Genomic DNA, 121896 nt, shown 5'->3' with positions numbered 1-121896 from the left:
GTTCTCTATTACTATTTCTTTTATTTAAATGGAGCAACTTAATGATGAGCTCTTATTCTTATACATGCCATGTACAGAATGTATTTTCCTTGTTTTTGTGAAGTTTGCCCCATACTCCAAGGCTTGACTTATGTATATTCCATTTGATGTCTCATTTAGTTCACCATCTCTTCCTTCTTGACTTCAAAACCAGGCTTCCATGGTTACCTCCTAACTAAACTGGCTTTCTCTGAAATCATATCCAGTGCCTGCGTTCAGCTCTCATTTTTAAAAAACTCTTTACTTTGCCTTTAAAAATATGTTCTTTAGTAACTAATAAAAACAAAACTTTTTGAACACTTACTATGCATCAGATGCTGTTCTAACACTTAAAATGTATAGTTAAGTCACTGAAGTATTTAACTACCTTACTGATTTTTCCTAGTATCCCGTCAGGTGAAGAGTACTATGCTCTCCAATGTATAGATAAGGACATTGAGACAAAAAGACATGAACTCACTTGTCCTAAACTTCCCACTTACTGGAGGTGCTGAGGCTCCATTCTGGAGGGTTTCAGAGGTCCACGAGTCTCCGCTTCCAGCGAAACTCTGTGCTGCTGCTCAGAATTCCCTCTGAGTTGTCATCAGTGATGTCCTTGCCTCCCACCTCTCAGACTAGATTCAACTGAACAAACATCAATTGAGTGCCTGATAGGGGCCAGGACACGGTCTCCTTCTCGGTCTCTTCTTGTCCCCATGCTCATTAATTGTATTCAGAAGAGACAGATGAAAGTAAAAATTATGCAGTGGCTTTTAAGGTCTAGGAGCTTTTTTCTGGACGGGGAGAAGAGCTGTGATGGAAGCACTGAGGAGCAGCACTGTCAGTCCTGCCCTATCTCTTAATCATTAATAATTTCATACGATCCTCTCAATGCACCAGTCTCATCACCATCAATTTTTCAATTATTCCCTTTTCTTTGACCTCCAAATCTAATCAGTTACTAAATGTTACTAATCTCCCCCTTTAAAATTCATCTCCCCAGCCATAACTCTACCCTAGGTCCTAATCACTTCACTTCTGGATTGTAGTGTTGGCATCTAGCACACGTTCTGTCCATTCCAAACCAGTTATCCATGATCATAAGCTCTGGCCCCCAGAGCACTTTGAATCATCTTCTGTAATCCAGGTCAGATACTAACTCCTCTCTGAAGTCCTCCCAATCACTTCACAGACTATAACCCCTCATTCTGCCCCTTTTGGGACCAGTGAAATAGTATTCACACGTTTGTCACCTCACTGCAGTTTAAATTTCTTGTGGCCTGGCCTGTCTGTTATTCTTCTTTTATACATAACATTCAGCAGTATGTCTGGGACACAGTAACCATTTCTATTCATTCTTAGATATGCAAGTGAATGTAGAAACAAATGAATAGATGAATAAATAAATGAAAGAAAAAAATTACTGACTTGGCAGGGACTTTCACTTGCCTACTTTACCAAGTTCACACTTCTCAGCAAGGTCACAAAAGCCCACTGATCTATACTTCCTTCCATTGAGTTTGTCTCTAATACCTGTTGGCTTGGCCCTGGTTTGCCTAATGGAATTCAGTTCTCTTCACATAGAATTTTTTTTTTTTTCCTTTCTATATTAACAGTTCATGGCATTCTCTTTTCTTGGAACATCCTTTCATATACTTCATCATTTTCTTTCGGTACAAAGTCTGCTCCAATTATCTCCAATTCTGCCTCTTACCATTCCCTTATTCACATATGATCCCAATAGACTGATGAAGATCTATTGTTTTCATGGGAGTTTTTTGAAGCTAGGGTTTCCACCAAAGTGTTGGTATGATGTCATTTAGCATATTTGGCATCAGATGTCCAATGACCAGGATTTCAGTTTCAACTCTAATAGGTGACCTGTCTATGAGTCTCAGTATACTCATTTGATAAGTGAAAATTAAAATGACTAGCTACTTCATGCAATTTTTGTAATAATTAAAGGAACCTCTCTATGTAAAAGATGCATTAGCCAAATATCTTGAAAATAATTTTTTCCACTATAAAGTATTACATAAATTTTCTTTGAATTATTGTAACTACTTTTTTAAGACCCAAGAGCAAAAGGCAAACAAAGAAATAAATGTTTGTTATATCATCATTGTATTAATTAACTCTATAGTTCTCATGTCTCTGAAGACTTTATTTTACATATCTCAACTAAATTAACCTTCCCGACAAATAGCCCTTAGTTTATTAACAAAAATACTGTCTATAGAGACACTTTATTATCTCTAAACCTTATAACAATCCTGAATGGTCAAAACCACCATCCCCCATTAACAGTTGAATAAACTGAGGCTCCAACAAGGCAACCAACTTTCACATGGTGACAGGACTAGTAAATTTGGAGTTGGGATATTAACTCAAGGTTATCTCCTACAGAAGTCCACATGCTGTTCACGGTACCAGGATGCTTCCGTGACTGTATTACGTTATTTGTTTGTGTTTCTATAAAGAAATACCTGAGGATGGGTAATTTATAAAGAGGTTTAATTGGCTCAAAATTCTTCAAGCTGTACAAACATGGCACCAACATCTGCTTAGTTTCTGGTGAGAACTTCAAGAAGCTTACAATCATGGCAGAGATGAAGTGGAAGAACAGATGTCACATGGTGGCAGCAGGAGCAAGAGAGAGGTCCCATACTTTTAAACAACCGAATCTCACGTGATAACTGAACAAGAATTCACTTATTTCCAAGGGATGGTGCTGGACCTGCTCCCCTAATCCAATCACCTCCCACCAGGCCCTACCTCCAATATTGGGAATCACATTTCAATATGAGATTTGGAGGGGACAGACATCCAAACTGTATCAGTGAGAGAGGATTATTCCTCATTTTTGCCGATAATCCCATTTTAGAATAAATGTAGCGTCCCTGTAGGTGGCTCACATGATCCGAAAGGAGACAAAGGAATCACATGCCAATCTGGGTGTCTCATGTGGGGCATTGTCCTGTTGGGGTCAGCAGGTTGGCTTCTTGCCATTCAGGAATGATGCCTTTTATAATGAGGAAGTTAGAGAGATAATTATGGAAATTAATTCCTGAACTGCTGTGGCCTGTGAACTCTACCAAGCAGAACTTTGAATATCAAGGGCAGTGCTGCAATGCAGATCAGAAATGAGAAAACCTTACTTTAGCAGTCATAGGGAGTAAACTGAACTGTTTTTATACAATCCCATGTCGTCTTATTTAACGTGTGTGTGTGATTGCATTCATCCTAGCATTCCTGTCACCTGATGCATACAGATGGCCTATTAACCAATTAACTTATTGGACTAAATAGGCTAAATCAAACTAGATGACATCAACTTGCTCTACAAGGATAGGACTAAATTAAGTGTGTTTTAAATGCCAGTGAGAATGATTGGACGATAAAATAAAGAAGAGATGAAAAGAGAAAACAGAATTCAATCCCTAATCTACTCATTTCTTCCCATTCCCAGAAAATGCCTAATCTATTTTAGATTAGAAAATACCCCAGCTTGCAAAAGCTTGTCAGCCCCATATCACATGTTACACTAAGTCAATGTCGAGCTCACGACATGAAGAAATTCAAGCTCAGTGCTGAGAAATGCATTTTCTATGTTTTTAAATATTTTTTGGCCACGATCTGATTTATTTTCAACCAATCCAGATTCTTTCCAGCCCTGTGGTTCAGCTAATATGAAGAGCAATAAGCATATTCCAAATATGGATTCTGAGAAGTCACTTCAGAAACATTCTTCCTGGAATTCTGTGTGATTCAGAAGGAAATGTCCACAAACTATATCCATATAACACTAAAAAATGGAAGAAGAAACAACCACGTACTTCTATTTTCTAATACTGCCAAGGTGCACAACTCCTATAATTTTCAGAGACCCACACTATAATTCACTCTCTGTCCTATGATCTGCCTCTTTTCTCTCTCTCATTAGATTTAATTCAGTAATCACACCCTGCAAGCCATTCAAGCAGAAATACCCTTGCTGATTGCAACTTTCACCAGCTAGTCCATGAATATTGCTGTAATGTGTATATATCTATGTGTATGTGTGTGTCTGCCTGCGAGTGAAAGAGAAACTATTGCCTTCATCAGCAGCTGCCTCCTCTCTGTGTCTTTAGTTTGCTCTCTCTACCTATTACTCTTTTCCCGTTTTGTATACATGGGAGATGTAATTCTATTTCTCCAGAGTGGCACTACCAGTAGATGAATCCTCCTTCCTCACTAGTCATCACTCAGTATGAAATTTTGTTTCCTCTTTTCACTTTTTTCTGTGGTTTTAATTACTTGTCCCTGAACTAAACATAAACCATCTTCCCTTGAATGTTTTAGTGACCCCGTTGTGCTTTTCAACTGAGATTTTACCCTAAGCATTTTCCCCTTTCATTTTAATGTCTGTATATGCTTGCTTTTTGTCCACATTGCTTTTTGAATTTTTCACTTATTCCTCAATTTGTTTTCTGTATGTGATTATCGCTTGATTATACCCAAGTGAACTTATGAACATGGTTTCTTTTTGCTTCCCTTACCTCATGTGTGGCATGTATATATCAATTCCCATTTCCTCTGGGGGAGGTATGAGGAGTAGCAGTTGCCGAATGGTATGAGCATTTTAGTTTAGAAGATGTATCTGTATCTCTTCACTGCCTTGTTTTACATCTTTATGCATGAGCAGCATTACTGAAACCGAGCTAAAGCTTACCAGTCTAAAGCTGCACAGTGCACATCTCGTTAAAAGAAATGGTTTGGGTTCCCAAATGAATATGCAGAATTGATTTGTATGGTGGAGAAGTTAAAGGGTCTAAAGGGCTAAGACTTTGTATTTTTAATAATTTTCCTTTATGCAAGAGCTTAAAGAATTGTTGATTTACATTATAAAGGATCAAATAGAAGCCATAGCATTTTGTACCATCGTATTGAACAATGAGACGAAAGATTCTAAATTTATGTTGTGAAGGAAAAGCAAAACAAGCCACAAATCTCAAAGGTTGTGCCAACGTCATGTGTGGCAAGGGCAGTGCCACTCATTTGACACCCTTTTGCTTTGTACTTCGTGATCCGGCTCTTGTGTGTAGCCTCCAGCTCTGGTCATATCATTCCCTGTTTTCCCTTTCCAATATTCAATTAATGTGTTCTCTTTCTGTAGTTAGAACTGATAACAAAACATGGTGAGAGAGAAGATAGAGAAATGGGAGAGGGGAAAATGTACAGAACACAATGTTCTGGAATGTCCTAGTCACACCTATACTTTTAGTAAGTTTCACTTATTTGCACAAATTTGGTTTGGCATATACTTTTATCTTGCATTGATTTATATATATTTATATGTATTACATATCATGTATGTATATTTTATATATATATTAGTAAGTGAGGGATAAGCAATAGGAGAGATAAGAATAAGTACATGATAATAAACAGAGATCACTTCTTCATTCATTTATTTTAAATTGACAGAAATAATTTGTGTTTTTATCGTGTACAACATAATGTTTTAAAATGTGTATTTGAAATATCTATATACATTGTGAAATGGATAAATTTAGCTAATTCACATGGTTGCTAATTTACATAGTCATCATTTTTGTGACTTCTGCTTAATATCCTCTGTTTTAGTATTTTTCAAGAATATATCACAATGCTGTATAATATATCTCTAGATGAACCATTTCTTCTTAATGAGATAAATTAATTACGTGGACACAAAATCTGTACTATCAAATATCCCTCAAAAATATAGAGAAGAAAAACATACTTTTGTCACTTCTTTATCACTTTTTAGGAGATGGAACCTAAGAAAATAAGAGTGAGGGAAAGGGAAGCTAATATTTTTGAAGCATCTACTATGTATTCAAATACAGAGTTGGCTGCATTCATATAGAATAGTTAATTTAATCCTCTCAATAGCTCTAAAAATAAGTGTTGCTAGCCCTGCTTTTATAGCTACTGAAATTGGGACTCATATAAATTAAGTCCTTTAAGCTGTAAAGGTCCATCACACTAGTAAATGAGAAGAGCAGATTTGATTTCAGATGAATTGACTTTTAAAATATTTCTCTTTTTTTCTTTCTAATTGTTTGAAGAAACTTCTTTTTCTATCTATGAATAAGTGCTTTCTCTATTGATCATCTTAGGCTATCTGTGGGTAAGAATGATATAATATATGATGTGTGATCCTTTGTTTTCTCAGCCGAGGAAATTAATGTAAAATTCTGCTTGTCCAAAACACTGTTTACAGAAGTACAGAGATTTCGTAGCTGAGCAGTTTTCTGATTGTGGATCCTACCTGATTACCTGAGGTTGATTAACAATATTGTGAATTCCGCCCTCGACACAGGGAAGAGGAGCCCTGTGCTGGGTCTCGTATTAATACTACTCTGTCTGATCCTTCCATAGACTCATCACTCCTCATAGATGAATCCAACATCTTAAAGGGGCTCCCACCTGGCACCTACCATCCTTCTTCTAGACTATCACCTGTGCATCCCAGAATTCCCTGCCCTAGAAAGTCCCAGACCCATTTTTCCTAGGTCTGCATTGGCACAAAGACTGACCAAGGAAGGCTTGCATGGGCTGTCCCAGACTCCGCACATGAGAGCAAGGGGCCTCACAAAAGTTTGCAGTATAGAACTGAGGCTGGGACAGATTGAGGAGAGAAATCTGTGGGCGTGGACCAGCGGTCAGAGGCAACTCTTTCATTTCTACCGTCCTCACACACAGAATTTCAAGGAGTTGAAGATTCTAAATTGATACTCAGTCTTCTAGGAGGATGGAATGATATTAAGTGGTACGTAAGGTTCCCCTTGTAATGTTGCCCTGGGCCTCACATATATATAAAAAAGGCCTGAATAGCATACTACTCTGATTTATATTCTACAAAGGAGAAAAGATCTTACCCTGGCACTTTCAACTTTTATTATAATTTTAAATAATGTATTATGATGCTTGTTTCTTCAGCTCTTGTTTATTATAATTGTTTATCATAATTTTAAACAATTTATTATGATGCTTGTCTCTTCCAACCTTGGGGAACAGGAAAGCACAAGGAGCTTTCTGGTTCTGACCTCCTGGAAGCAGGATCCCCTGAACACGGGCATGCCCACGCATATGCCCCCCATTGACAGGCATAGCGGGTAGCTCAGCTCCTCCTCCTGGATTCCATAACCACATGATTGCTTAGGATTGGGCATCTTAGCTTCTTCCTTTATTGATGACCTTTTAAAATGGTGAAAATTAAATACAATGAATGCATAATGGTAAATACAATGTTTGCCACAAGAACACGTTATCTCACAAAGTATAATAGATACCCAATAAATGATAACTTTCCCCCGTCCCCTCCCTTCTGCCAAACCAACACTTTACATTAGCTAGGAAACATGAGTATTCCATACTGGGATCAGTTGATGTTTTTCTCCCAATCTCTCTTCAAGTTCCTTTAGCTCACACAGTTACCACTCTCCACCATGTAATCAACAGAAGATGCTAATGAGGCGTTAGATGCCTTTTTATCAGGTCCCTCACCAATCACCCTAAATACCCAGCTCCACTCAAGAGCTCTGTGCCATCCTGCCTTTTCTTGTCTTCACCCTTTGTTTCACTGTTTAGCTCCCACCCCCAACCCCCATGCACTCTCTTTTCCCGAAGTGCGGTCACTTCATCTCTGTCAGGGAGCTTTTAGTCGGATGAATGGAAAACATTTAATCAAGAGACCTGTCCTGAGTTGGTACAAAATGTCACAGCCCATTTGCTTAAAAAAATAAAAATAAAGTCATCTGCTCTGTTTATCTCTAGCTTTCCACAGACAATGGCAGTTGCTGATTTTAGTCTATTGCAATGAAGTGTGGCTTAGCCTGACCCCCCCTGCTTTTCTCACACATGAATGCAGAACCGAATCCTGAGAGAGCAGCTTTGCCCATTGCTTGAACTAAAGGTGCAGGAGCTTATCTTCCCATAGAGGATTTTCCATTTCTCATTCTCTGCTTCTCATGCTCTTAGCATATAGACGGAAACTTAGATTTGGAATTGTGACTCTTCTTTTTTTCTGCGTTAAATCAGCCTGCAGTGTCTGATACATATACTTGGGTACATTTCAGATTTAAATATGCAATACCTTTGCACAGGGCAAGATGGAAAGAAAAGTATGCCCCGTGGTTCTGGCTGTGTTTTGAAACTAAGATTGAAGGAAGGAGAGTATATTCAGAGGCAAGTATTCTGAAAATACTATTAATAGAGGCATTTCTTTGTTGATTTCTTAAGCAGCCTCTGCATTAACAAGAGTTTTAGTATTGGGATAGCTTAATGAGGTGCTAATGAGGGAAGAAGAACTGAGCCCTCTGTTTAGTCCCTCATACTGCATTGTTTACAAGGGGTCAAAGGTTCTTTGCATATTTCTACATGAGCAAAATAATTGCAGTACTTTCTAATCCCATTTCAACTATCACCCTGCCAACCTGTTTTCAGCGTACACACACACACACACACACTCACACACACACACAGGCACACACACACTCAACTTTATACAAAGTGGACTAGAAGTGGATTACATAAAATAGAAGGAAGCCGATCCCCTCATCTCTATTCATTTTTCCTAGCATTAACTGCTGACTTATTGACAACGTATTTGTGCTCAGCTTGAGTCAGTCAAATATTTCATTCAGAACCGACAGGTTACAATCTACCTATTGGCATCCTGCTGGTATCACATGTGACACACTTGTGATAGCTGCTGCAAGCTGGACATGTTCAAGATGTGCATCTTTGGAAAGGCATTTACCAAAGACTGTTAAACAACTTTACACTTATGAAACAGGGCTTGCTTTAAGCCCAGAACAAAAAAGTTTGAGCAATGTCAGCAGCACTGACAGCACCTTTGGACATGAAGAACAAGGCAGTAACAAAGAATAAGCACACAACCCACCAAATAAAACTCATTTATTTAATCAAAAATATACTATTAGTACTTTACACAATAAAAAAATTTTAATATTAATATGACTTAAAGATACGTTAATTCAATCCAATCATTCAAATTTGTTTCCTGGGTAAGTAAATAATATTCAATAAGTTTGTATTGAGTGTCTACTATGTTTTATTAGGAACTTATTTTGTACCTGGATCTGTGTGATATGCTACCAAATATACTAGGGTAACATTTTAGGTAAGCTAGGACTTTTTTCTACAAAAACAAAACTATGGTAATTTCTTAGTTTGGCATGATTATGGTTTATGAAACACTTTCAGTTGCATTGTTTCAAGATAACTGTGCTAAGGGCCACACAAATACTTCAGTGACTCAGAGGCAGCAATCCCATCCAGTGTGGAAGCATAGAGACTGTTAGGAAGAAGTTGGCAGTCAAGCTTGGCCCACCTTTAAGAAAGAGTAAACGGATGATGAAAATCAGTTCCTCTGGTGGACTTGGAAGCTGTGTTTTATAGGTCTAGAAAAGCCATCTAGATTAAGAAAATTCTGGGTCATTTTCTGAAAGGAGTCTCTAGTTTTATTTAGCTGGAATTTTGATCATGCTGCTTTCAATGCTATGTCATGTAGGGTCTTAAGTGTCAGGTAAAGTAATTAGGATGTAATTGAAAGTAGTGAGTGGCTAATGATGGTTTTTAAGCATAGAATAATAAGATGATAGCTGTATTCTAAAAAGATTAATCTGTCAGCAGTGTGTAAGAAGACCATGTATTTCAGGTACGGGGCAACATGTGTCTCAATTATAGTGATACTAGTGTGGAAAGAATTCTGTTTTACAAATCAGTTCTACAGGCTGTCCTGTCACACCGAATGTGACAATATAGGGAAAGGAAAGCATCCAAGAAGAACAGGAGCTGTACAGTTTAGAATTGAGGACTGAAATAACGAGGGCAAATCCTTGAACAGCAAGAGACATTCAGAGAAGAACATGTGGAGAGGAAGGAGTAAATAGCTTGAGGTATTTGAGGAATGAATGTTGCACCCACGTAAATTTTACAAAAGGCATTCAGAATCATGGATGGAGGTGGTCTAGAGTTGGTATGGAGATAAAGACTTCATGCCTATATTCAAAGATATAATATTCAAATAGGAGAATTGATGAAATCCCTAAGGAAAAGACTACATACAGTGAAAACCAGGGGTATATGACATACATTAAGGGGCACATATATTTGGGAAGTAAAGAAACATAAGGCATTGGTGAAACAATCATAGGGAAGGAGATTATCAAGAGAAAAAAGTCACTTCAAAGGTAAAGCAAGTAACACATACTAAAGAGAGAAAGAATGGGAACCCTCCCCAGACAAGTAACGGGACTAGATTTTAAGGGGCTTTTTGGAGACTTTCAAGTCAGCAGCTTTAGAACAAGTAGAGAATTCAGTCATGTAAGTGATGAGGAATGAACAAGGGAAGAAAGTTGAGGAAGTGTTTGTAGAATATGGATTTAAGAGCCCTTAGATAAGGGAATGGAGAAAGGAGTAATTTTATGAGATTGAGCCAATGGGAGCTCTGTGTGTGTGTGTGTGTGTGTGTGTGTGTGTGTCTGTGTCTGTGTGTGTGTGTCTGTGTATTGTTTGGTTGCTTGTTTTATCTGTTCTGAAATTGGGGCAGGGGAGAGATGGAGAGAGAGAGAAGCTTTGATGGATCAAGATTCCTTAGGAGGCCAGGCGCAGTGGCTCACGCCTGTAATCCCAGCACTTTGGGAGGCCAAGGTGGGTGGATCACGAGGTCAGGAGATCGAGACCATCCTGGCTAACATGGCGAAACCCCGTCTCTACTAAAAATACAAAAAAAAAAAAAAAAATTAGCTGGGTGTGGTGGCGTGTGCCTGTAATCCCAGCGACTCAGGAGGCTGAGGCAAGAGAATCACTTGAACCCGGAAGGAGGAGATTCCGCCTTCCAGAACTGCACTCCAGCCTGGGTGACAGAGAGAGACTCCATCTCAAAAAAATAAAATAAAAATAAATAAATAAATAAATAAATAAATAAATAAATAAATAAATAAGGATTCCTTAGGAAACCAAGGGTTACATTTAACATTCTCAGGGAGGATATTAATTAAATCTGAAAAGAAAATGGGTTTTTATTTTTCATTTTTCAGTAAAGAGAGGTAGATTATTGTAGATTAAAGAGGAATCTAGAGATGGAAAGGAAATGTACTGTTTTTGTTCTTCAAAAGAGCTTTTGATCTAGGAAAAGACCAGGAAGACCATAGGTCCCTACAGAGAAAGGGGTAACAGGGAAGAAAAATAGAAAAAGAGGAGACTTGAGCCTCATGCATATCTTTCCTATTCTTTGATTTTGCCTAGAGTCTTAAATGCTCAACATTTTGTCAGACCTAGTGTTCTTAATTCAGCCAGGGAGATCAATGGGCTATATCACTGCCAACAATCAACATAGCAGGATTGTCCCTGCCCACTTCAGCGGCCATAGCCTCAGACACACAGAGGCACCTTCCCCTAACTCCAACCTTAAAAAATATCATTACTAGTAAAATTAAACAAACTTTAGTGCTTTATTTTAAAATGGAATACACTATACAAATAAAAATACGTAAATATTTGTTTAGAAGGGGAAAAGCGAGAGAAAAAGATGAGAGTGACTTAGCAGGAGGATCTAAAGCAGAAGGGAGGTAAAATGGAGACCATTCCTTCAATCTTCAGGGAAATAATCTTTTTTTTGGCAGAGAGGCCAATGTTTTATTGCTATTGAGTTTTAAGCTAATTGGAGTAGGAATTTTCTCTATTTCTGCCTTAAGTAAAAATAAAAATTGTTGATGGCAGGAATGTCTATGTCTTAATGTAGAAATTTTAGTTGCAAATGTACACCATCAAAGTAAAGCTAGTTTTGACATTCCTGAGGAAAGCTGATGTATTAGTCAGGATTCACGGGAGGAACAGAACCAAAGGAAATATATAGGTCTATAAGAAGGGATGTGTTATGGGAATTGGCTCACACAATTCTGGAGGCTGAGAAATCCCACGATATGCCGTCTGCAAGTTGGAGAACCAGGAAAGCCAGGATGTGATTCAGTCTGAGTAGGAAGGCCTGAGAACCAGAGGAGCCTGTGGTGTAGTTTTCAGTCTGAGGCCGAAGGCCTGAGAGCCAGGAGGGCAGCTAGTGTAAGTCTCAGAGTTCAGAGGACTGATAACTCAGCATTCTGATGTCTTAGGGAAGGAGAAAGTAGTCCCAGCTCCAGCAGAGAGAGCAAAGTTTCCCTTCCTCAGCCTTTTTGTTCTGTCTGAGCCCCTCAAGGGACTGGATCTGAATGATGCTTACCCATCTGAGGGCAGGTCTTTCTTATTCAGCCTGCTGATTCAAATGCTAATCTCTTCTGGAAATACCCTCAAAGACATACCCAGAAATAATCCTTTACCAGCTACCTGGGCATCTCTTTGCCCAGTCAGGTCGACACAAAGTTAACCTTCACAGCTGTAGAAAGCGACATTGACTTATTATAGCCAGAATGGTCTCAGGACTTCCTGAGTGTGTGTGACTAACTAACCCTACAGTTAATGCAAGAACTGCCCCTCATACATGTTAGTTACCTTAACAGCCCCTCATCCAGACCTGTCCAAGCAGCCTTTCTCTGAATACTTGTTTCAAAGGCAGGCTTCTCAAAGATGCAGGAATACCATTTAATCTCTAGGTTGAATAGACAGAATTCAGTTAACATTAGAGTAGTGAATTCAGTTCAAGAAAATACTTAAGCAGTAAATTCCACTGAAATCCTAGGGAAAGTTTGGACATTGCCACTCCAGAGGGGATTAGATTTCACTTGCCTAATTAACTTGAGGATGAAGATATCATCAGCAGCCAAGTTCTAAACAAGTACTTGCTCTTTGATTCAGACCTTTAAAAATTGTATATATACATTTCTTCCCCTCAGCAATCCTTTCTTCAAAACAAGGAGAAGTTTTTTTTAAAGATACTGCATTCCAGGCCTACTTAACGATCTTATCATAGCACTAATTGCTATGTACTAGTAATGTAGCAGCTGAATTTGTTGTTCCCTTCAACTCTGCAGGAAATGTGAAAGTCTGTAAAATAGCTGATGTCTTCAGTAATCATCCACATTCTGGCTAGCACTCAAGTGGACTGGGGAGACCTACTGAGGCAGGCCTATGTTTGAGTAGGATCCCTTTTCCTCTGTCTTGTATCTCAGCCAATTATCAGGAATGAGGACTTGTGCATTAGTTAGTTGTTCTATGTACATCTATTGATAGCTCTCACTGTTGAGGGCTCACAGAGTAATCTCATCTTGGCATTACAACCTCCCACTTCCTTTCTGATAACTTTTGTTTTTTAAACAATTTGCTTTAAAATTGATTCAAATCTTTATGATTAAGGCCACCTTGGTCTTTTATTGGCAGCTGCCCTAGGAATCCAAGAATTGGCCCAAGTAACCATTTGCTAGAAAGGAATAAAAGAGTCCCCTGAGGTGACTTGGGAATCTCAAAACAAATTTATAATTTTGATGTGAGACCAAGAGAACTTATCAACTCAATTAAAATTGCCCTATGATTAGCCTTCCCATAGCCCTCTGAGTGGCCAGGTCCCAGAAAGGTCAAGCAGCCTCAAAGGAGCATTTAATAAATATTTTAGTTCCAAGATAATATACATTGCTGGAAAAGGGAAGAGAGCAAACCAGAGGCAATAAGTATAGCATTCTATTCTCTTTAGTGTCTTGGAATCTTCAACAAAAGTTTGCCTTATTTTGGCTAAGTAGAGAAAATTTATGAGCCAAGCGGGCAATGGACAGCTGTCTATGTATTGTGATTCAATAGAAGGCTGGGCTGGGGCTCCGCCTCTAAAGTTATAATATTTGCCTTCTTACTATGGCATCATCTTTCTATTGGGTTTTGGCTAGTGCACTCAAATTGAGAACACAGCTTCACAGGCAGAACACAACACACAGATGCAAGGTCTCCTGATGGCAGAAAACCTTATAACGTAAGATATGTGCTTGACAGAAAGATTGTTGGTGGATTTCTAAACCCCTAATGCCATACATTGTATTTTATGAATTCAATATCAAATGCTATATTTGGATTATGGATTGCATAAAGGCCTGAACCTTCAGTAGGCACAGTATCTTGTAGTTGAACGTAGCAGGCTCAGAATAGAGATAAATAATAAAGGAATTCCACTGCTTCAAAAAGTAGTTTAAGAAACTGTACATTGAAAAAGTATGATGAAGAAGTATTTTATGTTGGTTCAAATGATATAGAAATGGAAGTATTGTCTTTTTAAAATTGATTTGCATAGAAAACACACTCAAATACCCTAACAGGGCCTTCAAAAGTAATTTTCATTAATGTTAATGAAAATAAGATTTCCTTTTTGAGTATTTTATAATGAAACTCTCATTTAAAAAAAAATTTAGAAAAATAACTAGGCCAAATTTAAGTTGGGATATCACTTAAATAATTAAGTTTACATTTTGATTAACCAAAATAACTAGAATCTATCATTCTTACTCTATTATAAAGTTTTATCTTAATTTTCATAAGGAAAAAATTACTTGAAAAAGCAATTTATTCATTTTCTTGGCTTCCATCTAAGTTATTATTATTATTAACGAATTTTTTTTTTTTTTTGAGATGGAGTCTCACTCTGTTGCGCAGGCTAGAGTGCAGTGGCGCGATCTCCGCTCACTGCAAGCTCCGCTTCCCAGATTCACACCATTCTCCTGCCTCAGCCTCTCTAGTAGCTGGGACTACAGGTGCCTGCCACCACGCCCGGCTAATGTTTTGTATTTTTAGCAGAGACGGGGTTACTCCGTGTTAGCCAGGATGGTCTCGATCTCCTGACCTCGTGATCCACCTGCCTTGGCCTCCCAAAGTGCTGGGATTCTGTAATCCCAGTGAGCCACCGCGCCTGGCCCATGTAAGTTATTAATGTCATAATGTTTTTTTTAATATTGCATGTATACATTATCTTCTGTCTCATGACAAATTTTATAAAAGTTGATTAATTTCAATGAAATTTGATAGAGTCCTGAGACATGGAGCTTTAACTTTTATAGATTTGTGTTTCATACTGACACCTTGAATCAAAATCATTTTCAATTTTTTAAATTAAATAATCTCTTACATTGTAAGTTGTGGCACAACATTTGGAATATATAGATAATATTACATCTGTGAAAAAATACATTCTTTATTCCAAGTAGATAACTTAATCGTTTTGTGGGGCCATTTGCCATTCACTGGAAAATTGAGGTCAGGAATTTGTGCAAGTATAAATGAAAAAAGGCTGAGGTTTTTTTGTTTTGTTTTGTTTTTGTTTTTGAAGACGGAATCTTGCTCTGTTGCCAGGCTGGAGTGCACTGGCACAATCTCAGCTCACTGCAACTTCCACTTCCTAGGTTCAAGTGATTCTCCTGCCTCAGCCTCCTGAGTAGCTGGGACTACAGGCACCCACAAGCACACTTGGCTACTTTTTTGTATTTTTAGTAGAAACGGGGTTTCACCATGTTGGCCAGGTTGGTCTTCATCTCTTGACCTCGTGATCTGCCCACCTCGGCCTCCCAAAGTGCTGGGATTGCAGGTGTGAGCCACCGTGCCTGGCCAGGCTGAGTTTTATACAGTGTTTCTGCAAGTCATCTGTGAAGATAATATGTAAGCTTAATAATTCTAAATATTTGAGAGAGTAAGTGCATCTCATTTTAGTTTTTAAACGCCATAGCCACCAAGCATTAGTTATAGGAAGACTGTATAGTTCAAAGCAATATTTCAAAGACCTCTAACAGGAGTGAAAATTGCATAATTCACTTGTATGTCCTTATCCATCCCTTTTCTAAATAAAAATGCTCTACTACCTGGTCCAGGGTCTTTGATTCCATAGCATAGTGGGAAGCAGGCACTAAACTGCTAAATTCTAACACCATCTGTATGACCTAAATCCTAAGAGATATATTGTTTCTGCTGCCAATGCCAGAATCAACCTCAGCTGCCAACGCCAGAATCAACCTCAGCTGCCAAATGCTAGACTGAAAAAAGAATGTAAACAGCTTGATGGAGGGGAGGATCCTGGTGCACCTGTGGTTTTGACAGCTTTTGCTGCTGCTTGAGGAGGAAACAGGTTGCCTGTTTGTTCTTCAAGAGCACTTCTGGCATCCAGGTATTATGCAGGCATGCACTGCCAGCTGTGAAAGATGCCGCTTCCTTGTCACTTCAGAGAATGATGCTTCTACAGAAGATCCCTCTTGCTATTTCATTCAGGGAGCTCGGGAGAGGAAGACAAAAAGAATCAAATGCAAAGCACAGATCATTGAAAGGGCCAGGGTCTGAAGTGAGACAACTCGTGTCACAGTGTTTTCAAACTTGAGAATGGTACAGTAAATTAGAATGACTTAATTGTAGTGATTTTAAAAAGATATGAGTCCTCTAATGGATGGATTAAAGAAAAGAATAGCAAGAAAATGCACATATACCAAATTTTGACTGCCCGTGTGTTTATACAGCCAATGTTCTGTTCTGGTCAAGAAGAAAAGTAAGTAAGATAACCTGTTTATGTCAAGACATCACAGATGAGAAAAAATAGAATATTAAATCATTGAGTCAACTTCATAACTGAAAGTTTTTAACTGAAATATATATGCTTCACAGATAATCTAACAATGTTGCATGTATTATTTATCTTATGCTTACATTAAATACGTATATACCCTAAGGAAGATTTCAAAAATGAAAGTTTTGAAACATGTTTCCTATCAATTATTAAACTTATTATAAAACTTCAATAGTTAAAATAATATGGTTTAATTGATATAATGAATCAGTAGAAGAGATATCAAACCTAAGACTCAAGAGTATGAGAATGTCATGTAGATAAAAAGGACATTTCAAATTAGTGGAAAAAGTGAATTATTCTATAAATTCTGTGAGTCAGTTGGATAACTGTTAGGAAAAGAGAAAACCTAGATCCCTACCTCATTTTTATTAAACTAAGTACCTTATATTAGGCTAAAGTAAAGATAGGTGAAAGACTAAAATATACAAATTAAATATAATCACAATAAAATTGAGAAGAAAGCATAAGTAAATATTTAAAAAACTTGAGTAACAAAGCTCATTTCAATAACGCCATAAAATTGGAAACAGCTCAGGAAAAGATTTATCAATATAATTACATAAACTCATAGAACTTTTTAAAGACAAAAAGCAGCCTATGGTAAATTTGAAAGAAAATGAAAATTAATAGAATTACTTTTAATAGTGTCATTGTTAAAGCATTCATATTTTAATATATAAAAGCTCTTCAAAATCAGTAAGGATTAAAAAATTGGTGATCATAATAAAAAAAGGCAAGGGATTTGAAATAGGCAATAGACAAAAGAGGAAACGTAAGTGGCTGGTAAACATAGATGATAGATAAATGGATGAATAAGTAATTAGGTAGCATGTGGATGCGTGGGGTAGGGGAGGGAATGAAAGGGAAAAAGAGGGAAGACAAGGGAAGAAGGGAGGAAAATCAAAAGGGAAGGGGACAAGAAAAGAAAAAAAAATTATACCATTATTCACTTAACAAATTGGAAAAAGATTTGGAGAATGGACCACTCTTGTGAACTAATATACAATATATTTTAATGTTAATTGTGCATAGATTTGACCCAGCAGTCTCAGTTCTGGAAAGTTACTCTAGCTAATATTATAGCTATAAAAATATTCACAGCAGAATGCTTTATAGTAGAAATTATAATAAAGAAAACAACTTAAATATTCATCAAGATATTATTTAATTGAATAATGGTTCTTATTATAATTGGATTTTATAGTTCCACTCAAATAATGATGTAGAATTAATTTATTTGAAAACATGCCCAGAACATATTGTTGAGTGGAAAAAAATGAAGTTGCAGAACAGAATATAAGGTATTTTTCTAGTTATATATCCTTATGTATTTATATTAATAAAACACCTAAAAGGATTGTTACCAAACAACATCAATAGTGACTATTTCTAGGTGGTAGCATTTGAGGTAATACATCGTTTTACACTGGTACATTTTTGGTATTATGTGACTTTTTCTATTAGAGTATACCATTGTTACAAAATGAATAAAAGTTGTTTTCAAAAGATAAAAAGCATTTTGCTAATTTTAATTTTTATTTGCTTCTTTTAAATATTTTTAATCATTGTACTTTTTACCTTGAGTAAAATGAGATGAATGTCTATGCATTTTTATTCTAGCAACATTTTATCTGGAATTATGTAGCCTGAAGGGAAAGCTCCATACCCTTATCTTTCTGTATTTACTGATTGTTCATTCTTGGTATATTTGGCATTTTATTTAATCTATAATTCAAATATACTCAGCATATCTCATAAGATTTGATGGTCTAGTTTATAATTACTTTCATTATTGTAAAATCTTGATTTTTGTAGGTCAATAAATAGGGTTAAAAATAAATGATTTGCAACCTCTTCTTTACAACAGCTCAAAATGCCTCCATTTCATTTTGAACACATCTCAATATCCACATAAAGGCTCTAAACAAAATTAAGTTTAATTCACTCTAAAGGAAAGCACTTCTACAGACCGTTTTAAAGAGGAGGGTAACCAATTTAAATAAATTATCAGATACTCATTTTATACAGATGAGTGCTGCTAATTACAATCAGTCTCATCTATTCCTTAAAACTAGTCCAACAAGCATGGATAAACTTCGTCAGCAGTTAGTCACTTCATTTATTTGAAAACCTTAAAACAACATGTCTTTAAAGATATTATATATTTTAGAACTTTTACTAATTTAGACTATTTTGGAGGCATCCCCGAATAACGGGGTTTTACAAAAATTCTGATTTTTACATGCTTCTTCTCATTTGATATGTTTAGTCTTTAAGCATTTTCAGTATTTTCCGGTCTACATACACTAACCTCTCTATATATTCGACCTTTAAGTCCTCAGTTGTTTCAAGTTATTAAATAGTAGTCTACCCTCAGCTATGTGTACTAGGAAAATCATCCCATCCTTCTTGCATTGTTTAATTTACTGTAATTTGTATCTTATTTGACTGTCTGAAGGTGGTGTCATCTAAAGTATCATCTCCATCCCATTTCTTACTTGGCTTGTGATGGAAGAACCAAACCAAATTGGACTAACACTTACACAATCTATAGGTTTTATAATCTATATAATCCACCTGTCCTACTTTCCTAAATTGATAATAGAAAACCCTGTACTGGTTCTTTTTTAAAAATATTTATTGTTGTCATAATTGTCATTTTTCTAAAAACTTGCATAAGCTGTTGTAAGCAGAGCAAATGGTCTGTTTATTCTTTCAGTACTTTTGATTGACTATGACTTGGCTGATATTATATTCTTTATATACACTGCTTGCTATAACAAGCCCACCCACATAAGAAACGTGCTGAGGAATTATCAATCAGAGGGATATATGTCTGTCATCTTAGATAATAGCCTAAACTTTCCACCACCTGCCCCTTTTTATAAATTTTCAAGAGCTATGATTTTGTTAGAAGATAAGCTAAGTGGACGTGATTGTACGATACTTGAATAAACTAAGTTACACAGAAAACATTTCTATTGTGTTTCTATCTACAGTATTTAGCACAGTGCCTCTAACATTATAGATACTCTCTAAATAGGTGTTGATCAAATAGATGTGTTTTACTTATGAAATTTGATAAAGATAGCCTGAAAGTGTAGGAATGTTCTTCTCAGTTATAGTTTAAGTAGTCAGGATAACAGCCACAACAGAGGACCATTCTAGAACCAGAGCTATCCGATGTTTACCAGCAGCAACACTGTAAATTTCAAAACTTGAGGATTCCTTGGGAATTCTTTTATCGACTTAGCAATTAATTTAAATCTACTGTAATTAATTTCTGAGAAACCTGCAAAAGCCTATTAGCTGGTATTTATAAACCAACTGATACTAACCTGGGAGAACCGATTGGAATAAATCAGTGTGTATCAGCTAGATATGCTGCCCTGGCATCTAGCCAAATAGAAACAGACTATTTCCAAGTTTCAGAAAATATAATTAAATTCAGCTTGAAATGCATCTAAAAGTCATTGGCTGATGTACTGGCCCATGGAAATAAATAATTACATATTGTATTAATAGAGTATCTATTTACCAGGAGTTCAAAGCACTGTTTTAACAAGCATATATTCATAATATTCTTGTAAACTAGAAAGGAGGTGCATGTTTTCTATATAATTATTTTCCCAAAAATAGTACTTTGTGAAAAGTCATTGGCAGATCAAGAGATATTCATTCTCTTTTGATTTATGGTTCAATATTGTCCCCAGTTGAACATATCACCCAGTACCTCATCATCAGTAGGACTGTGATTTTAACTTTCTTCTTAAAAAGCAAGTGGCTTCTTGCAAACAGATGATACCAATTTCCTTTCTAGCACTTTCTATAATACGCCTATTCTAAAAGGCTTAGCCTCTGCCTGAGGTATGACCACAATGTCTTCTAGCAAACCCAAGGCTCCATTGCTTCTAATCTGAAAACACATAGTGCAAATTTACCTCCCTTCCTCTTCACTACACTGTTCTCCTTCAGCTTTATTACCTCTGCCAATACACACTCATACATAGAAGGAAGCCTAACATTCATACAATGTGGGTCCTTCCCTAGGTCTGAGGTTAGAATCATGTTCTCTTCCTTTCATATTAAACTACTTGTTACCTGTTTGGACTTCTGTTGACTTTCTTCAACATGCAATCTACTTGACTACTTGGATTCATAATATGCACTTACTTCTCCTTACATTCGAAAATTGTAATTTTCAAAATCTGCCTATCCACCACTAAGATAACTCAATAAATAAACTATATAGTCCACTCCCACCACCCCCCATCCCATGCCAAGACCTGCTAGAGAGACAGAGAGAGAGAGCTCCTTGAGAGTTTTGCATCCTTAGCATAGGCTGCCCTGGTCATTCTCTCTGCTTGCAGGTGACCTTGCTACATTTTCAGCCTGCTCCTTTAGTATCCATCAAGAACCCCCATCCTTAACTAGACTCTTGCCCTGACTCATCTTGGGATTCAGTTAAATCATTATCTAAACACTAACATGGCCCCTCAAAAATGTAGGAACATCATTTACCCCTGTAGCTGCTCACAATAGCTAATAAGCTTTTGCTATAAAGAGACAGGAGACAGAATGTTATAAGTTAGTGGAATGTAGTGAGTACAGAAATACTTATGTTCAAGAATTCCAAGATAGATAGATAGATAGATAGATAGATAGATAGATAGATAGATAGATAGATAGATAGATAAAATAAAAATTTATAGATCTCAGGTAAAGGGGAAGCAATGCTATATGCAATATTATTTTTGAACCTGACCTTGGCTTCAGCTGAAAACGGTATATTGTATACTGTGGGCAATATAAGCATAATTAGAAACCAGTTTAATTTTTTAAAATTCATTGAATGTAACATCCACTTTTCTGTGCTCTTTGATTTTCAACAATGTGCATGTATTACCTTTATAACATTAAACTTAATGTTTAAAATATGCAGTGAAAATAGAAACAAAAATTAAGTAATTATTAGAGAAATTTATTCTTCATTAGAGCTCCTTATTTAAATAAGTGAAACTATGAAACCATTCTTAATATATCTGCCTAATAACTAGCCCTAACTTATATATATCTGCCTAATAACTGCCCTAACTTAGCAAGGATGTACTTCTCAGATAATCTCATGAAGGCCGTGGGAAACCGAGAAAGATGATGATGATAAATTAATACCCTCAAAATTTTCCATTAATGTATGTGAATATATATCTAAATGTTGGTGTGAAACGTCAATGGTTATGTGTTTTCCTTCTCCTTTCATTTGCAGAAGAGAAGAAAGGAAATTTGGTTTGATGTTATCAGTTTTGATTTGCTAACCCAAAAGGTCCAGAATAAAGAACAAATCATTATAAATTCCTGGCATTGCAATCATTGTGGAAAATGCTGATTTGGTTCTATTAACTCACTAATTCAATTAAAAGGAGACTAGCAAAAATCATCTTAGGAGAGATTCTGAACTCTTTACTTAAAAACTACTGTATAACCTCAGGGTTTTGCTGAAGTGGGTATTGTAGGTCGAGGAGTCTCTGATAATCTTCTGCAATTATACTTTGCTAAATGAGCAGAACTGCAGTTCAGGTAGGAAAGGTCTATGAATTCCTGGCGTCTTGGAAGAAGCCTTTTGGCCATTTGGGTGTTTTATGTAAATGTAGTTCTTTCTGGAGCTTGAGGAACTGAGCTAAGCTTAGGAGGAATCATAGACAAAGAGCAAGAAATCCCCAGGCCCCTTCAAACAGTTCTGCTTTGTCTGCAGCCTAGTTATAAGCGCTACCATTCTTTCCTTCCCTCACTCTAACACTTCACTCTAAAATGTGTCCTTTACAGTTACTGGGATCTTAATATGTGCCAGGAATTGCTTCAAAGCTTCCATGTACTAACTCCTTTCGTCTTTACAATGATGAGGCAAAAACATATTAAGTAGCCTGACCAAGGTTAAATAGCGAGTAATAGGCAGAATGAAGACTAGGACTGCAGAGCCCACTCTCCTCTACTCCTAGTGTGTTTTCATCCAATCATGAAAACTACAAACTGCTCACTGAGGGCAGACAGCAGCTTGGATTAGATTAGCTACATTGAATTTCATGGGATACTCTTTTAAAATAGTTTTATATCATTTACTTTGTATTTTGTTTATCAAACCAAATTGGAAAACAATTGTATTACCCAGTGAACCTGCAAAGTTTAATTCTGCTAGAGAATAGAATTGGCCACTTGTGAGCTATGCCAACCCATTGATAATGACGAAAGTAAGCATTTTTGAGCCTTCTTGGCCTCTTTTACATCTCTTACCATCTAAATGGCAATTGGGTGTCTTGCTGAATCTTACCCAGCTGGCAATCTAAAGTCTTGGTTATAATTCAGAATTTTTGTCTGCCTGAGTGTAATTCAAATGCAGGGCCAGATATTCTCTTCAAAGCCAAGTTATGATTAATGCTGGAAGTATCTTCTATGGAAACATGACTGGGCTGGGAAGCCTGAGGTTTGAATTCTAAGGCTGGATCCACTCCCAATTCGTTCTGCGGTACTGGGTTAACACTTTTCATTTACTGAGTCTCAACTCCCACATATGTGGAAAGACAGTTTGAAGTAAATGATCTATAAGATTTCCTTGAGCTCCAAGACTCTATGATCCTCATAGAGTTCTTAATGAAAGAAAGAAAGAACCTATTATGTACATGGTGAAAAGACAATGGTATCATTTTCTAAGACTTATTTTTAGATGACTAGGAACAAGAGGGATAACCTAATTTCTAATATTTCAAAAAAATTATTAGGACTTCCACAATGTTAAGTTCCATCTTTCATTATATGTTTTAGCTTTTTCTTTAAAAAAAAAAAATCTCCCTAGAGAGAAAGGTAAAGACAGGAAAAGGAAGGAAAAGTTTAAGTGTCCTTATATATTAAGGCTCAAGAAACCAGTTGACACTGTTTTTGTGCACTTGAATAAAACAATTTCTGGTAACAAAGTAGAACCCTACCTGCAGCATTCCTTAGCTTGACTGTGAGAAAATACAGTAATTCCCTATGTCTCAAGAAAGATCTGGGTTGTTGCTGTTCACTAGGGACATGAATATTTGCAATGATGTGCAAGGGTGTGAAGGGCCTCCTCCGAGCCATTGAAAAACACACTTCATGTCCCTGAGGTGTCAGTTTTACTTACTGATTTTAAGGAGAGGAATTGCTATTTCTATATTAAAACAAATATGTAAACGTAAATATCTTAGGTAAGAAAAGAAGAATCACCTATTAATGGTGAAGAAACACATGAATATTAATAGATTACTATCCCTACAGCAGATGCTTCAGGTGACTACAGCCAGCTCCAGAGGTGAGTTTTCTCTCTTTTGCCTCTAGGATACTTAGAAGGAAAACTCTGAGTAGCAGTGGATGTCAGTATATAAAAGATGTATTGACATAGTTTGCAATATAAATAAAATTTGAAGCTTCTCTCTTATTATGAGATGTAGTTTGGCATCGTAAAAAAGCATTTTCTTTAGTGTCAGACAGAAGGAGATCAGACTAATGGGTCTGTCACCTACTAGATTTATAGACTGGGCAATTTGCTTCATTTTGCAGAGCCTCAGTTTCTTCATTTAGAAAAAAAGTGATAATAACTTAAAAAGGTTGTCAGGAGTATTAAATTAGATAACTTAGGTAAGGTACTTTGCTCAGTGCCTTTTATAGTAAAATTCTACAATACACATCTGTTTCTTTCCCTTTTCGTCCTTTTGCTTGGAACTGTAACAGTTCCATTTTAAATTATCTTAATTCTGACAAGTAAATGTCTTTAGGATTTATATACTTACAAGCTTTCAAAGGAAAAATCTGAAATGTTGATTAATTGCAAAGATGATATCAGAAACTTTTTGTTAAAGTAGCCAACTATTTTTGTGGATTTATTGCTTTTTACTTATATAACAATACTATTCATACATACCATGCAAATTACATATACGTATTCTGTCACTCACAGACATAGAATACAGTGCTAGAAGGAATTTCAAGATAAATCCAGACATCTAGGATACCCTAATATTGCCCAAGTTGCCTAATTATTAACTCAGGTCCCGTAACCCTTGCTTACTATTCAGGTTGCTTCCTTCTCTTTCTCTTCCTTTATTCCCTCCCTTTCCTCTTCTGTCTTCTCCCCTCTTTTCCTTTCCTATCTTTTTCTTCTTTTCTTCACAAATATGTATTAAGCACCTATTATGAATCCACCTCAGAAGATAGAAAAAGACTGGAAACCTTTATTGTCCTCAGAGAGCTCATAGGTCAGTGAAGAGAAAAGCAGACAAGTAAACCAAAAATAACGTCACCTTAAAGCGAGTACAAAATTATGTGCAAAGCACTGAGGGGCCACTAGGCATGATCCATCTTCACTCCCCAAAGGCCCTGGTTTCCAAATTCTTTCAGATGTAGACTGTACCGTATTTACAGTTTAGTTCACCTCTATGATTTCATTTATTCAAGGATCCATTGAATAGAGAATTATGCTAGACATTGCCATTTATTGGCACTCATGTTGGAAGTCTGTGTGTGTGTGTGTGTGTGTGTGTGTGTGTGTGTGTGTGTTAGGTGGACATGCTCTATTAAGAAGAACAAAGATTTTAGATACAGGGCTGCTTGGATAAGAAAAGTTTCGGCATGCCTGATTTCAAAATCAATATCAAAATTGCAGTCATTTCTCAAAAGACCGAAAAATAGAATGGAAAGAGGAGATAAAGGAACATGCAAGCAACAGAAGAAAACATGTAATCAGCTATTTTATACGAGAAAAAATGCATTTTGAATAAAATCAGCAACACTGGATGAAGATTACAGATGAATAATAGTTTTAATTTTGACTTATTCAAATTAGAAACATCTAGGGTTTATTCAGTTTTTATCAATTTTGATTTTTATTTACTAATTAAGTATAGTCTTGTTCACTTGACACAAAAGTCAGAGATCAAAGCTAATTATTCCACTGGGCATGTCTACTGTGCTATTTAGAGTATATCTAAATCAGTGACTATCAAACATTTAATATGCCTGAATGTACAAGAATCATCTAATCACATGGTTGTGTATGGGTAAAGGCACTAACATGGGGCCTTAGATCCATCTCACGCAGACTCATAAAGCGACAATAGTCACAATAGAGAGACTTAGCAATTTCCTTTGGGCAGTCCTGTGTGAAAACCATGGAAGTAGTTATCATAACACTGAGATGGATAGAAAGTGACTAAGAAAGCAATCGCCCATTTTCACAATGTTATGGTGATATGACTCCCTTTCTCTTGCCAGGTTCCAAAGATCTTAAAGATGTCCCAGAAAAGTTCTAGAGTACTATCAGATCTCACACTTTGCCTTGGAAGCTGTCATTCCCCTCCATTGGCCCCACAACTGCAGTATAATCTTCAGTGACAGGAGAAAATCGACCTTGTTTGTACAGAAGTCTCAGCAGGAATAGGCAGATGCCTGTTTTTGCTGCCAAGGATGGAGGATTGGAATGGGCCCATTATATATTTTGAGGCTTTGAAGAAAAGTCTCAGGATATGTTTTCCCATTAAAATACTGTTATAAACAATTAGATTTATAGGTTGTTTAAAATCTCATTTCAGCCAATTGTAGTTTTAAAAGTCATTTGTAATAGGCACGTCTATGGATGAAATTTATCTTCTCTCGTATATTGAAGTATTGTTATTTTAACTATACCCTAACTCTTCAGACTTGGGTAAGTCTCCTTTATTTATGCTTTTAATATTCCTCATAATTTTTTAGAGCACATACAGCAGTTTTATATTACATGGTTTCGTAAATATTTGTTGTCTTCTTCATTGGATCGTAAGCTCCTCAAGGCATAGTTCATGTCTCGTTTACTTGCCTTGTACCCTCAACCTCTGTCCCAGTCCCTAGCACATAGTGCCCATGCTACAAATTCCAGAATGAATGAAAGGATGAATAAAGGAGTGAGTGTTTACTATGATTAAGGGACTGGACTAGTTGTATATTAAAATGATAAATGTAAGACACATCATCTGCTTTCAAGAAGCATACAGTCTACCTTGAGCCAGGAGTGAAAGAAGGAGAACATATATTATAACTAGAATACAGGGCATAAATGTTATGTGATAAATCATAGGTGAAAATAAAGCAATATAGCAAGAGAAGACATTAGTTATTTATAGCATAATTTTAATGGGAAAATATACAAGTTTTGGAAACCTGATTTACAAACTGAATTTTGCAACATAATGTAAGTGGAAAAATGCTCACTTATGATTTAGGTATAACCCTTCTATAATGTTCATTCATTTCAAAACTGGTATAGAAATATATTGTTGGCTGGGTGTGTTGGCTCGTGCCTATAATCCCAACACTTTGGGAGGCCAAGACAGGTGGGTCATCTGTGGTCAGAAGTTCTAGACCACCCTGGCAAACATGGTGAAACCCTATTTCTATTAAAAATACAAAAATTGTGTGGGGGCAAGTGCCTGTAGTCCCAGCTACCTGGGAGGCTGAGGCAGGAGGGTCGCTTGAACCCAGGAGGCAGAACTTGCAGTGAGCAGAGATCGTGCCACTGTACTCTAGCCTGGTGACAGAAAGAGACTCCATCTCAAAAAAAAAAAAATATATATTAGCTGGGTGTGGTAGCACAGGCTGGTAGTCCGAGTTACTCAGGAGGAGAATAGCTTGAACCAGGGAGGTGGAGGCTGCAGTGAGCTGAGCTCATGCCACTGCACTCCAGCCTAGGCGAAAGAGTGAGACTCCATCTCAGAAAAAAATATATATATATACACATATATATATATATATGAAAATATATTGTTAAACAGAGTTTAATGCCTAAATCAATGTCAAAAATAAATATTTCAGTACAGCCAAGGAACAAAATAATGATTGTATATATAAGATCTTTATCCTCCTATTAGGAAAAATTAAATTGTGTTCAGTATAGGATTAAGTGGAAAACATTACATGTATAATATTCTTGTCTTTGTGAAAAGATTGGTGAGCTTTGGAGCAGAATGAATTTGGGTTGGAACCTAACACTACTAGAGTGGTTTGGGGAAGTTTCTAATCTCTTTTATCTTTACTTGTCTCATCCAAATAAAAATAAAAGCCTACTTCTTTTGTAGGTTTTTCGTTAGATAAGATATAGTATATGTTACAGTACTTGGCAGAAACTAGGTGCCCAATAAAGATTACCTTTTATGCTAATGATTATTGTGATTAAGCGTCTACTCTTTGCCAAGAACTCTAAATTGATTACTGTAGAGGGATACTATAATATTGAATCTGGCTCCCTGCTCTGAAAAAAAAGCTTATATCTTATTCTAATAAGAGTTTTAGAGTAATCTGCAAAGACGTGAGAGCAGTAACAAGTGGACATGAACATCAAAGCATTGTAATATAATGCAAATTTGCGATTGGAATACTTCGGGGATAATCCACGAGGAAGATGTTGACTGAGCAGGATTATTCCAAGGGGTGAGGAAGCCATCTCATTAGTTGGAGAATGTTAGAAACCATGGTAGGAGAAGGACCTAAGAGTCCAAGAGAGGAACCAAACTAGTTCAGTTTGAAGAGAATGGCTGTGTTTTTTGCAACTGAGTGTAGAGTTAATGGTTTCTTCAAATGTCTGCTGGGATGGATGTCACACATGTATGTCTTATGAGTGCCTAATATAAGTCCCACCTATTTTCCTTCTCCTTCACTTCCTAACTGTGTTCCTTCCTTAGTAATCTTCATCTCAGTTAAGAACATGACTATATTCTTCAGTTTTAAACTTTAGTTTTATTTTACATTTTCCTCTCTTCTCTGCCTATATCCCCTCATCTAGCTAAGCCTCTACCTTTAGCTCCGTTCTCTGCAACTCACATATGTCCTTTTCTTTCCATTCCCACAGTCATATCCTTGGAGACGCCCTCACACCTATCACCGGAACCACCGCAACAACTTCAACTTCCTTATCACTACTACCCTCATGCAGAAATGCTGCCCGATTTGTACATGCGTTCATGCCTACTCCTTGTTCAAGCAAACTCTGCAGATTTCCTATGGCACACAGGAAAGAAAAAAGAACGATAATACATTCCTATGTTTGCATATCCAAGTTCTCCAAAGTTCAGAGCTAATTAATCTTTCCTTTCTTATTCTCCATTGCAAACATTTCTCTTCGTCTCTCTTTGCTTTGCATCCTTGGATCTTAAGCTCTGCCCATACCAGCTAATTTCCCAAACATGCCCCACATCTCTGGCTTCAAAGCTTTGGATTTTCAGGACCTTGCCTAAAAGCTGTTCTTCCCACATGTGCTTGCAAGAACTGTTTGCCATTGAAAGTCCACTTCAGAGTCTACCCCTTAAGAGAAATCTTCATAGATAACCTATGTCAAAGGAATAGATTTAACAGAACTTTATACTTGATCATCCTGTGATTTAGAATTATGCTTGAATCCACCCTGAGACTTTGAACTCTTCATGGGCAAAGGGTAATCCTTATACATCTATGAACTTTCCTCAAAGCAGAGCCCAGCCAGCATATATTACAGGTACACAATAAAAATTGAACTGTTTAATCAAATACTGAAAATCGTAGTTCAATACATGATTTATATAGTCACTTGGTTCTTTATCTGATATATTTTCATGTTTGGATAAGTCTTTTTTTTTCAAAAGTATTTAAGTTCAAAAAATGCACTTAGAAGCTAGTTTGCGTTAAGGCTAATGAAGCTTAGGCTTCACATACCCTCTTCTGCATGGTGCCCCTGCCAATGCCCTGAGAAGGGCCTAGCATAGGTTTTCATCATTACATAATTTTGCAAAATTTACAAAAGCATAATAATTAAGCTATAGTTGGTTAAGACTTCTGTGTTTTCTTATATCTATTTGTATTCATTTCTTAAATAGGGCTCCTAAAATTATACAAGAAACCGTACAAGCTCTAGGCCCGACCAGAGCAGGATCTGTCTCGTGCATGTGTGTGTGGGAAGACCTCCCCCATGGAGGCAACTGGGAGCTCATCACAATGGGCAGCTACTTAGCTGGGATTGCCTAGATCTGAGTTAAGATGACTTCACCACAATAGAAAGAGGCCACAGTTCTTTAGAGCTTACACTCATCTTGTTAACCCTCCATGAGTCTTATCACCTCAATATGCAGTGCTGTTGGTAGGCCAAGAGGCTTTCATTTGACAGGACTGGTGATGCTTATATTGGGTCCGTGGCTTTTCCATCTGTGGGTAAGTCAGTGGATCTCAGAAACTTGGCTGGGTTATACCTGGAGGAGACACCTTATGAGTTCACCAATATGACTGCCATGTCAGCATCAGCAGAAACAAAGGCACTAATTCCAGCATCTGGTTCTCCTAAGTATTATGGAGGATACCAACAATGGGAAAATTGGACCCCTAATCTGAAACTTCATCCTCATTATTCTGAATGAACGAAAACTCTTAGAACCACAAAATATTGCTGAAAATGAGCTGGGAGTTGCTGGCATCTGTTTGAATAGCAGAACCACCACACAGGCTTTAAAAAGCCTTGAGAAAACCATTGGTCTCACAGCTGCTGACCTTTAGAAGAGGCTGGATGCTGAGACTGCAAAGGAACCTCCTGGTCAGAGACAAGAGCCACAGTGCTCAAGTGGCTTTGCAGAGTGATGCCACAGCTAATGGCCTCATTGGCGTGGTCAAAGAAAATGCGGTAGTTTTCTCTGTGTCTGGGCGAAATCAGATTGAGCATATATCCACAAATAAGCTGGACATTGTCCATACAGTGACTCATCAGAGACTTATCTCTACTCCCAAGCAATGCATTGGAGAGGATCTGTCACTGGTAAAGGTTTACACCAATCCCAAAGGCCAACCACAAAACTGTACCTCTCTAGTAGTGCTCTCTGATTGAAGGTCACAGTGGATAAAAATATTAATGAAGGTTCACAAACGAAACAAAGCAAAAACAGAAACAAAACCAAAAAACCAGTGGCTTCTATGCAGTGACCATGTCCCCTGCCCCAAGCCCTGTCTTGGCTTTGACAGCTGCTGGCCCAGGACATAGAGGAAGAAATCAAGGCTCGTAACTTTATTTTTCTCCACTTTAACCAACCCTTGAATGCTGAATTGCATAAAAGACCTGCTTTTTTATGTGGCCAAAAAAGTAGTTGTATTACATAAATAAGTACATCACCAACTAAGTTTCTATGTAAAATATTTTCAATTCTTGGAGTGTCTTTCCTCTTTTCTCCTAACTAGGCAATGAGTTAGACAACATAAGCAACTTATGATACAGCCTTTTACTCTAAACCATTTGAAATCAGCAAAATATAAAGACTGATTGCAATAAACCAAAGAAAAATGTAACATTACGTTTGAATGAATAAATAGTAGTATTCTGGTACTCAACATAGACAAAGAGATCTGTATTTTGCCACCTAATCATTATAAATAGTAAATATAGTTCAGTCTCAGTGAGACAAAGAGGGCTAAACTATAGTGCTCCTGAGAGGTTTTGGTACACAATCTGGCAAGTGACTATTTCATTGTTACAGCCCATAATGGGGGTAGTAGATGTGTGGATGTGAAGTCAGCATTTCTCCTGCTGTTGGCACATGGGGAAGCAAGATTAATAGCATTCTTCTATTGTTACTGCTCTAGTGGGGAATTGTCATAACCAACCACTTGTAACCTATTACCCCAAAGAGGATTTTCAACGTAAAACCAAACTGTTCCATTTCTACAGTACCACAAGGCTGTTTCTAACCACTGACCGTTTGATTGAACATAATTCAAGAATTTATTGAATCAGTTGAAGTATTCAGTTATTTTTCTCTACTTAATGAAGGGAGTTGTCTTTGTGGAATTTGAGACCAAAGGTGCCTATTAGTATAGATGGTCAGTGCATGGTGCTAATAAAATCAAATTCATCATTAGAGTCTTACGTTACAATCATATAATGCTTTACAATTAAAAAGAAATGCCACATTAGTGCACTTTGAGCCTTCATTAAAACTTTGAGAAATATCTGAGTCAAGTATTAACTTCATTTTGCATATGAATAAAAAAGTCTACAACAACAGGCTGAGAGAAATTTACAAACTGGTCAATTAATGATCACATAGTAGTGGAATGGTAATGGAATTGGTACTTCTGACTAAAAAAATTTTAATGATAAACTATTTTAAGCCAGTCAGTGTCATTTAATGTTTGTTTACTGATCTCAAAGTAAATTCTTTTTTAAAAATGCTGGTATGTGTCATGACTGGATCAGAATAAACCAAACACAAATCCAGGATAAACAATAAAAAATGTAGCCCACTAATAAATACTAAAAAATGTTTTCAATCTAAAATAAACCGAAGAAAGTATACAAACCTAGTAGACTATTCTATTGGTGGAGGGCAATGTCAGAATTAATAAGAAAAGCTATAACACTTTAAATAACATGGTGATATCATCAATGAAATACAGGTTCAGGCCATGTTTAAATGCAGTGCTATCTCATCATTGCATAGTACTTTACAGTTTTTACCCCCAATTTTGTCCACTCTTCTCATAATCATATTTTGAAGTTATAAAAGTTTAAAAGACAGATGTCTTGGAGAACCCTTGATAGTTGATTTTCAGTTAAAGGCTCCAAATCAACTCGCTGTAATACAAAAATAATCATTCTTTTGTTGGATAGGTGTATATAAAATGTTAGCACCAAAGGAGAAATATCATAGGCACTAAATCGGCATTTTTTATCCTTGGCTTCACGAAAATGTTATTTAGACACAGTCAGTAGTGAAATATAGTTTTAAATCTTGTCTTGGTAATTGCTAAACTGAAAACAAATATAGGCACGCTATAGTGTACACTATATTCTATGAGAACATAGGAAAATGATATTCACTACATTCATAAGTTCTGAGAATAAGGGGCTTAATTTTAACATAAATAATCAAGCAAATAAAATCATCTTAAATTAGTGTTCTTTTTTTGTCATTGCAGAAAATATTTTATTCCCCTACCTTCCTGAAGGAGGTGTACATTCCATCCACATATGACTTGGAGTGGGCTCAAAGTTTGTTAAATAATGACTTGGGGTGAGTGAGGAGGGGCAGCTGTCAAGGGAACAGATCAATTAGCCAATTGAAATGTCATTTCTCCACTCGCTGTAGGTTGTTGCCATGTCTTTTTGCTGCCTCTTCCTCTCTCTCTCTCTCATTTCTTATTCTCTTGTATTTTGATTTAGATATAAAAGCTGAGACATAATTTAAACTGACAGCAGAACCAAGCAGTGTGACCTTGCCAGGATTCCCACACAATCCACTGGGGGTAAAGCATGGGCCGAGGGAGGGGTGAGTGAGAGCGAATGAGAAAGGAGTGAGCTAGCCTTTCCAGATGGCCTTGCTGCTCATGTATTCCTGGAGGGCTAGTCTCGGGTCTGGATGTTTTCAGACCTGTCTGACAGGGGAATGAAAGCTGGAATGAAAAGGAAAAGAAGAAAAACTGGGGAATGACCAAAGATTTGAGCAATAGAGTGTTGATGATAATATAAGGCCCCATACTTGACTGTGTCAGACACTGAATGACTGGTATTTAACATTTTAGAGCTTAGTCTTGCTCAGCTAGGGAGAAATAGCTAGTGTCCACTTTAGTAACACAGTAACCAGATAAACACTACCTTGCCAGATGACAGATACTAAAAGGATAGCTGGCAGGAAGGCACCTAAGACTTGGGTTTGCAATGGACGCTCCAAAGGTTTCTGAGCAATAACTGCAATTTGTATATCCAGAGGAGGGCTGGGTGGCCTAATAGGTGTGTTTGAGATAACTACAGGCAGTATGAGATTGCTTCTGGCATTTTTTTGCAACTCAGAATGTCAGGATGTTCATTGGCAGTGTCAACAGTCTTTCCCACCATCCAGTTGCATGAGTCTACCTCTTTCCAAACATCAGGTGGCTTGTAAAGCCCAGTCAGCAGCTGGATGGGTTGAAGAATCTTCACCTAGCCAGGCCCTGGGAAAGCCTGGATGAATTGCTCCACCCCATTGCAGAGAGCACCTTTCTGGTGCCAATGTTTCTTTGCCTTGGAAAATGATGGAAAACCCCAACAAAGTTGCTAGAAGAAATTATTTTCCAAAACAGGAGAGTGAGAAAAGGTAGAATGGTCTGATGACTACGATGAAATGTTTCTCCGACAAAATAGCCATGGGAAGCCATGATCCATGAAAGGATTAGAAAGGACCTAAGAGAGAAGAAAGATCTGGAATGCATTCTTGACCAGATCTGTTATTGGACATGAGAATGATAAGGCAATAACAATAAAAACACAACACAAACCACAACAGCTGCCACTTAATGAATTCTTGCTTTGTGCCTGGCACTGTTGTAAGTGCCTGATGTGACATTTCATGTATTCCTCCCAGCAACATGATGAGGTAGGTCCTTAGAAAGGTCTAAATCAGTTTTAGAACCTGTGTAGGTTGACTCCAGAACCTTCTCACGTTTCCACAAGTGGTATCATACCTTGTGCTGTCGACTAGTCAGTTTTTGAAGGTAGTAATGAAACACAGACATAGTTTGTGTCCCTCAAGAAACTTAACATTTAACTGAGAAAGAAAATGAAAACATGAAACTACCACAATTTTTTATAATGAGATGAGATATAAATAATTAAAATCCCTTGCAAAATAATTAAAAATAATAAGATTGTGACCAAATGATGCTTGATAGAAATCAAAATGAGAATCAGGCTAAGAATCCATGAAGGCTGAAATTGAGCTGAGCCTGAAGAAGTGTGCAGGGAGGGAGAAGTGAATTATGTTCCAAGTTGCAGGAATACCAGAACACTGAGGTGAGAATGAGTTCGGTATGTTTTAGAAACAGTGAATTGATTGGAGAGATGACAATGGAGGGCCTGACGGCGGATCAAGGAGCTACAGAGTCAGTTGAGGAAGTGGAAGAAATTTAATGTCAGAGGAAAGCTGTAGCTTTCTGAGCAAATGGGCCGTACTGGGTACAAGCAGAGTCATAGGAGACTGTTCTCATAGCTGAGCTGATGGAGTGGGTATGAGAGATAGAGCGTACAATCTAGTCTATCTTTGAAGGAAACAATCATCTCTAAGCAGTTAGCATAACTTCTGTGAGGTGCAGCCTTAACATCTGAAAGCTCAGCTTTTGCAATGAACGACAGATGCCAGCAGAGCTTGTGTTCCACACAATGGAAGTAAATCAGCCCTGCCCTTTTCACAGTCAGCTCACATGCCTGAGATATAATATATGGGTTTCCCCTACTCATAGCTCCAAAAGTGGGAGTGGGAGGAGGCCCAGGGTTGAAAGGTGCTCATTTCAGGCTTGTAAATACACCTTTCAGTTGAAAAGAGCTATCATGTGTCTAGCTCACTCCTCCCCGACTCTGTGAGCAAGTCTCTTCCTTCAGCTAACTGGAATTACCACATCATTTCACTCCACCGGGTTTTCTTGACTTGGCAGTTTTCTGATTGCCTGGCGGTCACAGACCATATTCTATCTATTGCTGATACAGGGACCTAGAAATGAGGGAATTGAAAATGCACAAGGCTGTTACCAGGACCCCAGCTCAGAGCTGTCCCTGAACTGAGATTTTTGTTGTTGTTGCTTACATAGAGAATCAGTCTCCTTCTCTTCCTCAGCTGTCACATTTCCCTTGTTCCCCCTCCAGATCTCCTGCAGTCTCTCTTTTAACCTTGCCCACTCTGTCAGGCAATCCCTCTGTACAGAAGCTGTCCACGGGTAGCCCAGAACCTTAATGAGTATGAGGTGAGGCTCCATCATTCCTGTTTGAGAAAATTAAAATAACATCTCTGCAGTCAACTAAGCAACCTGTGTCCAGAGCACAGCGTACTTAGCAAAACGCATTTCCTCAATTTCAGCTCCTTGGAAACCTTTCTTAACCCCAGCCCGTCACCGTTGGACTCCCCGGCTCAGTGTCAAAGAGAGATCATTGTTTTGGCTGAGGTTCCTTTACACAATCCTGTTATAGATCCTAGGAAGTGAAGAGGAAATGTAAGTCAATAGTGAAGGCTACTTTCAATACTCAATAACCATTGCTGCCTAAATTCAGAATCTCTGCTGCACTTCCCTTGCATTCAGAATTATCCATCAATGGTTATAAAAGAATGAAAGGCATTCAACATTTTTAAAAATTAACTTTACGATTATTTTGGAATCATTTTAGATCTATATAAATGCCAAAAATTAGTGCAGAGAATTCCTCATGTCTTACCCATTTTCCTCTATTACCATCTTACATTAGTATGGTATATTTGTTACAATTAATAAACCAATTTTGACACACTATTATTAACTAAAGTCCATAGTTTATTCATGTTTCCTTACTTTTTACAAAATATAACTTTTCTGTTCTGGGATCTCATCTGGATACCAAATTACATAATCATGTCTCCTTAGGTTCCTCTAGACTGTCACAATTTCTCAGACTTTCCTTGTTTCTGATGACCTTGACAGTTTTGAGGAATAATGCTCAGGTATTTTGTTGAATGTTTCTCTATTGGAATGTGCGTGTTATTTTTCTCATAGATTGGCATTATGGATTTGAGGGAAGAAAACCAAAGAGGTGAGGTGCCATTTTATCACATTATGTCAAGGGTACCTATTATCAATATAACTTATCACTGTTGATGTTGAGCAGATCCCTTGGCTGGGAAAGTGTTTATCTGGTTTCTCCAGTGTAAAGTTACTGTTTTTCCCCCTTTCAATACTTTACTCAAAAGAAGTCACAATATGCAACCCGCACTTAAGGAATGGAAAGTTATGCTGTACCTCCTTGAAAGTGGGGTATATACATAAATTTTCTGTATTTTTTCTAAGCAAGAAATGTGTCTGTTCTCTTTATTTGTTTATTTAAAATTTATTCATAGCAATATAGACTCATAGATTCTTATTTTATGTTTTGGGTTATAATCCAATACTACTTTATTTTGCTGCTTAAATTGTACAGCTTTGGCTATTGGAAGCTCTTTTAATTGTATCCTGTTTCTCTTTAATTATATCCCGTTTCTCTTTCCCATCATTGTAGGATTTTGATTTGTTTGGTTGTTTCTTTCTTTCCGACACTATAAGTTGTTCCAAGCTGACCTGGAATATTTCCTGCCCGAGTCCTAGAATGAACCATTTCTTCAAGGAACACTAGTTCCTGTTATTGGAGAATAGTGTTAGAAATTAAGATGTAGGTACTAGGTGAAAATTAAAAATTTGAGCACCCAACCCTGACATTTTGTGTCAAGATCTATTAGGTGATAAATATAAATTTCATAAAACCCTGCAAAATAAATATTAATGTTTTCTTTTGTAAGATGAAAATAGAGTACTAGAGAGGTTGGAGAATTGTCCAAGTTTAAACAGTGAACCCCAGAGCTACAGTGTGAACTTTGGTTGTCTAAGTCTAGAACTGTACCTCAGCCACTTATTCTGTATTGAAAACTGGTGATGTCAGAAACAAGATGAAATGTAAAGAATGGGTTCCCTGGATTCAAGTAAGCATAGTTTTGAATATCACCTCTTTCTGTGTGTATGCTTGTGTTAAAAGGTTGTTTAGATCTGTACGTGCAGAGCTTTTAGAACAATGCCTGACAGATGGTATTTGATAAATTTTATTATCGGTTATATCATCATCATCTTTATTATCTTCATTATCTCCTACTGTAAGCTTACGGTTCCATTTCTCATTCTTCAGCTACTGATTACGGGCATCCTGAAGTGTCCTTATCTTGGTCTTATAGAAAGGGTAAATGAACAAGCCAAATAATTCATTCATGGGTGCCTAATGCCACCAAACCAAATATTTAATGTATGAGTGAACTTCTTTTAATCTATACGATTTTTCTCCTTGTTTGAAGTAAAGGAAGGAAATTCGGAAGGAAGGAATACTGTAGGAAAAGAGCTAGGCTCCCCTCGACTAAAGTGGCCAGATGTCTTGAATTGTTTGCAAGTTTGCCCATAATGCCTTTTCTTAGAGTCTATTCAAACTCCTCTATAGTCTATTGATCACAGTCTTCTGTCTCTAACTGAAGGTGAGTGTGTGGAAGTATATATGTGTGTGTGTGTGTGTGTGTGTGTATATATATATATGGAGATATATATATATATGTGTGGATATATATATATGTATCCCTCTTTCTCTCCTCTGGAAATGCAGAAAAACTGCATGCTGAGGGAGGGAGGGGTTGGGAGGATTCATGGGCAATCACTAGGTCATGAGGATTAGCAACCATCGTTAACTCTGATGATATCATGCTCATTTCCTAAACACTAACCCTCAGTTATGCACAACCGTCATTCACAAACCCACTTAAAATATAAATCTATCAATTTTACTTTAGCTTAGTAGCATCCTGAAAGTCCTGTACACAGAGCACGTACTTTAAACAAGTAGATAGAGACCCCAGATAAAACATAAACAGAAAAGGGGAGAGAAGTAAATGCTTTGCTAATGAGCTAAGATTAGGGTTTCCTTTTCTTTCAAGTGTCATGTTTAGGGCTTAAGCACCTCTGATCTAGAAAAAGAGATCAGAGGATCTTTGAGATGCAGGGGTTATGTGAGGTCACCCATCTCAGCTCGAATACTTCTAATGCAGGAGAGAAGATCAGGAGACACTACACAGGTGGTGCAGCTTGGCTGACTGCTATATTGTTTTCTTGATAAACTGAAGGAATCATGGCCACTTTTGCACTGGCAGAACTCAGGGTCATTTGGTGACAGAATAATAACATGGGACAGTGAGGATTCTGAGGAGAACTGGGCTCAGGTTAAGGAGTGAGATCTGATTCAATGTTTTCATTTCTTGTTACTCCTCACTCTAGCCAGTGTCACGTTCCTGGCTACCCCATAAATATCGTATCTGTTCTGCTTTGAAAAGGAGCTGTGCTGAGCTCCTGGTGAGCTTCTGATGGTGGCTGAGGCTAGTATTGCAAAGTAACAGGAAATAAAGAAAAAAAAAAGGAAGGAAAGGGCAAAGATAAAAAAAGAAGAAAAAGAGTGGGAATTTATGCAGCTGTTTCTTTTTTTTTGGAATCTCACTCTCGCCCAGGATGGAGTGCAGTGGTGCAATCCTGGCTCACTGCAACCTCTGCCTCCTGGGTTAAAGCGATTCTCCTGCCTCAACCTCCCGAGTAGCTGGGATTACAGGTGCTCACCACCACACCCAGCTAATTTTTGCATTTTAGTAGAGACAGGGTTCCACCATGTTAGCCAGTGTGCAACTGTTCTTGACTAATTTCTTAATATACTGAAAGGAAGATACAAGAATGAATAGATGGGTAAATCTATCCAGTACCAGTCAAAAGCTCACTCTCTCTCCTTCTCTCTTTTCTCTGAAACTTTTCTTCCTAGAACCATATAAATATAAGAACTGAAAATAACCCAGAAGATCATCTAAAGCAATCCTGTTTTTTTTAACAGATTAAAACTTTATTCCTGAGAAATGGAACTTATTGTGAAATGATTGCAAAACCCACATTTAAACCCATGTTTTCTGATTCCCACTGTCATGTGGAGGGCTATCCTCCTCATAGTCTGCTATGTCCTTTTTTGTCTTTCTCCTTCTCATCCTACAACCACCCCCAGCCACATGCAGGGTTAGTCCTATATTTGTTCCTGTTTCTGCTATATTTGCAACTTAACTTATGGATGGAAACATGGAGCCTCACTGATTTCTGGCAGAGATCTGTCTCATGTGCTGACAAACACTCCCTGGCACTGGGCACCCGTCCAACAGCAGGTGCCTTGCTCGGCAAACGGCTCTGTAGTTGCTTCTCAAAGGAGGCAGGTTGAGGTCCAGCATGTTCTTCCTGCTGCCTCGAGGTTATGATCTAGCACCAGCATTTCTCTCACCAGGTGAAAGGAAGTGAGACTAATGCTGCAAGGTTACCAACACTAAACATGGGAGGTGGCTATAGGGAGCATCTGTGGCAGCTTAGGGATTCTTAGCTTGATGGATGGGCAAGAAGATAAGATGAGACATTTGAAATTGTTTACATAGGACTATTGTCCATGAAACTGAGTAGTTGACCTTCAGGTCACGATGAAATGTCTGCGTGTTTTCTCAAGGTGAGAGTGAGCTACAAGATGAGGCTTCAAGGACCTAAATTTGTATCATTATAGGACTCATTGAGGCAAATTATTCTTGTTTAACAATATGCGTTTATTTTTGTACATTACACACTAATTTAGACACATATAGTATATACGTAATGGTTATAGCTATAGATGCTATAGATGAGCAAATAGAAGGTAATGAACACAGGGCTTAAAGTTTATAAGAGGCATATTGCCTTAAAGTTAATAAAAGGTTATAGACACAGAAAAATGAATGGTGGGACCCTCCATGAAATGGATGGCACAAAAGCAGGAAAGCACAAGTCATGTAGAAAGGCAGTGAAAAACAATTTTTGAGAGATCCTAAGGGTTTGAGTAGGGGTATAATAAAAGAAAATGTTGTAAAAAATGACATGCAGAATTAAAATATCTGAGTGAGGTCTATCTTCTTTGATTGACAAGCCAATGAATGTATTATTTGTTAGAGGAGTGACTTGATTTGAAAAACATTTAAAAATATTAATCTGGCAGCATGCAAATGATACATTGGAAATATAGAGGTCAGAGACATCAAGTTTAATTAGAAAAGTTTGTCAGTTATTCAAAAATAAGAAGTTATAGGACCTAAATTAGAGTGGTGGCACTGAGAAAAGAATGTAAGGATGAATAGACAGGTGGATGGAAGAAATTCCGCACAGAAATAATGGAGCAGCTATGGCAATAAATTCACTTTGTGGGTCCAAGGATAAGGGGTTAATTATGATGCACAGGTTAGGTATGGGATTGATTTGACTGCAATGTAATTCTCTCAGTTGTGTCATAGGGGCTAATTTTTTTGATATGATCAACTCATATTGTTTGACCTTAGCTGATTGGGAAAATGGTGGCATAACTGAAAATATGAAGAAAAGCCAAAAAGCAGAGATATCTTATGGGACAAGGGAGAAAATTTTGTAAGACAAGCTTTAGGTAATAGCAGAACACTGATACCAGGCTCTGGGAAAGGCAGAACTGGTGCTCAGAAAAGGTAACAAGATTGAAGTGGAGACCACATGTTGAAAGTCAAGTGTGTCCAGGACAAAGAGCATGGGGACCACAATTAAGCCTTTGTAACACCCTCCTTCAAAGGTTGGGAGGGAAAGAAAGTAGTTTTCAGAGATGTCACAGTTGAAGAAATGGGAAAAAGCAAGATTTCATTCTGCTGGGGACAGAATCTGAATCTCAAAGGATTAAGGAGAAAGTAAGTGGAAACATGAAAGTGACAATTATGAACTAATGTTCTACAGCAGAAAATTAATTACATTCACGGTGTTGCACATAAAACCTTATTCAGGAAGGAGACTTGGACTGCCTCTTATTTCCAACCCCATCCCATGTTTATTTCACTTTTTCATTTGCATACAATACTGTTAGGCGTCTGATTTCATGGTTGCTGTATTCATGGATTCAGCCAACCATGGCTGGAAAGTATTTGGAAAAATAAAAACAATAAAAATAATTATACAACACAAATTACAACATATAGTAAAACAACTATTTACATAGTATTTACATTGCATTAAGTATTATAAGTAATCTAGAGATGATTTAGAAGTATACTGGAGGATGTGCATAGATTATATGCAAATACTATGCCATTTTATATAAAGGACTTGAGCATCCACAGATGTTGGTATTCATCCCAGATCCAATCTCCTGCAGATACTGAGATAAAACTGTGCTTATTATTATGTGAGTTTTGACAGACAGATTTATATTTTTCTGTATCCTAGGAAACATAGACTGAGTCCAGAGAGTCTCAAATTATTTTCTGCCCCCATCAACTTGCTTCTCTGTCTTGTCCAAGGAAGCCTGACTCCCATAGATTTATGAGATAGACTCCACTTCTGGTCTATGTTTGGTCTCCCTGAGCTCCATCTGTTGTGGGAAGCCCACAAAACTGTCTCTTATTTTTTTCCCTCCAATGGTTCTTGTTTATCTCATTGCATTATCTCCTTTACTTCTCTTTGAATCTGTGAAACAATTCTGCTCATACTTGCATCTTTGTCCATCATTTAAGAAACTAGGATATTAACACAACTCCTTGTAACATTGAAACAATGATATTTATATTCATATAGCTTTTTAGTTTCCTAAGTGATAATATGTCTGTATCTTATTTGGCCTTCACAACAATTCAGGAGTTGGGTAGGCCAAATAATTATACCCATTTCAGAGAGGGAAACTGAAGATCTAGTGAACAGTGTATAATGAACACACACTGGAACCTAGTCTTACATTAATATTTCCTGACTTCTTACCAGTTTTCATCTCATGACCTTATATTGCCCAAATTATCTTTCATAGAAAACCCACAGGTCTGTCTTTCACAATGTGAGGTAGTCATTGGGACCACTGGCTTCTGCATCATACAGACTGAATAGTTAGTTCCAAGTCATTGTGTGGCTTTGCAAAGACTCAGTAAACTCCTTGATTCTCAGTGGCATCACCCGGAAAATGGTGGGAATAATAATAATATGCCATCATAGGGTTGCTGTAAAAATCAAATAAAACTACATTATAGAGAATGCATAAGGATCACCCAACAAAGGTTAACAGCAATAAAATAATTTATTTAGGATAAATAATCATATTTGATCATAAGCTTTTTTCACAAGTGTTCTCTTAAAACTCACATGGCATGCCCTTGAATGTGCTTTTATATAGTGAGGGAAATCTGCAATTAGGGGAAATAAAATATGTTTTCAGAGATAAGTAATTTATACACATCTATTGGAGCTGAAATAAAAAATTCTGATAAGTCAAGAAAAGTAGTATTATTGATTAAATAATCCTTAGTTATAACAGGCTTCTTTTAGTCTTCAGGCTTGAATTTTTATTCTTGCTTTGCCTTTTTCCTCGTCCTTATTTTTCTTCCCCTTTCCTTTTAAGCCATGGCACCTTGTAGTGTTATTCTTGCCCTCACAAATAGGACAGACTGTCAGATCTTAAAGCCAATGTTAACAATGTAGAAGGAGAAACAGAAATCTCACTGAAATACAAATACTTTTATTAATTACCAGCATTAGCAGTAAAAAGAAAAGTAGAAAATTACAGACAAGGAGAGCAACTTCTGGTTCTGAATGTTCTTCGTATTTCTCCATGATTACAGCTTGAAGTGCCTTTTCTTCCAGAGGCAGGGTAGCTTGGATAGGAGACTCAGTGAGATTTTGTGCCTTCAATAAATGTCAAATTCATGACGTCCCACTGGTTCTAGGATATAACCGGAATGTACACCCACTCCTCACCTGTGCTCTTTCCTCTGCTACCTAGATAGAAGGTAGTAGGAGGATAATTGGCAGAGTCAGACACCACTGAGAATCAGCTCTGAGATCTACTCAGGAAAACACTATAATGGGCCCTTTTTGCAATAAACTGTGTCTTCTGAGTCCAGCCAATGAGGCACATTCAGAGGGGAAAACTTCTAACCTATATGAGTCACTGAATATTTTAAGGATTAATTCATAGATGCATACACATTAGCAATTTTAACTTTTTGTTTTTTGCCTTCCCTGATCAAAGCCAAATTATGAAATATTTTTAAAGGCCTCATATCTGTCTGATGAAAAATTTTGTTAGCACAACTGGATAGATAGAAGCTCCTAGAGACTACTGAAATCAATTAACTCTGACATGTTATTTTTGTTGTTCTATACCGAAGCTATGTCAAGTGTTGGGAATCTGCCCTTCTAAGCCACAAGCTTCTGGCTTATAGAGTTAAGTTGTCTCAGGACCACCTGGGGAGCCTTGATGGTATCTGAAACAAAAACAGAGAACTAAGAAACATATCCTATTGCACTTAGGCAATATTCCCATTATTTTAATAATGGGAAAGGGAATCTATTTAAGAAACTCAGGTTTCTATACAGGAGAAGATGAGGGATATGGAACAAATGGAGATGAGAGAATGAGGTAAATGGCCTTCAAAGTTAGGTAGAGAAAAAAAAAAAAAAGAAGAAGGTGGAGCCCCACACTTAGAAATGTCATGGGATGTGGCTTTGTAGGAGGTTTGAGTCTTGCTCATTCATTTGCCAGCTCTCAATGAGCAGGGAACTGTGGGCCCTGCAAGGAAATGAAAGGAACAAAGATAATAGCAGCCCTCAAAGACTTCCTGGTAGTTTTGTTTTAGAATCAAAGTATGGTAGAACCAAAGGCAACATTCAATAGCAGAAAGCTCAAGCCTCTTCATTTTTCGGATGAGACAACTGAGGCATAAGAAGGTGATGTGACTTGCACATTTCTTTTTTTTTTTTTTTTTTTTTTTTTTTTTTTAGCAAACTTGTTAGTTGCCAAATCAAGGCTAAAACCCGACAGTCTTCATAACTCCTAGTACATTGCTCTTTTTCACTCTACCACTCCCTTTAGAAGTCTGAGCTCTTTGTAGGCTTTTTTGCTCTAAATTCTTAACAGAAATATTTTATCTCTTCTCTTGAGGTAGAGAACCTAGCAAAGATGAGAAAACTTCTTTCTATCCAGATTTTACTACTATTCATTCAATTCTTTCACCACCTCTGTCCTCCACACAAATTTTCACCATGCTCACACTATAATGTCCCCTTGAAACAAATCTTGAAGTTATAGAGTCTGCTCTAAGAAACCCTGGCTGCTCTCTCCTTGAGGGGAGTTTTAAGGAACACTTTCTTGCTTGTGTCAGAGGGATCCTTGACCCAATGAACCCCATGAGAGTCAGTATGCACTTGTTGAACACTCCTTCAATGCCACCTACAGATGCTTGAGCCCTTGATCTTAATTAATAAACATGGAAACAGATTTATAAGTCATAGTTTTTATATCAGATAAAGTGACTGCCATTCTTCCTTTATGGCTTTCCAGTATTTTAGTCACTTATTTGAATTTGAATCATATTTTTAAATGGACATATATATTTTCTTTTGTTGGTTATTTGGGACAAATGTGCGGCAAATATACACAAACATTATACACTAGTTTGAATATGACTCTCTTAAATTTAATGAATGTCTTAAATTTCCAAATCTATAATTTTGTATGCTTTGAAATTGAAGAAGCATGAGTTTTTATTATTCATGAGTGTACCATTAAGTTATTTCATAATGATGTATTCAGTAAAGTGATGAGAATCATGATAATAATACTTTTATAATCCTATTTATCTGCTATACATTCATTAGAACAGGTGGAACCTGGTTGATCAAGTGTACAATTTACTATTAAAATCAAAATGTCCCTAACTATCACATTTCATGGTGTTAGGAAATGTCATTGATTCTTATTTCTGGAGTACGCTGGGATCTAAGGTATATATGTTCATATTAATTGTATAGTATAATTATTGGAATATAATAAAATATAATAATATCATTTAATGTTTTCAGTGATAGTGTACACTTTGCGGTGGAAGAAAAGCTGCAACTTTGACACTCTCACATATGTTCTTCATACTGAGATAAATGAATGTTAGATCTATGTTTACTTGCTTTGTTTTTATAACCTGTGATTTCTGGATACATATGCCAGCCTTTGGTATGCTCTGCAATATATATGAGTATTATGTTATTGTCTATGATTAATATACTTAGGATTGAGTGGCTCAATTACAATGTAGCTAAAAGAGAAAAACAGTAAAAGTGGGCAAGGTCTTAGGTAAAGCTTGTAGAGATCATATAACAAGTTTTAGATGGGTAAGTGGAAGAAGCAAAATTGATTTAAGCCAGGGTACTGAAAACTGATGTACTAGTGATTGTTAAATATTACCACGTCTGAGGAAACATTTGAGTAGCCTAAAATGTGGGCCAAGGCCTTTACATACTTTAATTAGTGCTGTATTATTGCACACCATTCATACGACTTGAGAATTTCAAAATAATCAATGGTCCCTGTTCTTTTCATCTGCCCCATATCTTGTTACCTTGGCAACAGACATTAAATGATTTTAAGAATTTTCAGAATTATAATCACACTCTACTTCAAAAGTGTGCTTCTAGGTAAATAAACTTTAAGAAAAAAAGAGAAATGAGACCTAAAGGTAACCTCAAAGCACACTGAATGAGAACCTGAAGGATTGGCATTTTCTGTTTACAGTGTACTGTAAAAACAACTTCCGAGCTTTTGGTGGAGTCCTCCAGATGTCAGAGTCTTCTTAGGCCATTCAGGTACAGAAGAATTATGCCATTTCTCCTCCCACTCCAATACTGGATTACTTGCAATTGGTTTTAAATCAGTAGGTGGATCAGAAGAAAGAGAAGGAGGAGGAATAATAGCAGGGCATGAAAATAGAGGAAGATGCTGAAGAAAGTGATGGTGCAGGTGGTGGTGATGGGGAAGATGCCAGAGAAGGAGATGAGGGAAGGAGAGGGAGAAGGAGAGTAGGAAGAAGGAAAGTAAGTTCCACACCCAGCTAATTTAACCAGCAAAAAGAAGATAATTATTTACCATCATACTTGTCTAAATTCCCTTCTTCAAGGACATGGATAGATGCAAACTTAGAATTATAGAACTCTAATTCATTCAGTGAACTCTTAGATGCCCAAGCACATGCAAATGTCTGACATTCAGGAATTGTCTTGAGCTTAGAATATGGCCTTACTTACCAGGGTAAAAGATATGCAATATGAGTTGATTTGGTTTTAAAAATATGCACTCAAATCTCTGAACTATCTAGGATTTCTTCGTGTCATCGTGTTTGATAATTTAACACATAATCCAATCATTTTTTGATATCTGAAATGAACTAGTTATTCTGTTTGTTCCTATTCTCATTTTTAAAAAGTAAATATGACTATCTAAGCTCAAGTAGATATTTCAAGAGTTCTCATATGAAAAGGACTTTCACTGGTGATTCCCTGTTGAAAAATAATGTAAAAATATAAAAGGGAAGAATAATTGATATCACATGTAAGTGTTTATATGGACAGTTTTTATTTATCTTGTGTTACTGAAAAATAAGAATAAAATATCTGCTGGATGCTGGATAGATTGTATGTTGTCCAGCTTCTAGTGCTTCTTATTTTTTGAGTTAAGTCTTTGGGAACACTTTTTGACCTAAGACAAAGCTAAATTCTGTAAATTTGAGCCATCTTGTAACAGATTTCTGCAATCTGTATGAATACAAAGAATTTAATTTAAACTGAAAGCAGAGTGGAGTTTATATGCGTATTATAGTCATCATTTAAGACTCTATTCACCTGGCTTGCATAGCTCTTCTGGACCAGGTGCTATACAACCCTCTGAATCTTGTTGCTGAGTTCAGGAGGAAGCCTAAAATAAGAGAGAACAGGAGACAGCTGGAAAAACACTTGAGTAAAGTTAGGAATCTTCACACTAGTCCCTCCTGGACCAATACGTTTTTCTGTAAACTTGAGAGTGCCCCTGAAGTTTTCTGGGCCTTGGTTCCCTGTAAACAGCAGGAGATGCTTGTAATGATGATGTCTAAGGCTCCACCATCTAGTCCTGGACTGCTAGGTGGTTTCAACAGTTAAGGTGACTGTTGCAAATCACTCTTGACAGAATACAAACTGCTTTCCAACCTTTGTGAGAGGTGAACAGTGAGGCACACCTCCTTACCCAGCGAAATCCATGGATTTCATGCCTATTTTCACCACCACTTCGTGAATTCCCTTAATAATTATGCTGTGCCTAGCCAAGTCTGTCAGGAATTAGCAAATAATTTGGTCTGGTTTTGAAGGCGCTGTCATCTAAGAACATACGCTGACCTTAATCTGCTGAGTCATAGGCAATATTTGTAAATATTTTCAGTGCAGTTAATTTTCCAGAGCCCCCCAGTTGATCCTCTCTGCCTTGCAATTTCTACATTGCCTTTCGGCCATTAGTAATTTTCTTGCAATCTAAAAGCAATACTTAGGACTCAGAAGCTCTGCTCTGATGGACGGTTGGATTATAATGTTTCCTATTTTAGTGCACTGTTGATGGATGGGTCAAGCCAGTAGTAAAAATAAATAAATATAATTTCAAAAACTAGAGGTGCACCAAAGTCTATTTTCTTTTCGTCTTGTAAAATATAATCTAAATTTCCTGTTGTATTGAATGTGTGCAGAACATAGAAGCTTGCTTCCAAAGAATTACTGTACGGTGAGGAAAAACTATTAGCAACTTTACAATGGAGAAATCTAGCAAACACTATGTTGACCAGGTTATCAAGGTTAATGTCACCAGTAACAGGCATGTTGGTATCATATAACTCTAATGGGATGGGATGAGAAGGGCATGCTGCCTGTCTAGTATTCTTCCTCTACACCTATAACGCTAGTATAATCAAAGAAAACAAAAATGTCAGGCAAACCAATTTGAGGATATTCACCAAAATTCCTGTCTAGCACTCTTCAAAATTGTCAAGATCATGAAAAACAAGGAAAGACTGAGAAACTATCACAAATAGGAAGAGACTAAGGTAACATGAGAACTAAATGTAATGTGGGATCCTGAATTAGATCATGGAACAGGAAAAAGACATTAGCAGAAAAACTGGTGAAAGTGAAATAGAGACAGCATTGTAGTCAATAGTAACTTACCAATGTTCATTTCTTAGGTTTTGACTGTTTTTCCTTGGTTTTGTAAGATGATGACATTAAGAGAAACTGGATGAAGGGTATGCAGCAACTCTCTATGACCTCTTAAGCATGTGTCTATTGTGAAAAGAATAACTAACTTAGCTACATGTGCCTGTATTTGTTTGCTAGGCCTACCATAATCACATAGCACAGATGGAGAGGCTTAAACAGCAGAAATCTATCTGACTGTTTTGGAAGCTTGAAGTCTGACATCAAGGTGTCAGTACGTTTGGTTCCTTCTAAAAGCTGTGAGGGAATAACCTGTTCTAGGCTTCTCTCCTTGGCTTCTCCTTGGCTTCTCCTTGGCTTCTGTGTCTCTTCCCATAGTCTGGCCTCTATGCCTACCTGCCACTGAATCCAATCAGGTATCAGGGATTCGGGCCCACCATAATGGCCTTATTTTAACATAAGCACCTCTGTAAAGACCCTATCTTCAAATAAAGTCATATTCTGAGGGACTGGGCATTAGAACTCCAATATATCTTTTTTGGAAGGACACAATTCAACCCATGTCAGCATCTCAGAGTTCTTTAGCCTTTTACATTCTGAAGATATTTTGGCTCCTTCTTCTTTTATTCCCCATATCCAGTGTATGACTAAACCCTACATCTTTTACTTACTAAATGCTGCTCAATCCATGTACTTCTCTTTCTCTGTGCAATCACCGCCACCACTCCAGTCCAAACTCTTACAACAATTTGTCTCGACTTCAGAAAAAAAAGAAAAACCCTCTTCAATTATTTTTCAAATTATTTTTTTTGCTCTGCTCCAGTCTACTCTCTAGATTGTAAGCAGCAGTGTCCTCACAATGCAAATCACCTATGCTTAAAAACATTCCAAGTCTTCCCATTGTTCTGAGAATAAAAGATCAAATCTCTACCATGACCTCAGGGCCCTCTGTGACCTCCCAGTCTATTAGCCACACCAAAAACCTCATCTGCCTCATCCTCTCTGCTCTTGCAGCACTAGCCAATTTTACATCTTTGCAGAAAGCAGAAGCTTTCTCCTGCCATGGGGATTTACTTGTGCTGTGTTCTCCCTTCTATCCAGCTTGCCCACCTGATTACCTCCACTTCCTTCCTGCTCATCCATCAGATCTCAGTTCCAGCATTATTGTATCAGGAACATCTCTCTTGCATCCCTCCAGCCCAGATCAGGACACCTGTTACATGTCATCTGTACATCATACGCTTTTCCTTCAGAGTACTTATCACATTTTGAAATTTTACATTTATGTCATTATTTTATTGACTTTTATCTCCACCACTGGATTGTAAGATGCGTAAGGCAGGAACCACGTATCTTTGACTATCTGCCTCATGTGTAATAACTAGCTATTTAGTACCTATAATGCTTAGCTTATAGTTAGTTCTCAAATTCTTAAATTAATTAATATATCCATAGATTTATTTTCAATTTATATTGTTTAATTTGACACTGTATTTCTTCTCCTGGTCTCTTATAGGTACTTGATAAATTTGCTAATAATATTTAATTCACTTTATAGTTAATGCACTTATATCAAATCAATCACACATACTTCAGGTAAAAAAAGAGAAATAATCATTTTTGTGATTTCCCAACCTAGTGACAACAGAAGGCCAAATTTTATTTGCTAGGCTAAATAGAAGCTTCAACTTTGATAATTTCCATATTTTAAATTGATCAATATCTATAAAATTTATTTTATTATAATTTCTAAATGTTAGAGAGGCAGACCTAAAGCTATATATCTAAGTATATTGAAAATGTTTTAAGTTATATGTGACTGAGTATAGACTTTCTATTGATTACAGGCTTTGAAGTGAGTATGTTTATTAAAAATGTTCTTTGAGCCTTTCCATCACATTATGGAGAGAGATCCAGACATTTTTGTAATACTCATTAGTGTTTGTAATACTAACAAATCTCTTATAGCAAATGTATCCTAAAGAAGTTTTTCCACTCTGAGTAAACAATAACTATGGGATGTTATTGTTTGCTATAACAATAACATGGGATGTTCCATTCCGTGGTTTAACAATTATGTCCCTCTGAAAATACCAACACCCACTTTCACAGACAGCTCAGAAGGCAAAAATATTCAGGACATTTTAATTTCTATAGGACACTAGGGTTTGATTACAGCAAGTGTTTATCTACAGTAGTGTTCTTTTGTGTGTGCAGAAGGTGGAGGGAGAGAGAAGCCTGGCTACTTATGAAAAAATCTATATTTAAGTTAAAATTCAATGCCCCAAGATGAGAATTTTAAATAAATATCCTGAACATTTAATGCGTTAATTTATTTTAAATAAATACCCTAAATATTTAAGACATTAATTTAAGAAGTATGAAATGAATACTTACCATATGCTGACTCTATGTTCAATCTGTAATTCACAGCAATGGCTCAAGTGAACACATCTCCTGTTCTCAGGGGGCTTATATTCTAATGTGGCAACTCAATATATGTCAGTCAAGCTTATGAGGGATCATTTTTGGTCCAAGAGCAATTTCAGAGATATTGATTCAGTTATGTTCTCTTGCTTGAAGCTCTAAGTCTTTAAGAGTGTGGCTGAAAACAATCGCCTCTTGTCAGAAACCTGCTTGTCCAACAGGAGACAGCCTTGCAGATTTAAGCCAAGAAAACCAAGCCCAGCTCAGCCAGAGTGAATTATCTTTGGGATCCTGTGCAAGAGCAGAACCCTCACAGTTGTGTTTGATTGTCCTTCAGTTGCTCTTGCAATATTTGAACAGAACTGCTTTCACTTTGAGAGGATGCATATATGTGTGCATGTCCTCTCTTGGTATGGCATGGACTTACGGAGCTGCTCCCTTACTGAGGCCTCAATGAGAATTATTCCTAATGCTTGCATTGCCCACCTATGGATAAGTCAAATGGAAAAGAGAGGCAAATTAAAGCATCTCCAAGGGTCACCCTCTAGACCGTGGGGTAGTGTGTGTTTGTGTGGGAAGATATATATTTTAGCCTTCTTATCTGTCTCCTAAACGAGTACTTTCTATATAATATCCCATTTTACTTTTCTGTATAATTCAATCTTCCAATATGAAATATTCTTAAACAAAGAATAATCACTTTGTAGTAAAAATAGGACTAGACTGTAGAATCTCCACCACTCCTCTTTGGGGAAGGTTTATTTCACTCCCCCACTCAGCCTCATGTGAATGCATGTGACCACAGGTGAAGTAACCCTGCAGTTTCAGGGCTCAATGCCGTCAGTTCCTATGGTCTCCTCTTCCCTGCCCTATCCTGACTTTCCTCTGCACCAAATTCCACCCTCTGCCCTTATGTCATCATCCTAGTAAAGGGCATCTCCCCAGGCAGAGCCAAAGGAAATCGTATTTGCAATATCAAGCATACCAATACTTGATAATATTTTCCATCTTGTCAAAATACTTCCTTTATATGTTGTACTTGAATTTTTTAAAGATTTTTTTAAGAGAAGATTTAGGCTCACAGCAAAATTGAGAGGAAGGTAGAAAGATTCTCCATACACCCCCTGCCCACACACCTGCATGGCCTTCTCCCCTGTCAGCATCCACCATCAAAGTGGTACATTTGTTACCACTGATGAACCTACACTGACAACTCAAAATCACCCAATGCTCATAGTTTACATTGGAGTTCACTCTCGGTGTTGTACATTCTACAGGGTTGAAGAAATGTGTAATGACATGTCTCCACCATTGTGGTATGATACAGAGTATTTCCACTGCCTAAAAAGTCCTCCATGTTTCATGTATTTATTACCCAACTTCTGGCAACCACTGATCTTTTTATTATCTCCACAGTTTTGCCTTTTCCAGAATGTCAGGGTTGGAATCATAAGTTGTGTGGCTTCTTTCACTTAGTAATATGCATTTAAACTTTCTTCTTGCCTTTTCATGGATTGATAGCTTCCTTTTAGTGTTGAATAATATTCCATTGTCTGGATGTACCACAGTTTATTTATCCATTCACCTACTGAAGGACATCTTGATTTCTTCCTAGTTTTGATAATTATGAATAAATCGGCTATAAATATCCACTGACAGGTTTTAGTGTCCTCATTAGTTTTTAATTCCTTTGTGTAAATACCAAGCAGCACATTTCCTGGATCATGTGTTTTAAAACATGTTGTTTTCTAAGAAGCTGCTACACTGTCCTCTGATATGGCTGCACCATTCTGCATTTCCACCAGCAATGAATGAGTTTCCTGTATTCGATGTTGTCAGTGTTCAGGACTTTGGCTATTTTAATATGTATATAGTAGTATCTTATTTTTATTTTAATTCACATTTCCCTGATGACATGTTATGTGGAGCATCTTTTCATGTGCTTATTTGCCATCTGTATATTTTCTTTGGTGAGGTGTCTGTTAAGGTCTTTGGTCCATCTTTAATTTGCTTGTTTGTATTCTTATTGTTGAGTTTTAAGTGCTCTTTGTGTATTTTGTAACACAGTCCTTTATCAAATGTGTCTTTTGCAAATATTTTCTCCCAGTCTGTGGCTTGTCTTCTCATTTGATTGATTGTGGTTTACTTTTACACCTGGAAGTGGGAGATAATATTACATTGCTTTTGGTTCTTGGTACCTAGCATGACCCCAGATATGTTAGTTCTTAATGTCTTTTTGGAGAACTCCCAATGAGTAAAAAGTGTAACTTTTTTGGATGGGTTAAAGTCCAGTTGAATCCATTCTCTTCACATCACATGAAGAGTTAGAGGGATAACTTTATAGATATCTTTAGAATACTTGATTGTCCTCATTCACCTCCTAAGGTTAGGTGTAAGTTCCCAATTGACATTATCCTAATAAGAACACACACAATGCTTCATTCTCCTCGTCAACCAGAGTGTTTTCCTTTTGCAAGAGGAACTTGCTGCAGAACTTTGCTGTCCATATTGATAAGCTATAATGCTATTCAGTTGGCAAGACATGGCAAGGTTACTTCTCTTGAGGTTATGCTCAGTGGCAAGACACCCATTTACTTAGAAATTAGATTTTTAAAAAGAAGCTTGCTTCATTTTTATTAGACAGTATTTAGAGATTGCAATGTTTGCATAAGCTATTTCTCAGGAATAATTTACTCTAACCCTAACCCTATTCTTGAGGATAGCGTGCTCATGCATAACAGCTGCAGAATATAGGTCATTGTCTTTTATTTCAATGACACTTAGCAGATTCCTTCCATCTGACACGTACAATACTGCTTCTCTGCTTCTTTCCTCTTGACAGAAATGAATGTCGGCCAAAAAGTAGAAACCAAAATAGCAAAATAAAAATATTTTTAAAGTGGAACAATTTCAAAACTGGGCACATGAAGGAGAAATGAAAAATTAATGCCATTGGAATATGTTCTGACCTAAACCTTTAAAATAACTTGTAGCTTTTTTAGTAGGTGGGAGGGCATGATTTTTCTGGAATTTTGTGTAGGAGAAGGAGTTGGCAGGGAGAAGTAACCTCTTGCCCCTCAAGGTCTTGATGGATTAGTCCTGGCCCAAGAAGAGTGCTGATGTTACAGCCATCAAAAGAAGGGGAATAAGCAAAAGTTGAAAAGGGCAAAGGCAGTGGCTCATTTGTGGCAGGGCCACCACTGAGCTGCCCAAAATGTCATTAGGCTGAAACTGAGGAGCCAGCCTTCACAATTGACAATCACTTAAGCCTCCAGCAATAAAGAGATAATATGAGAAGTGGGACAGAGGGAAGGTTTTTTCCCCTTCATTGTTTCCAAGTTGTTTAGAGATGAGAAGATCTGAAAACGAAGCTGTGAATGACCACTCAGGAGCCTCTGGGTACTGCTGACCTCTCTGCAACTCAGTTCGCTCAACAATAAACTCTGAGAGCATATGTGTCAATGATTGCAAGTCACATACATGTTTTATTTAGTCCTTAGAGTTTTGTTCTATTTTGTTCATTAAGTACCCAGCTAAAAATATGAGGGGATTTGTATTTAAATTTTCTTGATAAATTCAATCACTAGTAACATAGTTTCTGAATGATTGCAGTGGGCTCAACCTGATGAAAGTTGTCCCTTTTAGCCTGTCTAGACTGTTTACACTTTATCATAATCATCCTGCTCAGTGGTCTTTCCACCCAAGCCATTTCATGGAATCAGGTTATAAATGCCTTTGTAGGCATTTGGGTTTTAAATACTACTTATAATTACCTGTATCACTTTCAGCTCTTGCATCTATTATCCTTTGATTCTGAAATATCCTTCCACCTATGTAATTACTTATAATTTCATTCATAATTGTTCTCTGAAGCCTGAACTGGTCAGTTGATCAACTGCTGGGTTGCAAGTACAGTGTACATCTAATTTGTTTTCAACAGCTTGCATCATAGCACAATTTTTAACTTGCTTTTCCATGAACATGTTTATTTTCTTCTTGTTTCCTTTTTACAACATCATCTTCATATTAGCTTTTTTAGTGACTCCGTCAGCAATGCGTTTAATATTGCCCCTCACAGGCTGCTCCCACAGCTCAGGGTATCTGAAGCCTTATGAGGTGCAAAGTTCTCACAAATCACAATGAACATTTAACCTAAATGTACATGAGTAGCAGGATTTATTAAAATTTAAATTGACCAACCGATTTGATTTAGTTCTATACCCTGATTCGTTTTAATCTATAAGCATATTTGCATGGGCTAATTTGCATGGCCAATACACAGATGCACATCCATGCATATTTATTTTAAGTAATTTAGGATGTTAATTTAGTAGATATGATAATGCAATCTTAAGTTGAGAAAAATTATGACATAAAAGTCTGGCAGCGTGGGGAGTCTGTAGTATTTAGTGATACATATAAGTAATATAACTGTTACCAAAAAATAACCCCTCAATTACAAAAGATATATGATTTATGTTACTTTTATTATTTTAAAATACACATTTTATATATGATTTTTTACAATATTATTATATTTTACTTAATCTTTTTCAAAAGGCAAAAAGGTGATATTTTTTAAAATAAAGAGGAGATAGTTTCAATCAGTATGTATATAATTTTTTTAATGTCATACTATGAGACAGTATAAAACAGATACAAACGAAACCTCCAGTTGAAGCAAACTAAAGCATTCAGACTCTGTTTATTTGGTATCTACCTACCTCTTTCCTGCCCTTATCCCAGAGCCTCTGAGGCACTTCAATATAGTTCCAAGGTTCTTCAAAAATCTGTTCGAAACCACTGGATTAGATAGTATCTGGTGTTCTTTTGCGCCAATATTCCTTAAGTCTGAAAGTCATTTGTACCTATCTTAGATTTCTTATATAATGTAATTTGATGTCAATAAGTATGTTTAAGACTATATTAATTGTATTTTTTCAGACAGCTAAAGAAGAAGCGTATTATTAAATTATTCTTTATAATAGGGTTTTTTTCTTAATATTTTGGAGGAATAGTGAAACACACAAGAATGATCAATGATCCTGTATGTGCACATTTTCCAGCTGAAATACTAGAGTTCCTGAAGACCAGCTTTCCAAATCTGATCCGAAGGATATTATGTCTCACTTACCAGTCCTACTTTGCTTTTATGCTATCATAAAGACTTAATGATGTCCCATCAAGACACATTAACATTTCCCTTGAGCTGGAATAGTATGAAACCTACCTGAATCCTTTAGCTTTTTGTAATCTCTTTTCCATAACCAGTCTTATATTTCAGAGCAAGTGGAGAGCCTGTTTTAGTACTGCAGATGAGCAATGTGAAGCCAACACCTTGACTATACAATGGAGCATGAAAAAATGACGGGGAGGAGCAGCCCCAAGGTAGCTTAAAGAAAGTACTTGGAGGATATCCAAACTACAAATAATGATATCCTGTGAACCCCACCCCGAACCCCCAGCATGTTTTGTGTTAGACTGAGAGCCCAGGGCTCCTCTCTTCTAACAGAGGAATACGTATCCAAGTCAGGGAGCCAGTCAGGGGAGAAACTGTAGAAATCACTGGAACACATTATGTATGCGCAAGAGCATTGATATTGGATGAAAAATATTACAGCACACAGCCTTGTTTCCTCTTTAAAATTGGACATTTTAATATGTTATTTTCTGCAAGTTGTAGGGAAGGTATACATTATTGATGAGATCATGTTTTATAGAATTTCAGAATTTCTGGCTTTTCCAGTCTATCATTTTCCTAGCATCATAATGAAAAGAATTCTCAAAAAAGAATCTTCCAAGGTTCCGAGGTACGATAATGAGAGAACAGACTGAACGAATGCTCTTTTCATTTCTGTCCTTCTTAGCTCTGTCATCCTTTTGTTTTCTTCTCTCCTCTACCACACTCCTTCTTCACTGTTTGTTGAAGTGAGATCTAGAAGCCAGTAAAAAGAAAGGATGGTTGCTTTGCAGAAAATTTACAGAGCTTTTAATAAAAGGAGGGGCTGTGGGAAAGAGTCACTCACAGAGAAGACCTGTGTTCCTCTCAGGCCTTCCTCCCAATCACCTGAAAAATGGGCAGAAAGAACAAAGAGATGGTTGGTGCTCTGCCTGCGAAGCATAGAGCAAGGAATCCCTGTGCTACCCCTGTGTTTTGTCACCCCTGTTCTCTTTCGCTGAAGGAGTATGTTGTAGAGATTACCTTTCATAATGCTCTAGTTTTGAATATAACTGAAAATGAACTAAAAGTTATGATTTTGAGTCTTAAGCACTCCTTTCATCATCAAGCCACTTCAATATCTTCTGTCAGTCAAACACAGAGAAAGAAGGAAAGATTCCACAAGTGTCCCCTTTTTTGTGTGATTGGAGAACACAAGGCCGTAATTCCATTTCGTGCATATTTGTTGCACAAAACCATTTTCTCTGGTGATGCTTTTTAGCAGTCCTTCTGGCTTTTACCTCATTATCCCCTAGCTGTTTGGAGGTGCAATACTGACCAAGAGGGGAAAGGGATATGAAAGAACATACTTTCCTCTGCAGTCCTCCAGTCTGGAGGCCTGAGGGAGCAGTGCTGGGCACAGGCTTCAGGAGGGTGGGTCACTAATTTTTTCATATGCTAATCTGCATAGCAACTCCATTTTTCCCTGACCATCTGTGCCCAGTCACGTTCACCCTGCAGCCACTTGAACCTGAAGATGTTGTGGGAATTACTGTAATGATGACTGCATGATGGCGGGGCAGGTACCCCTGTAGTCAGCTGGTATCCAGAAGCACTGTAAGAATAAGTAAAACCTCCCCTCTGGAAAATAAGTAACTGGAAATTTGTCATGTTTTCCTTTGGTTAGTCCTACCCTTAAATTTTAAGTTTCTTTGTTATTTAAATCCATAGATTGCAGCTGTAGTCAAACATTGGAGCCATATTTTTCCTGTGTTCAGGGAAAGTTACTGCTTGAATCTTAAGTGTATCTCAAATTGCTCAATGTAAACAATTCCAATGCCCAGGGAAAGAGTGGGATAGAGGAAAATTATACATCTGCCTAGTATTTTTCCATTTTCAACATTCTTTTTTTTTTTACTTGGACAAACCTTCATCTGAACCATAGATTAACAAATTATTAAAAATTATACATGGCTAAGGAGTGGCCATCCAGCCAAGTCAGGTGAGCCAGTTGTTAGGCCCAAAATATTTCCTGACTCAGTTACTCTTACTAACTACACAGAGATGCATGGTTGTCCTTTTCATGACTCTGTCCTTGTAGGTAATTTAATTTACAAGGAATCCAAGATCAGCACTTGTATAAGTAAATAAATTAATTACTTAATACTATTTCTCAATCATAAATCTCATACCCACCACATTTTGAGAAGATCAATAAATATATTCCGTGAATAATACCCTCGTTTTCAATACTTTAGAATGCCACAGCTGACAGCAAAGACCACTTAGGGGCTAAAGAATATTAGTCAGCATGACAGGCTTCATCCTGGTCAAGAAAGGTTTCACCTCTACTTTAATCCACCTACTTTTTATTATTTCTCTTTTTTTTCTTTCTCCTTCTTAGCACTGCTAGTGCAACTAGCACTAAGAGAACTTATGCATGAAAGAGGCTTTTGTGAGGCTTTGATGAACTTCTATTCCTGCAGAAAGATGCAAGGAATTACCTGGATAGGCAACATCTGGCTTACCCTTCTTTCCCCAAACTGAAATTCATGTTCTTAGGTTGAGAGTAACTTACTGATTCAGTTGTTGATTTTGAAGCTTGAATCATGTCGATGTTTATTTTCATTGCAAGTGACTATTTCAAAATGAAGGAATGAATGTTTTTACCCTAGTATCTTGAAAATGATTAAAAAAATACATTTGACTAACTAAAGTTTTTTTACTTACATTTTATTTTCCAACATGTTATAGTGATCTCAGTAAGATCTAGGATTGGGACACTGACTTTGAGTCCAACTTTTGATTTATGTCATAATTGGTGCCCATATTCATGTAGGTGGGAACTAAATATACAATATTACCCATAGTCAGACAAAATATAGATTTAGACAGAGCCTGGCTTACAGGTAGAAGAATTGGATGAGAAATTGTGATGGGCATTTGGTGTTCAACTCACAGGTAGAGTACAGTGGATGGGTTTAATACTATGAAAACAACTGGTCAGCTTCGTCAGCTCTAAGGACAGAATGAAAGGCAGAGTGGCTTGGATGACTCATTCTGAGAGGATGCCTAGTGAAGGGCTCTTTCACCTATTGTGTGCCACAGACTTCTTTGTCAGTTTGATGAAGACATTGGACCTATTCCAAGATTAATTACTTAATGCATAAATTAAAAATCCAGAATTTAGACTTCCATGTCTGGGAAGATGAAATAGAGTGCTTTTTCCTCTTTTTCCCACTAAGTTTAACTAAAAACCTTAGACATTACATGTACAACAAACAGAAGACTCTGAAAGTTGTAGAGAGGAGGGCAGATAGGTTAGTAACCTTAAGACTGATACAGTGGTGAGTTCCCAGGGTTTGTTAGTTTGTTGTATCATTCATCTCATACTTGTAGGTGAAGAAGCCAGCAACTTAAAAGCAACTTAAAAATACCAACGGGTGGCCGGGCACGGTGGCTCATGCTTGTAATTTCAGCATTTTGGGAGGCTGAGGTGGGTGGATCACCTGAGGTCAGGAGTTCAAGACCAGCCTGGCCAACATGGTGAAACCCCACTTCTACTAATAATACAAAAATTAGGTGGGCATGGTGGTGGACACCTGTAATTCCAGCTACTCGGGAGGTTGAGGCAGGAGAATTGCTTGAACCCAGGAGGCAGAGGTTGCAGTGAGCCAAGATCGCGCCACCCACACTCCAGCCTGGGCTACGGTGCAAGACTCCACCCTGTACTCACCCTGTACAGGGTGGAGTCTGTATCCACCTCTGTCTCCTGACAGAGCAAGACTCCACCCTCAAAACAAATAAAACAAAACGAAACAAAAAACACCAACAGGTACAGAGAAAAACGAAACAAACAGCAGCACCACCAACAACAACAAATATACAAGTGTCTGCAAAAGTTGGCTCTCTCTAGCCAAAATACCAGGAAAGGAGCAGACCATAAAACAGGAAACTTTTAGCCAATAACTATTCTAGTTCAGCCAAACACCACAGAAAATACTGTGGCCCAATCTTCACCCTGGCCAGAAAAGACTGAAGGGAGTGGAAGGCCTAAACTTCCACTCTCACTAGGCAATAATGAAGTGCCTCAAGCTACCCTGTTGGGTAGGTGGAGTAAGGAGACTGGACCTCCGCCTGTGCCTGACAGTAACAAGGTATCCCCGCCTCTCTACACTGAGGTTGTGTCCTCCCTAGTAGAGAGCCAGAACTCTCAACCACCACCCAGCAGTAACAAGGCCACTCCACTGTCAGTGGAAACAACAAGAGGAACAGCAAGGAGGCACTCCTAGCCCTCCCAGACATAGGATTATCAGTTGGAACAGCCAACCCTGCCCAGCAATAACAGAGCCATTCCTTTCTTAGTGACAATGGAGACCCAGCAGAGAAACTAGATTTTTACCCTTACCTGGCAGTAATGAGGCCCCCTCCTTGCTTCCATGCTGAAGCACTGTCAGAAGAAGCCAACTAAAATGGAAGGTTTGAATAAGAGCCAAAGTCTCCAAACATAAACCCCAAAATGTATATGTTCCAGTCAATCTTTATACAGAGAACCAGAAAAATCTCAACTGGAATTTTTAAAAAATCAATAATCATCAATAGTGAGATGACAGATATGTTAAATTATTTGACATAATTTTTTAAAAACCATTATAAAAATGCTTCAGTAAGCAATTACTAACACATTTGAAACAAATGAAAAAATGCAAGCTCAGCAAAGAGCTACAAACCTTTAGCAAAAAAAAAAAAAAAAAAAAAAAGATGATAAAAAAACACAATATCAAAGACATGGAATCAACCTAAATGCCCATCAATGATAGACTGGATAAAGAAAATGTGGTACATATGCACCATGGAATACTACACAGCCATAAAAAAGAATGAGATCATGTCCTTTGCATGGACATGAATGGAGCTGGAGGCCATTATCCTTAGCAAACTGCCATAGGAACAGAAAACCAAATATTACATGTTTTTACCTATAAGTGGGAGCTGAATGATGAGAACACATGGACATAGAGGGAAAGAACACACACTGGGGCCTTTCAGAGGGTGAAGGGTGGGAGGAGGGAGAGGATCAGGAAAAAATTACTAATAAGTACTAGGCTTAATACCTGGGTGATGAAATAATTTGTACGACAAACCCCATGACACAAGTTTACCTATGTAACAAACCTGCACCTGTACCCTTGATCTTAAAATCAAAGTAAAAAAAAAATAGAAATTTTAGAACTGAAAGATACAATAACAAAAATAAATACAACTCAGCAAATAAGCTCAACATCAGAATGGAAAGGAATGGACAATATAGTGAATGATCTCAATGATATAACAATAAAAATTACCCAATCTGAGTAAGAGAGAACATGACTTAAAAAAACAAAAACAAAAACAAAACAAAAAAAAACACAGAGCCTGAGAAACCTATGGGGCTAGATCTAATATTAATGACATTGGGGTTTGCAAACAATAGGATATAAAGGGCAAGACTGAAAAAGTCTTCAAAGAAATAGTGACTATAATTTCCCAAATTTGGCAAAAGAAATAAACCTAAAAATTAAAGAAGCTAATGTAAACCCCTAAGAGATATACCCAGAGAAATTTATATCTAGGCACTTCACAGTAAAACTCCAGAAAACTAAAGGAAAAAAACTATCTTGAAAGCAGTGAGAGAGAAATGGTGCCTCAGCTATAAAGAAAAAGAAAATTGAATGATAGTAGATTTCTCACCAGAAGAAAGTGATGCATTTTTCAAATGCTAAAAGAACTCCCAAACCAGAATTCAATATACAGCAAAACTATCCTTTAGGAATGAAGGGAAAATCATGCCATTCTCAGAGGAGGGAAAGCTAAGTGAATTTGTGACCTGTAGATCTACCCTAAAATAATGGCTGAAGAAATCTCACTAAACAGAAAGGAAATTATAAAAGAAGGACTTTTGGAACATTAGGAGGGAAAAGGGAATAAAGCATAAAAATATGTGTGAAAGTAATACATTGTCCTTCACTTCTTGAGTTTTCAGAATTATATTTGATGGTTGATGCAATATTTTAACACTTGCTGATGTGATTCTCAATATGAATAGGAGAAATATTTAAGGCAGCTGGATTATAAATGGTAAAGGGACATATAGGAAGGTAAAGTTGCTACCCTTCACTCACAATAAAATGTTGATAATGATAGACTGTGACAAATTATGTTTATATTGTAAATACATTGAACTACCAATAAAAATTATATATGAAGACATGCAATTGAAAATACTATAGACAAAAATGATATCCAAGTAAATAATATCCAAGTAACCCGTAGGAAAGTAAAGAGATAGGGAGAGATAGAAATAAAAAACAGAGCAGACTGGGCGCGGTGGCTTACGCCTTTAATCCCAGCACTTTGGGAGGCCAAGGCAGGCAGATCACTTGAGGTCAGGAGTTTGAGACCAGCCTGGCCAACATGGTGAAACCCCGTCTCTTCTAAAAATACAAAAATTAGCCAGGTGTGGTAGTGTGTGCCTGTAATTCCAGCTACTCGGGAGGCTGAGGTGGGAGGATCACTTGAACCCACGAGGGGGAGGTTGCAGTGAGCCGAGATCATCCTGCCACTGCCCTCAAGCCTGGGCAACAGAATGGGACTTCATCTCAAACAAACAAGAAAGAAAGAAAAAAAGAAAGAAAGAAAGAACAGAGCAAACAGAAAACAAAAAATAAAACGCTATACCTAATCCCCAACATTTCAATAATACATTAAATTAAATGGCTTAATACATCAATTAAAAGACAAAAATTGGCAGAATGTATTTAAAAACATGAACTATCTGTAGGTCGTCTAAAAAAATACACTTCAGTTATAATGGTATAAGCAAACTAAAAGTAAAAGGATGGAAAAAGATAAAATATAAAAACTTTAATCAAAAGAAAGCAGAAATGTCTGTATTAGAATTAAATAAAGTAGACTTCAGAGTAAAGAAAATTAACAGAGATAGAGAGGAACATTATATAAAGATAAAAAGGTGAATTCACCAAGAAGATATAGCAAGTCTAAATGTGTGTGTATGCGCCTAACAAAAGAACTGCAAAATAGATGAAGTCAACTTGATGGATGTGAAAGGAGAAATAGACAACCCACAATTAGAGTTGGAGACTGAAATATCCCTTTCAACATTCCATATAAGTAGTGGGAAACCACAAATAATATTGAGGAACTTAAACCAGTATCAACCGACAGGATCTAAACAACATTTATAGAACATTTCTCTTAATAACATCAAAATACACATTCTTTTCAAGTGTCCATAAAATACATATCAAGATAGACCATATCCTAGGCCACAAAACAAACCTTATAAATTAAAATAAAATTATACAAAGTGTCTTCTCTGACTAGTGTGGAATCAAACTGGAGATCAATAATGGAAAGATAATATTAAAAAAATCCCAACACTTAGAAACTAAACAACACATTCTTAATAATCCATGGGTCAAAGAGGAAGTCTCAAGAGGAATTAGAAAAAGTACATTGAACTGAACTAAAATGAAAATCCAATATACCAAAACTTGTGGGACATATCTACAGTAGGGCTGAGACGGAAATGTATTACCCTAAATGGTTACATTAGAAAAGGGGAAAAATTTTAAATCAATAATCTAAGCTCCTCCCTGGCAAACCCAGAAAAATTATAAAACTAAAGCCAGCAGGAAGAAGGAATAATACAAATCAGAGCAGAAATCAATGATACTGAAAAAATAAATATGAGGAGAAAAATGAAACAAAAAACTGGTCCTTTGACCAACATCAAGCAAAACTGATGACTGCATGCCCCTCCAAAACAGAAGGAACAGACTAACAGTGTTGGAAATGAAACAGAAGATATCACTTCAGATGCTGCAGAAGTCAAAAAGATGATAAGGGTATACTAACAAATTTGTCAGCTTGGATGAAATGAACCAATTCCTCAAATAGTACAAACTACCACAACTCACCCAATGTGAATTAGAAATTGTGATACTACTATAATTATTAAATTTGAATTTGCAATTATCAAACTCCCCAAAATAAATCTTGAAGACAAGATGATTTCATGAGAGCATACTTCTAAATATTTATAGATAATCAACATCAATTCTACAAAATCTCTTCCAGAAAACAGAGAGAACAGAGGTTATATCAATTTATTTTATGTTAGTGTTTTCCATATACCAAAGCCAAACAAAAGCAGTGCAAAAGTGAAAAATACAGGAAAATGTCTCTTACAAATATAGATGCAAAATGCCTTTAAAAATATTAGGAATAGAATTTTGCAATATATGAAAAGATTTAAACAACATGATTAAGTGTTTAGGAATACAAGGCTGATTTCATATTTGAAAATCAGTCAATGTAATCTGCCGTAATAACAAGCTAAACAAGAAAAAATCATATAATCATATTAATTGATGTAACAAAAAGCATTTGACAAGATTCAAAACTTATTCATCATAACAATTCTTCGATAATGAGGAATAGGGGTGAATTTCCTCAATTTGATAAAGAGCATCTGCAAAACTCTACAGTTAACACTGCACTTACTGCTGAAAGACTGAATGATTTTCCCCTAATGTTGGGAGCAAGACAAGGATGTCTGCTCTTACCAATCTTACTCAATATAGTACTAGAAATTCTAGCCAGCACAATAGCAAGAAAGGGAAATAAATGGCATATTAATAAAAAAAATACATAAAACTGTCCCTACTGGCAGATGGTATGATTATGTATGTAGAAAATTGCAAGGAATCTGTAAGAAAACTTCTAAAACTAATAAGTGAAAGAAAAAGTCACAAGTTACATGATAAGGCACATTAATAAACACAACCAATTTATTGTTTTCATCTGTCTTCAAATTTAGTGCATTTTTTCTTAAGGGCAAAATGAAATATTTTGTAGTGCTTATAGTCTGCGTGTTATAGAAGAATACTTAATGATGTAAAAATCTTACCTTTATTTTTTATTGGTAAAGTTGTTACCAAACAATAAACACAGGATGATCTCATTTTTATAATAACATTATGTTAATACAGAACGAAGACTAGGAGGTTAAATATCTACATGTTAATTAATAGTGGTTACTTTTAAGCAGTAGGATTATGGGTGATATAAATTTTCTACTTTGTGCTTTTGGCTTCCCCAAATTTTGACATTGTTTTTAAAATAAGAAAGCTATTTCTTTAAAACAAAACAAAAAAAGCATAGAAAATAACTAGTTTTAAAGGCCATGTTCACTTTGCAACAGATAATTAGATTTGAAAGCAAAGCAGCTTTGAGTCCTTAAGTTATTCCATTATAGCATCCATCAGAGATAATTTTTAACATAGCTCACCCCTATTGTACATTATTGCATGCAAGCAAAGCTTAACTTTCTTTTTTCTTGACTACAGTTTTTTGTCTCCAGAAAAATCCTACTTTGTAATTGTAAAATATGTAATACATATTCAAGTCTATAAAAAATATACATTCCAATGCAGCATTTTAAAAATCAAATTTTTATGTATTAGTAATGTGTACTTGGGCCCCAAAATCAAAAATAAAATACCATTTACAATTGCTAAACAATTAAATATGTAGTTGTAAATCAAACCAAACATGTTCAGAATTTGTATGCTCAAAACCACAAAACTCTGAAGAAAGAAACTTAAGAATATCTGAATAAAAAGACAGACAATGTTCATGAATATGAAGACTTCACGTAGTGAATATGTCGATTTTCCCCAAATTGGTAGACAGGTTTAATGCAATTCCTATAGAAATCCCAGAAAGATTTTTCTGTGGATATAGACAATATTATTCTAAACATTACATAGGAAGACAAAAAAAAAAACAGAGTAGCCAAAACGATTTTGAAAAATAAAAACAAATAGAAGGAGTCAGTCTACCTGTTTTTAGGCTCATTAGATAGCTATAGTAATCAAAGCTGTATGGTACTGGCAGAAGGACAGACACATAGGTCAGTAAGACAGAAAAAAATAGCCCAGAGATATGCTCAACTGAATTTAACAAAATTTTACAAATTGAGGAAGAATACACTTTTCAATAAATGGATCATGGAGCAATTGGACATTCATAATCCAAAAAATTAAAACAAAATGAAACAAACCTCAAACTAAACCTTGTACCTTATGCGAAAATTAATTCAAAATCACAAACTTAATTATAAAATATAAAGCTATAAACCTTTTAAGAAACAAAACATATAAAATCTTTGGAATCTAGGGCTAGGCAAATAATTTTTATAGTTGACACCAAAAGCGCAATCCATAAGAGGAAAAAGTGACAAATTTCGCCTCAGTTAAATTAATTTTGTTATCTTTGCAAATGGCCCTAGCAAGAGGATGAAAGGACAAGCTATAGACTTGGAGAAAAAAAAATCCCCATATTCTACAAACGACTACTATCTAGAACACATAAGGAATTCCCAAATTTCAAAAGTAAAAGAAAAAAAAAATCCTATTAGAGAATGGTCAAAAGGCAGGAACAAACATTTCACTGAAGAAGATATACAATACAGGTGGAAAATAATCACATGAAAAGATGTTTAATATATTTAGGGAAATACAGGTTAAAATCACAATGAAATATCAGTTTATAGCCATGAGAATTACTACTTTTTAAAATATGAGAACACCAAATTGGTGATGAGGATGCGGAGGAACTGGTTGCTCACACAATGATGGAGGGAATAAAAAACGTCCTAAAGTTTGGAGAACAATTTGGTAGTTTACAACAAAAACAAAACAAAACATGACATCACCATATGACCAAGTGATTGCACTCCAAGACATTTTTTTCCCACAGAAATGAAAAGTTCACACAAAAACCTGTAAAAAATGTTCATAGCAGCTTTATTCATAATAATCAAAAACTGGAAGCAAACCAGATATCCATGGGGCATACTATATTTAGAAAGTATATAATTATACTTAGTATTAGGAAAGTATACTAATATTATATAACCCCCTTATTTACAGGCCGTACATTCCAAGAACCCCAGTGGATGCCTGAAACCATGGATAGTACTGAACTCTATGTATACTGTTTTTCCTATACATAAAAACCCATGATGAAGCTTAATTTATAACTTAAGCACAGTAAGAGATTAACAACTAATAACAAGGTAGAAGAATTATAGCAACATACTGAAATAAAAGTTGTGTGAACGCAGTTGTGTGTGCTCGCTCTCTGTCTCTCTCTCTCTCTCTTTCTCTCTCTCTCTCTCTCTCTTTCTCTCTCTCTCTCTCTCCCTCTCTCAAATATATTATTGTACTGTACTCACCTATTTTTGGACTGCAGTTAACCACGGGTAACTGCAACTAGGGAACACGTACCATGGATAGGGAAGGTATACTAAATAACAAGATGTAGAAGTAGGTTCGATTATGCTATAACTTCAAAATAGAGAAGAGTGTAAATTACATTTTGAAAATCTGCAACATCCAAATTAGTGCAATACAAAAATATCTGTGATTCTACTAAGGATAAGATCATGGTTAATTTTAACACTATATCACAGTTTGTTGAATACATTCATAATTGAGAGAAAGAATGAATTTATTTAGTGCTTAATGAGAACACTGATGTAATTTTTTTCCTATCCAGTCCACAGATCCCATGTTAAAAACCCCTTGTGCAGAAGGAGTATTCAGTAGGTTATGTAACTGCCTGATGGGACCGTTGCTCCATCTGAAGCATTATCTTCACTTGATCTTAGCCAAAAGGCTGAGAAACGATGAAGCCCTATCTTCAAAGATCTAACTCGGTGTCCCTATCCCTCTCTAAAATTATGGTTGATAAACTGTTTGCTTCTTTTTGCCAGATTTTATTTCCGTGAAGCTAGGAAATTAGTTTTGCTTTAATGGTCCTTTCTCTTCCCAAGGTCATCCCTTCAGTCTGTGGTACCACACTGAAAGTTAGGGTACATTTTCTAGGATGATGGTGGGTGTCCATCTGTGACGTTATCATCTCCCAGGTGAGAACAGAGGCCTATTTCAATTGGGTTCTGACTAGCTAGTTAATTATGTAAGTAGACTTTAAAAGCAAAAGAGGCCGGGCGTAGTGGCTCATGCCTGTAATCCCAGCACTTTGGGAGGCTGAGGCGGGCGGATCACGAGGTCAGAAGATCGAGACCATCCTGGCTAAGACGGTGAAACCCTGTCTCTACTAAAAATACAAAAAAATTAGCCGGGCGTGATGGCGGGCGCCTGTAGTCCCAGCTACTCGGGAGGCTGAGGCAGGAGAATGGCGTGAATCTGGGAGGCGGAGATTGCAGTGAGCAGAGATCGCGCCACTGGACTCCAGCCTGGGCGACAGAGCGAGAGCCCTTCTCAAAAAAAAAAAAAAAAAAAAAAAAAAAAAAAAAAACGCAAAAGAAGAAAGTGATATTGTGGCCACGGAGTGGATTTTTGTCTATTAGTATTGTTATTACTGCTGCTGTTGTTATTGTTATAATAATTAATGAGGAAGACAAGCATATTTAAAAAGTGATAGGAATATCTAAGAAAAGGGAAGAGGTTGAATATACATTCATAATATAGCGGAGAAATCAGGAGACTGGGTTCAAATCCCATCTCCTTCTTCACTGACATATGGTGGGACTTGTGCAAATTCTTTAACATATCTGGGGCTTACTTACCTATCAGAAAACTTTCATAGGTAAAATAAGGGGATAGAGAATTCTCTAGTCTCTCTAGCTCTGATTTCCTAAATTCTACAGTTTAAATTTTAGTGCTAGAAATTCTGAAATAACATTTTTAATGCTTCACATCTGTAGCTACAACTTTCATCCTTTTAAACAAATACACATTATGCCAAAACTCTCATTTTCTTTCAGGATTTGGTGCAGACTAATTTCTCTTTTAACACGTCAAGGCTTTGAACAGTCTCCTTTTAAAAGGGTGTGACTCTACCTGTCACAGACAACACCAGTCATCTGAAAAAGTGATAACATCAATATCTTCTTTCAACAGCATTATAATTGACTTATTTACCCGTACTATTTTTGTCCAGTCTTAGCTAGATGCCTTCCCTGATTATCACCTGGCGTTTGATCTTTGGCAATGACTTGCTAAGAGTGTGTGTATAAAGATCACTTCTGTGATGCATATATGTGTGGCTTTTAAGTTTTCTTATTGATCCACATGGTAGGATGCACGATGTTTGTGTGTGGAGATTCTCTAGCATGGTTAAAAGAAGTGTTTTGCAAATTATACCAGGTGTGTCGTTTAGTACACTATTTCCAAAGCATTTTCTAATTACATAAGTATTCAAACAGGAATTGTCAAATTTTAGAAGCAGTAACAGATGGGAAAACCAAATCACAGAACTTCAGAACCCAGAGGTGTCATTGCTGCCACACGCATTTTCAGCTCGATTAGCTATTTTGTCTCATTTTCAGCCTGTGTGTTTCACACGGTTTGAGAGACTTTCCATTTTGAGGGAATTCAGAGCAGTGGAAAACCCTTTCCTCTGTCAGAACCTTGCCTGACCCACGTTTCCTTGTTTGTTCGCCTCCTATCTTATTAATGCAGCTGTGAGTACATTTCCAGAACTCTTCACCTGCCACAGTGATGAGGGATCAGGTGCCAGGTAGGGTAATCAATCTGGAGGGCTTTTAGCAGTGCATCCTGCCACTGTTTGACTGCATGTCTCCGTCAAGGAGACTGTCTTCCTTAGATCGATAAATCAATCAGTTCTTTTTACATCTTATGAAGCACTCCTCACGCCCCGCGTCACTCATGCCGCACCACACACAAATGGAGAATCAGAGTCTAGGTCGGCCCAAACGGCCCCCATTCACATTCTATCCCATAATCACATATCCTTCCCTAAAATCAATTCCTGGCACAGTGGTAATGGATCAAAGTCCAGTTCTTCTTTCCTCTGAACTGAAGAGTAAATCTATCTAAAGTGCTGCATGTCTTGGTGTGTTTAAAACTAAATAAGTCACATCTGTAATTTGAAGGAGACTAATTGTAACGTTTATGACTAGAACTGCTTGAAGAAGACAGTAAATGTTGTATTAAAAATCATAGATGAGGCCAGGTGGGATGGCTCATGCCTATAATCCCAGCACTTTGGGAGGCCAAGACGGTGGATCACTTAAGATCCAGATTTGGAGACTAGCCTGGGCAACACAGCAAGACCCCATCTCTACAAAAAATGCAAAAATTAGCTGGGCATGGTGGCATATGCCTGTGGTCCCAGCTACTTGGGAGGCTGAAGTGGGAAGATCACTTGAGCCAGGGAAGTGGAGGTGCAGTGAGCCAAGATCCCACCACTGCACTCCAGCATGGGTGACTGAGTGAGATCCTGTCTGAAAAAAAAAAAAAAAGGAGATTACCTGATATTGTTCAAAGCAATTTGCAATTTTAGAACTGTCATTGGCTATTAAGGTTGTGAAGGGGCTGTGAGACCACCTAATGGAACTAAACTAGGTGTTTGTTCCTGTGCAGTAAGAAGTTTCCAGCTTCTTTTTTGACCTGGGGTGGAATGAGGGGTGGGAGTGAATCCTGTGTCACCCAGACAAAATCACTGCATTTGTTTCATATGTTGAGGTTGGGCTTAAAATATCATTGAAACAATGGATTCTATTGCTTTGGAGAAAAATTTGAAAAACAATAAATTATGCTTGGTGTTTTCATTTTACAACTGTGGAATCAAACTCATCTACACTGAGTGGCATAGACAAGGCCAAACACCTGGTAACTGGCAAAGCTAGGATGAGACCCAACCTTCCAAACATCTATCTACCCGCTAGGTGTGGCAACTTATGCCTCTAATCCCAGCACTTCGGGAGGCTGAGGCAGAATGATTGCTTGAGCTCAGGACTTTAAGACCAGCCTGGGCAACATAGAATGATTTTGTCTCTACTTAAAAAAAAAAAAAAAAAGAAAAAAAAGAAATCCAAGCATGGTGGCAAGTGCCTCTAGTCCCAGCTACTCCAGTGGCTGAGGTGGGAGGATCGCTTAACCTCTGGAGATTGAGCCTGCAGTGAGCTATACTTGCACCACTGCACTCCAGCCTGCATGACAGAGAGAGACCCTGTCTCAACAAACAAATAAACCAACAAACAAACATCCACCTCCACTAAATCTCCAACAAACAAACATCCACCTCCACTAAATCTTTAGAAAATGATTTTGCCTGTTCAGTGAGTTTTCCCAAGCAGGACTGTTTTCCCCTTCAGAATACAGGAAGAAACATCAGAGGCAGCTCAACAGTTCTGGGTATAGGGTAGAGCATGCCAGGAGGAGGAATTTGGCTGGCATTTATTGTTATTCCACACCCAATCACTGTCATTTCTTCATTGTTGGAAGGAAGCTTGAACTAGTGAGTTTTGAAGCCAGATAGATATAGAAATGAAGCCTGATCCTCCCACCAGCCCCTGCACACAGGTTTACAAGGCAGTAGCGCTTAATGGTTAATAGAATCAGCTCCAGAGGTAGGATGCTGAAGGACAAATCTGGCCCCATCCCTGCTGTGTAACTTGAACAAGTGACCTAAACTTTGCGGACCTCAGTTTCTTCATCTGCCAGGCCATGAAGACTAAAAGACCTAATGTAGGTGGAGAGAGCACAGCACCATCGCCATGGCTGCCTCTGAGTGTTAGTTCTCATTCCCTCCATCTGTCACCTGTGAATGTTGTTTCCTTAACACTTCTAACTTGGTGGCATGATGCCAGTTTTGATCTAAGCCTTTAGTGTCGGTTTCACTTTTCTTAGGCCCCCAAACTCCAAGTTTCAAATGAGAAAATAAAAGAAAAACATAACCAGGCAAATGTAAACATCATCTTCTTTTCCATCATCTGCAATTCATGTCGTCCTTTCTCACAAAGAAACATGCAGCTTTAGGCTTTCACTGAAAGCAGCAAGAAATAACCAAGGAACCGGAACACTACAGGTGGGTTGTAGGTAATCAGGCTACAGATGCACAATTCTGGCCTGGCAGCTGTTCTTTATCAATAGTTTTGAGTCTGAAAGAGCTGTGGACATCTCAGCATTACAGGGACCCAGAACTCATCTCAGCCTATTTGCCTTAAAAAAGTAAAAGTATCACATTAAAATATATAGCATATTTGCTTAAAAATGTATGTGAACCTAATTTTCTTTAGGCAATTTTCTGACACTCTGTGATAGGTGGTGGCATATCATGAAGACAAAAGAGTTTAAAGAGGCAAACAAGCCATATAACTAGGGCTAAGAATCTGTTCTAGATTGAGGGATAATTTAGATGTTGCACATCTGAAGAAGAAAGGGAGAGGAAGATGGCATCCTATCCCTTTATCAGAGGGGAAAATAGATCTAGACTGAAATCCAAAATCAAGGCCAGTCATTATTTGGGTAATAACTTTGGGGAAGATAAGGAGAAAGTTTCTATTGTGAAGAGCCAAAAGGAGCTTTCCTTCACAGGATATTATCTAGCTTCAGGTCCAGATGAGATTTTGGAGGTCATCTGACCCTTCTCTATCTCCCTGCTCCCTTCCCAGAAAGGAGATTCTCATGTTACTTATTATTAGAGGCAGAATTGGAACTAGACTCCAATCCCCCTGATTCTCAGCCAAGGGCTCTTTTCAATATGCTATCTCTCCAAACAGACGTTTGTCCACATATCCATTAGGGTTATCCAAACCCATACTGTGGTGACAGCCTGCTGAAATGAGCATCTAAACTGATAATGACGGTTCATTTCATATGGGCCATAAAGTAGCAATAACTGTCTTTAGCTTCTTGGTTGAAGCCAGACCTATAATCTCAAGATAAATAGCTTTGCATGCATTTACCAATCTCCTGAGCAAACCAGTCTTCCTTGTTCCTCCCCTCAGAAGCAGCATATGCTTAATTTTCAGACTAATGAAATGATTTCAAGGAGCTAAATACATGTGATGTACTTGGTTAGTTGTTATTAAGTGGCTTCTTATAATCCTGATGTTGTTACATATCTGCCTGCTGATGTTTGCATTTCCGAATTGTACATCCTCTCTGAATCATACATGGTTAACACGTCTATATTAGATTCTACTGTATTCCCCCTTCAATACCACAACTGCCAAACAAATTATTTTATTTATCCTCCAAGCACTTGTTACAAAGTAAATGTTATACAAGGTCATGCATCTGGTTCCTCTATAATTATAAGCAGGAACATCGCAGAAAATAGAATATTTTGACAAATACAACATTGGATCTAATGTAAGACACATGTGCATGGAGAATTTTTCTCTAACATTAGATGTAGGCTAAATCTGTTATTTCTTTAGTCATTTTAATGAGGTATCTTCAGCCTAATCTTTAGCTAGATCGTTTGGATTACTTTGTATTTTTCCTAGCTTATCTTAATGTAGTCTCGAAAAGTGACCTAAACATTCTGTTTCTAAAAATGATGACAACCTTTACTTTTCTATATAATATCAAATACATTTTTGTATGTTTTGTGGTAATACTATATCTAACATGGTTTTCATGTGTGTTCTAAAAGGAAGTTATATTACAAGTACCCAGTTTTAATGTCCTTGCAGAGGGCAGGGCCTTGTTTTTACTTGCTTTGATTGAAAACCAGCACATGCATAGGATGATTTATTTTGGGGGCCAATCAACAGAGAATACTTAAGGCTACTAAAGTCCCTGAAATATACAACTGTCTGTGAGTTCTGTAAACCGTGTATGTGCCAGAAAAAAATTTCAAACATGGTTTCTGGTTTCAAATAACTTCCAGCTGAGTAGAAAAGACAAATGCACAGAAAAAAATGAAGTATTTTAAAATATTGCAAGATACTATATTACATATAAATGCTTGTATGTGTAATATAGATAAACCTTGATGAAGAACATTAGAAAAGTTAGTAAGAACTGCAATGAGAAAATGTAATAGGGGACCTTGGGCTGAGAGCTGCCAGATGAGTAAGACTGGTTTAGAGGAATAGACTGTATTGTGGACATCAAATATTCACTACCCTTCCCTGGAGAAGATTATATTTCACTAGCCTATTGGCTTGAGGCTTGGCCACATGTTTGGCTCCGGGCCAATGGAAGGTGTGCCATTTCCAGGAAAGAACCTAGAGGATCAGTGTTTGCTTAGTTATGGTTATTTTCCTTCTTCCACACAACTGGCAGTGTTCAGATAAAGGATTCACTGTGAAACAGAACCAGAGCCAACCCATAGTAGGCTTGTAGCAAGAGAAGAAATAAACCTTTGTTGTGGTAAAGACATTGATATTTGGGAGTCATTCATTACTATAAGATAACCTAGTCCACCCTGACTGAAACACATAGGTAGGAGCAGGTGTTCAAGGCAGAGCAGGAGAGGAGAATTAAATAATTAACAGTGTTCTTTGAGGGGAGTGAGGAGACTAGTCTAACTTTAGAGACAGCATTGCTTCAAAAATAACAGCAAATGAAACATAATAGTTAGAGTTGGACTAAGGATAGGATGACTAATTTTGGTCTTGAAACTAAGAGTTCAAGTTGAATAATGACCAATAAATGTGTTTCTTTTTCTTTACATTCCCATCCCCTAGCATATGGTAGCTATTCACTCATATCTTGTTTGCTGAATTTATAGACTTAATTCAATTGACACAGTAAAATGTAGTGAAAATTTAGTTTCTAAAAGACCATGAGAAAAATAAAAGACAAAACCATGACCTATAATTGCAATCTAAGGAGAAAGGTGATAACAATTTATAGAATGACAATTGTAGATAACAAATAAAAAGATTTCATAAGCTAATGTGCTAGAATTCTCATCTGGAAGATAGTTTTTAAGCATTACTATGCTACTTTGACCATAGATTATAAACTCTCTACTGACAATAAATAAAATGCTTCTGCCTGAGAGATTTATTATATAATTTCTGGAAGGGGAAAGGCAAATGTAGGTATACTGCAATGATTTGTCTCTGTTATAGAATTTAAACAGTTATTGAGGGTATTGAGAGATAATCCCAATCAAAATATGACATCCACTTGAATGAGGTTTGCCATCTGGCCAATCTGTCAGTCTTCAGTGCCAAGCTGATTGGCTCTCAGCTGTTATCCTACTCCTTGTGGTTTATGGTCACTTATGCCAGTTATAAGCATGATGGAATCACTGGGCCCTTCCTCCTCTAGTCCACATCTTTTCAGATCTATACTACTTTGAACTTACAGATGTAAAAGTTCCGGGTAATATTCGCATAACCCTAACTAGGTTTCTCTTCAGTCCATCATTTAACTTAATAAATTCTGAACCTAGTTTTGGCCTGCATAAGTTCTGAGCAAACGCAAATAAAATTTCCTTTATATCCACAGCAACATTCCTTATTTAGAAGATATTAGACCCAGGAACTCATAATGTTACACTTAACGCAGCATCTGCTTCATCTCACGCTGTGCCGTGCTGGCAGTGTCAAAAGTAAATTAATTCAATTTAGAACTCAATTCAGTAGCCAACAGCAAAGTTATACCAGACTCCATAAGAATCAAGAGGAAATGCCACTCCACGATCAGACACTGCTTCTCGAAAGAGCTCTTATGTCAAACACCTGAGCAGGTTTCTTCTCGTGGGTGCCTACGTGCTATTTCTGATATTGAATTTTTTTCTCCCCTGCATTAGTTTTCCTTGCAAAAACAAGGAGAAAACAAATGCACCAAGTTCCTCAGGGAAGGATACTCTTTTATTAATATTGCATGTTATACAGGTTCAGGTCTCTATGTCTACATATGGGGATGGCAGTGGGGAAGAGGGAATAGTACAAACTGTATAAACTGCCCTTAAGCACCAAAATAGAAATACAAGCAACTGCTTTCAATCTGCACCTGGAACATCTGCAAGATGACTTCTGAATGTCCCAGTAAAATGGTCACGTGTCTGAGAGTGGAAACCCTGAGGCTGATTGGCTGGATAGCCGGGTGAGATGCTAATCTTGGCTTGGAATTCTCCCTTTAGACTTCAGATATTGTGTTGCTGTGTGCTTTCTCAGATTTTTGGCAGCCTGCCATTTAATAAGAGTAATTTAGGTTTGTTTGCTTTTCTTTGTGCTGACCCACTCAAAGAATGAAAAGGAAACTCATGATATTCAGAGAAATGCATCTGGGACTACAACCAGCTCTCTAGAGGCTGTGGCAGTGCCCAGAAACCACTCTTAGGGGATTTGCAGGGCAGCAAGCAAGGACACACCCCTCCCCTCCTGAACTTTTATTTTGCCCCTCTCCTGCCTCTGTCCTAGCAAGTCAAATCTTAGGGCCATACAGAAAGAGTGAAGGACTGTGGTGAGAGAGAGAGAAGAAGGAAGAAATACACTTCAGAGCTGCATGTCCCAGACCTTTTCTTTGATCTATGTTCTGTATTTATGTATTAATTTTTTGTAAGTAAAGTCTCATGTGTAGTGTCCAGCATAAAAGGAAAAACAAAATCTTTTTTAGTTCCCTCAGTAAATTTAGAATCAAGCAAATTTGTGTTACAGTTCCACCTTTACCATTCAATAGCATTCAATAGCAATGTGACCTAGAGTGAATTGCCTATTTTTGAACACTTAACTGTAAACATCTTTTTTTTTTTAGGATTGTCAATCTTTTTTTTTAAAGTTCTGGGATACATGTGCAGAACGCGCAAGTTTGTTACATAGGTATACATGTACCACGGTCATTTGCTGCACCTATCAACCTGCCAGCTAGGTTTTGAGCCCCACATGTATTAGGTATTTGTCCTAATGCTCTCCCTCCTTTTGCCCCCAACCCCCCTGACAGGCCCCGGTATGTGATGTTCCCCTCCTCGTGTCCATGTGTTCTCATGGTTCAACTCCCACTTATGAGTGAGAACACGCGGTGTTTGGTTTTCTGATCCTGTGTTAGTTTGCTGAGAATGATGGCTTCCAGCTTCTAAAAAATCTTATATCTATCACATGAACAAAGGCTTACTATAAAAAGTAATTGACATAGTATACAGATTATACATATTGTATCAGTGTCATTGATAAGGGTGTAACTACGAATGCATATGGGGAGGGGGCATGGTAGAGGGTATAAACTGTCCTTTAGCACAAAAAGAAAAATGCAAGAAGCTGCACCAGGAACATGCAGATTGATTGAATATTCATTTGAAATTATATGGAGGCGCCTCTCTGGTGCCAAACACACAGTAGGTGCTCAAAACACAAGCTGTCTTCCTTTCCTTTTCTTTTTTCCTCATCCCCCATCAAAGCCTTTTAATTTTCCAAAAAATACTTGTTTTAAACACCATTTCCTTTTCATGCAAAATACTGTGGAAAAGTTCACACTAATATTTTCAATAAAACTGTTCCTTTTTAATAAAAACCATCTTCTTTTAAAGAGAGCAACAATGACTTTTAGTTTAGTTTCATTTATCATTGAATATATTCCTTACAACCCAAAATGGAGCTAAAAACATGCCAGTAAGTACGTAGAAGAAATAATTTTCTTAAAATAATGACAAGTGAGTGGGCTGGGAAAAGGAGAGATGATGATAATAAAACTTTATATATAATCCAGTTTTCTTTGTTTTTTTTTTTTTTTGAAATTTCATCAGAGTCACTACACTGGACAGTTTTTCAAAATTGTTTTTCCCCTAACAAATAGCAAGTACAATACTTAATATGAATATTAAAAATTAGTGAACATTCTGTTTCTGCATGGTTGAGAGGCAATGTAATATACAGCAGTGATTTTCAATGTATGATTCCTAGGCCAAAAACATCAGCATCAACTGAGAACTTGCAAATTCTCAGACCACACCCCTTATCTACTGAATCAGAAATTCTAGGGTAGAGCACAGCAATCTATTTTAACAAGCTCTTCCCATGTTTCTGATACAACCTTTGAGAATTACTGATGTAGACAAAGATGGTTTTGGCCCTGACTTAATTTGGTTAAATGGTTTCAGGGGTCTCTTTCCCCACTGGAAAATGAGAAATTTGGACATGTTCAAGCAGTTATCTTAGGCTCTTTGGTTCTCTATAGTGTGTGAATGTTAACTCATGAGCAGTGAAGAGATTCCTCTAGGCTCTGGAACAGTTCTTGTCACTACAAGAATCTATGCTGTGGATTAAATCCTGAATATGTCGGTAAAGTAGACTCAAGTCTTTCCTACTAACTGTAGGAACCACACCTGATGACTCTCAAATAAAAACTAGTTCAATTATAAATGAATTAGGAACATACTATTTATTTTTCAAATGAAGACATACCTGCATGCTTTTAACTACCAGGAGTGCTGGGAAAAGATTAGAAACGAACTTGATCCAAGGCAATCATCACTGTTAGTCAAAGCCTCTTTTAGTTCCTCCAGGGAAGCTCTATCAATAACCCCTGGAGAGTTGTTAACAACTAGAAAGTGCTAGACTTCCTGGGGCTTAAGAAAAGTTTATGCAGTTGTGACTCAGGTGCTTTCGTTCTTGAATTTCTCCTTTCTTCAGAAGAAATAATATTTTGGTGGGCAGTTTGATCTAGTATTAGGGGAGGAAAGTGAAGTGATGTGGAGGGCTTTGCTTGTAGCTTTAGCCACACTTAGGATTAGAGAGGAGGTAGCAGAAGAGGAAGGCTGAGATCAGCCAGAAAACTGGCTGGGTAAAGGCGAACTGGAACTCACAGAATCAGACCTAACTTAGGAATAAAAAGTCAGGGAAGGGGATTTCAGGTTCCCTAGCCTTTCTCACGTTGAATTCCCATATCAACACATTGCTGGTCACTAAGTGCAGTTTTATATTTATAGAGAACCACTGTGCAGCTTCAATAAAACACGGGCTTGGCCGGGCGTGGTGGCTCACGCCCGTAATCCCAGCAGTTTGGGAGGCCGAGTCGGGCAGATCACGAGTTCAGGAGATCTAGACCATCCTGGCTAACACGGTGAAACTCCATCTCTACTAAAAATACAAAAAAAATTAGCCGGGCGTGGTGGCATGCGCCTGTAGTCCCAGCTACCCGGTAGGCTGAGTCAGGAGAATCACTTGATCCCCGGAGTCGGAGGTTGCGGTGAGTCAAGATAGCGCGACTGCACTCCAGCCTGGGCGACAGAGCAAGACTCCATCTCAAAACAAAGCAAACAAAACACTGGCTTGTTTTTCTTCTTTGTTGGAAAGTCCTCTGGCTTAACTACGGGACCACTATATCAAAATTTGGTCTGGTGTAAAATCAGAGCCATACTTTCAAACTTGAGAACATGTATGTCTTAGGTTTGAATCCTTAATCGAGTCAGTTATCATGGTGATGACGATTATAAGTATGATGATGATCGAGATGTTAATAACAGCACAGATATTAAAGATTCAACTATGTGTCAGGTCTTGCGCCAACAGCCCTGTGAAATGAGTTATATTCACTTTAATTTACAGATAAAGAAAGTGAGGATCAGGGAAGTTAAGCCACTGATCAGTGTTGTGTAGCACCAGTGCCCTACCAGAAAGTGCTATAGCCGAGGTTTCAATTACAAGCGTAGCTCTACAGCTAAAGGTTTTGCAGACACAACCTGCTGCCTCATTTGAAGAAAAGTTACTTCCTGACTTAAAATGCAGTGGTTTATACTCATTTTTGTTGTTATTATTCTACAACAGAACATAGAAATAAAAGGATACATAACAAGCACATGGGTTTCAGCTGAATGAATTGAGTAGAAGTGTAGTAATGCCATTAAGTAACATTTTTAGAAACTTTATTTCAATGAAAGAGCTCCCTAATTGAGGCAAATTCAAATCAGCACAGTCATTGTGATACAGTAGTTTGACTATATTAGTCTCTTACATGTAATTATTGTTTTTAGGGCCTTTGACTATCTTCTGCTAAATAGACATTATTCAAGGCATCTGATCCCACACCAAGGGTATTTATAGCCTCTAGAATCCTGGCTTTCCCCCCTGTAATTCATCTTATCCACTGCAGGGCTAGAGGAATCATTCCACACATACAGTTTAACCAACTCAATCTTGCAAACACTGACATTTATTCTACTTTTGTGACTCCCTTGTCTGCATGTCTTCAAAGATGGCATATATTTCCTGTGCTATTAAAAAGTGAACTTCTCTGTTTACCAAAACTGACCTGCACTTTTCACTGAGTTTGATTTACCACAAGTCCCCAGCATGTATTCCTCACTGTAATCAAGCAGGTTTTCTCTGTGCATATTTAAGAGGTATGTATAGTTCTATCTTCCCTTTTTCTAAAATTCATCCACATTCCAAGGTGGGGGCTTGCTTCTATCCTCAAATTCTGGATAGATTTTTAGACATGGTTCCTTTCTTATTTCTTCAACGATTTTTGAATATCATTATCTTGTCTAAATTTGGATTATACCACTTATACTAATTACTATCACTTGTTGCTTCGTTATATTAGTATAAGTATTATTTCAAAGCTGGACTATGTAGTTATTTGAGGAGAGTCTATATTTCATAACAGGTTTTACCAAACATTTATGTACATATGAATCATCTCAGATTCTCATTCAGTAGGTCTGGGGTGGAGCCTGAGATACTACACTTCTAACAAGTTTCCAGGTGATACTGGGGCTGCTTGTCCACAAATCACACTTTGAGTGTCGAGATACCACATCGCATCCTTGCCACAACAAACATAAACTGCCTCATGAATAATAGGGGTGCAATAAATGTTTATTCATTAAGCACTGGCAAAGGGTTTTATCTAAAACATATTAGCATGTGAGAGCTAATATTTTGAGATCATAACAGGGTAATTAATGATAGAGACCTCCAGAATATTTGCTGCTTAGAATAAATTTGGTCCCATTTGTCAAAAAATGACAGTGACACTGATTTGAAACATAGTGAGCAAATCTTGTGTTTCTACTTCCTTCCTCAAGATTGCAAGAAGATACTTAAAAATTCACCTTTGGGAAAACTTGTAACAAACTCTGAGCAACTTACCATACTGAAGCCAAGCAAGCTAGAATGGATGGGAACTATTTTCTCAAATTTTCCCTGCTGATCCTTAAGCACACCCTTCTGCTGTGGATGCATTTGCGCTTCATCGTTTCCTGCCGCTCAGCCACCTGTGTGTTCCCTGGGACTTTTTTCAGCCCCAAATAATCATTCTATAAAAAAGTTAGACAGTTCCTCCCTCATCTTCCCACTTGCAGTTTCTATGAAACATTGTCCCGAAATTGTCATGAATACAGTTTTTGATGGAGAAATCAAACCTGCTATGTACATAGGTGGCTGACAGCAAAGGAACAACACCACTTTTTTCTTTCTCACCCCTCAAATAAAAAGAGTGCTCCAAATCCGGGCTATTCATGATTTGTTCCATATCCACATGCTTTATTATAATGTTAATATTTTTCTTTAAAGACTACTTTTTTACTTAAATGTATTCCTAAGAAACATTTTATTGCTACCATGAATAGAAAAACCAGTCTAAGGTGCCATAAATAAATGAAAAAATGTTAAAAATAATTGATGCAATGGAAACAAAATATTACTTATTTTTAACTAGACACAATTTCCCTCAGAAGACTCTGAGTTTAAGGGCTGCTTTGCTTGTTAAAATGGGAATTGACAGGTAGAAGTAGTATTCAATGCAGAGGTACCAAGAGAGACTTTTTTCTTGACTTGATCATAGGATTGGAAGAGAATCGAAAAGAGAAATGGTGCACACTATATAATTTAATAATATGTAAGTCTGTGATATTGCACCAGTCATCTCTCTTACACATATTACGGTTTAGGAATTATACTTCTAGACTGCAGGGACTCAGTCATCTGTGGGAAATGTTGATTTCACAAGAAAAGCCATAAAAAGTTATTGTTTAAGCTTGAAATTAACCTTTTTAAATCTAGAACGTTCTTTTAAAATGTCACTGTGTCTTGCAGACAAGCACAAAAAATGGTCTGGATGTATTCTTTCCTTTTTTCGTTATCAGAATTATAGGAATCATGACGAAAACTTTAGTATGAAGTAAAATAAACAATGGATAGGCTTCCTAGGAGAGTCTGATTTAGGGGAAAAAAGCTCCTCTTGTAATTTTAGGTTAAGCCAAGCTAATGGTTTACCTGGTCCAATAAGGTAATAGGTTTAAACACATTATATATAATATGATGCAGATCATGGGTTAAAAGTATGGCGATATCACTGAAAATCAGAAAGATGACCGACCTCAACTACTTTCAGGAATATAATTCTGTCAAAATGGATAAAGCAGAAAGAATAGAAAATAAATGGCTTCTGCAACAAGTTTTGCTTCGTAAACTGGTATTTTCCAGGGGAAAGGGAATCAGAGCAAAGGAAATGGATGGGGCCCCAGGCTTCCTTCCCTCCTCTTCCAGAGGAAGATGCCTCTGTTCCGTCATCGCCTAAGGTCCCATTTATGCCTTTTAGCTCTGAGTCATGTCCATGACTTGCTTAGTGATTAAAATACTCAGGATTCTGCTTTTGTTTCAATCTTGGCCAGCTACTTATGGATGACTTATTTAATGAGTCAGGCTTGTTTCCTTTTCCTTTTCTTCTCTTCCTCCTTTTTTTCCCCCTTGCAGGCATAGCCAGACAGGTTTTGAAGTACTAATGATGATTAGTTCATTTAAGCCAGCACAGACCAACAATGGGTTTGAAATGTTAATCAGATGAAGGGTTTACTGCTAAACAGCCCACAGAATAGCAAATGAACCAGGAAAGGAAAGCAAGGAGAAAAAGAGGCTGAGTGGAGATTTGACACAAGCATTTTCAGCTGCTGGGCCTCTTTGATGTGTGAGTGGGACAGATGTGCTGCTCTTCTCCTGAGAGAACACTCTTTGTGCACAATAGTGCGCTGATTAATATCACTTCACTCTTCCCTCGAGAGGAGCAAGGCTGGCTCTTAGTCATTCTCTCATTGGGCATCATTGGACCCTCTTCTTCCTGCTGATAGGGAATTGACATTCAGTTTCTCTTGTTTGTCTAAAAGCTCAGACTCACAGAAAACTCATATTCCTCCGGTCTTCACAGCCCCAACAGTGTGTCATGGTGAGGTCATTTATATCACTCTTATATGTAAAGGCTACAGTAGATTAAACCATTAATGCCTAGAAGACACATGAAGATACGATTTTAGAACCCACAGAGATGAGAAGAAACCAATTAGGTCAAGGCAATTTTTCCACTTTGAGTATTGCTGCTGTGCTCCAGTAGAACTTTCTGCAGTGAAGAAAATGTTCTATGTCTGACGTCCAGTGTGGTAGCCACGAGCCACATGGCCTAGTGAACATTCGAAGTGTGGCTAGTGCAACAAAAGAAATGATTACTTTTTTAAAGAGATGGGGGTCTCACTATGTTGCCCAGGCTGGTCTTGAACTTCTGGTCTCAAGCAATCCTCCCACCATATCCTCCCAAAGTGCTGGGATTACAGACATAAGCCACCATGCCTGACCAAAAGAAATGAATTTTAATGTTATTAATTATATTTAAATGTAAATAGCTATATGTGACTATTGGCTACCACATTGGAGAATGTACCTCCAGAAGGTCTAGAGCTTTGCCACTCAAAGTGTGGCCAAAAGACCAGCAGCATTAACATCACATGGCACCTTTTAGCAATGCACAATCTCAATCCCCACTCCAAACTTTTGATAGTAGGTTCTGTATTTAAGGATATTCCCCTCTAGTGACTTGGATACACACTAAATTTTGAGAAGCCTTGCTCTGGAGCATGGGTTAAAAGCTAGATATCCTAAAGCTGAAAGTTTTCATGAAATGGCACAATAATGATGCTGAACTGTTTGGTTATCTGCCTCCTGAAAAAATACTTTTTCTAAAATGCAATGGAGTCATTCCTGGTTTCTGGGCTCATGAAAACCTTAAGTGGTCATGGGGGCCTGGTATTTGGCAATGGAAATTTGTAAGGGTAAAGATTAGGAATGTGTTAGGCCCTAAAACTGCACCAGCTAGCTAATATTTGTGTAGTCTCTAACCATTTACAAAACACTTTCATAAATGTTATGTTTGGTATTATCTTTATCTCCATTTGTTGTGTGAAGAAATGGTTTCAGAGGATTTATCACTGAGCATAGTTGAGTGCCAGGTTCATGGTCCAAGTCCAGACCTTCTGTTTCTTGGGTCTTTCTACTCTATAGCAAAGTGAGACGAGCCCATATTTCTTTGAGAATCTTGTATTGACAGAATTTAGAAACTAGCTGTATGTGAGAATTTCAAGTCTATGTCTAAGCTATAAAAACAAAACAAAAGGCTATAGGCCCCCTATTTTCTTTCTTCTCTCAAGATAGTGTCTTCTGTATTATAGTTGCTTTAGACATTTGAGTTTCATATCTCATTTACATGTAACCCATTACGTGTCACTTTTTTCCCTTTTATGAAGACCAGAATAATACATTGTGATTTTGAAAACAATACCGAAAGTTATCCAAGAAACCAGTTGGATTTTATTCAACAGGTTATTTTGAGTATTTTCCAATTGAGAAAAACTCAGCGGGCTATAATTCTAGTTTACCAAGTTATGAAAGGTCAGTGTGGGTACATTAAATTTCAGGTAAAAGAGAGCCAGGCAAGTTTCTTAAGTCTGAAAGAGGAAATTTATGGATCTATAAATAGAAAAGGTAACTATGCCAAAATTAAACTTTTTGGTATCATACTCTTACCTCAACCTCAAGAGATTGTATAAGCTGGTATGATAATAACAATTAAATGTGTTTATGTAAACTCATCAATGACAGATCATGATTGGACTTTTAAATAAGTCTGGCAATATTTGGATATGTGCCTCACATTCAAATGCTGATGTGACACAGTAAGAATTCTTTTCTGTAAATCATCTTGGATTGCCTCTGTCAAATTTAAATTCTTTGTAGAATATGCCACAGATCTGACTTTTGGTACTTCTTACAGTCTTAATCCAGGATCTAATGCAAATTAAATAGTTTATTATTTTCATATATTCCAGAGAATTATATCTATTCAGCCTGCAACATAGATTCTGATTTTTATTCCTGCCATCAAAATTCAGATTGGCAAACACAGACTCCTGAATGTTTTTCCATATCCTTCAAGTTCCATATCAGATTGGCAAACACAGACTCCTGAATGTTTTTCCATATCCTTCAAGTTCCACATCAGATTGGGATAGGCATGTGGAAATTGAATTATTTCATTGGTATTTGTCATTCCATCCAAATCTCTTACCAAACTTGCTCAACATAACCCTTTGATTAACTTATCACTCTGACATTTGTAGGGGTTCCCTCACCCTCGTACAGAGAGGGTATTACCCACCAACACAGCAGGATTTCAACAAAGCAGAGTGAAGCCTTAATTACAGATTTAATGAGGAGAAAGCCTGATCTTCATTTCTTGCTGATTTCCCAGCTGTAGGATGATATCTGATTATTTCTATTACGCCAATGGTTTGCTTTCCATCTGCTGCTGTCACCACCATCACTTTCGTTGGGCAGCTCTCTGCCGGTCTTCCTATTCTTCCTTGGTATATTGGCTCCGAGAAAATGAAAATGTCAAACTCAGATATTCTCTCTGCTTTTGTTAGAGAGAGGTATCCTAAGAGACGTATGGCTCTACCTTTGCTGAATAATTACAGTTAAAAATAAAATGTATTTCTGATTTCCTAAAGAAACACAATATATATATTACTCATTTCTCTTAGAGTGTCAAAGGGGATTACATTTCACTTTTTATTATATCCCTCTCTTTTATCTGGTAAATTTTGAAAAGACTATCCAGAGGATAAAAATAAGTGTGGCCCTTTTTGCTCTAGAATATGACATTTTCAACCAAGCATTTGTATTTTTAAAGTTTGAAATTGGATAAAAAGAAGCAATATGTCTCTACAACCTGGTCATTTACTTAACCGCTCTGTGCCTCAGTTTTCCTCATCTGTAAAATCAAGGCAATATCGGTATTAGTCCATTTTCACACTGCTATGAAGAAATATCTGAGACTGGGTAACTCATAAAGAAAAGAGGTTTAATTGACTCACAGTTCTGCATGGCTGGGGAGGTTTCAGGAAACTTACAATCATGGTGGAAGGCATATCTTCACAGGGTGGCAGGAGAGAGAATGAGCACAAGCAGAGGAAATGCCAGATTCTTATAAAACTGTCAAATCTTGTGAGAGCTCACTCACTATCACAAGAACAGCATGGGTGAAACCACCCCCATGGTTCAATTACCTCCCACCAGGTACTACCCTTGACATGTGGGGATTATTACAAGTCAAGGTGAGATTTGGGTGGGGACATAGATCCAAACCATGTCATTATCTATCTCATAGGATTGTTGGGAAATGTAAATGAAATTAATAAAGTGCTTATCACAGTTTCTGTCATATAGCAGGTTGCCAATAAATTTTATTTATCATTTTAAAGAGTATTATTAAATATTCTCTAATAATAGAATGTCTGTTTACACTATTATTGTGCCAGGCTGGAGTGCAGTGGTGCAATCATGGCTCACTGCAGCCTCAAACTCCTGGGCTCAAGCCAACTCTCTGCCTGAGCCTCCCAAAAGCTAGAACTACAGGCACGGGCCACCATGCTTGGCTAATTTTTTTTTTTATTTTTATTTTTGTAGAGACAGTGTCCTTGCTATGTTGCCCAGGCTGGGCTGGAACTCTTAGCCTCAGTGATCCTCTCACCTAAGCCTCCCAAAGCACTGGGATTAGAGTTGCGAGCTATCATGCCCAACCTCTTCAATTTTAGACAATATTAATTATTTTTTAAATTAATTAATTCGCTTTTTTTATTTTTTTCAACTTTTATTTTAGGCTTAGGAAGTTCATGTGCAGGTTTGTTACGGGGTAAATTGTGTGTCTCTGAGGTTTGGTGTATGAATGATCCCATTGCCCAGGTAGTAAGCACAGCACAGGATAGTAATTTGTCCAGCCCTTATTCTCCTCCCACCCTCCCCTCTCTAATAGTCCCCAGTATCTATTGTTCTCATCTTTATGTCCATATGTACTCAGTGTTTAGCTCCTACTTATAAGTGAGAGTGTGTGGTATTTGGTTTTCTGTTTCTGCGAGAGTTTTGTTAAAACTCTTTAACAAACAAGAGTTTAAGAAACTCTTGTTTCTGCCAAGTTTTGTTAAAAAAAATCCTTAAGTGACTAGAAAGAAAATTATAGCTCAGCAAATTTGGCTGGCATATAATGAGACCTTGAAAACCTTAGGAAAACCATTTCTCACCAAGAGGACTGGTTAAAGAGCAGAAGCAGAAGCTGCTGTTACAGGATATGCAAGGAAGATACATTTGACCTTCAAGCCAACACATGGCATTTTTCTTAGACAATCATTTTATACTAGCTTTCTTATGTTACTAAATATCCAAATAAAGTGAAATAAAATCCAATATTGATTAGAGTTATCATTTCATAACATAAAAATATGAAATGGATGCTTTGGAAAGCCAATATGTCCTGTTGTTCTTGGGCTTAATAATGTGATAAATATTGAATTGCCATGACTTGTTTTATATTTAATATACTGGGTTTTCAAATGCTACATGCCTGAATTATTATTATTCTTGATATTCCAAACACTTGAGGTCAGAGCTAAAGTCTTATTTATCCTTGTATCCAGGCCTCACCAAACACACATGAACATGCGCGCGCACACACACACACACACACACACACACACACACACACAGAGCACAGAATATTATACATTTAGGTGCTAATTGGGCATCAGTACAATATTTTGCACTTATGAATATATTCATTTTCACTTTTACTTAATCACTCTCTTACTTATTGTTCATTCAGTAAACACCTTCTCATTCTTTAAAATAAAATATTCTAGAATAGTCCATATTTCTGCCCTTTTTTGAATTTGCCACTTTCTACCTCATGGCTTCAGCATCTCTGTCTGGCTTTGCAGCCTATAGTGCTGGAAAGAATGAATCTGTATTCTTTCTGATTCCATATTCTCCCTTTTCTCACTTCCAACACTGTCCCATTTCTACTAACCAAGAATTCTAGAACTACCTCCCACTGACCATCTGTCTTCTTCTGTTAGGCTCACATCTTCAATAAGGCCTTTTCTGGATCAATAATGTACCTCCTGTGGGCCAAGGCACTTTCTACTTCTGCTCTTTTTCAAGGCCGAATGCATTATAGGCACCCAACTGTTATTAACAGCAATAAGAATAAAACAGCCAAGGAAAACAAAAATGCATCTCTGCACTCCTCATGTAGCTCATCTTTTCTACTTTATTTGGTCAAATAATTTTACTAGTCAGTTTTATTTTCAAAGAAACTTTCTATTTGGTTTTCCTGGTTCTAGTTCAGTGTGATATTGTTTTGATTCACAAAGTTGACAAGAAAGTATCAATAAGAACCAATTGTGATTTAATTTAATAATATAAAAATAGAAGAAATTTTATTCTTAATATGCATAGAAAATATTTTTAATTGATTACTTGTTTTATATTTCATATACTGGGTTTGCAAATGCTGCATGTCTAGCTGTAAACTAGACACTTTACACAAAGTACATTATTTTATTTAATTCTAACAACAACTTCATAAAGTAGATATTATTCATCTCGCTTTTCAGATAAGGACACCAAAGCTCAAAGAAGGGAGTCAATGTAGAGGCAGGATTTTCATCAAAATTTTCTGGCTTCAAAACTCACTCCAACAGTTTCTGAAAGTTTGGTGTTTGAGCTTCCCTAGGTATTTTTTTAAAATATTCAAACTCACAAGCCCCATCTGCAGGAGATTCTTATTCAATAAGCCTAGAGTAAATCTCAGGACTTTACTCTGTGAAACCACCTCTTCCTCTTCAAGTTCAATGTTAAAAACCAGAGAATTGTATGTAAAATAATTTGAGAATGTTTGGCCCCTCTCCCAATGATTTCTATAGTCATTGCGTTAAACATTGGGTTAAATATTATTTCTAGAAGTACTCATTTTATTGAATGAGAATATGTTGTTGCCATTTTCCCAGACTCACAGAATAATTTTGCTTGTAGTTGTCTCAGTCCTAGCCAGTACAACTGTTGTTTCCATTAAAGACTTCTTTTAATATACAGTGATTATAAATGGCATAGAATAACCCAATAATATCATATGGTAATATTAAATATGGACTTGAGTAAGTCATATGTGGCGAATACAGTATTAGGTTATTGCATGAGAGGAAGAGAGCTGAAAGAAAGTGGGAGGTTGTAATCCCACCCTGGAAAAGATATTTTGCTCTCAGAGAAAGAAGGACTCAGAGAAGTAATTACATAGGAAGACAATGATGAATGAATGGGCCAGAGGATAAGGAAGACAGAAAAGAACATGCTACGTTAATCTGTGCCTTCGATCTACTGGCTTTATCCCTGGCTCACAATGAAGTCTCAATACATGCTAGTTGAATTAATAAATGGATGAGTGAATCATGGCAAATTTTAAAAGACGATGAAAGAAAGCGAAAAGACTGGACAACCAAAATGAGAAGAAGGAATCATGGCCAGGGTGAAGAGAATTGGTGCTCATGCAGAAACAGAATGACCCCTCATGGACAGAAAGACAGAAGAAGCAAAAGAAAAGCCCTGGCAAGAATGCTTCCCTTTGGGTTTGTTGTGGACAGGAGGCATCTCCATTCATTCTGTAGCAGCACTTCATAACTGTGTTTTGCATATGAAAATCTAGTTAAGCTAACAAGGTCCTTAATTAGGGCTTTTATTATCCCTTAATTCCTTGCTTAAAGGAAAATGATTACAAAGCTCATCTTTATGATTTAGGAAACTAATCTTTCATTTCTGAAGTGTTTCTTTCTTTTCCTGATCACAGATATTAAAAGAAAAAGAAATAAAACCCACAGAATGATGTGTAACTGTGCAGTAGTAATAAGGAGAAATACTTGAACCTGTGTATTAGACTCGTTGTGAACTACAGAAAAGACTTCCGTATCAGGCATGACCCTTCTCTGGTTCTTAATTTAATAAGGACCTATAGTGACTCTATATAAAGCAGAACTAAAAATGTCACTGCAAACCTAAATTCTCTTGCATGTATTCTTAAAATTGTAATTATGAGAATGCCCATGGGCCTCCCTCTCATCATAGTGACAAACACCCTTGTTCTTCTGTACCCATGCTAGAGCATTTGCTTTCGTCCAGTTGAGGATCAATCTACACCCATCATTTGAGGCTATAAACCAAAGCATACAACCCTTATGGCACCCCTTTCACCCAGTAGAATTTTCCAGGTAAAATCAAATTGAAATAGAGATAAAAGGGTGGCCTGGAAAGGGGAAAAAAACAAACACAATGCTTATTTGATTAGTCTGAAAAAAGTAATGCAGGATTGCCTGTGTAACTTTTGTGTTTTGTTTTTGAGACAGGGCCTGGCTATCTTGCCTAGGCTGGCCTTGAATTCCTGGGCTCAGCTGATCCTCCCACTTCAGCCTCTCAAGTATTATAGCTGGGATTACAGGTGTGCACCAGCTAATACTGACTGTTAAATGAAGGACAGGCAGGTGTAACCCTTTGCCTTTAGTTCTATAAGCACCTGATGACCATCTACTAGATGTCAGTCTACTGATCATTGTGGGTATAACTATGAATAAAATTTTCTTGAAGAAACAGACATATAAACAAAAATACTTTCAAACAGTGATCAAATTGAATGATAGAGTAAGGATATGGCTGACAGGAGAGTGGCAGTGGGGTTCTGTTGGAAGGTTCAAGGAAGGCTTCTTGCCAGAGATGGCACATAAGCAGTAAGTGCACTTGATGGATTTGAGAAAAACAACTGGAACAGCAATGGAGACTGGGAAGGCCAGGCAAGAGCCTGTTACAGTATCTCCAGTAAGGAGAGATGTGAGATTGGAAGTAGGAAAAAGGTGATGGATATGAAGGTTATGTGGTACCATCCACATGAGTTGGTGTTAGTTGTATGTAGATATATACAGGACAGAGTACAGCAGAGATTCCAGGTTTTATATCTTCATTGAATGGATAGACTGTCATGAATTTAAGAATATGTGGGGACTTCTGAACATTCTGTTTATTAGCCTAAGTATTGGTTAAATGGACCTTTTCACCCTCTAAAGATTCAAGCTGTGCACCTCTGATTCATACAGTTTATTAACATGTACTTAAGTTAAAAACTTAAATTTAAAAAAGGAGTAAAGAGTTCCAGAAAGAAGAGTTTCGATGAAGTTAGAGGCATTGGTGTGTGCTTGCGTGCATGTGTGTGTGTGTGTGTGTGTGTGTGTGTATGTGTGTGTGTGTACAGCATTTTGCTCCTTCTGAGCCTTAGGATGCCTTGCCCACTTTCCCCCTGAATTGCTATGCAGGTATTAATTACTGAGGATGGGTGAAGCCTGGGCCTTCCTTCACTATTTTTTACTGACTACTCTGCATAGCATAGTTATACTTCATGGGTTTCCTATCTTCCTTCAAAGATTATTTGATAAATGAAGGAATAACTCTAGAACTTGCCTAAGCGAGAGTGAACATCAGTGGCCAGATGATGTTAGCTTAGAGGATCAACATGCAAAAATCAAATGTGTTCCACTATGCCAACAAAAACTAATTCAAAATGTAATCAATGAAAATTACACAACTCATAATAAAAACAAACTGTAAGATGACTAGAAATAAATATTAAAAATAAGCACAAACTTTATGAAGAAAATTTTAAATAATAAGGATATGCTATAGACAATTAAAATTATACAATAAAATATGCGTATAGTTGAGAAATCTCAATGTCTTAAATTGTAAAAACCTTCCTGAATTAAATTTTAAATGTAATGTAATTTCAATAAAAATTCAGAGTATTTTTTGAACTCTGACAAATTGACTCTAAAATGAAGTATAATGATCTTGTTTTTAAACAAAGCAACACAAAAATTTAATTTTAATTGTTTCTTTGCTAATTTCACTTTTTTGAAATATAAGTAAACTTGTAGCAGCAGTGTTTACTAACTATAATGCTGAAGTAGCTTGTCTTCTTAAGCCTATATTTCCTCAAGGTGTGAAATGGAGGTGAAATGGTACCTACCACAAAAATTTGACAAAAAACTCATGTAAGATAACACCTCTAAAGTATTAATCAAATAAAGCTGTTAGGAAGTGCTTATTCAATATAAGCTATTATAATTGAATAAATAAAAGTATATTGACTCTTAAGCCTTTGCTCTTTTCGATAGAATGCAAATTTCTTCTATTTCATCAATAGTGTTGCACAAAATACACCAAACAAGTACATGTTTATTGGACTCAAATTATTATTAGCATAGACTTCCAATTCACTCATAAGACTAAACACACATTTAAGATCTCTTTCTCTCAGACCCTGTGTAGATAATTATTTTCTTCTTTTTTTTCAACTTTTATTTTTATTTTATTATTTTATTTTATTTTTTATTTTTGAGAAGGAGTCTTGCTCTGTTGCCCAGGCTGGAGCGCAGTGGCGCGATCTCAGCTCACTGCAACCTCCGCCTCGGGTTAAAGCGATTCTCCTGCCTCAGGCTCCTGAGTACCTGCAATTACAGGTGCCCGCCACCATGCCCAGCTAATTTTTTTGTATTTTTTAGTAGAGATGGAGTTTCACCATATTGGCCAGGCTGGTCTTGAACTCCTGACCTCATGATCCACCCACCTTGGCCTCCCAAAGTGCTGGGATTACAGGTGTGAGCCACCACAAGCAGCCTCAACTTTTATTTTAGAATTGGGGTACATGTGTGCAGGTTTGGTACAAAAGTATACTGCGTGATGCTGTGGTTGGGAGTACGAATGAATCTGTAGCCCAGGTAGCAGGCATAGTACCCAGTAGGTGGTTTTGCCCCCTCTTAAATTCTCCAGTGTCTATTGTTTTCATCTTCATGTCCATGTGTACTCAGTGTTTAGCTCCCACTTATAAATGATATTTGATTTTCTCTTTCTGTGATAGTTCGCTTAGGATAAGAGTCTCCAGCTGCATCCATGTTGCTGCAAAGGATATGATTTTTTAAAAATGTTTTATGACCGTGTAGTTCCATGGTGTGTATGTACCACATTTATTATAGCTAAGTTGACAAACTTCTATTTCCTCTTTCAAAACCATTTCAACTCACAGTTTCATCTTATTTTTGCTCTACTCATTATCACTAGACCTTTTTTCCCCCATTTTCTCTGCCTCATATCTTTTCTTTGTTCAGGTCTCTGTTTTTTCCATCAGTGGGAAATTCTTGATAATGAACTCTAGGTCTCTTTGTTTGTTGCTTTTTCTTGAGCAGTTTTCTTCTCTTCTTACCTCCACGTTCAGCCAAGCATTTTTACGTGCCGTTTTCTTATGTGTTTGTGAACAAATAATTGAAATTTGAAAGGTAAGTGCCACAGACCAAAAGAGCCACTCGAATTGCCTCCATCAGGTTTGAGGCAGTAGGCACTGACCTCTGGTTAGAAAATAGGGTTCCTAGAAGTGATGCTCAGGTTCCAATCACAAAGGATATTTTGCAAAAGCAAGAAAAGTTTTAGATTATTCTAAATAAAACTTAGACAATGTTAAAATGATATGAATTAACAAGTCCAAATGTGGCTGCCTCTTGCAGTTTGTAAGGCGCTGTCTGTACACATTGTTACTTTTAAGTACACTTAGACAATTTTGATTTATCCTCAGCAATTATCAATTATCACTTAACTAAATCAAACCCTTGGATTCCTTCCCAGACCTGAATTACAATTTCCTCTTATCTTTTTGTGAAGGCTAGGAGCCCCTGGACTATGCCATTGACAGTGGGACACCTAAGCTAGTTCAGGCTTTGCTAGGAAAATCCCCACCAGCTGTTCCACCTGATGCTGAGTTAATTGCCTTAATTAGCTTTCTTACAATAGCCTTCTTAATCAGTTCTTGTGAGGTGATCTTAAACTCGCATCATGATTCCTTTCTTACTACACACTGACCTTTTACAAATACCCATTCAGTCTTTTTGCACAACTGCTCTTGAAGTCTAAAATGAAGAACATAAAAAGCTAGGGAAAAATAAAACCCTCTGCTCTCTGTTTCTTCCGTATTCCTCCCCTGAAACTGTGACCCTTAACTTCTAATGAAGGCAGGTTATTTTGACTTTCTAAATTACCAACAGCTACATGGTACTCTTTTTTTCCCCCCATGGCTCACTTAGCCTTTCTAATGAATGCTTAATTAACATTGATACGTATTCTTTCTGATGAAACTTGCAGTTTTCAATTTTGCAGCCTGTTGTGATCCTCCCTGTAAAGAGGCTCGACTTTTAGTTATGAAATTTTACAACTTGTGGACACTGTTGAAAGAATAAAGCAAAGCAATTTAAAATTTAGCTCCTTTTGTAGGAATTTCATGCAGGCTCAGGTCTTGATGATGTCAAGGAGGATCATCTCTGTCACTCCCCTGTAATCTGTGACATTAATTTGTCATTTCTAGACAGTAATTAAATTAATTCAACAAGATTTGATTTTCATAAACAAATTAGCCTTGCTTTTGACCAATAACACCTTTTGCCCTATGTTAATATGCATGTTAATTGATATTGTGATTTATTCTAAATGTTCCTAAAATGCTTCAACAATATTTAAGTAATTGTGTATAAATATGCAAAGGTTCTCAAGTCTGGTGAGACAAAACACTAGCACAACACAGCAGGCACAGCACATTACTCACAGATAGACAGCAAGAATAAATAGAAACCTAAAGTCCATGGCAAGCTTGTCCCCCAAGTCTCAGGAAGGCTGCCCGGGGTGAGAAGTGTCTTGTCTGCGAATGCCCCACTTCACATTGTAGCTGGAGGACACTAGAGGCACTCTGCCCTGGGTTTTATAACCTTGGCACAACCTTGCACGGAGCACAAGCATTGTAGGACATCCTGTTCTAGGAAGAAAAAGGACATAGCCTGGAATGTTCCAGACATTTCCTCTTTATCTCAGGACATTTCATTATTGACTTATTCTACAATTATTCTGAGAGCTGCAATAGGCAGGGTGGGGAGAGCTGGGTTAGCCAGCGCTATCTGGAGACCTGTCTTCCTGCAAAATAATGTTAGCTTTTGTGTTTTGAGAATACGTATGTATGTTTGTTTGTGTTCAGTATTCAGTAATCTTAGGCTGTAGTAAAGTTTTCAATTTCTGTCACCATCAAACGGGTATAAAAGAGAAAAAGCATAATACATAATCCTGTTGTCAGCTAACAGGGAGAGCAAGGAGAGAGAGAGAAGCAGAAAGCATGCACTATGCGCTAAGTTATTTTATGGTTAAATAATTATACTGGTGTTAATTTCATGTGGTGACTTTGACTTCATTAACATATATCACATTTTATGGCTATTTTGTCAATTTCTGGATATCATAAAACTATTCACCAGTAGCTTGTCATAATCAATCTTCCTCTTCCTACCCCCCAGCCCATGAAAATGTTTAACTGGATATAGAGTATCTTAACTTTTTGAGTGATTTCTGGGGCAGAGGAGCTGAGGCTGTACAGAGGTGTGGGAAAGATTAGGAGGGAGCTATCTTATGTGGATAAAGTCGTGATGAATAAGTGTAGTATTGAGAGGTGAAGCCAGCTGGACTTCTGGGTTGGGTAGGGACTTGAAGAACTCTTCTGTGGCTAGCTAGAGGTTTGTAAAATGCCCGAATCAGCACTTTGTAAAAACGCACCCATCAGTGCTCTGTGGCTAGCTAGAAGTTTGTAAAGTGGACCAATCAGCACTCTGTAAAATGGACCAATCAACACTCTGTAAAATGGACCAATCAGCACTTTGTAAAAATGCACCAATCAGCGCTCTGTGGCTAGCTAGAGGTTTGTAAAATGGACCAATCAGCACTCTGTAAAATGGACCAATCAACACTCTGTAAAATGGACCAATCAGCAGGACATGGGCAGAGACAAATAAGGGAATAAAAGCTGGCCACCCCAGCCAGCAGCAGTAACCTGCTCGGGTCCGCTTCCAGCTGTGGAAGCTTTGTTCTTTTGGTCTTCACAATGTATCTTGCTGCTGCTCAATCTTTGCGTCTGTGCCACCTTTAAGAGCTGTAACACTCACTGTGAAAGTCCATGGCTTCATTCTTGAAGTCAGGGAGACCACGAACCCACCAGAAGGAATAACTCCAGACACAGTATGCTATGAGAAAGAGAGGTATGAACTGTAATAAATGTATAATGAAATACAAGGAAGATGGTACCAATTTGGGCTTCGTGACTCTGAATATTTCAGTATTGACTGAGCTTTGAACAAGTTCTAAGTAATTTATAGTACTGTTAAAAGCTAGAACCTTTATTCAAGGATTGATTAAATGATTATTTAAATGAAAAGGTGATTATTTAAACTTTAACATTAAAATAGGTATAAACCAATAGCATATGTTTTCTTAAATTTGCTTGGCATTCTACACAGGGCAAGAGTCAGCTTAACCATGGATGCATGTAAATAAAGGAAGAAACTAGAAACAAATGAAATAAAGTCATTGAGGAAGCAGTAAGGTCCTGATACTTTGCAACATTATTGTTATTAAACGTTATTTATTGTTTGTTATATATCAAGTTGGTCCACTCTGATTTCAAATTAAATTTCAAAAACTCAAGTGCTTATACTTATGGCAGAGATATTTATTTTTTTAAATGTCGAGTAATAATTGCTCTTTTACAGCATCACTTCTTTCTAAAGGAAGCAAAAATAAAATTCCTCTAAGAAAACAATGAATTGTTTTACCTATTGGAGTGACGTGAATGAGCTGTGTTAGCTTGTGTGTGGCATATGTAAGAGATGATTGCACTCCTACCTACCTTCTTTGCATGCCAGAATGTTAACTGCAATTGACATTTAGGGTGCCCCTTGGTTCAGTCATTGACAATAGTATTATAATACCTGTTGGGAAATTTCAATTTAGGATCTTACAAAGACTAAATGCATACTATTGAAGGCATTTTAATATAGTTTATTATACCACTAATTTAAGCATAATGAAATGCAATAAGCAATATAAAATATGCAATGCATTTCTGATATTCTAATTTCCTCTCCGTCTCTCTGAAATGGCTATAGTGCACTGTGTCTGCTGTGCTCCTGGTTTCCATTTTCTTTTTATTGTGTTGGTTCTGCTGATTCTCCTCCCTGTCTTCCAGAATGTTCCCAGGCTGATTACTACTTTGAGTAAGGGTCCCTGTTTTTTGTTTTTATTTTTGTTTTGAGACGGAGTCTGTCACCCAGGCTGGAGTGCAATGGCATGATCTCGGCTCATTGCAACCTCCACCTCCCAGGTTCAAGTGATTCTCCTGCCTCAGCCTCTCGAGTAGCTGGGATTACAGGCACCCGCCATCATGCCCGGCTAATTGTTGTATTTTTCTGTAGAGATGGGGTTTCACCATGTTGTCCAGGCTGGTCTTGAACTCCTGACCTCAGGTGATCCACCCGCCTCAGCCTCCCAAATTTTGGGCGATTACAGGCGTGAGCCACCGTGCCCGGCCGGGGTCCCTGTTTTTAATTGCAGAGAAACCTAAGCTTGCCTTCAGTAGTTACTCAGAGTTCAGGTCTTTTTTAAAGATTCTTCACCTGTAGATGAAGAAGAGTTGCATTATGCCTTCCACTGATTAGAGATCAAAGATGAATTCTCTTTGTTTTTGTGGGGCAGATATTCTTTGACTATTTGACAACAGACTCTGAAGTTACATGTATGTGACTGCTGCCCTGAGTATTTTATTGAGCACTGCTTTGTTAGATTTGCCTGGGAAACTCTCCCCCATGTTTGGGTGAGAGAGAGATGGGGTGAAATTTTTCCACCTTGACTACAGCAGGAAGAGTCAGCTCTCAACTGGGGACAGAATCAACAGGATTTTTCATAGGCAGAGACATTGACTGTGTAATATCTGAGATATAACATGGAGTGGCCTTCTTATTTGTGACTACTAGGATCTTTCTTTCCCCACTCACAGTCTGGCATGCTATACATGTATCAATGTTTCAGGACTTTTTTCCTCAAACTGTCTTTGAGAACCTATTACTCTTACATGAGATTATTTGTTTAGACTTGGTTATCAGGTTTTTCAGCCCATGCCATTATTCTTTGCTGTCAGATTGCTTACTGTCAGAGCAGAAACAAGAGCTTAAAGTTTATTGCAGTTGCAACAAATTTAGGTAGGGTTAGCCACTCTTACATTCTTTTGCAGATCTTGACAAAAAGTGGTTGGGCTTTAATTATACAGAAAATTTCATCTATGTGTAACACCACCTTCTCTGGTAATATAAATAAGTGAGTTTCCTGCCATCTGTAGTACTTTTAAATTACGTGTAGTTTACCGAAAGTAACCTTTAGTTGATTCATTAAGCTATACCCATTGTTGAAAATTTATATTATCAACCAGAATTGTCTTTCCAGAAATACCCCTAAGGAACTCCATGGCCTGTTTCAACAAACAGTCATTGTTTAAGGGGGATCTCACCAGACTAGATGTGTCATTTCAATTTAAATATTTTCAGTGCTGCAGGTCACCAAAAGCTGGGACTGACATCTGCTTCTCTACCTATAGGTCTCCGTGCATCTTATTTTCACTGGCCTGTTTGCTCTTGTTCAAAGTAACTGTGAAGTCTCAGACATTGCAGGCATCTGAACTTGTTTTTCTACCTACCAAGCTTCCACTTTATAAAAAAAGTATTTTCTCTGTTTTAAGGACCTTAATTAAAAGGGATCTAAGTAGCTGAGGGATTACTATAGGATCCCCCTTATGAAAACAGAATAAGTCAAGTTATATGGGTTCAAATCTTAAAATAATGAAATTTCCTGCCCTTGGAGGATTAGATAATCTCACACATCAGATAGCTCAATGAAGAGATGAAAATCTTTTAAGAAGTATATAAATTCCTTTATACCTCTTCTGGAGTTGCAGACTGATGTTGTCCAGCATCCCCAGCTACTGTTTCTGCTGTGACACATATGACAGATGACATTCATATACTCAACACACTCCCATAGGCGTACCCAGATTTTGAAAAAACACCACAACATTTATAGTAAAGTCAAGCACTGCAATAATTCATAGTCAACATAATTATTAAAGTGGCATCAGTATCTGTTACTCCCTGTGGGCACCTCAGAAAGGCTGGATGTTAAGCATAAATAATTAATTTCATGCTAGCTGTACCTCCACCCCTATTTTCTGTCAGTCTGGAAAGAGCATGAAATTCCAATGAGTGATAATGACATAATTAAAGATACAATTTTGTATAATTCAAAATTGAATATAATTCTAAATTATATTTATTTTTTAAATTTCCAGACTTTAATATTTGATGATAAGTAGGGAATGACTTTCAGCCACATACCTCACAACCCATTAAGTCAAATGACCATTGATTTGGAGCCTTATGAACTGGGACTGGGGATACAAATCTGCCATATAATCCTGGGTGTTAACAGCAAACTCTTGGAGCCTCAGTATTGGCATCTACTAAAACTGAGATTAAAGGCCTTGACATCATTGAAGATTAAATGAGATATTTATTATACATATTTATTTTTATTAAATATGCTGATGTTTATACATTATTTGGTGCTTCACGATGGCACATTCACACCCTGTGTGTGTGCTTTTATTTGATAATCTTGGGACCTCTGTGAGGTACACATGGCAAGTATTCATTACTTGGTAGATAAAAGAACAAACTAAGGCTATGGCACTAAATTATTTGTCTAAGACCTACCTTTTTCCTATTCCAGTTTGAGTATACCCAAACAGTCCTTATCTCTAGCACTTATGCTTTTTATTTTTTAAAATCTCCATTGTGTAGTAACATATGCTCTCATAAACTAACATTCCTAAGGAGTTTCAGAGAATTTTTAGAACATCAGAAGTTATTACTATCTTCCTGTAATATACACTATTAAAATGAATCACTATGGAGGTAGAGGAAATAATTTATAATAGGGGATTAGATTTGAAGTCAGAAGAAGAAAAGATATAGGAATACATATACATTTTTATATGTAGAGAAAGGCTAATAATTAAGACTCAGAGGAATCACTCCCAGGGCCAGTTTTGACACTTTTATAAATGGTCTAGATGAGGGAATTCACACTAAAATATCTACTAAAAGCAGACTCTGATAAATTATTGACCTGACTTACTGTGCTGACAGTTTCATCTTTCCTAAGGTAGAAGATGTTTTGGGGGAATTGTAACTTTGGGCTTAATTCTAATCTCAAAGGAAAGCTAGCTAGAGATGTGGTAGGGAAACCCACAGAGACATATCTTAATTTTAGGTTTCTGCCAAGCCACCAAATCTGGTGGAGAAGATGAAAACATGGGTTGGGTTATAGTAAAAGAGGTATAACAATCCAAATAATATTAACTTACAAATTCACTTGAACCTGGAAAGAGGTCTCAAAGTATTTAACCTTAACAAGGCATGACCCTGCTCAAGATTTTTATCTGTTATTAACTGTGTCATAGAAGTAACTTTTCCATTATAAATAATAATGTGACAAGAGGTGAATATCAATAATGCATTAATGAGAATGAAGACTTAAAACAATGCTGACAGGCTAAACTCTTGGGCCAACATCAAGATGATTAAGTTGCAAGTCCTGATGATAGTTTTCGTTGTTGTTTAAATGACACCTCATGATGGTGGGGATGTTGCTAATGAGCTGATAAATTAGTTTAATCCTCCTGGAGGGAAATAAGGAAATAAACAACTGAAGCTCCAAAATATTCATAACCTCTAAACTTGCTACTCTATCAGAGAGAATTAGTCTAAGAAAATAATCAGGAACATATCTATTGACAGAAAAAAAAAAAAAAAAAACATGAATAGTCAGTCAGTCAAATTGTACCCCTGCCACAAGGCAATACTATACATCCATTAAAAATATGTTGTATTTACCTATTTATATGAGAATATATCAATGATAAAGCAGTTAAAAAGACTGTGGAAGAATATTATATACTTTATTTTTACAAAATAAATGTTATGCTTATGTAGATATGCAAAGACATGAAAAGAAATGTGTGAAGGGCTATCCAGGAGTATGTCTGTGGTTTCTCTGGTTAATAATTTTAGGAATAAAATTTTCTTCTTTATGTTTATTTATGTCTTCTAATTTTCCATAACATACATGTATTAATTTTATGATAAAAATATTATCCTGAAAATATAAGATTAAGGGGCGTGCCATTTAAAATGAAAACATTTTTCTGGTTATTTGGAGGACAGAAATTTCCACAGTGTGATACAGTAGCTAATAAAAAAGACTGTAACTTAGGTTGCATAAATAACAATAGAGTTTTAACAGCGGCGGGGGGGCTATGAGGGATGGAGGGATGTCACAGAGCTATAAACCCACAGGGTCCTGTGATCCTGCATTACAGGAACTACGTTTCAATAACAACTGCAGCAATATGTATCATTCATGGGGTGGCAACTTGTCATATAAAGAAAAGTTGCAGTAACTCAAGATGTTTTTCCCACAGAATTGACAAATTAGGGATCTAGGTACGATGAGCCAGGCTAACTGTGTTCAAGTACCTGAGGGATAACAGAATGAAAGAAATTCTGATTATCTCTAAACAAAACCTTAAATAAAACACTTGAGTAAATGGGCAGAAGATACAGAGAATAAAATATTCAGAAGGATTTCCTAATGTTTGGAAAACTGTGTGGCAGGCTAGAGTAGAAATAATTTCATTCCCCATCTTAGGCCTGTCGTTTTGGTTCCTCTCTGATGCAAGTGATTGAAAATCCTGCTCAAAACTATGTAAATCTAAAAGGAGATGTAGTGGCTGAGAAGTGGTGGGCTTAATCAAGCTTTAGTTTTGCAGAAGCTACATGCAGGGCTCTGATGATGCCCACAAAATTCACTTCCCCTCCTTTCTTGTGGTTTCATTCTGACAGCAGCTTGGTTTCATGATAGCCAGATGGCTACAGCCCTCTAGATTTCCCACCCTGTATCTCACGTCTAAGGAAAAACCTCCCTTATAAACGGTATAATGAAAATTCCAAACCTGATTTGCCTTACCCATAATTAGCTTCCTTTCCCACTCCTGAGGCAATTACTGTGGTCAGCTGGGTATGGGATAGTTGTTTCATTACAAAAGTCAGTCAGGGCCTACCCTTCCCCCAATTGAAAATAGGGTCAAACTCAGGCAAATTGCCTGGGCTGACAGTGTGGACAGGTTGTTTCTGAAAGATAATTCAGGCTAGTCTTCTATCTGGAAAAAAGACGTCTAGACAATGGGTTGCAAAAATGACAGACGTCTATTAAAACTAGGATGAAAAATGTAACTGGGTGATTTCTTAGGTTCTTTCCAATGCCGCAATCCTATGAGATTGCTATTCAACTTTGCAGTTGGCACTAAGGTTTGTGGGGAGAGGTATACAAAAGGAAACACAGAAGGAATTGTTGATGAACTCCAAGGAAGGTATGATCAGTACTCAAGAAAATATAGCAAATTAGTGCTGTGAGCAAGAAAAGGAATTGATGGGGAGTCCATTTAAAGCATAAATGCCCCTCCACAGTTAGGAGATTTTAAATTTTGAAAAAATTGGGATTTCATCAGCTAATCTGTTTCTCTTCCCCAAAGGACTCTCTGTTTTTACTTAACCAAGTATGCATTTTGTGCAGCTGTAATGCGGTGTCTGTGCATTTCTCTCTTGATGTCACCCCTCCTACTCCCCGACACACAACACCCATGCCTGGAAGTGTGCAAAAAGGAGAAAGAAGCAGCCATCTCTCCAAAACAGACTCCTCCCCACCCCCGCACTTATGCATATTCCAATGTGCCCAAAAATGTGATCAATCATAGATTATTTAGGTTTGACAAATGCTTTTCAAAATTCATGTGATCCCTGGAAGGGTTAAGGCTCATTCACACTCCGAGTAAATTGCTTTAATGAGATAATCAGATCACCAGCTCCTGAGGGCTGCCAGCTCAGCAAAATTTCTTCTGCAAATGTGCACTTTTGTTTTGAGAGTAGGAGGGGGTAGGGAAGGCAAGGATTTGGGAGCAGATGGTGATTTGGGGTATATTTTGGACAGCCAATAGACCTCTTACTTAAAGAAATGTAGGGAAAGGCAAAGGGAAGAACAGAAACCCAGGAGTCATGGATTTAAAAAGGGAGATAGATGCTAATAAAAACAATTTTGCCTAGAATCCTGTCAACTGCTCTACGGACCAGCTTGAATTAATGAACATCTCTGCTTCCCCAAGTCACTGCAGCTCCTCTAATGTCCTGTCATCCAATCCCCACCCATTTTCCACTTAAGAAGCAAAAAGAAATGAAGGAATAAATAGCCTGAGACAGAAAAAAGGAAGAATTTTTATTCATGTGCCTATCTCCTCTCTCTTTCTATTTCCAGTTCTATTTTACGTTTCAATCCCTAGGATTTGCCTTTTTTAGGATAACTACATTGCATCCCCCAGGAACACCAAGGCCAATGCCCTTGTACAAAACCTTCGTTCATCTGCACTATATGTGGTTCTGGTTGATGAACCTTAAAAGAGAGGAAATAGAGCTAGAAAAGGTCTGAAGAAGGGCAGATGAAATGATCAGAGGGATTTTTAAAAAGGGTGCTATGTGAGAGCAGATTAAAATGATTACCTTTCTACATGCTGACCTCTACAAAAAGATAAAGGGCATAGATAAGGTAAACACAAACTGGATGGGTAGAGCCTACAGTGCCATGGCCATGGGAAAACCACAGAAGCTAGCAGGTAGAGAGGTGCGTAGTTGGTAGATGCTACATAGCAGAGAGTACATTTATGCATTTCTCTATTCTTAAATAGTAAAAACTAAGTGAATTTAAACAGATTTTGATAACGTTACAGCTGAAAAACACATAATGAATTATCAAAAATAAGCCAGATGATGTTTACCAGTGCTTATTAACTGTTGCTGTGGATAATGTAAAATAGTGTTTTTCAAATCCATCAGTAGATCAGACTCACCTGGGGGTACTTTAAAACTATACATACATTCCCATAGTTCCAACTAAGACTTAAAAATAAAAATATCTAGGCATGAGACCTCAAAATATATATTTTAAAAGAGATTCTCCAACTGACTCCGATATGCGTAGGATTTGGGAATAGTGTTCAGAGGCTAACCCTGCTACCCCAGAAGGCAGCACTGTGTAATGGGAAAGTATCATGGCATCGGGAAGAACTAATTTAAATTCTGTCTCTGTTGCTTCCCTGGGTGTGACTTGGACAAGTTACCTACCCTCTCTGAGCCTGAATACATCTTACGGGGTGGTATATAGACTTTCTGGGGCATATTCGTGCTGAGTAAATGTTGACCTATGCATTCCCACTCCAACCACCAACCAGGTCTTCTGAGTCATTGAGCACAGAAGCCTGTGCTAGTGTGATTATGGATGTAAGGACATGGATAGTTCTTAGTATATCCAAGTGTTTGTCTCTGAGAGGGAGAGAAGACAGTTTTAAAGAAAACTGTGAATGTAGACATGTTGTCTTTTTCTCTTGACCCTAGCTCTTCCGTGCTTCCCATTACAGGTAGAATAGTGAAAGAAGAAATATATATTTCAGAACTATCAGGTTTAACTTACTGGATTCATGGTGTTTTGAGCTCATTTGTCAATATTTTAGGTTTTTGGCTCCTGTTGAGGCCTGTACCTTTTAAGATTAGTTTATTGACACTTCTGTGAAATTTAAACTAAAGGCAAAAACAAATCAGTGGGGATCTGAACGTGTGTGTGAACACCTGTTGGGCTGGGGTGTACATTCAAGTAGCTGTTGAGGAAACAGAAGATTCCCCACCAAGTTTCAGTTCAAATCTAGAGAAATGAACAGAGAACAGAAAACTAATGAATGGGAGGGAACAGGCAAAAAAGGGCTTCCTTCAAGAGGCAGGTTCAAATAAGGCAAACGCAGGTGTGCCAGGCTTCTGTGGAGCTGGCTGGAGAGGAATGTGAGGCAATGTGAGACAGGGGGAGGAGACAGGCTGGATCCTGCTCCAGAGCCCAGTAGGCGTCATGGCTGCTGCTGGGCCTTAGGACACACAGCTGTTTTCAAATTCTGTTTCCTTGAATGGAAACACAGACTTGTAGGGAGAGAGATCTGTTTTGTGTGGTGAGCAGGAAGGAATGGGGAGGCAGTGAATCTGTGCTACTGAAACTTCCCCAGTGCCACTCCAGAGAATAGTGTGTCCATTTTCCTGAGCCTGTCTTCTCCCAGACATCATCTGATTTGGAGCCTCTCAGGGATTCTATTCAGCAATCTCTATTGTGTACCCATTTCTGTCCCAGACCCAGAGCTGATCGTTGAGGAAGGTTCATACCTCATCATGAAGCAGAGCAAGAATTTTCCTGTTATGTTGCAATTGTGTTCAACACTCAAAGCTCAGGTCAAAAAGTGCTAAGTATCCATATTCTAGATTCCAAGAGCCACCATCAATGGTGATCAGACATTTCCCCAAGGAATTTACTGAGAGGATGCTCTCTGAGGTGAAGCAAAATCAATTCATTGCCCACTTCGCTTCTGACACCTCCACCGTACACACACAGACACATAGAAACACACATCACTGTAAGAAGATTAAGACTCTCAGGTGAGGGGAAATAATCAAAGTTTAGAAAGCGCAGATTTATTTTATTCTACAGTTGGTTGGGATTTGGCCACCTGTTCTACTGATCTGACTCTTTACAACTTGAAGTAGAGATATTTGGAGGGAGATGGCAAGACTGTGAGATCACCTCAGAGTGGCTCCTGCTCTCCTACTATTTGGCATGTGCTATAGATTGAACCTTTGTTTTCTCCCCCACTCTTACAAGATTCATCTGTTGAAATCCTAACTCCCAAGGTGATGGCTACTTGGAGGAGGGGCCTTTGGTAGGTGACTAGGTCATGAGGGCTCTGCCCTCATAGGATTAGTGTTCTTATAAAAGAGACCCCAGAGATCTCTTCTTCCCTTCTGCCATGTAAGGACACAGTGACAAGACAACCGTCTATGAACCAGGAAGTGGGGCCTCAGCAGACACTGAATCAAACGGCATCTTGATCTTATACTCCCAGCCTTCAGAGCTGTGAGAAAGAAATATTTGTTGTTTAAATTTGGTATCTAAGCCACCCAGTCTGATGGATTTTTGTTATAGCAGCACAAACAGTTAAGTGTGGCAATCGTACATGAATTTCCCGTATGTCTCCAGGACACTGAGAAGAAGTTAGGCTTATTACTGGCACTCCACCTAAAGTCCTGGTGAGAAGACTCCACATAAAGGAGCTGTATCCAAACTCCTGGTGGTGAGAAATAAAGACAAAGGACATATTTGAATCACAGCTTTATTTCTCATCTCAGGGAACCAGATAATAGGGAGACACCCCAGGATTGTCCAAAGTGCATATACAAATGTTCCATGAGAATATCAGCTTTTTGATCACTTGCTACCCTGTAGAGTTTTGAGAAGTGGCACTAGCCAATCAATCAATAAGTAAAATAATGACCAGAAACAGGATGAGACCCTCACCCCCAAGAGACACGTAGCCTTCCATATACCTCTGAAGAAGAGTCAGAAATAAAGGGAGAAACAGGTGTGAAAAAAGTGTATGGTCTCTCTTTTCCCCTACTTACACGCCCACCAGAGCCACAGGGGCTAACATGTATTAGGGGCTGGGAAAGACAACTTTGAACTGAGTTTGAGGCTGACATTTTGAAAGGAAAGTGGTAGCATCCTATCTGCCAGAAGTAGATTGTTTTAATAAATGCAAGTGAGTGAGCTGTTAGAATTGGGACTAGTTATTAAGCCAAAGTTTCATTTCAGGAAGACAAAGCATACTTAGAGGACCAAAATTGAAAAAAAAAAAAGTGAAACCATTTCCCATGTATATTCTCAACTCATTGAGATTCCTTAACTAAACAGTTTACACATAAAGGAACCAGACCCAGTGCTCATCCTCAGGATGCTACATTTCAACATGGGTTATAAGACATTGCAAAAACCTAAGGCAGAACTTGGTTCCACATGGAAGCTTTGGAAAGCCTTGAGGACTTGAAAGAAGAATGCTTAGCACTACCCATTGGGGGCTTTTCTGAAGAGCTAGCATTCAAGATGGGCCTTGGAGCAAGGGCTGGCTTTCATCAAAAGGGACTTAAGTGTGTTGGAAAGAGAAAGCAGTTTTGATAAACAGAAGAGCCTGCCTAAGTGGAAGTCTAGATTTGGGAGATGCAGCACGTTTGAAAAACAGTGTCTGATTTGATTAGCCAGGGGCAGTGGTGAGAGACAAGGTCTAAAAGGAAGGTGTGGGTAGGCAGGACCCTTAAGTAGTTTATAGTTAGTTTGGAAAAAATGTAGAAGGTGTTTTCTCATCTGTCCTCTGTTTTGGGAAAAGGACTCCAGCTCTGTTTTACTTTAATTTAATTTTACTTTAATTCTTCACAATTTTATGAGAGATACATAGATACATTCTTAACATAGGAATTACAATACTGAAAAGAAAGACAAACTCCCTTTACCAGCATTGTAGACTTTTTCCTCTCTCTGTCTCTGTCTCTCCTCTCTCTCTCTCTCTGTGTACATATAATACACACACAAACACATTCTTATAGGTATGTGTATACATATATGCCCAGTATATATCCAAAGTAGAGTACGATGTGTAAGATATTGTTATTTTTCTCTGACGTAGCTTTTTAGTAGTATTAAACTTGTCTTTTTTATATCAAATTATTTTTTTAACATATACCGTTTAAAGTAGACCAAAGAAAATAAAGCGTATTGTTAAGAGTCTGGATTGTGAAGCCAGACTACATGGGTCTATGTATTGTCTGTGAGACCTTAAAGAAATTATTAATCTTTCTGTTTCCCAGTTCTTCATCTGTACAACTGGGATACAATAGGTTTGTATTCTACTTTTTGTATACTCCCAGCTTTGTTGTGATAATTATTTAAGATGCATAAACCATTTGAAATAGTGCCTGACATCTTGCAAAAGCTATATGTGTTATAAATAGATCAAGTTCATTCTTTAACTGCCACAGTAAATTGTAACATGAATATATCATATTTTATTTAGCAATATCCTTATTGATTGACATCTAGACTCTTAATTTTGTGTTATTGCAAATAATCCTGCTATAAATATTTAATCAATTTATAACACATGTTTTTAGAACATGTGTTAGGATTGGTATGGCAAATGCTATTATTGTAATAAATGCTCTTAAAATCACATTGATGCTAAGAATTTAATGTAATTTCTTTCTGATTTACACACTTGAGATCATTTTTCCCATCTCTGAAATGACTTGAGAGAAGCTGTATCCCAAAGATTTAATGAGGTTATGTCCCTTTTAACTGTCAAGAGCTTCCCATTCTCTACCCTGATATTCTTTTGAATTGTTGATAATTAATCAGGAACATCAGTGGTGAAATGTCACATAGATATCACTCCAACCCTTCGATCTGTAGCTTTAAAGGGAGATTTTTCTCCCTGTCTGCTGGCCCTGTCATTGCCAAGTTTCCCTCTTATTAACCTTGAAGTCACATGGAACAGCCTCTCCTGTGATTTCATCATATCTCCCATCTGAAGAGATGCTATCACACTCCAAAAAAAATAAATTAAAAGGACCATATCACCCCCACACATAGGCAGGTCACAAGTTTAATTTTTTTCCCCCAATGGGACTTCCTGCCCCACCTACCACAGACAAATCCTCCCAGACTTTGCTGTGGGTCTTATAGCACATCAGTTTGCCTAGACAATTTGATCATTTTAATTTTAAAAGTATTCATGAAATTGTTTTCTTCTGTGTAAGCTAGTCTTCTCTGAGCTTTTTGGAAAATGAACTATCTGCTTCCTTTAACCTTCTCTTAAATTTCACAATAGTGGTCTTGATTAATAAACAATGGTAAAACACATTTTTATAGAATATTTCTACCATCTCTGTAAACTGTACAAAGTGGAAAGGGGTCTTTGTCAGGTATAAATGAAAATATATCACATTCACAGCTTTTCTTGGATTTAGCACGGTTGTCCACATATAGGTCTGACCTTCGGCAAAATGGTGAAGGCTGTGGAGTTTGACTTCAGCATCTTGAATTTTCTTTTAAATATTAAAAAAAAAAATCCCTGGCTGCTTTAGGTTATAGATGTTCCTCTGTTTTCTATAATATTTTCAGTTAAATGCCTGTGCTGTCTACACTACTGGAAATATTAGAATAATGAAACAGCAGCAGAATTTTTAGAAAAAAGCAGTAATTAGCAAGAAGGGTAGTGGCAGAGACACGGGAGTCAGAGCATGACCTTGGTGTGGGAGGAAGAATTCATTTGGAGTGATAAAGTGGAACAATTGTCAGCAACAGACATTAAAGTAAATGCAAGGTCTTGCTTTATTTCCAAAGCATCAGAGGCTGCATTTGCACAAAGCTGAGGGTCAAAGCAGTCTGAGTAACAGCCTTCAAGATAGGACTGTGGAAAATGCAAATTAGAAGCTTCCAAGCTTGGGTCAGAATTGAATCAAGGTCCACAGAACTGGGATCAAACAGAAATCAAGTCTGTAAGGGGTAAATCTCTGGAATATTAAAGGGTCAGACTGGAGAGCAGGAAGATTAGTTGTTATATGGAAAGTTGCAATCACAAGGTTTTTTTGTTTTGTTTTCTTTTTTTCCCTCCAAGGCAGAGTCTTGCTCTGTTGCCCAGCCTGGAGTACAGTAGTGTGATCTCAGCTCACTGCAACCTCCGCCTCCCAGGTTCAAGCAATTCTCCTGCCTCAACCTCCCGAGTAGCTGGAATTACAGGTGCCCACCACCATGCCCGGCAAATTTTTGTATTCTTAGTAGAGACAGGGTTTCACCACGTTGGCCAGGCTGGTCTCGAACTCCTGACCTAGTGATCCGCCCGCCTCGGCCTTCCAAAGTGCTGGGATTATAGGTGTGAGCCACTGTGCCTGTCCTTTTTTTTCTTTTTCTTTCTTTCTTTTTTTTAATTGAACAAGGAAGGCAATTCTCTTTTACTCAATTTTATCAAATTCTTGAGTCTATGGTTTCCTAGAAAATTAAAGGCAAAGCGTTCATCTTTAGCCCCTCCTGTTCACAGGCATTCCTCATGCAACTCTTTTTGCAGTGCTCTGTTTTTTGGCAAGCTCTGGCCTTTTCTGTATGCTGTATACTAAAGGCCTGGAAGCCCCCTCAGAGAAGTCATTTAGTCCTACTGAACATATAGGCACCACCCCCACCCTCCCTTAAGAACTATACCTGATGTAGTCATCAGGTATAGTTTTCCCAAGGAAAAAGCCATAAATGTATCCTTTTCCCAAGGAGAAAGTCATAAATGACAGTACTCTAAAAGACTGGACTTAATGGAAGCCCCAGAGGTCTAGTCCTATGACTTCCTGAGGGTAAAAGGACTTTTTTCACCAGCTTCTTCCAGTACTTGGAGCTTTTTCTGCCTTATCATGATTTTGTCCTGAACCTCTTTCTGTGTCAGTTGTATTTCAACACACCCCTAACTTCCCACATACTCCCTCAACTTCAAGACAAACCTTGATCTTCTAACTCTTTTCCACCACTATTAGGTACCTGTTTTGCATTTTCTGGCACATTTGACTTTGTTTTTAATAATAATTATTTTTAAAACAACTGTCTTCCATTCTTGACATCTCAGAATATTTTTGGCTTTTATATTATTTCTGCCTTTATTTATGAAGCTCCTGATAAAATGAAGGATTACCATTCAGTTTCCACTTAATAAAGGTATCTAAACCAACTTTTATCCCAATTAAAATGAAGAGCATGCTGGTTTATTTGAAAACTGGAAAAGTAAGCTTTGAGGGCATCATAGACAGACAATTTTAAGATTAGGTGTATATAAAAATACCTGCAGAGTAGGTTTTGACCCAAGAATCAACATTTTAATCATCACCCCAGCTAATTATGACACAGATAATACTTGGATTACGCTTTGTGAAATATCACAACGTTTTCTACTATTACATGGATGTTGTCTAGATCAGCAGGTATTTAAGCTAATTTACTCTTTTATAAAAGGCAGTGCCAAAGGGGTTGCAGCATAAGATGAGCCATAATGCTATGAAATGTTCTTTAAGGTAAACTTAACAGGAGATTCTTGACACTGTGTTTAACCAGATGTAGAAGGATACCAGACGCTGATGTCTGAAAACACAGAGCCCTGAATTTCATCTCTACTAGTAGTTTCATGTGTTATTCAGCACGTCCTTTAATTAATTTTATTTTATTTATTTTATTTTATTTTTATTTTTGGCGACAGAATCTCGCTCTGTCCCCCAGGCTGGAGTGCATTGGCGCGATCTCAGCTCACTGTAACCTCCGCCTCTCGGGTTCAAGTGATTCTCATGCCTCAGCCTCCCAAGTAGCTGAGATTACAGGCACATGCCACCATGCCCGGCTAATTTTTGTATTTTTAGTAGAGACAAGTTTTCGCCATATTGGCCAGGCTGGTCTCAAACTCCCAACCTCAGGTGATCTGCCCACCTTGGCCTCCCAAAGTGCTGGAATTACAGGCATGAGCCACTGCACCCAGCCCCCTTAACTCATTTTAGAGTCCTTTTTCATCTGTAAAATGGTGATCATAAAAATATTTACCATACAGTGTTGCTGAGAAGATAAAATGCATTAATTTATGGAAATAGCATAATTTCTAGCAATAGCAGGATTTCCTCAAATAGTATCTACACCAACCCTTGTTTGCTTTCTGATTTCTATAGTTGCAGGCATAATTTGAGTACATGTATGCGAACTCGTATGTGCATACACACACATATCCATACACAGAGAGACAGAGAGAGAAAGAGGCAGAGGGACAGCGACAGCGACAGAGAGAGAGACAGATACAGAGAGCTTGACACGGACTTTTGGTTTTGGAAGACCTCTAGCCTCAAAGGTTGCATATCTAATCTTACCAGAAAAAAATTCTAGGTAACTATTTTAGGTACGTACGTAAAGAACATAAATGTGCATGAGTCTAATCTGAGGGGAAAATAGCTGGGGCTAGGTGTGAATTCTATCTTTGTAATGAGTACTTCTATCTTTTGATTCATCCTCTCAGCAAGTAAGGGATTCCTTCTCACTGATATTTCTTCAAAAGGCGTCCTGTGACTGCCTATGCTCCACCACAGAATTGCTCGTGAATGAATATACAGAGCACTTCTAAACAAAAAAAAAAGAAAGCAAAACTATTCTCATATAGTCCTAAGAATACGGCTTTGAGACAATCCAAGAATGAATATTACTACACTGCTAAACTATTGGGAGATCTCTGCATCAGTGTTCCACAGTGTCACTTGACCTTTGTGACTGGTAATAGATAAAAACGTGGGCATGGAGTTGAGTTAGCAAAGTTGAGGTGGTGTAAAGTGGTCTTCTAAATGACCCAAAATATACTTATGCAGATTCCTTTCACTTTGTTTCATTTTATGCAATTTAAATAGCAGATTAAAAATCATAGAATTTGGACCATCAGAATTCATGTGAGAAAGATGACTATAAACTGAAAAGCATCTTGAGACTGGCCTGTATAGATCTGAAGCCCTGCAGGAAGTGTGTTTTAAGGTCAGCCTTTGTCTTCATACTATAAGGGTGGCAAGAATACACTTCTCTTCACCACCACTTTGAAGCTGATCCTTTTCCATTTTTTTCTCACGTAAATACTCTCAGGGCCTTTTAAGAGAGCATAATAGGCATGTATCTGTGGTTTTCGGCAGGACAAGAGTGCAGTCAACTATTGGTTTCTTATTTTGTTCCTGGTACAAATAGTCTGCAAGCTAAACATAATCTCATCATACAATTCAGCATTTGTGCTTGTAGGTATTTATCTAACTGATTTGAAAACTTATGTCCACACAAAAACCTTCATGTGAATGTTTATAACAGCTTTATTATAATCTCTAAGAACTGGAAGCAACCAAGATGTCCTTCAATAAGTGAATGAATAAACAAACTGTAATTAGATCCATACAGTTATTCAATGATTTTTTTTTAAAAAATGAGTGATCAAGCCATGAAAAGACATAGCAAAGCCTTAAATGCATATTGGTAGGTGAAAGAAGTCAATCTGAAAAGGCTGTATACTGGATTATTCCATTTATATAATATTCTAAAAAAAAATGACCTTTAGAGATGATAAATAGATCGGTGATAGCTGAGGTTTATTGAAGGGGGACAGTAGAATAGGTGAAGGTGAAAAACAGGATTTTGTAAGGTGGCGAAACTATTTTGTATGATAGTGTACTGTTGGATACATGACAATATGCATTTATCCAAACCCATAAAATTTTACTACCCAAAGAGTTATACACAGTAAAAATCATCTAGGAGGTCAGGTGATTCCAGGCTGTAATACAGACTGTGACAAAGAGTTTACCATATTGAAAATGTATGAAAAATCTAACTGAAGTGGATGGGGGAAAAGGGACAGATCTAAGTGCCTTTAGAAATTAGTGTACAATATAAGATTAATGGCAAAAGGAACTGTAAGCACTAAACCCAATTGGCAAAGTTCTATTCCGTAGTGGTACGGGCTAGCAATTCTGAAACCACTTTACATATATACTGGAATTGTGCAGTTAAATAAATTAGATAGCTTATGGCATCAGCTAGGTTTTTCACTGTCGGAGTTGGAGAGTACCGGTGTGCAAGGTGTAAGGGAGGCCAGAATGATCCATGTAGTACAGGTTGACAGTTGGAAACATCAATATGAACTCATATTTACTTTAATAGAGATGGATATACCTAGAGGTATTTATGGACACTTGTGTGCACATCAGTTAGCGTAGATACATATATGTTGTTGCTCTGTCAGCTGAGTGGGCCTTGAGGAAAGGCGACCCAGTAGTAATAAAATACCCAGAATTCAGATATTGGTTTCTAATGCCATTCTCCAATAAAATAAGCTAGGGTCCCTTGGAGAAATGTCTGATTCTAGGGCTGGGTCAGGGAATGTATACGATGAGCGTAGAGCTAAAGACATGCACACAAACAAAACAAAACAAACAAATGATTAAAAAAATTAAAACCCTCCACAATGATGGAGAAAGGTCAAAGAAATACAGAAGCCAACAGGGAGAGTTCCCAATACCCAAAGCTGGAAGGATTTGAGCAACAAAATGAATAATGTAGTGTTGGATTACAACCCAGAGAATAAAATAAGTATCTGTGAATTCATACTGATATAAATAAATGATTAAATAAATAAATAATTAAATAGGAGAGAAGAACCAAATCGCAAATCTCCCATGCAGAAGAATTACAAATTATTTATACGAATATTTCCCTCTCAAGAAGGTAGAGCATAATTCCCTACCTTTTAAATATGGCTGCATATTGTGACATTCTTTCAAAGATTGCAGTATGGAAAGAGGGAAAAACAGCTACTTCACAGTGGAGAAACCTGACAAACACTACGTCAGCCAGGTGATGAAGGTCATCGAGTCATGGGTCATGTTGATAATATGTACTCTTGATATGATGACAATGGCACCTTACCTCTGTGGTTTCCCCACCCCCAAACTCAGAAACTCTCCCAAATAACCTCTGTTTAACCATAAGAAAATACATCAAAGAAACCCACATTGAAGGGCATTCCATAAAATACCTGACCTGTGTTCCTTAAGATTGTCAAGGTCATCAGAAACAAAGTCCGAGAAACTGTTACAGCACAAAGAGCCTAAGGAGACATAAATAAATGTAATGTGGTATTCTAGGTAAGATCCTGGAACAGAAAAATGACATGAGGGAAAAACTTAGGAAATCTAATTAAAATATGGATTAGACCAATATTGATTAATTGTGACAAAATGTGCCTTACTAATGCAAAATGTTAACAGTGGGAGGAATTGGGCACATGTGAACTCTACTATCTTTGCAATGTTTGGGTAAATATTAAACTCTTTAGAAATTAGAAGTTCATTTTTTAAAAATCTAAAATAGAAAATAAATATGTGATTTTTATGTTTAAGTGGCTTATATTAGTTTTATGTAGTTTTCTTCAAATATAATTTTGAAATGAAATTGAACATCTCTTCCTCATTAGTGAATGTCATTTTCATAATGGGGAAAAAGAAGGAAAGGAAGAAAATATCCCCACAAATTCACAAGAGCTTAGAGGTGATGAAACCTTAGATCCCACATTTCAAGTTAGAGGAAAAACCTCTCTGAATTCCTGAGTTTTAGTGGCCAGTTATTTCTCCCAGTTCTCCTAACCCAAAATAGCTTCCCCTCATTTCCAATACCACTCATCCTGTCCTCTTTGTTATTCTTCTCATTTAATCAATTCAGATTATTGCAGTGAGGATGTTAAATGGAAGTCCTAGACTGGCATCTCTTTTACCCATAAGTAAGGTAGAGCCGTAAGGATCCCTGCTGTATGCACCATTTTCCTGGGTGCTTCAGCCTTGACCCACACAGGACGAGCTCCTAATGAGAAACACTTTAAGCCTCCCTCACTCATTCATCCCTGTCCTCTCTCCTGAGACTGCCAACAAGAGAAACAATTAGGGCCAATTGTGGTGGTGGTTGGCTGCCTTTCAAAATAGAAACCATCTCAAAATCCATGTAAGGGCTTGCCTTACTTTCAGCTTCCTTACAGACTGCAGTGACATTTGGTGACAATGCTGAGAATTACCCAGATTATCCATGGAAGCCTGTAATAGTCCAATTACCAACACTTGTTTGCAATCTTATTGTGAGCTTTCTCTGAAATCAGAAAAGGATATGCTGCAACAGGCATAGAGGTGGAGGGTGAGACGAGGAAGAAAAAAGAAAACTGTTCTGAGAATGAAATTGTTTTCATCAGTGACTCAAGGCTCTAAAAGATTAGGTGACTACCAGAAGCCCTGATGTGTGCTTTAATAACCTTAACCATTGTGGGGAAATGGCTTTTCCACAGACTATGAAATCTCATAGCAAGCTTGTGTCCATTATATGTTTCCTATTATATATTGACTTGAGGAAAACTTTCTGTTGTTTTTTGTTTTGTGGTTTTTTTTTTTAAGTAGACCCTGTGTTTTGTCTTCATGAGATAGATAATACCAAAGCATTCTAGAAAGTTTAAAAAAAAGCTGAAAACTAATGTGTTTGTCTGTTACCTAGTTTAACACTTTGAACAGGTTTTTCTTGCTTTGCAATTAAGGAATAATGACCCAATTCAGATTTAACTGAAAAGTGAGGAAGCCCTTGTTAAACTGTTACAGGCTATTGTTAAAAGTTCCATCCTTCAGGGAAAGAAAAAGAAACCAAAATTTATTTTCCCTCTGAGGATGTTTTTCCTTATCAATTCAAAAAAGGATTATATAGATATCTATTAAATGCTTAATTTCCATAATAAAGTCATAAGTGCTGCTTTTCTTTTTTTTCCTTTTTCTTTTAAATAGAGCTGTTAATATGCTGTTATTTGGAGTCTGTGCTCTTCTTACTTACCTTTAGATGTCTGCTCATAAATCAAGAGCTATCATTCATAGAGACAGGAGATGACTGACTTCTCAGCTTCACTAAGAATTCTTCTGAACCCCTAGTCCTATCCATCAACTTTGGCAGTGAGAAAGGCACCATGTGAAGAGACTCCTCTATTTATTATTTTCTCCAGAGCTTTGTTTACATTCAAATTTCACCTCTCTTAAAAGTTTTTAAAATATTTCTCTTTTCTTATAGTCAGTATCTTTTAAATTATAATATTAACATACATGCAGACCATCATCGCTATATTTCTGGAGTACTGGAAATTGTGCAATTGCGTGCATAAACCATTTGCTCACCTCTTCTTTTTAAGAGCATCTATGTTTCTTCATGACTGCTCATTTCTATAGTTTATAATTTTCATTTTGGAAAATTCTGTGCTCTAGACCATTCTACACTGGGCAGTGGCAGCTGTATCACCTCAGATTGGATTATAATTTAAAATTGAGGGTTCTGCCAACAAGTCACTTGCAAGGAAGCCATAGATTGTGTGTGTGTGTGTTTTAATGGAAGTGTTTATGTGCTAATCAAGATTGTGTTAATCAACTCATGTCTCTTTGATTGTTCCCATTAGGCCTCTTGCAACTTATCAGTGCTCTGCTGGCTCAGGATCCCTCTGGCTGCTCTGTCACTGCCCTTCAGAGTAGGAATGCAGATGTTAGTGAACCTGGATTTGTTTATATTCAAATGCATTTGTTGTTCAGGTAGAAAGAGACCCCTCTGCCAAACCGTGAGCTTTCATGATACAGATACAGAAAAAATAGGATTTCACAGACCTTATGAATAATTTGTGGAACAAAAGATACCCAAAGATATCAAGTGCTAATCCCTGGAATTTGTTCATGTTACCTTATACAGAAAAGGAGTCTTTTTGGATGTAATTAAGTTACAGATCTTGAAATGAGGAGATTACCTTGGATTAATCCAGTAAATCCTGCATGCCTTCACAAGTGCCAGTATCTATTTTATAAGTGCCCTTATAAGAGAGAGGCAACAGGTGGTAATATAGACACAGGAGGAGAAAACAATGTGAAGACAGAGGCGGAGATTGGAGTGGTGCAGCCACAAACCTAGGAATACTAGGGCAGCCACCAGGAACTGAAAAAGATAAGGGAAGCATTCTCCTGTAAGTCCCCAGGGAGGGTGGCCTTGCTGGATCTGGACTCCTAGCTTCCAGAACTGTAAGATGATACATTTCTATTGTTTTAAACCACCAGGTTTGTGGTAATTTGTTACAGCAGCCTCGGGAAACTAAAACAAGCAAAACTAAAAACTCATATAGAATGTTATATTTCATAAATATATTTCATAAATAAGTCTTATTTATGAAGGATTTAATAATCCTCATAGTGTTATTAAATTATCGAAATTCTTTAGGATCTTCATCAGCACGACTCCTGGGCATGACCACCCTCTCCTTCCTTCCCCTACAGCTGCACTGTTTAATACTGTAGCCACCCACCACATGTGGCTATTGAATAATTAAAATGTAGCTACTGGGACTTGAGGAATTGAATTTTTAATTTTATTCAATTTTAATTAACTTAAATTTTTAAAACTTGATTCAGTTATTGGAAAACTTTTAAAGTACGCTCAAAACAATTTAGGTATGTGAATTTACGTTCCCAGCTCTAAATTTTATGAAATATAAATACACATCAAATATTTCTAATTAAAATTTAGCATTACCAAACTGAGGTGTGCTCTATGTGTAAACCATATACTAGATTTCAAAGACTTATGAAAAAATAATGTAAAATATTGCGTTAATAATTTTATATTGATTATATGTTGAAGTGGTAATATTTTTGATGTATTTTATCTAAGAAAATATACTATTAAAGTTAATCATATTTCTTTGTAATTTTTTTAATGAGGCTGCTAGAAAGTTTAAAATTACGTATATCTCACATTGTATTTATTTTGGACAGTGCTGCCCTACAGTCTCCCTTCTGAGTTTTCCAGCAAACTGGTCTTAGCAAAAAGTCTGATTTCTTGTACTTTATAGACCACAACATTCACCCAACTTACCATTGTCTGGAGGACTATGACCATATCTCCATTCTTATGGATGGTTAATTTATTTGTCTTTTTGAATAGAAGTGATCAGCTTTAGAACTGGAATTTAAAAATAAACAATATTGCCTTCATTCATTATAGCATGTGAAAGAAAAATAATCCAAGATTACACATCTACTTTTTTTATATTTTTATTTTTCTTCAACTTTTATTTTAAGTTCTGGGTACATGTGCAGGATGTGCAGGTTTGTTATATAGGTAAACATTACATGTCTTCTTAAAAAAGACAGTATTCTAGATGATTGTTATTTGAGGATGTTTACAGTGTTTGGAAATTAGACACCCTGTCCTGAAGTTTGAAGAGCTTTGGCAAATATTTTCCAGGCCAGTTTCTCATATCTCTTGAGAGTTCTTTGTGTAACAGCAATATATTTATTCTTGCTTTGTTTTATGTGCCTCATGAATAAATAATTTTAAAATAACATGCTAGATAGTGGTGTAAATAAACAACTTTATTTTGATTAAATTAATTGAACATGTCATTTCATTTGAGTAATACAATAATATTTCAATTTCTCTGTTATTACATTGAATATAGTCCGTGTTTACTGGTTTTAGGCACTTACCATAGTAAAAAATAACTCAGTAGAACCAAGGATTATAAGTAGAAAGATTTTTTATCTGCTAGTCTATGTTGGACTGATTGTGGATCTGAAAGCTATAAACAATAAACAGAACTGGAGTGTGGCAAACCTCTCTTATTTAGTATTTGGAAGTGGTCCAGTTTTGTTTTGTCTCTTTCTCCTCCTGATTCTTTAATTAAAACATGCTCTCCCATGGGCCCCTCCCACATTGCTGCCACACTTACCCCAGATTCTGTTGGCTTTAAAGGAGTCTTAAAAAAAGAACTAACAAGTATATCACTTAAATCACAAAAGCTACAGGAGCTGGAAAGAACAGTCCCCTAGTTTCACAGACAAGAAATTGTTTAGAGTCAAAGCCAAAACTAGAACAAAGGGTCTTCTGCCATCAAGTCTAATTTTCTTTCTGCTAAGTCATATGTGTCCACTAAAAATGACCTGAAAATACCTTGAATATTATGTTTCTGTATGAGCTCCCAACTCCCAAGTATATAATAAAAATGAAAGGCCAGTCCTTATAAAAATTGGAAATGATAGTAGTTGTTCTGACACCATTACACCTGTGGATGTCTCCTGAATTTACGAGGTGCCTTCCAAGCACTCACTCCTCCTACTTTACTCAGAATGTCTGCTGATAAAATAGTGTTACGTTTGTCAGGTAGGGACCCTAGACACAGGTCTTTCCTACAGTTGTTGTAACTGTGTCCAGTGGTATATATAAAGTCCCATGTAAAGTTTCCAAGAGAAGTATTAAATTCTTAGTCACATACGTAAGTGTTCTGGACTTGGAGATTAATATGCATATTTCATTTTTTAAGTTAAATGTATTATTTAATATGGCATTCAACTTTCAAAGCTAAATACTAGTTATTTCATTTTATGAATTCTGGTAGGAGTAAAGTGCAATTTGAAGAAAAATTAATACTATGGTCTATATTGGGACATCTTTAAACACTTTCTTTAACTTTTATTTTAAGTTCAGGAGTACAAGTGCAGGTTTGTTACATAGGTAAGCTTGTGTCATGGGGGTTTGTTGTACACATTATTTCATCACTGAGGTATTAAGCCTAATACACGTTAGTTATTTTCCCTGATCTTCTCCCTCCTCCCGCCCTCCACCTTCTGAAAGGCCCTAGTGCGTGTTGTTCCCTTCTTCGTGTCCATGTGTTCTCATCATTTAGAACACTTTTAAAGTGCTATTTATTTAATATCTAAGTTTGCTTTTCAATGTTCATGCCCATACATTTCAGACTTATATACTAAACTCAAGATGCACTTTTTTCTTCACTTTAAGTCTTCCTCTTCTAATGACTAGATTGTTGATTTACATGTGGAGGTCTTAACACACTGGTTTTAGTAACTGACATAGGGTAGTGTGTGCATAGTCATGGTGACTTGGTCAGGAACAGCGCACACAGTTAGAGATGGGCATAATGGGTCATAATGCTGGTGTGCAACATGTTGCATCCACATCCTTGGACTCGTTTCTTCTCTGGATTTTGTAGTCTGGAAAACCAGGTTCATTCAAGGACTGTCTGCCTCATATAATTATGGAGATGATTTGGGATAGTGTATTCATGCACATTATGGAACATATTAACTATGAAACACAAATAATTGCATTGGGTTACTTTAGGGACTCTAGTCTGATAGGGTGTTGAAAATAATCATAAAAGGAAAGAGAATGGGGGGATATAATGATACGAAATAAAGAAATAAATGACGGAGAAGACCCTAGGCTCAGAATGAGGCTCAAAGCTGTAGCATTGACCTGGGAGTATTAATTTTCCTTAAAAACTTAGTGTTTTGGCTCATGTCTGTAATTCCAGTGCTTTGGGAGGTCAGGGTGAGAGGATCACTTGAGGTCAGGAGTTTGAGACTAGCCTTTGCAACAAAGCAAAACTCTGCCTTTACAAAAAATTAAAAAATTAGCTGGGCATGGTGGTGGGCACCTGTAGTTCCAGCTTCTCAGAAGGCTGAGGTGGGAGGATCACTTGAGCCCAGGAGTTCATAGTTGCAAGGAGCTATGATTTGATCATGTCACTGCACTCCAGCCTGGGTGGAAGAGTGACACCTTGTCTCAAAGGAAAAAAATAAATAAATAACAAAAAACTTAGAGTTTCAGACCATCCTGTATGGCTGAGAAAAATGTTACAAAACTTTTCACATACTGCAGTAGTAGATTTTGATAGAGAGATTGGAACAGTGACAAAAATTTTATTCTTGTCATTATTGAAAACAGTAGGCCATAAACATGCATTACAATTGCATAGTATTATTGATATTATTGTCAGGTGATGTGTGTAGGAGTCTCAATTGTTGAGCAAAGTTTGCATTCATTGGATAAGGGGATCTTGCCCATGAAAATGGAGGGCTGTCTGTAGTAGGTAACTCTGGGAAGCTGCTATTCCAATCATTTAAATGTGTTGGCATTAATTTTTTTTAATTTTTATATGTAAGGTTAGGGTAGGAGTAGGGAAAAAAGGAAGAATTAATTCCTTTAGTTGGAAAGTAGATATCCTGTGATAAATATTTGTAGGAATTCTTATATCTGCTTCTTTGAATCCTAAACAGTTTAGTGGCATTCAGACGTAGTTTTGTATTTGTATTGCTGTTATCATTAACCATGGGTAGCATCTTCTTCTCCTTGTCCTATAAAGTATATTTCAGCTTATTTTCCATTACAGCCAGTTCCCCGTTCAGCCATTATGACAGATGACCTCTGAAAGCAGCCCTAAATGGACATGTAAACATGATATGTGAATGCAAGTAGTTCTGTGTGATATTTCCTTTATACACAAAGTTTTCTTCAAGCAATAGCTAAAGCTTCTTGCCCTTTTCAAACCCTCCAATCCTCAGGAGGTTATTTTCAGTGAAGTGATGAGAAGGAAGAGTTCAAATAGGATTGATTTAATAGAGCTATGATGTGAAAAATCTCACAACATGTTTTCTGCCTGAAATGGCCAATCATGGAAGCATTAAAATCAGAGTGGGGAAGGAAGCGAAGGCATCCCAGAGAGGCACCCAAATTAAAGAATGATAGCACCTTGCCATTCCTGTGTGGAGAAATAAAAGTGTTAAAGAATGAGAAATAGCGAAAGAAACATTTGAAGGAGTCATC

At 37.3% G+C, this 121896-nt stretch overlaps 2 long non-coding RNA genes and 1 pseudogene across 2 annotated transcripts, besides 1 other annotated feature; all 3 read left to right on the top strand.

The window, feature by feature from the left end:
* Positions 1-13928: 13928 nt before the first annotated feature.
* Positions 13929-26161, top strand: LINC02024 (long intergenic non-protein coding RNA 2024). The gene is made up of 4 exons (NR_146652.1): positions 13929-13963; positions 14779-14899; positions 23882-23915; positions 25874-26161. It is a non-coding gene; the product is annotated as a long intergenic non-protein coding RNA 2024 (long non-coding RNA).
* Positions 26162-27330: 1169 nt separating this feature from the next.
* Positions 27331-62440, top strand: LOC124906270 (uncharacterized). The gene is made up of 2 exons (XR_007096022.1): positions 27331-29120; positions 29479-62440. It is a non-coding gene; the product is annotated as an uncharacterized LOC124906270 (long non-coding RNA).
* DRG1P2 (DRG1 pseudogene 2) lies at positions 29597-30539 on the top strand (annotated as a pseudogene).
* Positions 77785-78422: an enhancer, noted in NCBI's record as "NANOG-H3K27ac hESC enhancer chr3:117345279-117345916 (GRCh37/hg19 assembly coordinates)". NCBI's record gives its function as "activates a minimal SCP1, AML or CMV promoter by ChIP-STARR-seq in primed H9 embryonic stem cells {active_cell/tissue: H9 hESC(primed)}" and the evidence as "EXISTENCE:reporter gene assay evidence [ECO:0000049][PMID:30033119]".

The sequence above is a fragment of the Homo sapiens genome, chromosome 3 (assembly GCF_000001405.40).
Source record: "Homo sapiens chromosome 3, GRCh38.p14 Primary Assembly".
Classification (NCBI taxonomy): Eukaryota; Metazoa; Chordata; class Mammalia; order Primates; family Hominidae; genus Homo; species Homo sapiens.
The sequence above is the reverse complement of the archived record's forward strand: the minus strand, read 5'-3'. Positions and strand labels throughout refer to the sequence as shown.